Here is a 144,179-nt window from a genome sequence, read left to right as displayed (position 1 = left end):
AACTGAAAGTCTATGCCCGTTAAATACTTCTCCATTCTCCCCTGCCCCCAGCTCCTGGCAACTATCAATCTGCTTTCCATCTCTATTATTTTCACTATTCTAAGTACTTCGTATGAAAGGAATCACATAGTAAATAGAGTTCCTGGACCCAATTCCAATGTGGGGGTTGGTTACCCCATACCAACAAGTTATTCTCAGACGCTAGCAAGGAACAAAGAATTCAACTCAATTCTGACACTATCTACTCAGAGACAGCATCAGATTCCACATGTTAAGGAACACACACACTTCCCCCAACACACACACACACTTCAGATGCGAGGCACAGCCCAGGTTACCGGTGCCTCTGACCAAGTGGCTACAGACCGGAGGTTCCAACGACCCTTACTTGGGTTCGATTAATTTGCTAGAATGACTCAGAACTCAAGAAAAATCTGCTTATTCACTAGAGTACTGGTTTTCTACAAAGAATATTAAAGGAGACAAATAAGGAGCCAGATGGAGAGATACATAGGGGGAGGTCCCAAACAAAGGAGCTTCTGTCCTCATGGAGCGTGGGGCCCGTCACCGTAGCACAGGGAAGCCTTCTGGCTCCCCGACTTGGAAGCTCTCGCAACACCCTTGGGTCTTTGTGGAGGCTTCACTGCGCTAGCACAGCTGATTAAATCATTGGCTGTTGGGGACTGAATTCCATCTCCAGCCCCTGCCCATCCCAGGAGGTCAGGGGTGGGACTGAATGTTCCCACCCTATAATCACTGGGCTGGCTCCACTGGCCACCACTCCTCAGCCTGTGGTGCTTTCCAAAAGCCACCTCATTCACAAAACAAAAGACACCTTTGTTACTCTCAAGCCTTGGGAAATCCCAAGGATTTCCTGAGTTGTGAGCCAAGAATTGTGGTGAAGACCAATCTAAATGAAAAATGCATGTTTCTTATAAGTCACTGAGTCAAACACAGTATTTGTCTTTTTTGTGGTTAGCTTATGTCACTTAGCATAATGTCCTCAAGGTTCATGCATGCTATAGTATCTATCAGAATATCCTTTTTTAAGGCTGAATAATATTTAATTATACACATACACACACACATGCTATATTTTGTATATCCATTCATCTGTCAACCAACACTTGGTTTGCTTCCACTTCCTGGGTATTGTGAATAGTGCTGCTATGAACATGGGTGTATGAACACATATCTCTTCAAGGCCCTGATTTCAGTTTTTGCAAGTATGTGTAACCAAATGCAGGTCTGGCTGCTTGCCACTGTGAAAGCCAATCCCTGAGAGGCAGGTGCTGATGTTTATTTTCAGGTGCCAGCCACCTCGAAGATGGGGGACTCATGTCACAAAGCCCATCTCCTGGGGAGACCGGGGACTCACTTCTCAAAGCCCATCTCCACATCTCAGTGCAGACAGAGGTTTTTAAAAGGAGAGAGAGGGAAACAGAAGAACAAAGAGATCGAAGGAGGGGGTTGAAAAGTGCTCTACATGCAGATGAGCCCAGTCCATTCCGATGAGGAGAGTGATGGTCCGGTGTGCCTCATCCCAGTTTATCCATCCCGGCTCCATGTCATCCTGGCTCCGTGGCCGAAGGTCAGCACATCTCTCAGAGCTGAGATGCTTGAAGTCCACAGTCTGTATCTTCTGAAGTTAGTTCCTAGGATTCTTATACAAACACGCTGTTCATCTACAAGCTACATATTAGTCAGAGTCAGCATTTACAGCAGCAATGTCAACAGAGTGGTGGGGTGGGTTGCAATTCCCTGTTATAATATTCCACTGTTACATACATACCCAGAAGTGGAATTGCTGGAATATGATAATTCTATTTTTAATTTTTGGAGTAACCACCACACTGTTTTCCTCAGCACCTATACCATTTACATTCCTACCAAGAATGCACAAAAGTTCCATTTTCTCCACATCCTCACCAACACTTATTTTATTTTTTTAAAAATAGTAGCCATCTAATAGGTGTAAGGTGTTAACTTATTTATTTTTATTCTCCTTTTAGAGATGACAGAACTGAACCACCAAAAAGTTAAACAAGAGCTCACAATCATTAAATGTCAGAGGTGGGATTTGAACTCAAGTAAACTGACTATGAACCAATATATTAAAATTCTTGTGAGGCAGAAGTTCCGAAATCTCTCGGGAAGAAGATAGAGGGGGTCAAGGGCTAACTTCTACCCAGTAAAGGACAAAATGATTAGCAGCAATTTATCTTTCTTTTGACAATGTTCTCCCAACCCTGGGAAGCTGAACTTGTCAGGAAATGGCAAATGATCTGGGGGGGTAGAACTCTTTTTTCCCCCTTTCTCCTTAAATAAACGTTGTTCAGAATGGCCAGTAGGGCCTTAGTTTGGAGCTTTCTCAATGCTCTAGTTTCTGTATTGTCTAGTCGGGCAATTTAAAACCAAACGTTCTCCAAGGTTCTATCAGTTAAATACCTATCGGTCATTTTCCTAGTCACTCCGGTAATCAAAACACCTTCAATGAAAAGGGACCCAGGATAACTATCAAAACACTCATGAGTTACACTTTATATCTAGATTAGTCAGCAAGAGCTGGTCTCAGAGGAATTCCTTCCTTCTAAGCAGAGGTGACAGGCGAGATTTTAGAACCTGGGCTTTAGTATATGGCAGACCTCCAGTCCTCCAGCTACCTGACATAGAGTAGTAGGTAACTCAACGTGTCTTAGCCTCATACAAATCAGGGACGACAAGCCAGGAGGTGACACACAGGAAACACCTAGCATGCAGAAAGCATTCAGTAAATGCTGGTAGTGTTATTGCTTTAGTCAGGGAACCACGAGCCACAACACAGTACATCCTAAACATCTACTGTTGAGAAAATATCCATTATTAGGGACATATTCTAGAAAAGATGCGTAACCGTTGAACGAGCACAGAAGATGCGACATACATCAACTTAAGGTTAGCTTTTAATAGAAATGCACAGATCTAGTTGCCGGAAGCAGGTATCAGGACAGAAACCACTGGGAGCGACTTAGGGTTCTCAGATGTAGCGCACCCGTTTCTTAAATACAGGCTATTAAATAGTACTAAAAACGACTTCCAGTTTAGCGCTTTTCTTATGTGTGTAATTATGCAAACTATAGAAATGAAAAATATTCCTGGGATTTGTGTGTGTGGACCTGCAACCCGAGGGAGGTGTTATAGTTTGAAAGCGACCGCACCCTGTGAAGTCGCGCCCTCCGAGTTCAGGGAGCAGCTGCGACTCAGTCCCAGTCTGGGTATTCACGCAGTCGCTGAATCAATCAGCAGCCTGGTGGTGGCTCCTCTCCAGCCAGGGTGACCTCGAGGAATGGACAACTAGAAGGTGCTAGGGACCCAGTCAGTCTCCGCCCCGCCCCTACCTCGTTGAGCCAGCCGGATAGGTCTTTGGCCCCGCCCACTCGGGCACCGCCTTCAAATTGCAGCCTGCATCTCCCATGAGCCTCTTCGGCTGTCACTCTTCGGTAGGAAACTGGCCTCTGCAGGGAGGCTGCAGTAAAATACGAATCGTCAAGAGCTGCAGCTATTTGATTCGGATGGGAGGCGGGACTTCCGCTCCTCCGGGTTACGTCATAGAAGGCGGAAGTGCCGCGGGGGCGGGAAGGTTGTAGAGCCGCACGTTGGGCTAGGTTTGCCGGTCTTGAAGTGGTCGCGCCCCCTCGGAGAGCGCGATCCGACAGTGAGGCACTCCGGGGCGCGCACGCGTACACACGGTAAGTAGGGCCGCTTGGCGGCGCCGGGGCACGGAGGTGGGTGGCTCCAGTGCTGACCTGCTGTCGTTGTCTCTGGTGCCACTGGGCATTGGCCTCTCCGCTTTCCTCGCTTCCCAAAGTTTCTCACTGCTCCCTCCTCTCGGCCGCAGCCCCAGCCCCGCCTGCCATCCACGCCCGCCTGCGGGGACCCTTCTGGGGTGCAGCTCCAGCCCTTTCACGACCCTGACGTTGACCTTCACCCGATGCGCCCTCTTAACCCGGCTTCGCTAGCCCCGTGCTTCATCTGCAGGAGATACCTAACCATAGTTTGTTCAAAACCGACGTCCGTTTGCTAGTCCCAGTGCTTTCCCCGGCTCCCCTGAAGGCCTCCCTCATCACGCCAGGAGAACCTGCTCCTCTCTGCTTCCAGAGCTGTGTTTACGCCTTTTAAAGAGCGCGTTTGTAAAACTTTTTTAGTGTGGTTGCTTGAATGAGACTGTGTTTTCCCACCTATTATATGGTCCCATAGGGCAGGACTAGGGTGTTACTTATTTGGGATCTCCCTTCGTTTCCTTTTTAGCTTTCAGTGCACACTTTTTGCTGGGTACGTTTCTTTTCCCATTTTTAAAAAACTTTTATTATTTTATTACAGTTGTCCCAGTTTTTCTACCTTTGCCCTCCTCTGCCCAGTTTACCCCCCCCACACACTCCCACAGTCAACCCCGACACCGTTGTCCATGCCTGTGGGTCATTCATACATGTTCTTTGTCTAGTCCTTTTCCCTCCATTATCCCCTTCCCTCCTCGCCCCGCCGGTCGCTGTCAGTGTGCTCCGTGTTTTCACACCTGTGGTTCCATTTTGCATGTTAGTTTATTTTGTTCATTAGATTCCTCCTGTAGGTGAGATCATATGGTCTTTGTCTTTCAACAACTGCCTCATTTCATTTAGCATAATGCTCTCCAGATCCATCCATGCTGTCGGGAACGTAGAGTTCTTTCTTTCTGTTGCATAGTGTTCTATTGTGCAAACGTACCACAGTTTTTTTAAATCTGCTCATTTATGATGGGACTTAGGCTGCTTTCAGCACTTGACTATTGTAAATTGTGCTGCTATGAACATTGGGGTGCATGGGTTCTTTTGGATTGGTGTTTCAGGGTTCTTAGGGTATAATCCCAGCAGTGGAATTGCTGGGTCAAAAGGAAGTTCCATTTTTAGTTTTCTGAGGAAATTCCATACTGTTTTCTTTTTAGTGGCTACATCAGTCTGCATCCCACCAACAGTGCACTAGGGTTCCCTTTTCTCCACAATCTCTCCAACATTGGTTTGTTGCTTTGTTTATGATGGCCATTCTGACCAGTGTGAAGTGGTACCTCATTGTGGTTTTCACATGTATCTCTCCGATGGCTAGTGATGCTGAGCATCCTTTCATATGTCTCTGGGCCCTCTGTATGTCCTCCTTGGAGAAGGGTCTGTTCAGACCCTTGGCCCATTTTTAATTGGATTGTTTGTCTTCCTGGTGTTGAGTCGGATGAAGTCTTTATATACTGGGTACATTTTTTAAGTGAATCAAAAGGCACCATAGGTGAATCATTTTTCTTCCTAACACTGTGTCCGTATTGATGTTATCGACTGATACATGTGGTGGTATTTGGTAAACAGCCTAATGATATATTAAAGACAGTAATGCCAAAAGTTGCATCAACATCTGCAAGAATAAACACTTACCCTTCTTGCTCTAATTAAATACTTGAGGAGCTTGCAGAGTTTGTTTGTGATTTAAGTCTGTGTTCTTTTCAGAAGTGTGTTTCTGAAGAGATGAACAAAGTGCAAATGTTTCTAGTAGGAAGGCTAGCTGTTCCTGACAAGTTCTAATTTATTATTAAAGTATGGTGCATTTTTTCATGGATGTACATTTTTTCATGGATGTACATTTTTACAGGTGATTGTAAAGTACTGAGCAGTTGCCACTGAACAGTTAACACAGAAATAGGAAGATGGCAGCAAACTCTTCGGGACAAGGTAATGGCATGCTGGGACTGATTGTATTAGTGGGAACGTTTTCCTCATGTAGTAAATGTATTTTAATAGAAAATTGGGCATTAGGCAGTTACTGTAGCCAGAATACAAAGCGAACAGCAAAGTAAGACCCCGTATTTGAAGAAGTCCGACATTGTATCAGACATATAACATCTTTAATAGCTGTTAATCCTATATTTTAATATGTTAAGATTATTCACATCATAAACCTTAGGTCCTCCTCTAAAATCCGTTTTCTCTTGCTCTTTTACTTGAAATCAGAACACTTCTTAAAGCAGTTATAATGTCACTAAGCTCTATCCATACCTGTACTTCATTTGCTCCGAACCCTTTCACACACATCTCACCGGTGTTGCACCAGCTCTCTAAAACAAATCAACGTAGACACATCCTAAAGACATTTTTACTTAAAAGTAAGGTTTAAAAGGTAAAATTTAATTTCTGTAAAGTATTAAGTTCTACTTTGTAAGTAGTTTCCTACCCCAAAACTTGAAGGAAACTCCTGTTTAACTCACCATATTTTTTTATTACTCATCTCTGTTCTGATCTTTTCTGATTTAAAAAAAAATCTTAGTTTCATCTTATCTTAAACTCCATGCACGTGGAACCATAAAGTGGGCACTCGTTTGTGTTCGGCCTCTTGCACTCCCTCTGCTGTCCGGGACATTGACCCACGTCGTGCCACGTGCACCCGTCGTTCCTTTCTTTCTAGCAGGGAGTTCTGCTCTATGAATGTCCCCCAGTTCATTTATTCATCCTCCTGTGGGGAGGCTTTGGCCAGTGTGAATACAGCTGCTCTGAATGTTTGCTGTAAGCCCTTTTGTAGCCATTTGGATAAATTTCTAGGGATAGGGCAGCCCAGTGTATAGTAAACCTTATGAAAAACCGGCACACCTTTTCCCAAAGTGGTTGTACCGTTTCCGTTCCCTCCAGCAAACTGGGGGGATTCTGGCTGCTCCACACGCAGCACTGGCTGTCTCTGTTTTTGGAGCCGTTTTTGGGGGGTGTGAGGTGACATCTCATTGTAGTATTAACTTGCATTTCCCTGATGACAGATGTTGAGCGACTTTTTAACATACTCATTGGCCATTGGAAATCTCTTGTGCTGTGAAGTGTTTGTTCACATTTTTTGCCTGCTTTTTAAAAACTGGGCTTTTTATTTTAAAGGTTTTTAGAGTCTGGATACAGGTTGTTGTCACTGCTAATTGCATCATCTGGTTCATCTCGGAGCTGGTTTCTGTTGACTGCACTTTTTTTTTTTTTTAAGTATGGGTCACTTTTGCCTTTTTCTTACCATACTCAGTGATTCATTATTGGATACTGGATATTCTAATACATGGTAGTGACTCTGAATGTTGTTGTTTTCCCCTGAAATGTGATTTCTCTTCTAGCAGTCAGCTTGGCTCTACTCAGCTCAGACTCATGCCTCCCTTGTGCTGGGCAGCAGCTGAATGGACAAGCCCATGCTTGTCTGCTTCCAGCTGCTGTTTATTGCTGGGCTCCCTGTTCTGTTCTCTCAACTCACGGGTCAACATTCCCCTATGGTCTTTGATCTCTTTTTTTCCAAGTTATAAGGACTCAGATTAAAAATAATTTAAACAGAAAGGAAAACTAAGAGAAGTCTATTTTGAAAAGAAAATATGCCGCTAAAAAATCACAGTGCAGTCCAAATGAAAATAAAATTTTAGATGATCTCTTCATTGTAACACAAATGAAGTTTACCATTTGCCGGTTACTCTGTTTTTTAGCAGTTGCAATAAAATGCAGTCATTTTCAGTGTTGCCTTTGATCCCTAGTCAGATCCACTGTGAAGCACAGTCAAAGCCGCTTTGGCTTTTGTTGTTCCTCTTTTGTCAGTTTGTTGGTGTCATGGAGCTGCTGCAATTGGCCACCAGCAGAGGGAGTCAGTAGCACGTTCTAGAGACTCCCATACTCTTCAATGAGAACTGTAAATTATTATTTGTACGTATGGCACTTTAATCTCTGTATCAAGTTATCTCTGTACTGGTAATGTATACAGGGACTACTTATTTTGGAGATTGAATGTCAGGTGCCATAATTATCTTACAGTGGTAACTGCAAGAACAATGACTAAGAAAACAATCTTGATCCATGCGTTATATTAATGTCTGTGGTGTAGAGGACAGGATCCCATTGTGTTCATTAAGCCCTCTTTCCGGGCATCTTCTGTTACACTGCAGTAGTAATCGGGACTGCTGAGTTTCGTAAGTTCTTGGCAGACAGTTACTGAAGTCTCATATTCTTAGTATCCGCTGTAGTATAGAAACTTACTATGTGATTGAAGTAACATTTTGAGAATTTCAGTATGTAAAGGTAGATTATCAAACTGGAATTTGTCCCAAGTACCATTCCTGTGTTAAGAGTCTCTCATTCTTGGTGACATTAAAGTTCTGGGGTCTCGTGGTGGCAGCTGGGTTGGTCTAACCCGATTTCAGATACACAGAGAAACCTGGTGAAATTCTGAGTAAAGCAGGTGAATTCTTCTCTGGTTATTTTATAATTACCTCAAAATGCTTGTGGAAAAACTATAAACCCTGCAGATGAAGTGGTGGGAACGTAGATCTGGGGCCACTCTGTCTGCTCTTAGTTGTGATTTCGGGGTGCTGTGTAGGAAGCGGGAGGTAGAGCTCCTGGGAGAGCTTGCCACCTCCAACCCAAACAGAAGTCTTACCTTACCTTACCTTTACCTTACCTTAACCAGAAGGAAAGCAGATTCACCCCCTCAGGCTTGTTCCAAGGTGTGCTGCCTCTGAATTAACACTTTGTACCAGTGATGCATAACTTGCTTTTCTGGAACTTTTTAGCTTAGCTACAGTTCCCCATATCCACCCATTCCTCCTGCACCTAAACAAAAGGTCACAGCTATACTTTATAAGTGGACATGTGCTTATAGGGGAAACAAAACACCCAAATGTTTACTTAATTATTAACATAGTAACTTATAGTCAACCTTTTTTAAAACTGTCTTTTTATGTACTTTAACTTTCCTTTTTGTATCTTATGAATTTATAGCGTATCATAGATTTGATTTGTTCCATTTAACGGTAATTATTATTCTCTTTAATGTTCCATTTGTGACAGCCTGGCTAATCTCAAATTGTCTTCTTTGATCTTTGAGTGCTATCCTGACCCTTTGAAAAAAATCTTGCTTTCTGATAAGATATTCCAGGCCCATCTTAATTATTTTCTTGCTCTAAGACACAGAACTACTACTCTCTGAGAACCCCAGCTCCTTTTAATGGAGGATGGTATAAAACATTTTCTTTTATCCTCACCTGAGGACGTGCCTATTGATTTTAGATGGGGGGTGGGGGGCACATAGATGCGAGAGAGAAACGCTGATCGGTTGCTTCTTGCATGTGCTCCAGCTGGGGACCAAATAGTCATCCGAGGTATGTGCCCTGACCTGGAATTGAACCTGTGATCCTTTGGTTTACAGATGATACTCCAACCGACTAACCACACCAGTCAGGACTAAAGTATTTTCTTGTGAACAAATTAATCTTGAGGAATTTATATTTCTGTAAACAGCACTTCAGTCCTTTCCAACATGGTGACTTTTTTTGCTCATCATATAATTTACACATTCTCAGATTTTTTAATTTGCTTCTTAGGAATTTTCTATTTTATATTTATAGTCTCTCTAAATATCTAAAAAGATGTAGTTACATACTTCTCTTCTGAAAATGTATAAGCCTCTTCTGAAAAAAGGAAAAAAGTCTTGTCCTATAGTTGAAAATGTAGCTAGTGGTGTGATTTGCCTTAAATATTTGCAACACCATGTATACAAAGGGAAGAGAACCAACTTCCCTGGTGAAACATTTTCCACTTTACAAAGAATTCACTTTTGGATTCCTTTACATAATACATTCTGGTATATACCTATCCTTCTGTAATAATCTTTCCTTAATTTGTGTTACATCTCTTTTAGGGAACTTTCTATGGTATAAAAATCAGTAATACCCATATTCTAAATTTCCCACCTAATATATTATCAGGTTGTTTATAGTAATTTATTTGTTTACTGGGATAACAGGCCAACCCCTAGGTGGCAAGTGGAGTGACAATAACACAGCCTTCCTTCATGGACTAAGAGCATTGGCAGTCAGCAACTGTATTGATTTAGAAATCATGTATTCATTTAGAGCCTATAGTTCCTACTTTTCACACTTCATTTTCACGGCAGCAGGGAGTGACTGTAGCTGTCTTGTGCTCTGACTGTCAAACAGGCATGGATTTTAAGGAGGCTGTTCCTTCTTAACCAAGCCCAGAAGAAGGACATGTGATTTAAATTTTTAAAAAGTTGGTGAATTATATGCAGTTGTTATTTTTGTAGGCAGAAAAATGGTCAGATATAGGCAATTTAATAAATTTAATTTAATACATAAAATAAAAGTTCTCTGACACTGGTTGTTATGTTTACATAAAAATCCTAATTGTGTAAAGATGAGTTGATATTTATGGCTTGTGATGGTCCCCATTATTAGAGGTCTCGATAATTAAGAAATTATTTCATCATTGAAACTATTTTTAAAAAATATTTTTTAAAGATTTTATTTATTTATCTTTAGAGGGGAAGGGAAGGAGAGAGGGAGAGAAATATCAATGTATGGTTGCCTCTTGTGTGTCCCCTGCTGGGAACTGGCCTGCAACCCAGGCATGTGCCCTGACTGGGAGTAGAACCGCGATATTCTGGTTCACAGGCCTGAGTATCCACTGAGCTACACCAGCCAGGGCAAGAAACTATTTTTTATTGCCTTTATTTATATAGCAACTGATTTTCAAACCCCTTTGACAGATTGCCTTGATGGAATGAAGGGAATTGTTCATCAGTTGCTTTGGTGTTAGTTGAAGTAAAGGCCTAAAGCTGAGGTTTGTAAAATACAGTAGTCTCCCCTTATTTGTGGGGGACATGTTCCAAGACCCCCTGGGTGCCTGAAAAATCCCAGATAGTACTGAGCCCTATGTATGTGACATGTTTTCCTATATATAATACCTATGATAAAGTTCACCTTATAAATTAGCCACAGTAAGAAATTAACATGATAACTTAGAACAGCTATAACAATACAGTACAATAAAAGCTGTATGAGTGTGTTCTCTTCCTCTCAAAACATCTTATTACATGTACAGCATGAGTGCCCTGGACAAAGGAACAATTCGCGTCCTGGGCGGGATGGAGTGGGGTGGTATGAGACTTACCTGAAAATGCTGCAAACTTCAGTGTATATGTTTTGTATGTACTCTCTCAGCATTTACATGTTGGCATTTAATTCAGATTTTTAAAACATTTTGAATACTGCTTCTAGGCCAAGACTCCTTCTCTAGATCTCAGTAAGTTTGGAGCTCAGAACCAAGCCCAGTGTTAAGTTTTGGTAAAGCACACATCCTTGTGTGCCCTGTCAGTTACGCTCCATTTCTTTCTCAGAATTGCTTTTCATTCAGTTGCAGTTCTGTGACTTGTTCCTTGAAAGATTGTGTCATTTTGAATGAAAGCAGTTGAGAAAAAGAAATTATCATTTTGATCTAAGTATGTCTAATGCTTTTTCCCCCCTTGAAAGAGGCCTGCACAAAGGGGCCTACGTCTGAGAACTAAGAAAATCTTCACTGCCCGAGATTGACTGAACAGGGCAGGGTTGGTCCCTGCAGCATTTGGGGCCTCAGAGATTTTGTTAAAAAGCAATGCTGTTACTTATCCCTTAGTGGTTAAAATCATTTGGAACCAAGTCTTTGACTCCTCCCTCATTGTTATACTTCGCATATATCCATGTGTTGTACTGTTAAAGTTGCCGGGAAACAGGCAGTAGGGTACAGTAACCATCTGAAGAAACCCCTTACCAGTGAGTTCATTGTCATGTTAAGAGAAGAGGATGGTGCTCTCTGGGTGTCTAGGTGGCCTGGGTTTATACAATAGCTCTGAAATGTTTCTTATTTCTCTCTCTCCTCTCCTAACCCTCCTTTCTTTTTTAGGTTTTCAAAACAAAAATAGAGTTGCAATCTTGGCTGAACTAGACAAAGAGAAAAGAAAACTACTAATGCAGAACCAATCCTCAACAAATCATCCTGGAGCTAGGTATTAAAGAATACTGTGGTTTTATGTTCAGTAATATAAAAACCTATCTTGGACAGAATAATTGAAGTTGGGTGGCAATGGTTTATGTCTTTATCATTGGAATTTACATTGTTTTGTTTCCTAGTTAGAGTTGAAAAAAATTCAACAATTTATTTGATTCAATTTTAACCATTTTAATTCTGATTAGAATATTTTACTTTTCCTACAGCCTACTCTAAAAAAAGAGGTCTTGTATGATTTTTATTTATTACCGAAATTACTCTACTGTCCCACTTTTAAGCATTCTGCAAAGTAGGTAAATTTAGGTAGCTTAATGATCTTTATTGTACACTATTGTTTCTGTCATCTCAACTCTCTTCCTTCAGATTCATTATCCCATCCACTCACCACCTTATACTCATTTCTGCTTTCTCACTCACTTACTCCTCAGGCCATGACAGTCTGACAGCCAGGTGTCCCCCCCCCCCCTCCGCCCCACCTAGAATAGGCTTGAGCCTAGTTCATTTGCACCCTCCTTGTGGCTAAACCGACCAAAGTCATTTTCTTGTTAGAGAACTTACTATCATTTGTCAGCACTGATCACGCTCTCCTTAGAGAACTCTTTCCTTGGCTTCCATTCACTGTTATTCCACTACCTTGCTTTCTTTAGCAAACATTTCTCCACTGCCCGTCTCTTGAATGTTGATGTTCCTCCAAGTTCTGTTACAAACCCAGTTTCCCAGTCTGCCTCTTTTCCCTGGAGAGTTGCATCCACTTTCACAAGCTGTTAGTAATGTGCAGATAACGTGGACACATTCGCCCCTTTAACCTACTCCTCTCTCCCCAGCACCAGGATGCCTCTTGGACATACCATCTTCGATGGGCTACAGGCCTCTCAAACCCTATATTCCCCAAACTGAACTCATCTTCCCTTCCCTTTTTTTAACTAGTTGCTTAATATTCTTTGGTTTCTTGTCTCAGCAAATGGTACAGATCTACTAGTTATCAAAGTCAGAAATGTGAATTTCTGAATTGTTTATCATTTGAATTGTTTATCATTCCCTTTCACTTTCATCTCCAAGCACTTAACCCTTCTCTTATGTTTACACTTTGAAACGTGTCTCAGATCCGTCCGTTCCTCTTCATTGCCCTGGCCTGGCACTGTCATTTCTGTCCTCAGTCACCACACCTGCTCCCTCACTGAACTTCCCTGTAGTCTCTCCGACAACCAGCAGGGTTGCCTTAAGGTTAGGGCACGTGTTAAGCAGGAAGGTGAAGACAGGGTGGTGCAGAGCAGCGCGCTGCAGTGGCACAGCCGTGTCAGCAGTGACCAGCGTCCTCCCGTCTTTCCTTTCTGCCTTCCGCATATGTCAGCCGCTCCCTAGTGGCCAGGACAGGACTGCATGCCCTAGGCCTCCCCTCCACACTGAGCCACCTACAGAGGCAAAAGCCGGGAGGTTCCTATCCTATGTTCCTTTTTTAAAAGTGAGGAAACTATGCTCAGAAGCCTTGCAACAGACTACCCATCAAACCTAATTGCTTAGAATCAGGTACCCTTTTCTTGCATAAACCAGAAACCAGCAAGGATTATGGCATTTCTTACACCAAAGTTCACTCCTGAGGGAGGAGCTGGGCTGGCCCCGAAGCGTGGCACCGCTGATGACTGAACTGAGTGTGGGTTTGCCATCAGCATGGAAGAGGGAGACGCAGTTGTTGAGGAGACCAGCACTGTCTGCCATCGCTGTGGTCTTTCTGAACCGCACGTGGTGCTTCTGGTCTGCCACACCTCTGCTTGTACCGGTCCTCAGAGCCTGCTTTCTTAACTCACTTCGTATCCTGGCGCCCGCCTTCCTCCCCAGCCTCATTTTTGCCAACCCACTTCGCGCCTCCCCAGCCCTAACCTCCAGTCCTACTGAACTCTTAAGTTCTTCAGACATATCAAGTTCCTCTGTCCTGCATTCTGTATCTTCTGCTTGAAATGTTCAGCTCTTCAGTTTTCATCATAGATGTAGCTTTACAATAGACTGGAGTACCTCAAGTCTGTCTGCAAGTGGGGGACTGTAAATCATCAATAAAAAGGAGATCATTTGAAGCCCCAGTATACAACACAGGCTTTCTTCATATACGTTAATGTAGACGGTGGGAAAAGGCGAAATGTATTCTGGAAGGCCTCTTTTTACTACTGTATATTATATAATGAAAAAGGTGATTCAAAATTAAGGAAGCGCATACCTTCCACAGCCAAGTAACTAAGATTCCCATTTTAGCATCGCACTTTCGAGACCCGCCCTTAACAAGGACTTCCGGGATCATGCCGAGCAGCAGCACATTGCAGCCCAGCAGAAGGCAGCTTTGCAGGTGAGCCACGTGTGACTGACAGTCTTGTCTCATCGGAGCTTCCTGTCTCACTGGAAGCCAGCACAATTCCCATTTTGTATTTATTTCAGTGGAGCAATATCAATAAAAATGTTCCACACATAATTGCAGTGGTTTGCTGATGTTCAGTTGTGCCCAGAGGACTGGAAGGACCAATAGAGCAGTAGTGAAAATAACTTTTATGGTGTTGACTCGGCTGTGATTGATTCTGTGCCGTACCTGGCAAGGGATTGCTTGTGCTTAGGAGTTTAGCACATTTGGATGGACAGACGGATCTTAAAAGCCGAACTTTTAAGTTCAGGTTTAACAGTGAACTTTAAGGCTGGTTTAACAGTGTGTCTGTTTAGTTCAGTATTTTCAGATTTGTCACGCCATTATACCCTTTAATAGCCTTGCTGGTTTACTGTCGTGGGGATTCTTTAATGGTCTGCCTGGCTGTTATGCAGGAAATGTTTCAGGACTAACTTTTTCCACAGGAATGCGATAATCTAGCCATTTAAAAAACGTATTTTCTTCATGATAATAAACAGTTTTAGTATTCCACTGATCATGGATAATTTAAGTTTCCCAGAGACATGGTTATCTATGCGTTTAAACCTTGGGATCTCAGAATTAGAAGAGATACTAAAGATCATCTCACTGCAGACAACCTCAGCACAGTCCCCCTTTCTGTGGTGACAGGGGAAGTCACCGGTGGCTTTCTGTTGTTTCAGTTCCAGCGTTCAGCTGCCTTGTTGTTGTTCTTCTGACTGCTGCCCTTTTTTCTCAAGCTCCTGATTTGCTGATCAAAAGCAGAGTACATTGGGACCGTTCTTGCTAGTGTCCCCCACTTCAAGGACCCAAGGACATAATTTGTGTTTCTGACTGGAAAGAATCACTGGGGAGAACGTGTACCGGGAGTACCTGGTGCAACTTGTTGATACGGATTCTTTGTTATTGTCCATCTCCTGTGTATTTAAACAAAATTAGGACAAGAACTGATTTGAAAGTAAATTTGGTCTCAAGTACTTACTCAGAAAGGATAAGTAATTTTAATGCCTTCGTTGAAGACTTATAAGTCTTAATAGCGTAACTGCTGTTTTTTTTAACTCTTTCCCAGCATGCACATGCACATTCATCGGGATACTTCATAACTCAAGACTCCGCTTTTGGGAATCTTATTCTTCCTGTTTTACCTCGCCTGGACCCAGAATGAAGAAATTTGGAATGAAACTGACTTTGTAACATCAAACGCCAAAGCTACTATTGTCCAGTGCTATACAAGCTGTGACTTTCAGAATTTTGGTGAACGTATATATTTTGCTCCTTTAAAAGAAAGGTATGTGCAAATGAAAGGAAAAAGGGGGTAACCAGGATGATGAGAGCTTTGGAAGCTGTATCTGAAGACTGATTATGCTACCCGTGACTGTAACTTATTTGTAATGAAGGTTGACTTTAGGGCTAAATCGAACTCTGAATTAGATGGTCACATAAACTCACTCCTCCAGCTCCCAGCTAGTCGGACCGAGTACATCATGTCCACAATGGATTTTTAAGAACCATTAATAGTACTTAGCTTCAAAGAAATGAGGGTGCTTTTAAAAATGTGAACCAAAAGGCTTAAATAAGTTACATTCATATTTGCTGTTTATAGAATTGATATAAATGTACCTTTTGAGTTTATAGTCAACATATCATCCTAAAATAATACCTTTTAACTCATAACTAATTTCCTTGTTCTCACCTTTAAAAGAAAACCCAAGACCAAGATACTAATCAGTCTGACACATCGTTTAAAACCAATATGCCACTATAAATTAGGTGACTAAATGCTATTAAAAACAATGATATGAAATGTGGTGGTTTTAAGTTTTATGCATGCTCTTATTTTATGTTACTACATGAATGATGTACCTGCGTGGTTTTCCTGTTCATTTTTATTCTAATTAAAAAACATATGGCAGTTGAGCCCCTTTTTAATTACTAGAAGGGGAAGGAGTTAGGTTAAGCAGTTCCTCAACATGGTACATCTTAAGCAGGATCTGGAGTGCTTTAAATATCCCCACTGCCTTCCTTCCCTCGTCCTACAGAACCAGAATCTCTCGATTCAGAATAAAGTCTGAAAACCATGGGTTAGAGAATTCAGTTTTCATGGCATATAGGGTCTGGCGCAGATAACGCCCCCCTTTTTTACTACAAACTTATTATAAAATCATAAGCATATCATTCTGTAACATAACAATATCACAGTCAAGCACACCATATGACATGTTAGGTGAAATGTTCAAATTAAAACTATATATTATTACACCTATATTATTACCCTGCCAACCATGCTCTGGTGTTCCTTCTGCTGGGTCCTGTATGTTTATAAATTCATAGTATGCAGGTCCCTGAAACTTAGAGGTCATTTAGCTAAAATCTCCTTTATTTTACTTTTAACAGGATTCAAATTATATTTTATACTATATCACAGATACAGAATTTTATAGAATAGCTTATAGCTGACCTCACCTTGGCCTTGTGCCCCCATCCTCTGTAGTGGAGGATCAGACTTAACACTTACAATTCCAGTCAGGGTTAATATTTACTCCAAGTTCATCCCCCTTTTCAGTAAGTTTCTTCTCCTGCCTCCCCTAGACATTCGCACCAACCACATAGCCCCATCTCACCCAAACTACGACAGGAGCAGACAGTTCTAGACTTGCCTGTGCCATGTTGAGAATCTGAACTGATTTTCTTCATCTGGTGAGTTGGCAGCTGTCCCCACTGTCGTGGTCACCATTACAGCAAAGGTGCCCTTACTCCTGCCGCGGAGGAGCTCCCCAGGGGCTCCGGCTCCCGTCCTGCCTCAGGTCTCTCCAGCTCCCTTATGGTGGGCCTCATTTTCTTCAATTAATTGGACTAAGTTTCTGTTCTTTGTAATACATGACCTAAATCCGTGGTTCTAAATCTATCTACTTGATGCTAGGCAGATAGAAAATTTGGATTGTGGTTTTTATACTCTCAAAGCGTCTAATGTGTGACTTTTATAACCTAGGTTAAAGAGATCTGTTTTCCAGTGTTTACCTTTTCTAGTGTCGTAGCCTTTTCAGTGGATGTTGCCTAAATCTGCAGTAGTCCTGGCTCCCTCCCACCCACATCTCTTTCAGACTCACTTTGGCTCCATGTGTGTTGGTGAACAGCTGCTCTTGTAAAACACTGTGCTCTGGGGGGAAGTGGTGAGTGTCGCCTGCTCCCTAAGGAGGCCACAGTGGAGAGGGGCCTACTGTGGCGCAGCGGTGATGGCCAAGGAAGCCAGAACGCAGTGCGGAGCGTGGGAGAGGCATCCTGGAGCACGCGGCAGCCCAGACAGGCCTAGAAGTATCAGTGGGGCTTCACCTGGCAAGAGAGGGAAGAGCTGCTCCAGGCAGAGCTCAGGATCTCCGAATCAAAGAGAAGTAGGAGCTAAGACCCGGAGCGGACCACAGAGGATGCCGGAAAGGGCAGCAGTGGGCTCAGTCAGAAGCCCCGAGTTGAAGTTTCATTATTGCTTCCCTCTGATTGTGGGTGAATCTGCCGCACTCGCTTGGTTAACCTCTCTTTACCTGTCACTCCATCCCTCCTGTACCATAAGAACAGAATAGGCCTTCATTGGAGAGACGCAGCATGTGGGAATGGGAGTTTCATTCCGTGAATCTGTTTCTGTGTGTTTGTATGTGTGTTTTACTTGTTCATTGTGTCTTCCACCAGTGCGATCTCTGAAGGCAGGGATTTTTGTTTCCCTCCTTCTCTTCCTCCCCTCCTCCCTCTTTGGTTGTTCCTGTTTTAGTAGATGGTCAGCACCTACTTACTGAAGGAAGGAAGGAATGAGTCTACATAACCTGGATGGTGATATAAAGGGTTTTTTTTCCCTGTGCCTCATGCTAATAAAGTATTGAAAGCCACTGCTAAATAATACTGGTGATAGTGCTTTGTATGAGTCTGGAATAAAAACTGAAATGACACAATTTCAAAAGCAGATATTTTTTTCCTGAACAATCTGTAAGCTGTCTCATTAAGTGAATCTCAATTCTTTGCTTTGCTTTGGCAATTGGAACTCAGCCTTCATATGAGTTTATGGCTCACTGAGTTAGGGTTTTGGAAATACAGTTTCACAGAACAGAACAACAGAGAATATCAGTTCATTAGTACAGGTCACCCCCACTGCCAGATCCCATCAGCTAACACAAGTCCCGTTTCGACAGCATTAAGCTCAGCCAATATTTACTGACTGCTTTTCTTACCCACTTCTGTGTGCACTCGTGCACAGTAGATGCTGGGGATTTTTTTAACGAGCAAATAAAAGAATGGATGGAGGAGGAGGAGGCCTTCACTGTCCTCAAGAGTCTGACAGTCTAGACAAGCACACAACTAATGCTGGGCGCAACTTAGTGAGGAGAGGTGAGTACTGGAGCCTCGAGGACCAGTGAAGGAGAACAAGCATTTGAACTTGGTCTCCAAGATGAGAAGATGTCGGCCAGGAAAGAGCAACATTCAAAGCAAAGGAAACGCCTGCACAACAGGCAGGGAGGAGAGGTGTAGGGGCCGGTGTGCAGCGACCAAAAGTCCCATTTGGCTGGATGTGCAGGGGTAGATTTGGATAGATTTATGCAGGACTGCCATTAGAAATGAAGCCAAAGGTAAGCTGGACTTATGTTCTGAAGAGTCCTGAATTCTCGGATGAGGCAGGTGTCTTTATCCAGGCACTCCGCTGGGAGCTATTATACATTTTTTAGTGTAGGTAGGTATAGAGATGACCCAGTTAGGTCCTCATCAGCTCTTAGGGAAGGGGAGTTTAGGCACCAGGATAAGACTTTTTTAGGGGGTGGGGGTTGTTTTTTTTCTTTTTTAAAAAGGTTTTATGTATTTAGTTTTACAGAGAGGGGAAGGGAAGGAGAAAGAGATGGAGAGAAACATTAATATGTGGTTGCCTCTCTCATGCCCGCCATTGGGGACCTGGCCCACAATCCAGGTGTGTGCCCTGAACAAGAATCGAATACGAACTAGTGACCCTTTGGTTCGCAGGCCCACACTCAGTCCTCTGAGCCGTACCAGCGCCAGGGCAGAGTAAGATCACTCTTAATTCCTGTTGAGAATTCAGGCAGGCATGTTCTGTTTACATGCATACGTCAACTCCAGCCCCACCCTCCTCTGCTGTTTCTTTAACGCTGGTACTCTTCCTCCAAATTTCTCTTCACATCCCTCCCTTATCAGCCATTCTCTCCCCAGCTTTCTTCTCTATCTCTACCTCCAAGAAGCTTTCAAAAAAAGAAAAGGCAATGCCCCCTTGCAGTTTCCCTCTGATCTCCACAACAGCTCGGTAAGAAGTGGATATTCTTAGTAACCTACTCAGCATTAATTCCTCCTTCCCGCCTTCCCTAGTACCGCCGATGTGCTCAGGGGTGGGACTGCCCAGCCCAGGAGAGCCTTATATGCTCTGGACCCATCAGGGGATTCATTCCCATTTGCTGCAGCCAGTCAGCCTGTGGTATTCCACACAGCACAGGGATTGGTTCCGCACTGCACTTTGTGCCTAAATTCAACCCAAACGAATCTCCGTGAGAGGACTGCGGATTTCTGGAAAAGGGATGTTCTCACACATCTGAGAACACTACCCAAAGGGTGTCTTTCTCTCCAGTTGTGTAAAAGGAAGTGTATGTATATAGAGATGCTCCTTTACCTACAGTAGGGTTACGTCTTAAAACATCCATCGTTAAACTGAAAACTCTTCAGGGAAAACGCATTTAATACAGCGAAGCTACCAGGTGTCATACCCTAGCCTCGCTCACCTCAGACATGCTCGGACCACGTATCCAAAGCTCTTTGGGCAGCACAGCGCACTGCAGACTTGGTTCTTGCCCCCTCTGATGGTGTGCCTGGCTGGGAGCTGACCCCCGTGACCTGACTCCCCATGACCCCCTGCTGTGTGGAATCCCACGCTAACCACACGGGGTGGCCATATGTGGGACACTGGTGGCAGACATGTGAATGAAGCTACCTGGACCTTCCTTCTTGGCCCAGCCATCAGCTGAGTGCGGCCAGGTGAGACCCAGTGGGAAGCCACCTAGAGCTGACCTGCTGCACTGAGCAGGATTCCCACAGAATTGTAAGAAATAATACATCATTGCTGTTTCAAGCCTCAGTTTATTATGCAGCAAAAGGTAACAGGAATACTCTTGATCTCCAAACTTCCGTATCCATTGTCAACATGACATTTCCACCTTGAAATCTAATAGGCATCCAAATATACCATATTTTGCCATGTATAATGCACACTTTTTTTTTTGCCCAAGTTTTTGAGGGAAAAATAAGGATGTGCATCATACTTGGGTAGTACTAATTTGTTACTGGTACACAAAATGTCTTGTACCTTGTATCTGTTCTTATGTTTCGTAATTTGTTACATAAAATTTTTGTACCATAATATGTTCAAACATAAATGCTAGAATTCCTTTATAATACAAAAACAAGTATCTGAATATAAATAACTGAATTAAAATGAAAGGTTTTTTTTTCTGGAAAGTTTGGGCCAAAAACATGGGTCCACATTATACACAACAAAATACGGTAACATGGCCCAAATCGGACTCGCGGTGTCTCAGCTTCCTGGCACGCTCTCCCCGAGGCACGCCCCATCTCAGTAGAAGGCTGTTTGCTTAGCTGTAAACCCAGCAGTCGTTGTAGGCTCCTTTCTCACACTCCCCCTTCAGTCCAGCAGCTCCGGCCTCCATGTACCCAGAATGCCACGAATTCTGACCAGTTCCACTGCCATCGTTTTGTTCCAAGCCACCATCATCGTTTACCTAGAGGACTGCAATAGCCCAACCGGTCTTCCTTTTCCTACATTTCGTCCTCTGCCCTTCACAGTTGCGAGTGCTCAATCCTGTGGCCAGAGTGATACTTTAAAAGCACGAGGCACAGGAAACGATGTTCAGCATCACTCATCCTGAGGGAGACGCAAATCAAACACCACAAGGAGACCGCTGTGCACCTGTGAGGATGGCTATTACCAGAAAAATGGAAAACGGGGGCTGGCGAGGATGTGGAGAAACCGGAACCCTTCCTTGTGCTCTACTGGTGGGACTGTGAAATGGCCCAGCTACTGTGAAAAACAGCACGGCAGGTCCTCAAAAAATGAAAACCAGTGATCGTTTGGACCACTAACTCCACTTCTGGGCAGACACCCAAAAGAACTGAAAGCAGGGACTTGAGCAGATACTTGTACACCCCCATTTATAGCAGCATCATTCACAACCACCAAAAGGTGGAAACAACGCAAATGATCATCGGTGGGCGAATGGACAGACAAAGTGTGTTATGTACACACAATGGAATATTTTTCGGCCTTACAAAGAAATGAAATTCGGACACATGCTATAGCATAGATGAACCTTGTAGACATTATGCTAAGTGAAATAAGCTGGACACAGAAGGACAAGTGTTGTAGCATTGTACTCACATGAGGTACCCAGAGTAGTCAGGTTCAGAGCGGAAAGGGTGGTGGTTGCCAGGGGCCTGGGGGTGGAGACATGAGCAATTGTACAGTTAACGCTTAATGGGCACAGAGTTACAGTATGGGATGACGGAAGGTTCTAGAAATAGTCCCGATGGTCACAACAATACGAATAGACTTCATGCCCTTGAACCAGATCATTTAAAAATGGTTAAAATGGTAAATTTTATGTCATATATTTTACCACAAATACGTTTTTAAATACAAATAAGGTGGTGCCAATTCTCTAACGAGTTTCCAGGGCCAAACTCTTTGCAATGGTTTGCAAATATAGAAAATATTCTCAAATGAGTCTATTTGTTAGAACAAAAAGAATTTAGCTGAAAACAGGCAAAGTGAAGTTTTCCCCTCCTGATGTAATATACTTTCTCTTTTCCCCTTAGAGTTATTAAGATCTGTTGAGAGGCTGTGATCCACCAAAAATGGTCAGTGACCAAAATGGTAATTGAAATGTTTCCATCCCGTTGTGCTTATTGGCAGGTTTGAGTGATCATGACTCTCACAGTGCCCTGTCCAGAGCGATGTCCTTGTTGTGTGTGACTTTGGTCAGGCAAACCAGCCCGGCCAGACCAGACTGGTCCATCAGAGAGAAAATGGTTTAACCTGAGATGTTCAGCCCTTCCACTCTTCCAGAAGGGGATGGTGTTTCTCAGCCCGTGCTGTCCGCTATAGTGTCAGGCCAAAGCAACTTTGAAGAGCTAGTTCTCTCTTTTTTATTTTATTTTATTTTATTTTTTATTTTTTTTTACCCCTTGTCACACCACTGATTGAAGCGAAACAGCACGACATGCAGCCACTTCACCCAAAAGCAGTGTTTTTACTTTGCCCGTTCTTGACGGCTCAGTGGGTCATTAGCGAAAGGCCCAACAAGTGCTTTTCAAAGGGGCGAAGAGCTAGTTCTCTTATACTAGCTCTTCAAAGGATCCCTCTGGGACCTCAGGGCCTTTGCATGTGCTGTTCTCTGACCAGCACACACTCCTTCCTGTTACCCGTGTAGCTTGCTTCCTCGACATCCTCCAGTCTCAAATGTCGTCTTTTCAATAATGCCTTTTTTGAACACCGTATTCAAAATTTCAACTCCGTTCCCCTGTAACTCTAATTTTTCTCTGTGGCACTTAGCAACTTCTAAGTTGCTTTTGTTGCTAAGTTATTTTTGTTTATTGCCTGCCTTTTCCCACTAGGATATTAAGTGCCATAAGTGTAAATATGTTTTTATGTATTTTTTCCCCACTGACATATACCCCCAGTGCTTAGGACAGTGCCCAGCACATCATAGCAAGTGTTCAGTATTTTAATGACTAAATGAAGTAAGTCTGACATCAAAAGGAAAACTGGCATGTTGATCCTCAGTAGTGGACCCTGTCCCCAGGTGAAATGTACACATACACAAAAGCATATACATAAACTCGGCGGTTCCTAGACACCCTGAAGCCCAGCCATGGGTACCGTGTTAAAACCCTTTGATCACAGGGAATTGAGCTGCGCCCCTTTCAGCTGCTTCTCCGGTGCAGCCTCTTGGAACCCAGCACCACAGATGTTACTGCCATCAGGAGCCTCCAGGAGATGCCAAGCCTTGCGATGCTGTGTAGCAAATACAGTGAGGCTGGCAGCCCTCATTCTGCGAGGAAAACAGGAGTGTGTGTGCCAGCGCCTCATCCTTCATTACTGAGCTATTAATTCAAGTTCTCTTAGGAAAGCATCCAAAAATGAACATACAGGCTCTGAGCAGCCACAGGCAGGAGCACAGACCCCCACCCGGGGAGGCGAAGGCCTTCTTTAGAGAACGGATTCTCCCAGTTCAGCCACTCCGTGAGTCGATGCTCACAAGTGCGAAGCCGCTCCCTCTGAATGCACTTGGCTCCTTGGGAATGGAGATGGTCTGCAGGGTGACCGTGATCAGCTCGGAGGCCGTTCAACGGTGCTAACTCCTGAGGCTGCAGAATCCAAGAGGGCTGGGCGCCCCTTAGGAGAGAAGCCCACATGTACACGTGCCAGAAGAGAACGGAAGAATGAGCAAGACTTTTACCAAAGGAAGGGGTGGTGGCAGAGGAGGGGAGGGGAGGGAGAAGGCAGAAGGGGAGGGGAGAAGCAGGCACAATGGCAGAGAGGGAGGGAATGGTGTAACAGCACTGGCTGGCAATCCAGGTGCAGGGTTGGGAGCTGCATCAGAAAGACTTTAGAGAGCCATCAGAGGGGAACGATAGAGTAAGACTTGTATTCCGTGAGACTTTCCCAGGCAGCAGGGGGAGGGTGGACTGGGGCGGGCAAAGAGACCACTCAGGTTGTGTTTAAGTCCCTGTAGGGCACAAGGGTGCGAGTTGACCAAGATGGTGGCCGTGAGGAGAATGGGAAGCAGAGAGAGAGAGATTCAAGGATTTTAAGGGAGGCAGAATTATCAGAAAATGGAAACTGATTATGGAGGACAGAAGAGGACCAGGGAAAGGGAGGAAGGAGGCCCTAGAACTGCTGCCTTAGGCAACAAGGTAGATATAGATGCCGTTTCCGTAGGAAGAAGTACAGGGTGGGGACATGGGGTTGAGACTTTCTCAACGGGGCTCCCACTAGAGACATGAGCCCTAATGCCACGAGGCCTCTGTTGTCTGAAAAAACACCTCCCCCGTGCTCCTAGAGGAGCACTGGTAGTCACGTCCCAAGGACAGCTGAGGAAAACAGGCACTTGAGTCACTATGCATTGTATGGCTCAGTGAGGAACCCCAGAGGAGAAAGGTGGAGATAACACACATCTACTTATGCTCAGGCCATGGGAGTGGATGAAATTGCCTTGAGAAAGTGTTCATATAATTGAATCTCTAAATGCGGGAGTCGGGATGAGGAGCCAGGGGAAGAGAATCTAGAGATGTGATGGGGAAACCAGGAGACAGGGACACCCTCCACTCCCATGGAAGCCAGCATGAAGATCATTGTGAAAAGGAGAGAGGGTCGGCCCTGGTTGGCGTAGCTCAGTGGATTGAGCGCGGGCCTGTGAACCAGAGGATCGCAGTTCGGTTCCCAGTCAGGGCACATGCCTGGGTTGCAGGCCAGTTCCCAGTGGAGGACACATGAGAGGCAACCATACATTGATATCTCTCTCCTTCTCTCCTTCCCTTCCCCTCTAAAAATAAATAAATAAAATCTTTAAAAAAAAAGGAGAGAGGGTCACAGCTGATTCCCAAAGTGTGGCTACTGTGCCACTGGTGACACTAGAGATGACTCCTGGGGTTTGCACAGGCAACCCTTTTCAATTTGAATAGTTGTATGTATTTATTTATTGCAAGTAATACAGCATCGATATCATAACATAACCACAGCTATTTGTTGAGAGTTATTATTTACCAGCCATTGTTCTAAGTGCTTCATATGTTTTAACATCCTTACTTAATCCTCACCACAACCCTACGAGGTAGATGCTGTTACCCCCACTTAAAGTTGGAGAAATGGAGGCCCAGAGAGGTCAAGCGACTTACCCAAGGTCACAGAACTACTAAGAGGCAGAACTGGAATCTGAACCCAAGTGGTTTGCTTTGAGGAACCCTGCTTTTAAAAAATACTTTTTTTTTTGCTTTAAAATAAATTTTTAAAAATTTATCAATTTGGAGAATAAAAGTGGACTTGGCGATCATAAAATTGTGGAGGCAGCCTGTGAGTGACTGACCCTTGGGAAAGAGTGTCCTGGCTGGAGAGTTCCATCGAGAAATAACAAGAGCAGAGAAATCTGCGATAGTGGGGTGGCCACCCGCTGCACACATTCTGATATAGGACAAAGGGAAACATCTGGATCATACTATTCCCTGCCTAGGGAGGAGGTCAAATTATGTCCTTCCAAATCTGGGCCACTCTCCTAGGGACAGACAACACACCACAAATACTGTGTTAACTATTAACTATCAAAATGCATTTGCTGGTGTGGGGCTTAGATTCTTTAACAATGTCCTCGAAGATTCACTGGGTCCTTTACATTTGGCCTAATTCTTCAACATTATTACCATAGTTAAGCGTATTAGAAATGTGCTAAATTACTTCCTTGATTGCATTTTGAACATTTCAACAGCTGAGTACCTTGTAAATACTCCGGCAGGAATTTTTATTTCTCATCCTTATTTCTTTGGGATCCCATGAGAAATGCGAGAGTCTTGTTTATTGCTGAAATATATCTTGTTTAATGTCTTTCATGTCCGTCCCTGGTGTGTTACCAGTAAAAAAATGATCATGAAAATGCTCCCAAGCAAAGGAAGAAATAAAACAGGGAAACTGAAAGGAAGAAAAGGAAAACATATTGGGAAGAAAGATGGGTGTGCCTTCTGGGGCTCCAGGTCTTCATCTGGGAGAGGGCAAGACAAAGGAGATGGAACGGACTGAAACCAGCCAGAATGTACTGACAGCCCCCCAAGTACTGGGAAATGACGTCTTGACAGCTCAATGAGAGGGGGCACACACCCGGCCACTGCTGCACCCACGCTACATGTGTCCCTTGCTGGTGCTCGCCTGGAGGTCCCCTCCTGCTTTCAAGGTTTTGGGAGCACACCATTTCCGTAGCAGCTCCTGGAGGAGTATGTGACCTCGTGGCCTACAAGGCCACGTGCTAGCCCAGGCTCTCGGACATCCTGACTCAGATTGCCAGTCTTCACAGTACTTTCAGCACGAGGGATTGCATGTCAATCTGTTTGTCATGAATCAACCCCTAAGAGCCATGACAGTGTGGCACAGTTGGTTGGGCAGTGTCCTGCAAAGCAAAAGGTCGCTGGTTGGATTCTCAGGGCACATGCCTAAGTTGTGGGTTCGATCCCTGGTTGCAACACGTGCGAGAGGCAACCAACTGATGTTTCTCTTTCATAACGATGTTTCTCTTCCTCTTTCTCCCTCCCTTCCCCTCTCTCTATAAATAAATAAATCAAATTTTAAAAATCCAACCCCTAAGATTTCTTAATTAAAGGGAGAGAACAAAATGTATCTCCATCTGGTGTGTACAAATGAAGTCATGTGAACAGTAACAGTTCAAATTTCACTGGTTACTGCCATTACTGCTACAATCCAGCCATCTCACCGGAAAATCTCCTTTGGGTTTTATCTGGCGGGTCTTATCCGTGTTTGGCAGGGTCAACACTGTCACCTCTCCTTGGGCCCCTCCTTTCAGCTTGTGATCCGAGACCAGTGAGGAGAGCTGTGGAAGCTTTAGTACAGGAGCTTTTAGGGGGTGCGTTTATTTTTAAACCCTGCCTTACAGAAAATTTCAAATATATACAAAAGGCCAGAGAGCAGTATTAACAAACTCTCATGTATCTATGGATTTGCTTTAACGGTTATCTACTCAATACCGATTTGTATATCAATTACATCTCCACCTACTCTTCCCCTCTGGATTATTCTGAAGCAAATCCCTAAATATTTTCTTTAGTATATCTCTTGAAAAAAGACAACTCCTAAAAATCTAGTGCAAGAGTTCTGAAACCTGGGTTTGTGTATGTAGGGTGTTTCATGCATATATGCATTTTCCTGAGAAAATGGTTAATGGCATTTGTGGAATCTTTAAACTGGTTCAGGAATCTACAATCGCAGAAGTCATCACGCTAAGAAGCACAGTGAGGACAGAGAAATCAATCCGTCTCAGGGTCGGTAATTGTCAGTGAAGCATCTTCACCGTCGCCACCATTCTGCTCAAAGTATTTTTCAGAACTTTCTTAGGAATGATTTTAATGGTTTTATTCCATTTCTTAGGAATGGTTTTAGCTCTATGTTTCCTGCTCTAAATATAGAGCAGTAAACTTCTACTTTAAAAGTTTTTAGTATTAAATGTACTCTGCAAAAGCTGAAATAAATTTGAAGAGCAGAAAAACATTAATTAGAAGCATGTACAGGATGGTCAAAGGACAATCAACGAGAGGTTTCCAGATGGGCTCTGCGCTTGCCCAGGGGAGAGATCCGAGCCAGAACTGGACAGGGAGGGAACGATTTCACCCAGGGCATTGGCTCGGGAGCTCAGACCAGGGGTGCGGACGGTGCAAGATGTGCTGACGTTTTGCAAAATACAAAGGAAAACATTACTTCTAGGAATGTGATACTAAAATAAACTTTCAGAAACCATACATACTGCTGGTTAAGTTAAAATAACTGTTATTTTAATAAAACAGACAAAATATACATTAACATTTTTTTATTTAAAAAAATTTGGGTTAAACAGTCAAGCTGCATTTACATAAATCAAACCAAACCAAACAATAACTATTTGGGAAAAAAACCCCACACCTTGCAAACTGTTAACAGACTCTACTATAGAGTATCTACTGGGCGGCTGGACCAGATGAACAAAGAAGCCCTTCCAACTCTGACTCCAACAGAACACAGATGCTGCGCATGCGTGTGTACACACACACACACACACACACACGCAGGCATCACTGGGGGAAGAGAGAGAAAGCTGAAAATGGTACAACAAAATCACTCAAGTTACTGACCATTTCCTTTATCATTCAAAATGACATTTCCAGTGTTAAGAAATTATGGATACCTTCTTCTACATTAAAAAACACCAACCAAAAAACAAACCCAGAACAGTGCAAACAGTAGGACAGTTTTGCTGCTATCGTTTGGAACACACAGCCACATAGAACGTATCAAAATGTTAAATACAAGCATTTGTGTTTCTTATCTAAGTAGGTAACGTGAACGGACTTTTGTCCGTCACGGCCAAGCAAGGGGAGACCCTGGGAAAGTCACACTTGGAACCTGCCCGGGAGAGCTTCTCTCCACCTGGGAGAGGCGCTTCGGAGTGACAAACCCAGCAAAACCCATTTATGTTTCTACTGCTAATTTAAAGCAACCACGCTGGTGTTGAAAATTTAACTTAGAGTTTCAACTGGCAAGCCAACCTGGGGCACAGACAACACCTTTATTCTAACAGGAAGGAACTGGGCATTAAGGCCAATGACAGTGGACATTCATCCCCAGGTCTTCAAGGCCTTCTAGGGCAAGGCCGTGAAGAGCAACACCGGACCAGCCAGCTCCAGCTCAAGCGCTGTCACTGTGGACTCCGGGAGGAATGAACTTGGTGCGTTGTTGTTTTTACCGCTTTTCTTCCCTTATTAACTGTAAACACGGCTCCACCAACCTTCAAGTGCAACAGACTTATTAAGGGGAATCACTTTGTAAATTATATACATGTCTAACCACTATGCTGTATACGAGAAACTAATATAAAACAGTACTGAATGTCAATTGTAATGGGAAAGAATTAAATTAAAAACAAGAAGACCCTTCAAGTACAGCCACGAAAGCACCTCACTGCCCCAGGCCAGCTTTCTGCCGCTGAAACTAAATTCCTTGGATTCGTATTTGAAACGAGTCTGGGTTGCCTGATCTCAGACTTCCTGAGCCACGGGTATATATATAGTCTGCAATTTTCTAATTTTGCACTTGTTGTCGGCTCTGAGTTTCAGGAGAGTGGAGAAGCGCATGGCTGGCCTCCACAGACTCCAGCCCAGGCTCCCAGATGAACGTGGGGGCCTTTTGGCCCCTCCACACTCAGAAACAAGGGTTGTCCCAGGGCAGTGTTTTGAGTGACAGTGGGAAAAACTGAGAGCGATTTAACTTTTATTTGTAAAAGATAATCTCTGAATTCTCCATTCATACCGCAGCGAACATTCATGACTTCAGTAACAAAAGCGAGGAAACCTGACGCTGTGGTAGGGTGAGTTTTAGGTCCTGTTCCTTGTGTTAGTTCAGCCCATTCATGTGAGGGTTTGGGCACTTGGAGACATGTGGCTTCCTGGCCATATTATCTATTTTAAAGCATACATATCCTTTTTTGGTGGGTAATGATCCTGATATTTAATGCCCCAGAGCCCCATGAAATTATTATGCAAAAACTGTTTTCTTAAACTCAGCTTTGTAGGTTGCAGTGCAAATTATTTTTATAAGAACAGTATATAGATGGTTTATGCCCTGAACGATTGTCATAACTAAAAAACATTTTTTGTGTCTTAACATATAAAATGCATATCAGATTCCAAAGTTACAACTTTTCCCTTCAAAATTCCCTATTGTTTCCTGGCATTTGGAGCTGGAGAAGTCTGAAGCCAGAATGTGCTTTTGTTTTCTCCTAGGCAAGTTGTTACTTTCTGACGGATGGTAACACGTTTTCCTCCTCTACCCCTGGTAGTTGGCAATTATTGCCGTCAGGTGGTTAGGTGCAGGCCTCATTTTGGGGAGGAAGAGCTGGGTTGCACCGAGGCCTTTCAATCTACATCCGCAGATCTTCATTCTGTTCAGGCCAGCTTTTATTTTTTGGTTGATACTTCTTCTCAATATAGTCTGTCCAGCAGGAAAACCAAGTATCAGTAATGTCAGCTAATGTTCCATCTTCACAATCCATTATCTTTCCCCAGAATTTTCATCTCTTGTTTCTTTTGAAAGAACATTAGGAAGATCTTGTTTGTCCTTCATGGTATTGAAGAGATTTTTAAAAAGCACCAGGTATTATTTCCTGCTTCCAATGTGGATTTTAATCTGATGTTGTCTTTAGCTTCCTTGAAGTTAATCTTTTTCATTTTATTCTGTTGCCTTTTTTCTCTGAACCCACTCCCGTTCTGACGGTTGCTACATACAGGCAATGCTTCTGTTCTTCCAATTATGACCAAAGAACTCCAAAACTACTACCGCCACTTTCAAATGTTCGGGAAGCTGCTAGTTTTCCTTAAGTCACATTTTTAAAATATGCATTTTGCTTTTTCCTCTCTATTCATCTTTAAATGTGGTCCTGTCTTCTCAGACCCAGAATTTGCCCTTGGTTATGCTATCTGTCCACTTGAGTATTAGTCAAATCCCATTTTCCAACACAGAGGTTGATGGCAAGGTCACATGCAAGTTTCCAAGTCCAGTTTCTAGTTTAGCACTGTTCTATTAAAGTGGCATCCTTTTCCTCACCAGGTTTCTGCCTCTTTGAATCAACATCATACATGAAAGACCACAGTATCTACCTAGTGGTTGTTTACATCTTCTACCTAGTGGTGGTTTCTGCTCTCACCTAAAGGGTGTTTATCTCAGAATGCGCTATGCCTCTGCCTTCTGCTCATGTGTCAGCCCCAGGAGCTGGAGTCTTGGGCTGGATGCAGAGGAGGCGTGGTAGGGAGGATAGAGAAACTTCCGATTCCTTGTAGATTTGAGAATTGAGGTTTGGCTTTTTTTCTGAGTCTTTTGTTTCTTTAGGAGCAAGGGAGAGAGAAGAAGGGGAAGAGAAACATGGATTTGTTGTTCTACTTATTTACGCATTCAGTGGTTGCTCCCTGTATGTGCCCTGACTGGAGATCAAATCTGCAAGCTTAAGGTCCTGGGATGATACTCTAACCAGGGGCCCTACTGGGTCTTTACGAGTGATTTTCTGCAAATGTAGGAGCTCACTGGGGGCTCTGACAGCCAGGTGTCATTCTGACAGATGCAGTTCCATTAACTTTTAACAATCCAAGTCTTCCCAACTATGGTATAAAGGAGAGAGAGTTCTGAGACACTTTTCTGATCTTCCCACTTATTGTCCTGCTAACCTTGGATGGGACCTTTAATACTTCTTGGCTTTAATTTCCTTATTGGTAAAATGAGGAAATGTGACTACACAATCTGAGTTACCTATAGCCTATTGTTTTTTAAATCTCAAAACAAAAAGTAAACATGTCCCGATAAAGGAAAGGATAAAAAAAAACCAAGTAACTAATTATATTTTGCTCTGAGGGTGCCTTACGCCTAAAGATCATAAAAATCCTCTCACACCAAAATTAAAAAATGAAAATACCTGAGCATATACAGTTGTGACATAGGTTAGAAGTCCTTTACATTTTAAGCAGTAATGCCAATGTCAAAACAGGTGCAGTTTATAAAGTACTTGACTTTTATTAGAATTAACTGGCATGACCATGCTGCCCTTTAAGGCAGACAATGGGCAAAACAAGTTCTTTAGTGGGCAAAGACCAGGTTCTCAGTAAGCAGAAAATGTTATACTCATTCATAGAAAACCATCAGGCTTTCCCGGAGCTACCGAATTGGGCCATGTGACCAACTGCTCAGTAAGACAGTGTCTACAAGGTGTGAGACAGTACAGCTTCAGAAATGAAAAGCTTCTCAAATACCACTATGTTTAATTGTTTTTAAATCTCTGTGATAAATGGACTTTTGTGGGCATGAAGAAGGCAGTTTTGTCTAATGGTCTGAGCACTGGATTTGGGTCAGAAGACTGGGGTTCAAATCTAAGTTCTCCAGCTTATTAACACTATAAGACTTTGGGAAATTTGGCCTATCAATAAGGAATTAGACCTACCTTGCATAGCTGATGTGAGAATTAAGTGAGAATGAAGCAGCTGAAAGAAAGCAACTTACTACAGTGTTAGTCGAATCTGAACCTTCTAGAAACTTATTTGAACAAACAGTAACAATAACTACAGTCAAATACAAAGTAATCAAATCAGTTATATTGATCATAAAATATTTAAGAGCCCATTCTCGTCTCAGTTGGGGAAAGGGGTTTATCTAGTTGCTATTAACAGTAATGGAAGCAACATACACCTACATAGAATCGTGATCCTTTTTTGGCTTCAATAAATATTTCCTGAAATAAATTTCTACATGAGCTGCATTTGGTAAATAATAAAGAACTTTAATTTGCATAAAAACTGATCTGATTAACAGCTAAACATGAGGAACTTCTCTGGGTTTCTTGGACGGTAAGAACTAGAAGTACTCCAAATCATCGTCATCGTCATCATGATCGACAAACTTTGTCAGAAGGATGGGCAGCCTCCCTGAAAGGCGTTCTGGGAAATCCTGCGATGTCAGAACCCGTGGATACAGAGTATGTAGTTTCCAGAGATGGGTTGGTTTATCATCCCACACGACCTCCTCCTCTCAGAAAGGGGGCCTGGCCTTCGGTCACCGCCGGGCTTCCCTTCCACTCGTGTTTTGGTTAAGGTGCTTAATTTATATGGAAAACACAACAACGATTTTCACCTAATACCACTGCCTAAATGGCTGAACACTTCTCTTTTAATATTGGGCATGAAAAATTAACCTCGAAGCAAAAATGTTCAAAGATATGCATGAACCCGAAACTTTTAATGTATTCTTCTCTTTAGGGCTGTATGTTAACAGCTTCTAAACATGTACGGGCCTTAACTTGGATCAAATGGCAGCTCACGTGGAGACAATGAGGTAACTGTTCTTGGAGGTCTTTGTTTTTGCATTTACTGATGCCTAAGAGTAAACTGGTTACTAGGTCAAAACTGCTTAGCAATCCAGAGTCCAATAAAAGCAACAAAAAGTGGTGCCTGCCAGACAAGCACAGCAAATCTTCTGTTTAGTTTATTTAAGCAGTAACATGTGGTCAGTGTTAGCCTGAACAGAAAAATAACCAACATTCTGCTGCCTAAAAATAGCAATTTTAGGAGTTGGGCAACTTGAAAATTCAAGAAAACTGTTATTCCTGGAGAAAGCGTTCCAGTCCAGTGAAACCCACTAATTTAAAAGATTCTCTCTGTGACCTTGAGGGATTAGGAATCTGGCTTCCTAGTTTTGCCCCGCCCCACCTATACACTCATTGTGAAGAACTGCAGAAGGGCATCACTGTTCGCCTTGGAGACAATCCCCTTGCCTCGCCCAGTCCCACCGTACCCTCGGCTGTAAAGTGGGAACCGAATTTGCCAAGTGGGCAATGAAGGCGTCTCAGGCTAGTAATCCCTCCACTACAACAAGAGGCTTCAGCTTCTCCGTGAACATTATTTTGTCCAGATGCTCCCCATGACTGTCTATCCACATGTTGAGAGAGTGGTATAGGGCGTTATGCTTTTAATAAGGCTGAATTAAAATAAAAACCAAGGTAACAGAATCCTGCATTTCTTCAAACACCAGTTATCAGTCAGGGCAGATGGGCGCAGCCTATGTATATATATAATCCATGGAAATTGCCACCATTTCTTCCACAACTTTGGTTAGGTTCTTCCATAATATTCCCCTCTGCAAACACACTAAACAATGGAAGAGCTTTCTTATAAAGTTACTTGACATTTCTCCATTCCTCACTTATCTTTGCTTATATCTGAGGTATTGAGTCCTGGCTGGATTGGAGGTAGAACTGATGGGCATCAATGTAACCAGATTATGTTTAAGAGGTTTGGTTGCCTCTTCACATTCAACAGTTGAAAGAAGAGAATCTCCATATGGAAAAAATAAGTGGTACAATGCAGATCCACTGAGTAACATTAGTCATCACCATTGCCGAACTGTAACTAAACCAGCTAACATTTACTGCATGTTCCTATGTGCCCGGTGCTGCACTAGACCCTTTATGTTTAATCAAATCACACCCTTCAAGCTGATGCCCTGTTCTCTCTGGCAGAAGCAACGTCCCAGGGGAGACTGATGGATTCAGGGAGGAGGCACCGAGGAAGCAGGGCTCGCTTCAGAGCAGGGGCAGAAGGTACGAAGGGCACCCCATGACTCCACAGGCCCTCCCGAAACACCCTCCAGATGCAGAGGCAGGGGCAGCTGTGCCTCAGGGAATTAGTGAATTCCTGATATTCACACCCCACTTCAAGTAAAAACTAACAAACAAGATCAAAAAACAACTGAAGGAAAGTGGAGAAAATGCTCAACGTCCCCCACTTTTTTTCTTGGGATTCTTCTTCCTGGCTCAGGAGAAGAGGAGAAGATGGAGGCGCCCCCCGTGGGTGTGGTTTAGGGCAGTCAGCAAAGGCAGCTGCCCTGCCCCTTGGAATCCTGAGGACGGCACAGCCACGGGGATGGATACGGGCCCCACAAACACATCGCGAAGTACCCAGAACAGCATTCGATAGATGCGTTTTCTTTCTCACTCCCATTCCCCGGGGAGGCGTGTAATAAATGGCATTTAGAATGCTAGGAGACGATTCCTTCATTTCACTGGACATCGCCAAAGACTCCACCTCCTGATTTGTTATTATAATCACTCGCCTCAGAACTCTGGGGATTTACACTGCATCAAAAGGTAATAAGTACCAAATATGAGAGATGGTTGGTTATTCGGCGGATGAAAAGCCACTGTCAACACAAAGATTACACCCTCCAGAAATCTGAAAAGATCCCGGTGATTCCTGGCGGCAATTTCTTCTTGCGTCTTTTGAAATAAAAACGGAGATTTTATTTAATCAGGCTGCAGTTTCTGCCCAATGGATCACACAGGTTCTATTTCTGTTCAAGTGCAGAACTGACCAGAAAAAAACGACCATCCGTTTTCCACAAACAACATATCCTTTGGATGTTTAGCGAACTAAGAGAAACTGTACCTAACGTTTTGGGTCTGCTTTTAATCCAAACCCTAAAGTCACCACAGGAAACCATAATACAACACTATGCACTATGAAGTCATAACACTGAGTTTTAAATGTTCCCTGTTATTTACACACAGATGGAGACGTACCAAAGTTAATCTATATTCAGTTAAGATCAACCAGTAAACAACGTTATAAATGTGTGGGAACTACAAAGGGGAACAACATTAACCCTTAAGGCAGCGTTGGTTGAATCTCCTCTGTTAAAGGAAGTATTCAGTGACCAGTGAATGATTTCTGAAAACAGTCAATTGAAATAAATGCTAAAATAATATTCTGAAAAAGAAATAGGACTGACCTTAGGACTCCTACAATTCCAACTCATATTGGAATTTTAACTTTGAATTAGAAAGCATACACAAGAGACAAATGGTATCACGCTGGAGCAGTCTTTCTGCAAATACAAAAGGATGATCCCTAGAAATTATTATTATTAGCACTCTCTGGGGGCCTTTCACTTCTCACTCAGGGTAGTTTTCGGAAAATTCTGCTGATGTCTCAGTCACCAGTGGTCAGGTTGGATTTTACCTGAGTGCAACGGTTTCAAACTGCGTGAATACCCCATCATCACGCGTGGATTCTTACAGCTATGTCCTTAACGCTGGGCTTGCTTACCTGGCCGGCTGCCTACAGCATCGTGTCCCCAAACTTGGTGCCAACCTAAAATGATGCAATCCACGGTGACTGAAAGAGTCATACTTTGACAAAAAATGTTCCCATGTGCCATAATAAACCCATTTTCCGATTTGTTTCCTTTTGCAGCCTGTTTTGTTGGGTTTTCCTGGTTCCGCCTGAAAATGACCTGTAGTTGTGTTAGAGACCCAGCGCTATGTGCTGACAGAACACACCGTAGGACACAAAGAACAGGTTTTTAAAAGACTCTAAAAAATGTTCGAATGAGAAGAGCTTTCCCATGGGGCTGAGAAATACAACATAGGCACTTTTGCTTCAGGAGGTGGTCACGTTTGCGCACAGACCGCTTTTCCAAGCCACTGTCTTTTGCTACTAGAAATCCCCCCACCGCACAACACCACCCCCCCTTTACTGGAAGCCTTGCGCTCACACACAGCTTTCGGCACATTCATCTTTCTTCGTGAAATCGCCTCTAACGATGAAGAGATAAGTTTCTCCCCGTGATGAGAGCATGACCGAGTGAGTCTCCAGCACCTTCCACCAAGCAAGGCTGCTTGCTCTGCAGAATCGAGTTATCCANCATAGGCACTTTTGCTTCAGGAGGTGGTCACGTTTGCGCACAGACCGCTTTTCCAAGCCACTGTCTTTTGCTACTAGAAATCCCCTCACCGCACAACACCACCCCCCCTTTACTGGAAGCCTTGCGCTCACACACAGCTTTCGGCACATTCATCTTTCTTAGTGAAATCGCCTCTAACGATGAAGAGATAAGTTTCTCCCCGTGATGAGAGCACGACCGAGTGAGTCTCCAGCACCTTCCACCAAGCAAGGCTGCTTGCTCTGCAGAATCGAGTTATCCATCATCAACACAAGATAAAGGGGGGTGTCCAGTGCGATTTTCCTTCTGGAAACAGTGAATGTGTCTGCCTCTCTCTGGGTCTCATTGTGAGTGTAATTTAATAAAGGTGTATATAGTCTTCTAAACATTCTAAAGCTACTAGGCTACTGGGATTTTTAAAAAATCACTAAAGTTTCCTTTTTTTTTGAGAAAATCTGTGCTAAAAAGGCACTAGATAAAATAAACTTCTTTGCTTCTGTGTATGTAGCAATTATACATTGTATTAGATTCTATAATTTAACAAAGGTGACACACATTTGGATAAAACATCCTAATTATTTAGACTCATCTACTTTCAGTTTAAAAAAACCCCCCAAATCAAAGAAATAGCAGGTCACACTGACAGAGACCAGCCTGGCCATGAAGTTGCGGTCACCGCCGGCCGTGTCCAAGCAGGGGCCCGGGCCCAGGGAAGGCTCACTGGCAGCAGCTGTGAGAGCTGAGCCTCCTGGAGACCTGAGTGAATGAGACAAAGGTGAAGTTCTCACAGTTTTCCAGCTTGACCTTCTTGGCTAAGTTTGGAACAACGCCCCGAAGAGACCGAAGCCCCATCCTCTGCTCCTCATACCACACGCTGCCCATGTCTGTGGCCTCCTTCCGAGCGGTAAGGTAGAACGGGGACTTGGCCTCCATCTGGGTGGGTGGCCGGTGGATGTACATGTACTTGTAGAGGAGGCAGTAAGGGCACTGTTTGTGTCCCCTGGAATGCTCATGGTAGATTTCCCCATGACACAGTCTAGTGGAGCCACTCCGACTCTCCCGCTTGACACTGTCTGTCCGGGCAAAATAGGGCTGGTTTTGTGGGTCTTTAAGCAGCTCGATGTCGCCATACATCAGATCTGCATGCTCCTGCAGTGTCCGCATATTCAGGTACTGGCTGTTGTACTTGACCACGGTGGACAGGAGAGTGATAGGGCTGTCATCCCCGAGACACCCTGCCTGCCACATCTCCTCCTCGTCGGAAAGGGAGAAGTAGATGATGTTGCGAGAACGGGCACCCGACATCCCTGCCTTACTCAGTACCCACAGCTTCTCCTTGAGTTTCTTGGTGGAAGAACTGAAGGTGCTGCTGGTGATGGAAAAGCCCACACCTGCATTCTTCAGGATGCGGTCCAGGCCTCGGCGAATGGCATGGAGCGAGGTGGCCAGGAAGTCTGAGCCATCGCTCTTCTTAACGGTGACATAAAAGTTCTCCAGCAGTTCGTTCAGCTTCACTGCAGGGATCTCAAATGAGACAAACACCGAGGTTACACATTTGAGGACACCCACACAGCCAGACCCCCTCCTTCCTTCTCCTAATCCTCACCAGGGGCTGTACTGTAGGCAAGGCATTTAGTACGATACAGTGGAAAAATTGGTGAACTTCAAGCTAGAAGATCTAGTTTCCACACTTGGCTCCACCTAATATCTTTAAACCTCAGTGTTCCAAGCTACAAAATGGGACATAATAATCAACACCTTCTCAAAGGATTACTATAACACTGAAGTGTGGATGTGAAAGGTTTGTAAATGTTAATGAACACACACATGTAAATAGATATACATACACATTTATCATTATTATTATTATTATTATTACTGGCCTTTATAACTTTCACTATTTCTCTCTGGAAAGCACTTTCTTCTCTTTTCTAGCAAATCCTTTCCTTCCCTCCCCTTCAATAAAATTCAACCATTCCCTCTGAAGAATTCCTCAAACTCTGAATCATTCCAACATGAATTTCCTTGATATCGACATACAATATTTGATACTGCTGGCCCTAAACATGGTGCTGTAGCAGGTTAACAATCCTTGAATTCACTTAAATTTACCAGAATAGGTCTGGAAATGTCTCTGGCTGAATGATCCACAGGATTTAGATGTCACTATTTGTTCAACATTTAAGAAAAACTTAATGGCTATACTGACAATTTGAGAGAGCTCCTTGTTTGGGTAGGAGGAGAAGGAAGCTTTGTTTTCTGGGAGCTATGAAGAGAAAACCAGACGTTACTCGGTGTCAATTCATGCTCAACACACGTTCTAGGACACAAGGAAGCCTCAATAGAAAATGCTTTAAAAGTAGAAACTGTACCAGTAACATTTATTCTTCTAACAGCTATTGGGTCAAAGAGAAAATAACAACTGAATTACAGATTTAAAATAAACCAAACTCAAAACACTGCATATCATGATGTATGAGATGCTGCATTAACATTCCAATAACATCCCAGTCTTGAATGTGTTACAAAACTTTACTGAAAATAAGTAAACATTAATCAACTCAAAAAGCTAAAGAAAGACAAATTAAACAACAGTAGAGTGAATCAGTAAAAATGAAATGAATTAATAAATGAAAATATATGAATTGAAATAGATAAAAATCAAAACTTGTCATTTTTGAAAAGACCTATGAAGTTGACAAACGGGTAGGAGATCAGAAAGAGAAAGAAGAGGAAATACCGATAAACAATGTTAGGATGAGAAAGACTATACATAAAATGAGACAAGAACATGGAAGAATATCATCATATCCTTTACAGATGTTGATTTGAAAATCTAGAACAATTTTCTAGGAAAATATGAGTTACCTAAGTTGATTCAATAAGAGGTGAAGAATTCTGAAGAGCCCCAAACAAGAGCAGATGGAGAAGTGACTGTCAGAGACGTACACCGCTCCTCAAGAGATGGCTTTGTGGAGTCGACCTGGCTTTTCTTCTGCATTTAAACGTTTTGAAGCATAGGAAAAGAAACGTCCTCCATTTTTTTCTAACCCAAATCTGACAGATACTATACCAAAAAACAAAGTATATGAATATAAATATAAACTTCCCTAGGTAAAATAGAAGTGCTTTTTGTTTTGCACAATAGCATATTAAATAAAATGTGTGCATGTGAGAACCCTGTGTATAACAGGGACATGGCTTGGACACACGCGTGTGGCAGTTAACCTGGTACCGCACACAATGACGACCGCCTCTCTCATGCGGTCGCACTAAGGATGCAGAAAGTCACACTGAGTCAAGACAAGGAGGGACCACTACACAGTGCAAGGATGACTTAATCTCAATGAATATTTTAATATAATTGACTTACTCACATATTAAGGAGAAATAGTATAAATTGGATAAAGACTAAAAAAGTATTTTAAAGAATGTGAGCTCCATTTCAAATTTTTAAAAATTCAAGTTCAACTTAAATTGGAAAGGATAATCCTCTTACTATGATGAAGAGTATTTCACAGACAAGAACTACAGAAATTATACCCAAGATGACAACATTAGAATCTTTTTTATAATGTCAGAATTTGGGTGAGCATGCAGAATACCACTGCTATTATGTAACAATGTACTGGAGGTTCCAGCCAACCAGGTAAAGCAAGAAAAAGAAATTACATGCACACGTATGTATACAGGAAAGAAAAAAGGCAAAATATAACTCTTTTCTGATAATCTGACTATTGGTCTATGAAACTCCAAGCTGAAAATCCATCAAGAAGACCAGGATAGTTATATAAAAAATATAAAAAGCAATGGCCTTCTTATCTACTATTAAAAATAAGTTAACCATGACATCCTAAGTCAGCTGGTTTTAGATTTTTTTTTAAAAAAAGATTATTTCTTTATTTATTTATCTTCAGAGGGGAAGGAGAGAGGGTGAGAAGCATCAATGTACGGTTGCCTTTCGTGCGTTCCCTGCTGGGAGTTGGCCTGCAGGGAACTGGCCTGCAACCCAGGCATGTGCCCTGACTGGGAATTGAAGTGCGATCCTCTGGTTCGCAGGCCTGTGCTCAATCCACTGAGCTACGCCAGCCAGGGCAGCTGGTTTTAGATTTTTTTGTAGTCACCTCTACTCCCTACTTACAGGTATTAACCACTCTTTGTATTAGTTGGGACTTACCCAGTTGCAAGAAACAGATCAGACTTGAATAAGCTCAGGCAAAAGGGACACCAAAATTAGTGGGCTCCAACGCCACCAGGACTCTGTCCCTCATCACTGCATCTCTATGCAGAGTGGTTCTCTTTATATAGCTCAAAACATAGCCACCTAGCACTACCCAAGGTTTACATATGATGGCTTCGGGTACTGCCAAGAGACCACCTCTCCTCAGAGGCAGAAAAGAAATCAGGCTGAAGAATTCTGATTGGCCCTCTCTTGACCCAAACAACTGACCAAGGGATGGGCCGCTGTACAAACACAATGGCTTTTACAATACCCATGGGGACTGCAGGAGAGAAATGGTTCCTAGATAAGGAGTTCTGAGTAGAAAATATTGTTTATTATCTTAGTGCTTAAAAACCAAACAACAGCAACAACAAAAAACTAACTTCTGATAGCTTCCTCTTGCCCTTAGGATAAATTCCAAACTATTTACCTTGTATGCAAGTCTTTGTAATCTGGCTCCACTCTGTGGTAGATTATTTCCAAATATAGCCACAACAATTCCCCCCATCCATACCCCCAAATCCCTGGCCCCCGTTCCCATGCCCCTTTACAACCTGACTTTGCTGCTCCTCCCATCAAGAGGTGGAATCTATTTTCCCAACCTTGGAATCTGGGCTGGCTGTGATTTACTCTGACTCACAGAAAGTAGCATGTGACAATGTGTGAGTTCCAAGCCTAGCCCTCAAGAAATTCTACTTTCATCTACTTTTGTCTTATAATTCCTTACAGGTTCTGCTTTCATCATCTTAGTGTGACGTTGCCCCTGAGGAAGCCCCATTAGACCATGGGAACATGTAAAGCAGAGGGAAGCTGTCTTTCATCTAATATCCAGATGACTGCACCCACATGCACATGCCAACCCAATGCAGCAGAAGAACCACCCAGCAGAGCACAACCCATAGAATCATGAGCAAATAAAAAGAATGTTGCATTAAGCCACTAAGTTTTGCGGTGGTTTGTTATGCAATGATAAATAACTGGTAGAGATGGTATTTTCTCTGGCCTCGTCTGTTCTCTTTGTGTTTTATTTCCAGCCTCATTCTGTGAATGCACTTTGTGTCATTCACAGAAACCAAATGCTCTCTCATGCTTCTGTATCTTCTAACTTTCTCTATGTGGAAAATCTCAATTCATTATTTCAGATCTAGCTCAAATTCTGCTGTCTTATTAAAGGTTTCTGCAGCTTCCCTAAGCAAAGTTACTCTCTAACCTGGGATCCCATGGCACTTAAGCTTTGCTATGGCTTCTCCACAGTGCACAGTCTTTTATCTATTTATATGTCTGTCTCTCTAAGTGGACTGAAAGTTCCTTGAAGGCAAGAACTACATCTTATACATGACTAGGTCATCACATGCCAGAAGCCCTTAACTATAACATGACCCAATTAACTGATTGATAAACATGGGTTAAATGACTAAATTAACCTTGGTATCAGAAGAACCAAACTGACTTGTGAAGCAGAATAGTTTTCTGGTTTACAAAGAATACAAGTTTCAAAGTAAACAAGTTGTAACAAGGCAGTAAGCTGATTGGCCAGGGTGGGCAAGGCAGTGGCTGGCAAACCAGGACAGATGAGGCAGCAGCTGGCACACCAGGATATCCCACATTGGCTAGTAGATAAGCCGGGAGGAACAACTGGAGAGTGAGACAGACTGCACAACCCAGGGTTCTAGCTCAGGAAACTAAAGCCTCAAAACCTCTGGCTGTAAAACCCTATGGGGGTTGTGGAGGTGGGAGAAACTCCCAGTCTCACAGGCGTGACTGCTGGAGAGGCCCACAGGGTCCTAGAATGTACACAAGCCTACCCTCACAGGAATCAGCATCCGAAAGGGCACGATCCACTTGTGGGAAGCAAGCGAAGTGACTAAAAACAGGGTGAGAGCTGACCAAGTGGCACTGTTCCCTCTCTGACTCCTCTCCCACATACAGCACTAAATGCAGGCAGGTGGGCTGTTCTGCCCTGGCGAATACCTAAGGCTCCGCCCATTACAATATAACAGGTGCACCAAGACAAAGAAATATGGCTCGAATGAAAGAATAGATCAGCCCTGGCTGGTATAGCGCAGTGGACTGAGCGCGGGCCTGCGAACCACACGATTGAGGTTCGACTCCCAGTCAGGGCACATGCCTGGGTTGCAGGCCAGTTCTCAGCAGGGGACTCACGAGAGGCAACCATACATTGATATTTCTCTCCTTCTCTCCTTCCTTCCCCTCTAAAGATAAATAAATAAAATCTTAAAAAAAAGAAGAAAGAATAGATCAAAATTCCAGAAAAAGAACTAAGCAACGAAGAGAGCCAACCTATCAGATGCACAGTTCAAAACACTGGTAATCAGGATGCTCATAGAAATGGTTGAGTATGGTTGCAAAATACAAGAAAAAGTGAAAGCTATGCAAAATGAAATGAAAAAAAATATACAGGGACAGGAAAGAAACTGGGACTCAGATCAAAGATTTGGAACAGAAGGAAGAAAGAAACAACCAGAAGAGAATGAAGAAATAAGAATTCAAAAAAAAAAAAAAAAGAAGAAAGGCTTGGAAATGCCCAGGGCAACTTTAACATCCAAATCATAGGGGTGCCAGAATAAGAAATGGAAGAACAAGAAATTCCAAAACTTATTTGAAAATATAATGAAGGACAGCTTCTCCAATCTGGCAAAGAAAATAGACATGCAAGTCCAGGAAACTCAAAGAGTCCCAAAGAAGTTAGATCCAGGGAGAAACACAATAAGACACGTCATAATTACCTTATACCCAAGAGTGAAGATAAAAAAGAGAATCTTAAATGCAGCATGAGAAAAGGAGACAGTTACTTACAAAGGAATTTCCATAAGACTGTCAGCTGATTTCTCAAAAGAAACCTTACAGGCAAGAAGGAGCTGGAAAGAAATATTCAAAAGTCATGAAAGGCGAGGACCTACATCCAAGATTGCTCTATCCAGCAAAGCTCTCATTTAGAATGAAAGGACAGATAAGGTGCTTCCCAGATAAGGTCAAGTTAAGGGAGCACATCATCACTAAGTCCTTATTATATGAAATGTTAAAGGGACTTAACTAAGAAAAAGAAGATGATCAAAAACTATGAATAGGAAAATGACAACAAACTCACAACTATTACCAACTGGACATAAAAAAAAACAAGAAAAAACTAAGCAAACAACTAGAACAGGAACAGAATCATAGAAATGGAGATCACAAGGAGGGTTATCAGCAGGAAGGCTGAGGAGGAAGGATGGGGCAAAAAGGCACAGGGAATAAGAAGCATAATCGGTAGGCACAAAATAGGGGGAGGTTAAGAATAGTACAGGAAATGGAGAAGCCAAAGAACTTGTATGTATGACCCATGGACATGAACTAACGGGGGGAATGCTGGTGAGAGGGGGGGGTGCAGGGCAGAGGGGGTAAAACGGAGGAAAAATGTGACAACTATTAACAGCATAATCAATAAAATATACTTAAAAATTTGCCACGGAATATAAATTTGGCTTCCCTGATGTAAAAGTTAACGAGAAGTAAGACTGTAGTCAAGGGGCTGATGACTCCAGATGCGAAAAAATAAAAATAAAAAACCTAACTTGTCAGGCAAATTCCAAAATTCTGGAATTACACAGCAACCCTTGACACTTAAAGAGTTAGAAGACAAGTAAAATCAAGAGTTACTGTTGGGGGAATGCCTCAAAATTCCCTTAGAACAATGAGGGGTGAAGGAGGTAGAGAAAACGCTTATGAACTATAAGAACTTAATAGGAAAAGAAAGTGAATCTCAAAGTAACCATTGCTAACAAGGAAATGATTTCACCCAATTTTACTTTATTCAGAAAGACAGATACTGAACTTCAGGATGCTCTATTTTCTGGGTGGATTAGAGAAATATACAAGTCAATGAGATAGCAACCTTGAAGGAGATGGGTCAGTGAGGGATGGGTCCCACTTGTGTGGAGAACTACTAAATACACACAGAGTGAGGACGACAGTGTATATTGTACCTATTTAGATTATATTTTGAAGTCTTATTTGACTCCTTGCTTTCTTCCTTAAGTAAACAAGAGCTGTTACCTACCTTGTCTGCTGTCAGCTCTATCTATCCTTAAAGATACACCTAGACTAAACATATCTTCCACTGAAACCAAGAAAGTGAGGTTAAAGAATATGGGCCTTAATGCCTCAGGTCCTTCTGTTATGTATTTAGCTAATTGTTTTAAGTGGGTTTCTTTTTTAGATTTTATTTTATTATTAGAGAGAGGGGAAGGGAGGGAAACAGAGAGGGAGAGAACCATCGATGTGCGGTTGCCTCTCACATGACCCGCACTGGGCCTGCAACCCAGGCACATGCCCGGACTGGGAATCAAACCAGTGACCCTTCACTTCGCAGTCTGGCTCTCAGTCCACTGAGCTACACCAGCCAGGGCTCAAGTCCTTCTTTTAACTAAATATTGGCTAATTCTCCAAGATACTGGCCTCATTATTAAAAACGTGTGAGTGACCCATGTGAGTAGATTACAGAAGACTGAAATATAGCTTCTTCCTCACCCGTTATTTCTCTAGATATCCCAGGGAAACTAAGAAATACTAACTATTTCTACGATGTTAAGAGCACAGTAGTGTTGATAAGGTGCACACTACTGATCCTGTCCATGTCCTGGGATGTAGCTTTCTTAGCCATGGAGGATTTGAAGAAATGAAGCTCTTTTCATGGATTCCTGCATGGAAATGTAAAGGTTCCCAGTAACAGACAGTATCTCTTTCACAGTGACTTCCCACAGCAACTTCACTGACCTCTGGTCTAGAAAAGGTTAAGGTTCATGGGGATGAAGAACTGGTGATGGGGGTCTGGGAGAATAGCTGAATTTTAAAATTATCGATAAAGGTGAAAGTTATATTTTATTGATTTTTTTGCTGTCATAAACTATGTACATGTAAAAACATACGATTTACCATCTTAACCATTTGTAAGTATACAATTCAGTGGCATTACGTACATTCACAATGTTGTATAACCATCCACACTAATCATTTCAAATAGAAACTGTGCTCATTAAAGAAAAACCCCACATTTCCTCCTCCCTCCAGCTCCTGGTAACCCTCTAATCTACTTTCTGTCTCCATGAACTTGCCCTTTCTGAGTGCCTTACATCAATGGACTCACACACATTCAGCATTTTGTGTCTAACTTATTTCACTTAGCATAACATTTTCAAGGTACACCCACGTGTACATTTTCAAGGTACATGTTGTAGCATGTAGTACTTCACTTCTTTTTATTGCCCAAGAATGTTCCCATGCATGGATATGCCACATCTGTTTATTCATTCATCTGACCTTTGGGTTGATTCTACAGTTTGGCTATTGCAAATGCTACAATGCATAATTGCGTATACTTTTTTTACAGATGTGTATTTTCCATATTTTGGGTATATGCCTAGGAATTGCTGGGTGACAGAGTAACCCTACCCTTAACATTTGGGGAACTGCCAAATCGCTCCAAAAAAGCTACATCATTTTACTTTCCCATCAGAATCGTACGAGGATTCCAATTTCTCTACATCCTCAGCAACACTTGTTACTATCTGTCCTTTTTGTATTCTAGTCCATCCTTCCTTCCTACTGGATATGAAGTAAAATCTCTTGTAGTTTTGATTTGCATTTCCCTGATGTCTGATAAAATTGAGCATCTTTTCATGTGCTTTCTGGCCATGTGTTTATCTTCTTTCTTATAGCTGTTCAATGTTTTTGTCTGCTAATTCTAAACTCCATGTCAGTGTTGGGTTGATTTTAACTGGATCATTCTCTAAGAAATGTATTTTCTTGCTTCTTTGCTGTCTGATGATGTTTAGTTGCCAGACATTGTGAATTTTATTTCTTGGGTTCCATATATTTTTACATTAGTATAAAATATTCTTAAGTCTTGTCCTGGGACACAGTTACTTGAAAACTGGTTGTTCCATTTGGGTCTTTTTCTACTTTAAAAAACTCACATGTAATTTTGAGGCGACATGTGCTGTATTAGTTTTAGCTGCACAAGGTAACGATATGGTATTTGTATACACTGCAAAATAAACATCACAATAAGTCTAGCTAACATCCACAGCACTCGTAGTTACAAATATTTAACTTCTGATGAGAGCTTTTAATATTTACTATCTTAGCAACTTAGAAATGTATAGTGCAGTATTATTAACTATAGTCACCAAGCCACACATTACATCCTTAGGTCTTTTGACCATCTTCATACATTTTACCTGCTCCCTCACCTCTAGCAACTACCAATCTGTCATCTGTACTATGGGTTTTTTTTTTTAAAGATTCACTTATCAGTGAGATCAGATGAAATTTGGTTTTCTCAGATTTATTTCACTTAGCATAATGCCTTCAAAGTCCATCTATGTTGTTGTAAATGGCAAGATTTCATTCCCTTTTATGGCCAAATAATATTCTATTATATACATACATTCAATTATATATATAATTGTAAGATATATATCCACACATACACATATATAACGAGGTCTGTCAGAAGAAAGTCCAGCCCTTGTTAATATGAGAAGGGTTGCATGAGCAACATGGATATAACCTGGCAGCCAAGGAGACTATAGACTGAAATGTACATGTGTGAACAACGGTGACTTCACTGTATTAGTCAGTGCAGGTGGTAAACACCCTTGAGTGAGCATGTGTACTGTGTGGCCGTCACATGCAAAATGACTGAGCAAGTACAGCAATGAATCTGCCTCAAATTTTGCATTAAGCTCGAACATTCCTCCATGGAAACTATCTGGATGATTCAGAAGGCTGCAGCTCTGGGCAAACAGTGATGGGCAGCTTCATCACGACAGCATCCCCGCTCATGCATCACATCTCATGCAGTTTTTTGGCAAAACGTCAAATCACCCAGGTGACTCAGCCTGACTAAAGCCCAGATTTGGTGCCCTGTGACTTCTGGCTTTTCCCAAAACTAAAATCATCTTTGAAAGGGAAGAGATTTCAGACCACTGATGAGATTCAGGAAAACATGACAGGGTAGCTGATGGTGATTGGGAGAACTGTGTAAGGTCCCAAGGTGCCTACTTTGAAGGGGACTGAGTATCATTGTCCCATGCACAATGTTTCTTTTATCTTGTATATTTTTTCAATAAATGTCTCTATTTTTCATATTACATGGCTGGATACCTTCTGGACAGACCTCATATATTATTAAATATATTAAATATATACATAACAATTTCTTTATCCACTCATCCATCTATGGACTCGTAAGTTGCTTCCATGTCTTGGCTATTGTAAATAACACAGCAATGAACCTGGGGGCAGGTATACATATATCTTTTTAACTTAGCATTTTTGTTTCCTTTGGATAAATGCCTAGAAGTCAAGTTGCTGGACTGTATGGGGTTCTATTTTTAATTTTTTGAGTAACCTTCATACTGCGGAGGTTCACATCCTCACCAACACTTGTTATTTCTTATCTTTTTGATACTAGCCATTTTAACAGATGTGAGGTGGTATCTCACTGTGGTTTTAAATTGCATTGCCCCGATGATTATTGATGCTTAGCATGTTTTCACACACCTGGGTCTTGCCTGTTAAGATTTGTTGCCTGGGATTAGAGCAGAGCTCAGCCCAGGGCTAATCATTCTGCACATCTGATGTGGACCTTTCTGAATACCCCACCCCATGGATCTGGAGGTGTTTCTAGCCTGGCTGATGGAAACCGGTATTACGCCCAGTTCCGGGCGAGCTCCAGGTACTGCTACTGCTGAACCTTTCAGGTGATTTTTGCCAGCCTGAGGCAGTTTCCCCACATGCACCTGTCAGTCAGTACTCATCTTAATGCTTAAGAGGGGAACTATCTTCAGTTCTCTTTGTAGCTCTCCACTGTAGAATACTCTGCCTTGACCATTCTAACCACCCTGGTTTTCCTGGACTCTCCGCTCCATTGCTCAGCCCAGCAACCCGGCTGGGCTTGCTGGCCTTGCCCCTCCCTGCACCAGAGCCCCGGGGACTCTTCTGAAGGCAGCAGGCTGGCTGCTCATACTGCTCACCTTGTTTCCTGTCTCTCAGAGAGAACTGTCCTTCCTTGAGTGTTAGTACCTTGAAGACACTGTTTATATTATTCATCTGTATTTTGACTGTTTCAGGAAGGAGGATCTTGACTGTTTCAAGATCCTTTGGAGAGGATCTTGCTCTCCAAATTGGCCAGAAGTGAAGGACAACTGATTTTCTGCTGAGTATGGGTCACGCGTTCCCACTTCTTCTGGCGAGTAGTATTTGATTGCATACTAGAAACTGTGCATACTGAACTTTACAATGTTCAGTACCAGATGTGTCATATTTTTTCAATGAACGTTGGACTTTTTTCCAGTGTCCTCTTGTCCTTATCCTCCTTGAACCCTGGTCTCGGTCTTCTCTCAACTCAGCAAGATTCCCAGGCTCTGTTTGGGTCCCTCTGGCTTCCTGTAGCTCAGAGACTGCCTCCAGGCAGATGGCTACCTCCCCTGCTACCTCTGTCTTAGGGGTCAAGTCCTGTGCTGGCTGTCCTGTCTCAAAGAGTTGTCCAGTTTTCTAGCTGTTACAGCAGAAGGATAATTTCTGACCACGAGTGGAAATATCAATTTATTTTCAAATCTGCTGGACCATTTTGATTAGTATGCTAGTGCTTGTACATTTTTATAAGTATTTTCGATCCACAGTTGGGAACCCACGTAAGTGGAGGGCTGACATAAGTTATATGCAGATTTTCCATTGTGCCGGGGTCGGCACCCCTAACCCCCACATTGTTCAAGGGTCTACTGTAATTTTTTTCATTTCATACATCCCTAATCTATATAACCTACTATGTGAAGTCCTGGGTGTCTGAATCTGTTGTTTGTTTCCAGTCATTCTCTCTCACGGTCACATATTTCCTTGAGTGGCTGATAATTTTTAAAAAAATGAGCACACATTTAGTTGCTTTTAATTTGCAAAAACCTGAGCACCTACGTTTAAAAGAATGTTTCCCTTCAAAGATTATCACAACATAACAGTGAGGAGCCAGGGTAGGCTGCTCACCTAGAACTTATCAGGGTCCTCTCCTCAATCAAGGGTTCTTCAGTTCACCCACCCGTCTCTTCTCTTCTGTGACAATGTTGGCAACATACACCCTCAGGTAGAGAGCCCTGACTTTCAGGTGTGCATAATACTCACCAGTTCAGTTGCAGCTGCCTTTTGTTTTGGCCCTGGGGTGGCTCCTTATTTTTCTTCAAGTACAGCAGAGAGGCCCCTTGCTGTGTCTACTGCACGATGCTGTCAGCTGAGCCTAGGTTTCCTATTTCATCTCTTGTTGGTGCCCTAGACACATCACCCAAATTTGGAGACATCACCTCCAATTACCACCTCTATTTGCCTGACCTTTAACTCTATGCTTTTAGATTTAACACTCTCCCCATGTGTGAAACCCACATTCCCAACTGCTTACTCGACATGTCTGATTTAGACTCAGTGTATCCAAATCAAATACAACATCTTTGTCTTCTGTCTCTACATGTCCAAGAACTGTTCCCAGTCACAAACCCCAAACATTTCAAGTTGGAAGATATTCTCAGAGCTCATTTTGCAACTGGGGAAAATGAGGACCAAGGATATTAACTGATTGCTTGCTCATCGGTTCCACATAATTTCTCTACGGTATCACTTTCACTATGTTTCTTCCCAAACTCCTTCAGTGGTTTCCCTTTTGCCGGAGCCTTAGGACCCTTGCAGACTGCACGGTCAGAGCGTCCTCCCCATTATTACAACAGTCCCTTCCACACTGCCCACAAACAAAAGCAAAACCAAACTTCAATGACTTCCTACCAGTCACAGGGTGTGGCTTGGCATGGAAGGGTTATCCACATCTAGTTTTACAGCTCCTTATTCCCACACATGAAGCCTCTACTACAGGCAAGGCTCACCCTCCAAATCTTACTCTTGTCCATGTCACTCAGCCTAGGAGTCCTTCCCCAATTCTACTGAGATTCTCCCTCTCTACCAAAAATACAGCCCAAACATCCGTGCCTTTGCTAGTGCCACCAAACTGAAATTAATTTATCCAACTGAAATTTTTTGGCATTTCTGATCTGTAAAGTCATAGGGCATTTGTTACATTCTGCTTTGAACTATGACATTTTTTTTCTTTCTATTTTATGTTCTTTCAAAGTTTCTCTTGGCAGATAGCAACTGTTCTGTGTGCTCCACCATACTCAGCACAGTGCTTGGCACTTGCACGCTCAGTGAAATCGGCTGAAAGAAGTAAACTCGAGAGTTCCTTACCTTGGTGATGTCCGTGTGATCTTTGAGCCCATTGGTCATGCACCAGTATCGCCACACATTCAGGGCATAGCGCGTGGCTTTGGTAGTATTTGGGCTTACTGCACTGGTACACAGATCATTCAAGTCATCATTAATATTAAATACAGGAAATTTGTTGAGCTTAGTAGAATAGGCTAGAAACAGAAAAAATAAAGGGCATTAACATAACTTGCCATTCCTTTCTTTAGAGAATTACATCTTCAGCTCATGCTAAGTAACAGAAAGCTCCTAAGAGATAGCACTTATAAAAACTGAAATTTCTATCAAGTATACATATATTCGAATAAATAGAAGCAATCTTTCTAGCATAAAATCAGTGCAGTCACCTTGCATTGAATCCTAACAATTTGCCATATACGCTAACTGATGTGCTCATGCAGGGAAACAAAGAATGTTCTATCTAAAATTTCCACTGGAAAAAACAGCATTTCTAGTAACAACAACAATGAGATAGAAGGAAAGACAAGTTACACATCCTTTCCCCTCACCCTTAGCACATGAAGAGCTGTCATTTCTCTGTAATATACAGCTTCAGGTGCCTTAATGTACCGTCCTGGGCAGCCCTGAACTAAACAGTGTTAGCGTATTTCTTTAATTCTTTTCAAAAATTAACAAAGAGAAAGACATTTGAACCTGACTGCACAACTCATCAGCTGGCTCAGAATTGGAACGCTGGGGCGAGGGAGAGACACATTAGGGGAAGAACGGGGATGGACGCTCCAGACACGTCTCAGAAAAAGGCAACAGGTTTTAAATGGCAACTGCCACATGACTTCGGATTAAAACTGGTTTTCCTCAATGTGTCCACTTTCTTGGTTACCAAAGACATAATCAAGGCCATAACCTTCCTCATACTATGACCTACTAAAAATAGGCATAAATTATTCATATTGTGATCTCTGGCTAAAAAAAACAAAACAAAACAAAACAAGGTAGACCACCTAAAGTAAAAATGATGCCAATTCGTATTTTATATCTACTGGTTCTGACCTTCTCTAGAATGTTTCTAAGTTCAAAACAAAGAACTAAGAGGCTGAGAAATAGCAAAATTACCAGGGTGACCTGCAAATTACCAGGGTGACCTGCAAATCTGCTTCACTTTACCTAACTCGCCTCACCTTTCACTGCTCCCACCGAGGAACTCAAACCACCAGCCTCCTGCTGTCCCCAGCACCTGGCTACACCCAGGACGCCCACACTGCACCTTCCCCACACCGAGCCTGAGAAATCCCCCCATGGTCTTTGTATCAATCAGAAGTGTCTTTTTTTTTTCAATTCCAATTCAAAGCTCACTTGTACATAATTTTCCCCCATTCTGCTCAACTCCCTCATTCTTTCAGTATGTCTCACATTTCCTTTATTCTGTAGAATTGTGACCTGTTAGAAAGATCTCAATTGGTTTGTACACTCCTGAGGACTCTGCCTTCACCCTTTAAGCCTGCTGTTAATTGTTGAACACAATTTGCTTTAATAAATGCTTACAGCAAGACAGGAATAAATGTTACTAGCAAAGCTATCCGAAGCGAATGAGTCATGTAGACATATCTCACCACCCTCAAAAACTGAGGTAACTTGTGTCACTTCTGGGACTTGCTTGATATTAACGAAAGGATTCTAGCATAAAATGTATTATTATTACATCTAGCACTAACAACTACGGGCATTTGCTTACTATATACCAGAGGTGTCAAACTCATTTTCACCGGGGGCCACGTCAGCCTCATGGTTCCCTTCAAAGGGCTGAATGTAATTTTAGGACTGTGTAAATGTAACTATTCCTTAACAGTTAAGTGAGAGCTTGGCACTGCCACCAGGTAGAAACAAGGTGCTGGGCTGGATAAAACAAGGTGGAGGGCTGGATTTGGCCCATGGGCCTTGTGTTTGGCACCTGGGCTATATACCAAGAGTTACATAAACTATCTGTAAGCTCTAAGCAACCCTACCGTTGTAACAATTTTACAAATAAGGAAACAGAACCTCAAACAGTCTGTAACTTCATACATCATTCACCCAATACTGACTGAGGTACACTCTCTGTGCCAGGCACTGAGCTGTCCCAAGTCACGGAGTTAGTGAGTACAAGAGTCAGCCGGGTCCAAGTGTTGGGATTTGGACTTGGGTCCTGCTGACTCTATGCTCTGGACACTACGGAGATCAAGTTCTCAGTAAAGAATGCAATTTAAATACTGGCCACTTCTAAAGAGCATATGCTAGCTCCCAAAATGTACTCAGATTAACCTGCAGTGAGGAAAACTAAGTCTGATTTATTTAGACAAATACTATCGTTTCAATATACTTTTTAATACAACAAAAACAGGATTTATTTGCAACGTAGCTCATTCCCCATCACTCGATTACAGCATAAGCACAGAAAAGAGTCACACTGCAAGACAGGATGATTAGGTTTAATTATTATGTTAAATGATGTGACCTTAATCACGGGGCAGAAGGACAGAGACTGTACAATGAAAATGGAAAGTGTATGCCCATGACAGTTCTGCCAGGTGCCCCAATAACATACTGCACTGGGAAGGGATCCAGTTCAGCTTCATGTTTGTGTTACGTCCTGCCCCTCGGTCTTTCACGGACTTTCCTCACCCGCTTGCGCTCTCACACCTGGCTGTGACGTGCCTCTCTCACAGACACAGCTGCCCTCCTTACCCACTCACAGTGTGGCACCCTGCACCGGGCCACCCTCCAAATGTGGACACCTTTCTCATGCTACTCAAGCTCTGACATCCCGTGCCAGAAGCCCTGCTACATGGAAGCCTTCTTCACCCTTCTTGGGATGACCACTCACACCAGGCCACCCCGCTGCGTGGGAGCCCTAGTCACTTCATGAGGCTCTGACTTCTCACACAGGGCTTCTCCCCATTTTCCCCATTGCAGTGTGGCTGCCCCACTCACCCTGCTCGGGCGATCCCACCACACACCTGGCTAACCCTGCACTGGATGCTTTTCTCTCCCAATTCACGCTGTTACCACGTTGCCAGATTGCCCTCTTCCGGAAATGTATCTCCTGCCCCAGTCACCTGCCTACACCCCTCGCTGGGCAGTTCTCCTGTGTACATGCCCTCTTGACACTTTGCAGGCTTCGTGCCTGACCCTCCCAGCTCCTTCAATGCACACACGCTCCAGTGCCAACACCTGCTTTGCTCTCCCCACCGAGAGCTTTCAAACTGAAGATTCAGGAAAAAAAGGGAAAAGGAAGAAGAGAAAGAAGGAAGAGAATTCTAGATTTCCATTTTGTTAACAGACAATTCAGAAATCATATACTTCTAAATAAACTCATGGTGAAAGGGAAAAAAAATCAATGGGACTTAGCAAATATTTCAAACTGAATGACAGCATGACTTGTCAAAGTTATGGGGTAAGATTATAGTAGTGTCTTTAGGAAAAATGACTACGAAATTCAGAGATTAGAAAAGAAAGGTTGAGTATCAACTGTATCAGGACATCAAAAAAGAGAAAAGCAAATATACCCAAAAAAGTAAAATGAAGGAAACAATACACATAAGAACAGAAATCAATGAAAGTTTGCGATAAAAGAAATAGTAAAGCCAATAGATGGAGTTGAAAGACTATTAAAATTAATAAATACATAAGAAAAGCAGCACAATTTCTACAGCAGGAATGAAAAGGGAGGGATCACTGCAGAACCTACAGATATATTAGAAAGATGGTAAAAATATTATGACCTTGATGTCCATAAATTTGAAATTTTGGATAAAATGGACAAATATCTAGAAAAGCCACAACTTACCAAAACTGAAGAAACATAAAATTTAAATAGTCCCATACCATTAAAGAAATTCAATCTATATTTTAAAATCTCTCTCTTTCTCTCGCTCTCACACACACACACACACACACACACAAGAACCCTTCAGGTTAAGGTAAATTTTGCAAGTAAATTTTTACAATTTAAGAAACAAATAATGCCAAACCTAAAAACTCTGGTAGTGAATAGCGGGGGAGAAAGGGAACACTATTTAATGTCTTTTATAGGGCAGCATAAGTTTTCTATAGAAATATGACAAGAAAAATGCAATGAAAGAAAATTACAAGCCAACACAGCTCCTAAACACAGATAAAAAAATCCTTAACACAATATGAGCAAACTGAATGCCTCCCTCACACTATGAACAACAAAACCCCAAATGAATCATGACCTAGATGTGAATTGTAGTAACAATGAAGTTCCTAGAAGAAAACACAAGAAACCACTCTTGGGACCACGGGGTAACGACGTATTTTCAAACAGGGCATCAATATTATTAGCCCAAAAGCACAAGACCAATAAATTGGATTTCATTAAACTTAAAAAGACATTAATCAAAATGTGCCCAAGGGGGTGAAAAGGCAAGCAAAATAGTAGGAGAAGAAATTTGACAAATATATAACTGACAAATCAGTCACAAGGAAGATAGTCCAATTAAAAATGGACATACTTGAATGGGCACTGCGCACACTAAGAAATTATCATTAACATTTCAGGAAATAGAAATTAAAATACACTCACCAGTATGTCTAAAAATAAAAACAAAGTCTATAAACATCAAGTGTTGGTGAAGATGTGAAATAACGGAACTCTCTTACTCATCTGGTAGGAGTGACAATTTGTACAACCACTTTGGAAGCTAACTGGCAGTACCTACTAAAGCTGGACATACACATACTACTCTATGATCCAATGATCCTCTACTTGATATAGAACATTGTTATGTTATACATATTAGCTATTTTAGTCACTTGAAATCTTAGAAAAGATTATAAATAAATTTAAAATAAATGAAACTTTAAAAAAGACATTCTGTGATCTGCAGGCTATATATTACTCAACTTGAATTCTAATATTCTTCCTCTATCAGGGAAATAAAATCTGTCACATATTAATTATGTAACTTGTTTCTTAAAGTACTATAAAAACATTAAAACTACTATTTATAAAGTAATTTTAATACCATTTACAATACTGTCTTACAAAGTATAGCTATTGCTATTTGCAATATTCAGCTTTTTGAGTAGAGAATTTGGTGGATTATTGATACACCTAAAAGAATTACATTTGCATTTTTGTGAAAGACAACATTATGTTTTCTGGTGTTTTAATATGCTTTTCTTTACTAAATAATTGTAGTGATACAACAAAGATGTCTGAAGTTAATTATTACAATCATTTTGAATAACCATCCCTATTCTGCTCACAGAACATTGTCAAATGTGATAAATGCAACGAAGAGCGTATGAAGAGTTCTATCTGACCAAAAAGCCTTTTCCTAAGAACGAGGAAGTCTGGAAGCAGACATCTACTTAGCTTGGCATATAACTTTGCACCGTGGGCCGACAGAGCTCCACAGACAGAAAGACGGAGAGTGAATTTGAGTAGAGACTTTTGCCCCCAGACAGGATTTGGGGAACTGGGGCTCCAAGAAGCACGTGGTTAGCTCAGCTGTAGGTGCCTCCTGAAGTGTCTTCCCTACCCCATGGGCTGTTTCCACATACTCAGATAAAGAAATGCTTCTCTCCCCACAATTTCCCACTCCTCGATAGAAACACGTGACACGGAATGCTCTGCTTAATATGTATTAACTATGTGGGGCTGATGTCCAGTGAAGAGGACGATTTTCTTTCTCATGACATGGTTTAAGTTGTTTTTAAACTGTTGCAGCTACAAAAGTCAGCCAGCATTGCAGAAAACCATTTATTAAATGAAGGCTAATCATACCCAAATACAGACAAAATACTGTGATTAAAACATGCTCTCATTATAGAGACATTAGCTGATTTTATTGGATTGTATTTCTTATTTTCATAAGGTTAGGCTGTACCAACAAATACTGAACACGGTAGAAAATCACACCATTACACTGCAGGCAAACACTGCACACACAAGGAACAAGCCACCGGGACACAAAACTAGAAGTTTATTTAGCGCACAAGTACACAGACAAATATGAAGCAAAAACAGTGAGCTGATAAAGATGAAAACATTTCAGAGGAAAAGATCAGTGAGCCAAAAAGTAAAAATGAAACCGAGAATATACACTTATTAACAAAAAGGTTGTATTATATTACAAATATCAACTGGCAGAATATTAATTAACCAAGAGTATCACAGTCACACATTTTAACATATTAACAGAAATTTCTCTCCATTTTTAATTCACCTTCCTCCTCTCTTTCACAAATTATAAATGTAGCAGCTTAAGAAGAAAAAATTTAAATATGAGAGTGAATAGGCACACATGTGCTTTTTTCATGTAATATCACTTAAAAGCCTAGTGGCCAGAAAATACATAAAAAATGATCTATATCAAATAGGGGACAAAGTGAATGCATCTTCAAAGAACAGTTCAATGTTCACAAAAGTTTACTAGGTATTGTGTGGTTATATTTCCAAACAGATGCCTGGTATTATGTTATACTAAGTTGGTATGATTTGTATTCTCAATGAACTTCCAAGTGGTAGACTAAAAGGAATTTTTAAATCATTCTTAAAATTTGTAAGAAAGATGGAAGACCTTATTGAATATAGCATTCATTCTACTAAACCACCAAATAAACGAGTTATACAATGATTCTGTTGAATCCAAAACACTTCCAGTCATTCTCTCACCAGGTTTCAGCCCATAGAATTAGTTACATTCTCAGATTACAGTGAAAAAGGTACAAGTTATTGCTCACCATGGGGCAAATCTATGTCTAATGTTAGCAGAGAGAAAAAGCTTCAAGTCACGGTGGAAACATAACCCTATAAATTGGAAAACTAACAAATATGTATTACTTGATTCAAAAGTAGCCCATTTATAGGCATAAAGGTCTCAAGACAGACATATAAAATGTACAGAAGACACAAAGGGGGTAAATAAAACTAAAAGGATTCAAATACATGTGCCCACCGCTAACTAACAGGAACTGTGAATGTTAACCATCAGGATACACTGCCATAATCTTTGGTGTCCAAAATATAAGAGGAATTCTAAGAACAAAGGCCTTGCCTGAAAACCCCCAACGCAGGAATCAAGAAGTACTTCAGTGTTACTCTGCAGGCCACCGACCAAGGGCAGAACATCTTCAGAATATGCATAACTGAACTTCCTTTCATTCCTTTGCTACCTCCCTGGACAGGCAAAGGTGTAAAGCATATTCTGGAGAGAAGGCTCCCAGCTGAAATCTGCCTTTCTTTTCCTTTACGCAAAGAAGTAGCAGGGGCCTTAAAGAACTATGTTTTGTATTCTCAGAGTCAAACCAGCAACTTCAGCAGCAGTGTCTCCAAACACGAACAGTGTTCGTGTTCATGGCCATGTGCCTAACAGTCACACAAAGAGCCTCCGTACAGTCCGGGAGATGAGCCCTTTATTAAAGGGGTCTCACAGTTACAAACCCACTAACCAGACAGAAGGAGACACTGTGCTGACGGAGGAATTCCGGCATGTTGGTGTAAAAAAGGGTACTAAGGAAGTAGACTTCCTAACATTTTTATAGTACTTTCTCTTCCATTTTAAGACTATGAATGTAAAAAAAAAAAGACTATAAATGTATAAAAAAGTATAATGGTATTTCCCCCATGTTGACTTTCAACAAGTAGTATAATAGAATTAATCCACTGAAATTGTTTCTCTTTCTTTTCAGAGCTTGTATGAAATTGCTGAGGCAACGTGAAGACAAATGGGCATAAAAAATTCTGATGGGAGGCAACAGAATATATTAAATAAGTCCATACAAACGGTGAATACAGAAGTTAATATTTGGGAACACTGAGACTTCCACGGTCACTTATAGATGAAATTTAAAAACCAAATATTCTCACTCAATGCAATTGAAACAGTAAGTTATGGTAACCAACAAAACTAATGTACGCACCTTGTAGTCCTGTGTTATTATATTGTTCAACCCCAAAATACCCAGATCAAGGGAAACTCTGCTGCTGTACTGTCGTTCTATTGCATTTCTCTGTAAGGTGCTCCAGCATCAGGGAAAGAACCAGATTTAACCTGGGGTAGGGAGGTGCTAAAAAAGGTCAGAATTCTTGCTTTCTCTGTTTGCAAACATTCCCTCTCAAAGAGCCGGGGATAAGGAAGAGCTAACCTGGAATTCTACACGCAAAGCAAGATGGTGAGGTTGGCACCACGTGACAACCACGACATTTCCTCCTGTCGAGGCCACTAAGTGCTGGCTCAAAATGTCAAACTACTACGTACACACTTTCACAGGTCACACATAAAATGTCGACGGGCACAGCCCCATAAGCACAGGTTTTCAGTTTAACTACAATAAGTGGTAGCAGCAATGATGAACAATTCCACATAAACACCACTACACACATAGGAAAGAGCACCCTATTAGGACATGCAAAATCTCAACAAAGACGTCACTGAATATTACACAATGCATAGAAATTGTGATGGTTTTTGGCAAGGTTTTTTTTGTGTAACAAATATTTTATAAAACAAAAGTTATTTTGTTATAAATGCTATTTAAAAAGTTGCAATATAATGGACTGTAGATATAAAAGTTCAGTTTGATAAAGTTGATCTGAGTGGATTCATACTAAAATGGACCTGCTATCCAGTATAAATAATCATTATAAATTAATTTCTAGTGGAAATATACTAAGATATTTGATTTATAAAATAGAAGGAGTACAGAACATACACAGGCATAAAAATCACTTAATACAGACAGGATGCACATTACTGTTAGGATTACATATTGCTGATGTCTTTCTAATTCTACCAACCACAAATAAATATATTATGCCAAACATTTTCAAAGGCCCTTGAAATGAATGTAAAATGGTAAATGCTGTCTAATTAATTCCAGTGTAATATAAAGAACATTAGAAGTCTGAGCAAAATTCAACATTGCATTCAAAAGGCAAAATTCCACTGTACTTTTTTAACAACCTAGAATTTCTCCTTTTCCCTTCAACTATGATTTAGTAAATATAAATTGTAAAATAAAAATCTGTAGGATGTTTTTTGTATTTATGCTTGAATTCCCTGTTAGGGGAGTGAGCAGGTTAGTAGGAGCATTTCAAATATTTTGTATTTCTACATCTTCCTGCTCTGCGTGGGTCTCTTTCATGGCTCCCATTTTCTTTCCCTTTCCTATCTCTGGAATAAATTCACTTCAGAAACATTCTAATTATGTTGATAGAAATTTGATCATTTTGACTGAAGAATCTGCCCCAAACCTTTAAGATGATCTTTAAAACTTTTCATGGACGAAAAGAGGGCACCACAGACTGCATTCTGAACCAACGATACAGATGCTACATAGCTGGATATGCAAATGAATACTGCAATTTTTAAGAAGTTACTCTTTAGTTTATAATCATTATAGATTATGCTAATTATTGAATTTCTATTACTGAAAACTGTAGTTTGTTTCCCCTCCATAAATAAGAACTAAATATAAATGGGGTAGGATAAGAGATGTTTGTTAAAATTAAAAGGTAAATGATTACATTTAGAGATTATTACCCCATTAATTTTCCTAAGAAGTTGCTAAAATCAAGACACAATAATACAAAATGAAAAGTGAAAATACATATAAAAAAGCATATTTGAAAACTGGCAGCTTGAATGTACTTCTAACAGAAACTTGATTAAGATGAAAATTCTTCGTAATTTTGAAAACAAGGATATCCCTTCCAGCTCAGTGAAAACACATGATTGTTTTTCTCCCCTAAACTCCAGTTACTGGAACTCAGGATGCCCGGGTTCCCCTGGGTTCTACTCTTGGCTCCGATTCTCACCAGGTGTGTGCACCTGGGCATTCACTCCTCTAATGTCTCCGGGCCTGTTTCCCTCTTCCGTAAAAGAGGAGGGCTGGGTTAGTTTAGATGTTTCTAATACTCTGGCCTAATTTTCTGATTAACTTATTAGCACGCTGATCTGATCAGTACTCTGAGTCTAATGAAACTAGGTCATGGTTTACATAAAACCTCAATTTAAATGCATTAAAATGCTATCTTTTAAAAAATAATGCAATCTTCAATATCACACCAGGTCTTTCCCTCGGCTTTGGCAGACCCAGTTGGTGAATTTACAGATAGGACGGATGGCAAGATATTTTGATTACCTTTCTCTGTTCAGAAAAGCGAAATCAGAATTGTTGGCAGTTTACCAGTATCATCCCTCTTTTCTGTTTTTATATCGTTAGAAATACTCCAAACGCCAACAGGATGACACATGCAGTGCATCTCTTTATCCCAGTATGTTCTACGGCAGGCAAGGGTCTCTTAACGATCATCCTGGTTTCATCACTTTGCCTTGGAAAAAACTACCCAGTCATATCATCTCAGCCGGATCTTACAGGGGAGAAGCAATGTTTGAATACCATGTATCAAGAAAAAAACCAAAAAAGACAAATGAGGACGCCCTTGCCAATGAGGTTTCTTAATAAGTATTGCAACTATTTGCACCACGCCATACGCTGAATAAGCAGGTATATCGTGCCTGTTTAAAAAATATATTAAAACGATTGAGAACTTGTTAAATTCCTTAGTATTTATAACAACTTTTTCATGAACACGTTAAAATTATTCTACTGCAATAAATGATCAAACATGCCCCATGATTCTCCTCCTAAGCCTGGAAATTTATTTCCTTCATTATATGGTAGGGAGTTCTTATTTATAGACGCTAAGTATTACAGCTTTATTGTGGCTCAATAAATAAAAACTAAAATACATCCTTGCTGTAGACAAAGAAAACCAGTCCGAAAAAGGCTGGTTAAAATCAGAAGTGTTGGTGTCTCATACACAAAGCAGTGGAGATAGCCAAACTCCAAAACATAACAACGGTTTCACGGTTGATCTCTAACTCTGAGAATCATGCCAAAAAATGTCGTTATATAATCCTAATTGATTAAAAAACAAAACAAGAACAAAACATGTTACTAAACAGTGCTAATCTGCTAGCACCAAATTTATTGGTAAGACCAGATTCCCTGGTAGCCTGTCCCCCCGTCCTCAGCATCTGGTGAAGGGCAATGTCACTTCTGGGCTTCAGAGAAACTCCTTCTGTCCACAAGCTCCCTATTCCTCATCTGAATTATAAGGAACTTTCTTGAAACTGGGTTTTTGGTTTATTTGGGCTAAAAACAAATAATCACTTTTAAAGATAAAATTACTGGTGCATGTACACACCCCTTTTCACGATAAAAGGTTCTTTCAAGACTGACACAAGTTTTTGCTCTCTCCCAATGACCAGGGCAAACACGCTCTCCTGAGCGTCCCGTCTCACAAAGCTACGGTAACGGAGCCCGAACCATGTCAAGCACACAGTGCTAGCAATGGCACTGCTTGCGTTCGGCGCTGAACGAATACTGAGGGTTTTATCACACCGGGAATTCATTGATAACTTACTACCCCGGAGGGTCTCCAAAAGCACAGCAAGTCACTCTGTGAACAAGAAGCTACAGCCGAAAAGGAGAGAAAAGGATCTAGTTTCTGATCCTGATACTCTTAAGTATTAACAACAGTGTGGGCAACACATTCGACTTCTCTGGACTTCCACATTTCAGAGACGAGAAATAATGACACCTACTCTCATAGGACTATTGTGAGAATTAAGAGAAACAACTTATAGAAGGAGTTATCACTATGGTACATTGTATGAACCCAATAAATGACAGTCAGTGAAGACCATCTGTGCTTCCCTGTGCGTGTGTGCACCTATGCGAACAAATGGATGGTGTGGAAAACAGCTTTGCCTTATCCATTGTCTTAAAACAGACCGTGGAAGATTCTCCACAAAATACTCAAATCAACATTATGTATTCTATGGGAAATCAACATATCCAATGGCTAAATAGCACGAGTACAGAGTTTGGGAAACTATGCAAAACCGTACTGGCACAGAGTTTTTTTTGTTTTGCTGGGCTCTCAAAAATGAAACGGAACTTCTATCACAGCATCTTCTTTAAGTTCTTTTGAGAGCAAGGACTGTTTATATAGCTTTGCACCCTCACTGAGTCTAGACAGTAGATGCTCCTCCAGCTGTTGCCCTGACGGCCGTACACTTCCTCTCAGCCAAGTCACGTGATTTCATTGAGCCACTGGAAGCTACGTCGCAGGACACAGCCAAATGAGCGCCATGAAGATTTCAGCCCACAACAACCTAACTAAAAAACCAAAGAGACTCGATCTATGCTGGAAACTTCTCATATTACTCCTTTGTAGATCAGTAGGTGATTTAACCATAGGGAAGAGTGAATTAGCACAGGGAAAATTTGACATAGGGAAAAACAATGATCAAGTAACATACATTTAAAATAGCTGATATATATTTATGAATCATATTCAAACCGGTCCTACTAACCAAAACAAATGGAATCTTATGTATAAGGTCTGTTGGATTAATATCCTGAATATCGCTAATCTCTTCATTGCTTTTTTAAAAAAACTACTAGAGTCTATGGTTTTCAATAGCCAGTCACTTCCATGAATATAGAAGATTGAATTATGCAGCTATGTCATCCAAACAAACGGATGGGTTTGACATTTTGTTATAGATGGTGCAAAACTTCCAGAGTCACGTGAGGGGCACTGGAAACTGTCTTACATGACAATGCACTGACCTGAAAGTGTCAATGTGGCAAATACAGTTTTGGTGTTTCTGCGCAAACCATGGGATCGTCTGGAAAGACAGCACACTGCTAAACAGCTGCATTGCTGCTGAAGCACACACATCATTTGGGTGTCTCCCATGTCACAGTCTGCACGTAATTTTTCTTAAGTTGCAATAACAATAAAAATGGCATCTGGCAGTGGTATAGCCTCAGTATTGTTTACATAAGATCACAAAATTTAGAGGTAGTTGCAGATAATTTTTTGTAATTTAACTCAAACAGATACTAATCTGGCTATACGTCTACCAAGCCATTCCTCCAAAAACAGCTTTCTAAATCTGTCGTGATGTTCCTATTTGGTTTCAGTTACCAAAGCAAAAATAAATAATTAATGATTCACATTCTCCATTTGTGTTCTTCTAAATGAAGATGCAATAGGGATAAAAAGAGATTTTAAGTTTAGTACCTCAATAAACACAGATGGAAATTAGAAATTTCCTAGTTGTTTTTCACTAGGAAATAACAGAGCTTACTGACTGCTCTTCTTCCTTGTAACAAACCTACTTTGCTATCTAAAGCATATCAAGAATTTTTTAAAAATATGTCAATGCAAAAATAAGACCCACAATCACATTTTAAGTGTTCTTTATAGGAGCCTTTTCTTAAACATGTGAGGTACCCTATGTAAAAATATCCTTATTTTTAAAAAGTTATTTTACAGTCTGCTGTCCTATGCACTCAGAAGACCAGTTACCGAATATGGGGAGCAGGACGTTTTGTAAAGAACTAGGAGAAAGAGACCCATGGTTCAAAATGAATGAGAGGACCAGGGGGGACAGATGTGCCACCATGACAGGTAACTCAGCACCCCTAGAGGTCTGGGAAGACACTGTGCCCCCACATCTGGCTCCAATCACTGGAAGCTACGAGTTGGAACTAAGAAAGGTAAACAGAAGAATTCTGGAGACAGTACCATTTCCTTGGCTATAATCTCAACATACAACGAAGATAATTTACCTTCCTTTCAAAGTTATTGAAAGGATTAAAGATAATGCACATAGCAATAAATAGGTACATTATTGAAATGTCTGAAGAAAGATACCAAAGTGTCAACAGCAGTTATTTTTGGCTAGCTAATGTGTATATGTTTTGTCTTGTTTATGCTTATCTGTACTTCCTAATTTTCATACAATTAGTAACTATTTCTTACATAACTGAAGCATGTAAGTCACTTAGCACAGTGCTGGAACACATACTGGATCAACAATGGTGCCTACCATCATTATTAATACAAAAAAATAAAAGATATCTTTCGCCCTTTTCTCTTGTTTGTGGATGCCTCTCTATGAAAGAAAAGTCATGAAACGAAGTTGACTCCACCACACAAAGGCCACGACAGATTCCCCACTCCCAAGCCAAAGGAAAGGTCACAGCTCAGAGGAAGGGGTCTTCATGTGCTTATTAGTTAGTGTTGGAAAGAGCTGCCCAGCTGCCTAGCCATTGGGAAGTTCAACTAATACGATGCTTTAACAAAGCAAAACAATTTGTCCTGGTAGTATAATAAATTAATACATAACACAACACCTACCTTCCTAGCTAACTGAATTATGAGGTTGCCTTGAAGAATAAATACTCCCCAACAGAATACCCAGAATGCCCAGCAATTAAGATTTGGATATTTTATGCATTAATGATTATACAGGATGGGAACCTAGCTCCGCTTTATTGTGGCCCTAATATCTAAATTCGTTTTATTTTTGAGGTATGTTAACTAATAATTCAGGCTTCAAGACCTGAAAATAAAGACCCTGGAAAAACTACCATAAGGAGCTGTTTAACCAAAATTATTATTATTATTGCAGGATGGTGCAGATAAATGCATTTACATTTACTATAGAAGGAACTTTGCACATTTTCAAGAATGCTTTGAATCCAGCTAAGTCTGGTAACAAATGCTATTACCTAAAATGAGTGTCAATTTCTCTTTGATCTCAACTACAGAGTCAAGTAATACCCTAGAGAAAAGATACTGAGGTTTAATGCTTACAAATAAATAACTGAAGAGGGATCTGAGCTTTGAAGAGAGTTTTTCTGTTGTCTTAACTAGTTCTTCTAGATGTTTAGTAAGACTTTCCCATTCCCTACCTTCTCTTCATGCTTGATATACAATCTAATGCTTGGGAACATTTTCAAAGCTTTGGTAGTTTTAAATTTCTTTTAAATCTGATAAGCAAATTTCATTTACACTGATTTCTTGGGGAACAAAAAAATTCTATCCAAGTTCAAGCACAATAGTAAAAAGGAGTGATGTAACAGTCTGTTTTGCCATAAAAATGGTCTTCGCATACTATGTTCCAAAATAAATGGTACCTTATATCTTCCCTCTAGTCCCCCCACCCGAAAAAAAATGTTAGCTAAGCCTCTAAATTTTTATATATTGCAAAAATTGAGGTGCAGGAGCTAAAATTCTAATTAAGTAAAAAAAACAAGAGAGAGAGAGAGAGAGTATATAAATAATTGGAAGTCGAGCTTACAGCCAACACTTTCATATTTTGGATCTGACTGAATGTAATTTTGTGTAAGCAGTAAAGTTAGTGTCCTCTCCTCCGGATTAATAGAGAATTTTAAAAATTAAAAAAATAAAGCCATTTATTAAGTAGACTAGGAATGAGCATTGCGGTGGGAAGAAAAATCGGGAGTTGAGGACACAGCATCTAGCACGACTGTTTCCTTTTAGACAGTTTTTTAAAAACCAAGATTCCTTCTCTACTTTGTGTTGCCTGAGAATCACTACGGTCTTGAAAAAGTCTGTAACAGTAATCACACTGACTCACCCACAAGTACGTTTGCTTGAAGCCTATAAATACTATGTTAGTAATACTAAACTATCTCCGTTGGCTTATTTGTAAAAAGAAAAATATATTATCGATTTATATTTTTATAAAGTTAACACTGAGGGCAGAGGAGAGGGCACGAGAAGCAGTGTACGATCACAGTTTCTCTGGACACAGTAACCCAACGGGGGTCAGGCTCGAGCCACCTGGTCACGCAGTATCTGAGGAAGAGTCGTAGGAGGCAGAGACGATGAAGTTGCCGCTGCTGGAGTGCCCCGCCACTGACTGGGCGGCCTGCTGGCTCAGATTGTTACAGATAAGCACCAGCTGGTTGCTCTGGGCCTCGGACAAGGTGCTGCAGCTCTGATACACGCTGAAGTTGGTTTTCCTGCCGGGGATGTTGCCCTTCTCACACATGGTCTTCACCATCTTGGCCAGCTTGTTCTTGCCCAGAGCCTGGCAGTTGTACCAGTGCAGAGCCGCCAAGTTCACAACTGGCTTGATGGACAAGTAGAAAGGGGCATCCTCGTAGCGCATGGCAGGAGGCCGCCGCTGGGCATACTCCTTATAGTCCTGTACGGGGCACGTCTGTGGGGCGTGCTGGGTGGCATACACACGGGAATCTGTCCCCCCTCTCTTGGTTTTGGCATTCAGGTCACCGGTGTCTTGACCCATCCACTCTAAGTACTCCAACCCCGTTTCTGTTACCCGGAGACGGATATCACCCCACTTCAAGGTAGATCCATGGAAGCCTGTGCAGTGCCCAAAGGCTTTGGTGTTGTTGAGCCAGACGAGGTTGAGCAGACCCTCAGGGTTATAGCGGCTTAGCAACCCCCTTTTCCGCAGAATGAGCTCATCGGCAAAGGTGAGCTTCATGGACTTGTGGGGTTTATTTCCTTTTCCTTTGCAGCGGAGTTCAATCTGCTTCTGTTTCAGGGCCTCTTGAGAACGCTTGAATTCCTTATCCCTGGTGATACTGTAGCCGTACCTGTGTTCTTTGAGGTACCGTTCCAGGCCACACTGGTAATTGGCCAAGCTATTGGGTTCGTATTCGGACCCATCCTTCTGCCTGGCATCCACAAAGAAAGAGGCAAGGTAGGCATCCAACTCTTTACAAGGGATGACATAAATCTCTCTGGTTTCCGAAGGATACTTGGAGATGAGGAACTCCCGGAAATTGCGGAGCGCAGTCTGCGTGCTCCGGATGGTTTTCTCATTCTGCTCCCTGCTGAGCTCAGCTGCTCTTTCATCCTGGTCTGCAACAAATCGGGGAGGGGAGGGATAGAGAGGGTGTTGATGAGTTCAGACAATGCACTTTCTACTCTGAAATAAAGTTTCCTCTTATAATGAAAAGGGAAAGGAGGAATCAGTCTTACAGAGATCACTGATAAATGTTATTTACATACCTGCTGCATTGTAATAGGCAACTACTGTATTCACAAATGATGTACTAGGCAAGAGTAAGGCCCACTGCAGTCAGAATGAGCATCTCATGTCATTGGCATGTAGTTTAGTGCATGAAGGTTTGTGGAAAGAGATTAAAGGTCACCTTCATTTTAGGAAAAATGGGAGACAGAAATGTGCTAGGTATCCCACGGCAGTGTGCAAGGACCCCATTACTACAACAGACACGTTCGTTGTGAATCACTTCATTTGTGAAACCAGAGGTTGTACCGGTTCCATTTTATTGAATTAAACTAAAATATGTGAACTTATTTAGCACATCCCTAGAGATCTCGACTTAAAAATTACTAAACAGATCACTTATAGCAGTTAATTCGCTAATTCTACAGTGATTTGGGTAAACAGCGTTTACAAATATTCTGTATATAATTGCAGGGTAGTTTGTAATAAGTGATAAAAATAGTTTGCATTTTGTAAAGTAATGAGGATAAATAAAACTTCACAGCTAGAAAGACAGGACAATGGCATTTAAATCAAGCTATTATAATCAAGCTGTAAGAAAGAGGCGGGGTCTGTCTGTCGGATAAATTGTCTATTACGAACATATACTTTGCATTACGGATCGCCCATGACCAAGCAATGCTGCTGTGGCGCAGAGGCTCTCACACGCAGGTGCTTCAGAGGCGCGCGGGCTGCTCAGTCAAAATCAGAGTCCTGGGCGGCAGGCCAAGGAAACGGCACTTTAGCACCTGCAAAGCCAGGCTGAGGCTCAGAAGGACACGTCGAAACAAAGTCCTAGGGCTTATGTCTAACGAAGAAAACCCCACCGTATTTTACTCAGTTTTTTAAACAATGATGGAGCTTCGCGATCATTTAAATGGTTTTCTTTCAGTAATATACAATTTAAATTTGGGAATTTTACATTAATAATGAAAACATTTTGTCAAAATCACCACTAGTATACCAGACATGGTATGTATGGAACTCAAAAGAGAAATCCTAAAAATGAAGTCACACAATAGAAAACCAGGCTATCCATTTGATTGTTGAGAGGCAAACACTGAGGTTGTTTTTACAACATAAACATGCGATTTCTGATTCTACAGTATAACATAAAATATCCCGTTTATTGTAACTATCTATTTAGAAAAACTTTAATTTATAAAGATGCTCAGTAGAAGTCTTTGCAATAATGGCACATAACAGTAAAAATAAATTTTCTAATAAACTGGATTTTATTTACAAAACACAGTACTTTTTGTATTACTGTACACATTTATAAATGATGCTATTTTAAAATGACAGTCCTAAGGTATAATTGCCAAAATCCTCATAACTTTATAAAATGAAATGAATTAAAATTCACTAAACTAGCAAATTATTTTATAAGCACATTTTTGAGTTCATAATTCCAAAATTCCAATTTAGAAAAGTACATTTTATGCTTCATTAGACTTAACTTTCAGTCACACTAGTTTCTTCCATTTGAGATAGTTTATAGTACAATAGTTTATATTACAATAGAGATCTGTATAAAAATGTCTCTCGTTCCATCAAAAAGATGACGCCAGAGGTTACGAGAAACCTTTACCAAGCTGGCTTCCTTTACGGTTTACATGTAAAGCCAAAGGGACCAGCACATCTGTTTATCTTGGCTACTTGGTCAAATGCCTATCACAGCAGTCTCCAAACTTCAAACAAAGACTTTCTAAGAAATAAACATTCACAGACAACTTGAGGGGAAGAATTCCCAGTTCCTCAACTTTCCCATGGAACCTTTTCTAAAACTTATTTGTCTGAAGTGAAGATTGACTTTGTACATGTTTGCATCTCAAATCTACCATGGCACATACTCTAGGGTTTAAAAGACTTTAAGAAGCCAGCAAAATTTATGAATTGGTTATAATCAAAATCCATCATGGTTCTTTATCCTCTGTCTTATATGTGTTCTAATGTAGGTGAAATTTGCCATGAGAAACAAGGTAACTGGGCCTGAATCGCAGTGTTCTGAATTCAGGACTTTCAAAGGGTTATAGGTTAGGGAGGTCGATTCTTTTAACTGAAAGTGGAATACTTTTAGGACTTCCAAAATGTTAAAATTTTATTCAATTCTTTCAGAGGTAGTATGCTTCTGTTTATAAGATGCTTAACCCCCATTATTTTCAATGTCTCTGGTTATATTTTGCTTGCTTGTTTTGTTGATTAGGTTCCACTCCATGGGGGGAAAGGGTTTTCAGGAACTATAAAGGACACACGGACAAAACCGGGGAGGGGGGTGGAATCAGGGGAGGGAGGTGGGGTGGGGGGGGTGGAATCAGGGGAGGGAGGTGGAGATGGCTGGGGTGGGGCAGGTGGGGGAGGTAAATGCAGACAACTGTACTTGAACAACAACAAAATATTTTTTAAAAGATGCTTAACTATTAACAAATCATAAAATGGTAATTCTAGTATGGTGAATTCCTCATCTTTATATAATATTCAATATTTTCTACCTTTTAACAAAAATACACAGACTGAAACTAACACTGAAAAATGTTAGGATGTCAATTTAAAAATGAGTTTTTCAAAGTTTTTTTAAAGAATATGTGAGTAAAAGAGTTTGAGCCTGTAATTAAACATTAGTTAGTATACTGTAAAGAAGAGGTTATGAGTGACCTCAGTTCTTTGAACGAATGGTCACTTATTTCTTGCTGTCCATCCACAAGAGCCCTAGTATTTATTACTTAAATTTACTCTAAGCTTTTCAAAAGAAGCAGCCATCCCATGAAACCCAGTATAGGTATCCCACCCCACTTTTCAAAAGTCACATTATGCCACTTCACTTTTGGAAAAGACCTACATTAATGTTATCTGTTTCTGCTAACAGGAAGAAATCCAAAAAGGATTTTCACTGTTGTAAAAATAGCATTCAGTGTTGCTTTTGCAGTGAGCGCTTACAGAATGAGAGCCAACTCGGAGCAGCCTGAGTAGTCCAGCCAACCTCCTTTCCTGGGAACCAGGATCGCAGCATCAAGCTGCCACAGCTCTGAACTGGCTCTGTGAGCACCTGTGCTGTACCTTGATTTATTCTGCAAATCCTTTAGCTGGATCTTAAGGTATCAGAAAAGCCAAGAGAGCTTGTACAGGTGAAATGGTGAGCGTAAAACTATATGTAAATTAAGCGTTTCAATCATGAAACAGGGACATTGTAAGTCAATGATAATTGCTTCTTCGCTGTATGTCATTTCAGCTTATGGAAAGTTTCATAGGAATGCGCTACTTTCTGACAGCAGGGGAAACATGTACAGTGAAATGGGTCTGCAACAAATGGAGCCAAAAAAATTAGAAAGGTTAGGTTACTGATTTCCAAGAGATCTGCGACCTGAGGGGACGCTGCCCAAGGAGCCTGGACTCTGGCTCAGGAACTCTTACTCAGACCCTACGTGAAGTTCCTACAGACCGCTTTTCTCTGCTTATTTACACAGTGTTCATGGCCCATTAACCCAATTATTACCTCCCTCGTTAGGAGTTAGAATGGAGAAACACAAAATTAGAGCAGTATCTTGTGTTCCCACTGATTGAGATTTTATGTTAGATTTAAACTCAGATGTATTTGCTTCTATTGTTATAGCCCTCAATGTAACAACAACAACAAAAAAACAACTCAGCTATGACATCCCTTTTATAATTTTACTGAAGTAATACATTTCTTGATGTTTAACTTCTTTATTAGTTATGTGCATTTAAGAAGAGTATTTTGTCCTTTAAGTGATAGCGAAAACCAATGATGTTCAAATTCTTGTAAATCAGTATAAATCCATGGGCTTATTATTAAATAAACATGTTTTTAAATTTGGAAACGTGAAAGTATAAAGAAAACTGGTGAGCAGATTTATATTCATGAGGCTACGGCTGGAATTAATATTTAATCCACGTCCGTGAGTACCTACTGTGCCCCCTAGCACTTCAAGACGACCGATGGAGTGCGGTCAGAGGGAAGTCCCTGATGGTTATATAGATTCTATCGTAGCTAGAAGAGATGGCTATTACACATAAAACTAATTAAAAAGACCAAACACAGCTGTGTAATTAGGAATTGAGTTTGGGGCTCTAGGTCCTAAAGGAATTCAGGGAAAAAAAAGAGAGAAGCCAAACAGAACTTGAATAGCGCTGGAGATCTGTCCCCTGGGGACACAGAGACCTGGGTGAGGAATGAAAGGGTGGGTACCACTTGGTCAATCAGAACAGGAGGGCAGGGCACTCCAGGAAGAAACTGGTGAGTGAGGCAAAGAGATGGAAAGGAACAGGCTTGTGTTCAGGACTACCACACACTGGCCCTGGTTTGGAGGTGTGAGAAGGGTTGGAGTGGGGGATAGAGCTAGACCAGGAGGATGCCCACACATGGAGGGTTGTATATAATAATTATAGAAATGTAATTTTTATAATTACATTATAATTAGAATATTCCAAAGAGAAGAGACTGAATATTCTAAAAGCAAAGAGACTCCAAATGCCGAACATTTGAAGGCATTGCTTTTGAAAAACTAAATAACTACCCCAATTTTCTATCTCTGTGTTACTTTGTTCCATATCAGCATCTGACATGCTACATATTTACTTCATAACTTGCTTAGCATATGTCTCTCCCCAGTGGGCCACGAGCACTGCACAGGCCAGGACCTCACTGCTTTATTCCCAGGGTCTGGAAAAGCACCGGAGAATGGAGCATTCATTACAAGTGTGGAGGCTGAATTAACACAAAAGGGGGAAAGGAGTTACTGAGACAACTCTGTGAGGGAGGTCGCATAATTCACTTTAGCCCATTTAGAAAAGACGAAAACAAAAGTAAGTGCCATAAAATTAAATTTGGGGACTCACAATCAGAATCTCAGCCGCCCTATCCTTCGTTAAGGCTTTTTGGGCAGTCAGCTGTGGAAGGAAGTAACTCACGAGGCCACTGGAGTCTTTTCCCAGGGCTAATTCCTTATTAAGTAAGGACATGCCAGCCATCATAAAAAGTGCTACTAGACTGTATCTTTATCTTACTCTTACTTCATCCATACATGTATCCATTTGAAAGAAGCTTTCTTATAACTCTTTCTAGGTTCAAGGAAAATAATCTTGCCATTAAAAAAAATATTCCCGCCCTGGGTGGTGTAGCTCAGTGGATTGAGTGTGGGCCTGCGAACCAAAGGATCGCGGTTCGATTCCCAGTCAGGGCACATGCCTGGGTTGCAGGCCTGTTCCCAGCAGGGGACTCACGAGAGGCAACCATACATTGATATTTCTCTCCTCTCCTTCCCTTCCTCTCTAAAGATAAATAAATAAAATCTTTAAAAAAATATTCCCTAGTTGGTCATCTTAGGAAACAGGCCAACTTCAATTTGTTTGTCTGGGTTTAAACATTCATATTTGCCCACATTGGTGTTTCATTTTTGAATACAGCAATAGTTCCAGGCCCCTGCAACTGACTCAGTATCTTTTTGCTCCTTTGAGCACCCAAGTCCTTGCATCCCTGATGCGTTCTCCTAGAACTTTAAAACAGGTTATTTTCCAGGATTGTTAACATTATCGATTGAAGCCAGACTTGTGTGCTATTACTGCTATCAGACCAGCAAATTATTTTTAGGCTCGGTTAATCTTTTCCAATACTGGGCAAAGGACGCGTATCTTACATAAACGTTCAGGAGCATAAAATTCAGAATAGTACCAGTTAGTCCAGTGTGATTCTTGATAGTGTTTTTCACTGAAGCAGAAATCACTTAAACATTGTCATCTGCTCATTTCTCCTTGTCGTATGTTATGCGAGACTATAATACCTAGAAAAATTTCTCCTTAATAAAACTTTTGAAATAAAATACAGCACAAAAAAACACCAGTATGACAAACCAAAGCACAGGCAAAAAGTCACATTTTTCTTCATGCATATTTACTGTTTATCTATGAGTTTGAATCAGGTCTAGGAGCTGTGTGTGTTGGATGGTGAGGTAAGATATTACATGTGTGAAGAGACAAGGCACTGACCTCACAGATCCTCACAACAAGGAATTATTAATTTATGGCCAGTCGGGTGCAGGAGTCTGCATTTTTAACAAGTTCGCAGATGATTCCAATATAGGTGTGGTCCAACAGGCCATGACGTAAGAAACAGTGTTTCATCTCTCCCTTCCTCCGGAACACCTAGAAAATGACTCCTTCAAACAAGCCTCGGCGCAAGCTCAGCCTCAGTTACAGCACTTGCCATCCTGAAGGGACAGCAGATTTTCTGATCTGAAAAATTCTTTCTCCTAGCAGAACAGTTGCTTCATATAGAGATAAATAATAAGTGTTTAAGTGAGTTCTGCTTCAGTGAAAAATACTATAAAAATTCATACTGGACTAACTGGTATCATTCGACAAAATAATCAATGAGTTAAAGAGTTATTACCCTCTGAGACGTACTGGATTCATACTTTTTGTTTTGTAACTTTTCTAGAACTACTCAATTCAACACTGTATCCCTAACTGCCGAAAACAATTTTTCAAATCTCATCTCACTTGGTCCCTTTCAGGGTCTTTGACATAAGTAGTGTAGCAAATGGTTAATGGCTCCATCTTTGCCAGTAAGAATGCAGTTCAAATCCCAACCTTCAAATCACTTAAGCAACAATGTGTTTCTGTATGAGTATTTTTTTCAAACTTAAGCCTGTTTCTTCAATTGCAAAATGGGTGTGCAAAATAGTAATTGTACTTATCTCACACAAGTTGTACGAGTATTAAATAAAATAGGAAAGCAAAACACTTAGCCTTGGGCACACAAATCATCTAGTTCTACTCTTTAAATGTATCACTGCTTAGAAATGTGTCTGAACCCACAAACGCAAAGTCTACTTCGACTGCGTTCCTCCTCCACTGATGCTTTCATTTGTAGCAACTATCTGCTGTTTTTCCACGCTAGCTCTATAAAGGTCACCAATGTTAGGCATATCTTGTCACAGATGTGTAAACAACTGGAGGTAATAGCTGTATCTAAAACAGCTGTTAGGAGCCCTTCCATTCCCCTGACCTAGAATCCTGTGATTGGACAAGCTTATTGTGTCACTAAGAGAGACATTACATGACTGTGCAAACTCAGTACAGTACTAATGGGTAAAATCATGCAATTCTCTTCTAAGAACGCTGCTTTCTTGAAGTTAAACTAAGGAAATGAGGGTTTCTCCTCAATGGTTCCCTTCCCCCCTCAAAAAAAGAGCCGTAGCATCCCAGGTGGGGCTTAACAAGCCTTCCAGTTGGTTCTGCCACCCGGGGACAGCTTGGAGCTGCCCGCATTTGCTTAGAAGGACAGTATTCAAACAGGCTTCCCACATAAAGGAGATGCAACATTCAATGACAACTAATAAGACCCAAAAAGGAGACCAGATGACAGGAATGAATAAAAACGAGATGAAGCTTTTCAAATCTCAAACTTAATTTCAAGTCAGAAAAGAAATTAAGCATTCCAAAGGCGAAAGAATAGAACATGAGAGTAAATACTGTCCTCCATTAATCACAATAAGCAGCACTTTTATCTTGGCCAAACTGTATTTTAAATCAACTTTAGAATGTGGCTGCATTTTCAGGCTTAGCCGCATGAAACCCACATGCCTGTAATTAATGCAATAAATCATGCTGTGGAATTTCCCACAAAATCTGACACTTCTCATTGATATACTGCTTATTAGAGACTATAGAAATTTCTTTCCCACTTTTTTATTGTACAGCCAGAGACACTGAATCAAGAGTACCTTCTGATATTTGTGATATGTCTGAAGTATCTCCTGCTGGTGCAATACATAAAATGCACAGTGAGCTGCTGCCATCAGACTCTGAAATACAAAACATCACATACGATTTCCAAAAAGAACCCTGTTTTTAAATTCTTGCCTTTCTGCTTAAAACAGCTGTTTAAGATCCGTGGATTCATTATAGATGGGATATTTACATTTTCCAGTTTCAGTCATGAAGCCAAAGCTTTCCACACACATGGTTCTCTTTTCCAGTTAACTCCGTGATGATGCCGTTACTGCAGGGTCCAGCACAAGGCAGGCCTGCCTGAGGGTGGTTGGCAGGGCAATAATCTGGGTGTAATAATTTATGGTTTTAATTTGAACATTTCACCTAACATGCCATATGGTGTGCTTGAGTGTGGTATTGTTATGTTACAGAATTACATGCTTATGATTTTGTAATAAAACAGGGGCGTTACTTGTGCCGGATTCAGTTTCACGGGCCTTATTTCACCGTCCTACAAGGGTTCTCTCCTTGTTTTCAACATCTGCCTCTTCAGTGAGATTTTATTGAATAGTAAATCACTGTCCAAAGTAAAAACTAGTCCTTGCACAGATCAGGAATCCAGCAATGACTACATTTTACCTCGGTGAGTTTGCATACCCTTAAAAATGCTTTGCATAAATATCTCCTAATTTAGAAATGACTGAAGTTTTAAAAAAACAGATGGCTGTAGGGTAACTAGTCACAAGAGGAAAAGATTATTTCATGTAGATTTCCTCTAATAAAAATAATTTTGTTTTATCATAAAAATACATATTTAATATAAAATTTTCCCCCAATAAAGGTATAAAGCAGAAAGCAAAACTGCCTAAAAAGCTATCACCCGTAGACAGCCATTTTGGTGGAGAGCTGACTTTAATTTTAGTTTAAAATATTACTCTTTAATTACCAAGAATCTAGTCTATTCCATCTTAACTATACACTTCAGTTCTCTTTTGTGATTTATTTTATCTTTCTTTGCAAATGTGCTTTCTCTGATGTTCAAGAGCAAAAGTACTATTAATACACAGTGCCTGGATAAGATGATCTTTTGATCATCTACTATTACAGATTTTAAGACTTGAATAAGAATTTGCTATCGGATTCATGATGTATTGGGGATGCAGAAATTCTTCCCTTAGCTACTGAGAATTCCCTATGTCTACTTCTGCCCCCATTCAAACTGTTCTTCACACAGCAAGTAGCCTGAGTTTTCCCAGAAGAAAACAGAGGAAATGAAAAGTTATTTTTTCTTTCTACAAAGTTTCCTATTTGCACAGTTGCTTCAACATTCAACAGGAATATATTCGGTACTTCCACATGACAGGCATTGTTTTAGGCACATCCGTAAATGTCTCCTCGATAGCTGAACACTTCTGTCCCCTCCTGAGAGAGAAAACTAGACAATAAAAGCAGGAAAGGAAGAGTAAAAACTGTAAGTTTTGGCGATGAGGATTCCTGAGAAATAAAGAAAACTGAAAGTTGGTCCAGGTCCAGAAGAGGACCTTTAAGTGCTAGGAAGGAGGATGCTGAATCACGTTAAGAGCGTCACCATGGCAAGTGAGCCTAGTGGTTAAGGGCACGGACTCGGGAGTCACACTCCCTCGATCAGAACCCCGGCTCGCCCACACTCTTCCTGTGTGATCTCTGACAGGTTCGACCACTTCACCTTCAGTTTCTTCGTCTGTAAAATGGAGTTAATTGTAGTCCTAACTTCACAGAGTAGTGGGAACTGAGTTCCATAGGTAATTAAGGAAGATAACAAGCACTCTACAAGCATTGACTATTTTTACTGCTATTTGGCATACCGTCATCAAAGAAAGCTAACAGCATATGACCCTGCCTACTGAAGAGGAGTTTGGAAGTAAAATAATCGTCACCACCTGTCAATAGTTCATCAGTGCGTCAGTCAAAACTGAGCGTCTGAGAAGCACTGTTCATGAGTGTGCCAAAACTCTAAGGCTTCAGCGACTGAGAAGCAACGCAAACACAATACGCGAGGTAGCACCTGATGAACGTAAGAGATGAAGTGCTATACGGCAACAGAAGTTACATTCATTGACAAACTTCTGATTAGAAACCATTTCCTCTTTAAATTTACATCTGATTTACACAAGTGCATATCTTAATTAGTGAGGATGACCAACATGTGAAGCATCTTTTCTGAAACTGTATAATATAGTCAAAAACAAAATGGAATTATTAACTTGAAACAGAAGATGTATGGCACATAAAGCAAAGGAAAACAGGTAACATAAATATGCACAAAATGCACAAAACTTTAGAAATTACCTCCTTTTCTGAGTTAGGCTGTTAATACTGATTAAATTCCATCCACTAAGTAAGTAACCTAATGAATAGGAGGATATTAACTTTTGTGGATAATAACAAACCATATTTTTGAAAAGTTCCTGATAAAATAAAAATTATTTTTCTTCATATATTAGCTTTCTGTTATTCATTTATAAGTATAGGCACACAGGAAAACAAAGTCTTCTCCTTAGTAAGATGGCTGCTTTCCATGACACAGAATAATAATTTAGCAGCAATTAATTACCACTGTATAAAGATGCAGAAGAAAACAATGCTGGATCCCTGTCCTGTATCCTTAAATGTGAGCAAATAGTTAGTCTACGCATCAAGAGAAAACCGGCAACTTTAAAGAGAAGGACAAAGAAAAAAGCAGGAAAAGCAAAGGGAAAGATAATTCAAGGATATAACTTTTTAGAAAACTTCTAATTAAAGTTTTCAGACATTTGAGAGATTATGAATACATACAATCCTTAAAAAGGAACAAATACTACAGGAAAACTCAAAAAAATAATATTAGAGAATATAAGAATTTTCAGCAATTTAAAGATTCAAAGTTCTCCACATACCCATTCTTGGGAAATTATTTGATGGACTCCAGCAAAAATTAGGAAAAAAAGAAGAATATATAAAATCTAGGGAACAACTGATATAATCCAGAGGAAGCCTCAGAATTGGGGGGGGGATTACCCCAGGCTTACTTGCAATCAATTAGTCCAAATTAAAGCAGAAAGACTTAAGACCCAAAATGCTAGTGGGGGTGGGGAGGCACATACACATAAGGGCACACTGCTATTCTGTCAAGAAATGCTACCAAAAATTTTAGGAAAACACGCAAAACACTAAAAACGAAACAGTACCATGTTCCGTTGATGGTACAGTACACTTCTTCACATTTTAACCGCCCTGAAAGTTGTCTCAAAATTCCTGGGTATTTTTCTTTCTTTGTGAAACATGAAACAATGGTACATCTTACCATCAGTGGCATTTAGGATGCAGTGAAATACAGTAGTAACAATGATGATGCTGGGACAGACACACTTTGAGGACTTACTCTCTGTACCCGAAATCGCTCTAGTGCATGGACCATGCCATTTACCCCACCACTGTTAGGAACATTCTGTTTTCAGTGCCCCAGAGGACATGAAATTCATCAGGGTGAAAAGAAAAGCTATCAATAATATTTACACTGTCAAAAAATAATACAAATGGGCCCTAAATGGTGTAGTTCAGTGGATTGAGCACGGACCTGTGAAGCAAAGGGTCACTGGTTCGATTCCCAGCCAGGGCGCATGCCTGGGTTGCGGGCCAGGTTCCCAGTGGGGGACCCATGAGAGGCAACCACACATTGATGTTTCTCTCCTATTCTTTCTCCTTCCTGTCCCCTCTCTCTAAAAATAAATAAATAAAATATTTTTTAAAAATAATAATACAAATGGTGTTTTTGATTGTGAACATTCAGAGTCAATCTAAGGATAAAGCAGAAAAGACAGTTATGGCCACAAAAGAGCATGAAAATACGGGCAACCTTGTGAAGAAGATGGTAAGGAGGGGAGGCCAGTGGAAGGCAAGATAGGAGCACCAATATCTAAAACCTGAGGTTAAAAAAAGCGTATTTATTTCCGCTTCCATCATTTTTAATTTTTCTATTTGTTACTTGGGTATTTAATAGCGTAACAATCAAATATTAGAAGGGTACTAAAAATGAGTTAAATCTTCATCATGTACAAGGACTCTATAGCTATTTCTGAAATTGATAAATTGAGAAAACAAATCCAGGAACAGAAGTATAAACAATTTGGTTGGAACTGTGGAAGAAGTGAACAGAAAGGCTCAAAAGAAGTTTCCTTGGAAGAGTTGGGATTATGTGGTGATGAGATTGGGGTGAGACCATTACTGTTAAGCAATATTATTTTATTGCCACATACACGTATTACCATGGAAAAATAAAAAAAAAAACAATGAAAAAGGCAATAAATATCATTGTTTTTGTTTCAGAAAGCAATTCTGTAGTTTTAAGGCATCACTGTTCTCACCTAAAATAAAGCTTAATCCTGTAGTCATAGAAGCATAGTTTAGCATTTTTGCCCTGTTACATAAATACTGCTTCTGGGTCTAATTACCCTCTTGGGACTACAAGCCACAAGTTACATAAGTGAGATCAAGACTGAAAGAGAAGTTATCGCTGGGCCCAAAACACAGTGGGTCACCTGCACTCTGCCATGCCTCCTGCGGGGACCCGAGACAGCGGGACAGCTCGTCAGTGAGGAGAGAAGACACACAGGGATGACGAAACACTGAGGCTGAAACTAATGCTTTGACACCAACTTGTCTACTCTGACTGCATACTACTTCATCTTTTCATACCACAAGGAGTGAATCCCCAGGCTAGAAAATCAATGTCAATGCCTCTTCAGTTCTGACCTGTTTCCTGGCTTCCTAGTAGTCTCAGTCAATCTATATTTATTGAAAGAAAATTACCTTCTGCGGTTTATAGCTAATAGTTAGCCTGCTGTGTTTAGGTACATTTTTTATATTTGGAAGTCTCAATTGTAGTTAGGTGAATTTCTATATATATAAATAATATATATTTAATATATAAATAATAGTTTTTACTTCATTGGTATAAAAGAAAAATGCCTTTATTTTAAAGAAATAAACAGTTAATTGGGAAGACTTTCTTGTGAAATATAAAACAAATGATATTAAGATAGGATGTGCAAGCACTGGAGGAAAAGCCATTCAGAAAATGAACAATTATATTTTTAATTCTTTTTAAATTTAATTGTTGTTCAAGTACAATTTTCTGTCTTTTACCCCCATCCCAGCCCACCCCCCCCCACCCAGTGCTCCCCACCTCTCTTCCATTTCCACCCCCCTTAGTTGTTGTCCATGTGTCCTTTATACTAGTTCCTGTAAATCCTTCCCTTTATCCCCCTGAAATTCCCTCCCCTCTCCCCTCTGGTCCCTGCCAGCCTGTTCTCTATTTCAGTGTCTTTGGTTACATTTTCTTTGCTTGTTTGTTCTGTTGTTTAGGTTCCTGTTAAAGCTGATACAATATGGTATTTGTCTTTTACCACCTGGCTTATTTCACTTGGCATAATGCTTTCCAGTTCCAACCATGCTGTTGCAAAGGGTAGGAGCTCCTTCCTTCTTTCTAGTATATTTTTAATTCTTAAAGATAGGTCATTAGTTGTTTGCAAAAACAAGCAATATTATAACTGTAATATAACTAGGCTTGTGTTATTTTTAGCTGAGTAGAAAGTTGTTTCAAATAAATTATGATGTGGAATGGGTTGCCTGCAGCCTCTGCACATTTAATCCCCAGCGAAGACAGACCTGACTTTCATTTATCATACTGGCTTAATGATTCATTTAACCACTTTTAGTCATACATCATCTTGGAACTGTATTATCTAAAGGCAATCAATTTAGTCTTACAAAGTCACTCACAGCTGAACAGCATCTTGGTTCCGTTTTTTTTTTTTTCCTTTAATTGGAGATGCTTTGAGAGAAGAAGTGTTAGGCTGTCCATCTGGTTCGATTGTGGGCGGTATGAGGACAGGAACCACGCTTCTGCCCTGCCTGCTGCTGTACTCAGAGAGCCAACTTGTAGTCTTCCAACAGATGTTTGTCGAACGAGTGGATGGCTGAATGAATGGTCACAGCGTGTGTCAGCACTCTTAACACTGTTTCATCCTACACAGAGTTGTGACTTCCTTGTAGATCTCTGTGTTCTGAAGACCTTTGGGTGTTGCCTGAAACTGTGCTGTGCCTTTTGACAGAAAATATCAGGAGACAAGAGAGGTCCCAAGAGGCCAAACACTCAGAGGTCATCAAGGCACCTTCTAACTCCTGAAAACCTCAACCTGTCTCCTCCTCTCCGGGACCTTTATGGTCGCCCCATTGAGTACTTATACTGCCACCTCCCACCTGGGTGACTGTAATACCCTGTACAACGGCTCTTGTGTCTCACTCTCTACTTTCCCACTGCAACCGGTGTGATCGTCTAAGATAATGAACTGTGTCCCTCTGCTCCCCTCGCAGGGCACCTGTCACCTCCCTTGCGCATCCTTTCCCAAAAGGCTCCAGCCCGCCTTGCCAGCAGCCCCTCTCCTGACTCCTTTGAAATCCTTGCCTCCCTAAGTCGTCTGCCTGTGTCCATGCCCTAAGGCTTTTGCTCATCTTGTTCCGCCCACCTCAAATGCCATTCCCTGTGTCCCATAAGGCTGAGTCAACTGCTCCTCACCTGTGTGTCACTGTATTTTATATACCCGTTTCTATATATATACTTGCAAGTGGAGTTGTTGGTTTGCCAGCCTCCTTCTCTAAAGAATGATATTCCAGGAGTGGGAAATTCGACATTCACCTTTGTGTTTTCACTAGCCCTGTCAAGTGGTCAATCCTGAAAAAAATGTTTAATAAGTTGAAGGGCAAGTGATGTGTCCAGATGCCCAGCAGAAAAAGAGACCGAGACATGTCTCCCCACTCCCGGTACAATGAATCCTTGTATTCAACTCTGGGTCCTTTTAAAAACCATTCTTAGAAAAAAACAAATGATCTCTCTGGGAGATACTTTAGCAGCCTAAGCTTTGGAAAAGTGATGGGCATGACCTGAAAATGAAAGGGAAAGGGAAGCAACCGGCAGTTGAGGCTATTCCTACTCCAAGACAAGCAGAGGTAGGGATCGCGGTGCAGAGCAGCGCCTCACCCCATCCCGCTCGGTTAACAAGGGGGAGCCCAAGTTTCTGCCCATTGTAACTCCAAGCAACTCAACTAGTTATTTTGTGCCTCATTTCCTTCCAGTAAAATAAAGGAAGCAACCTCTTTCTTCATGGAATTCAGGCAGTATTGATCCTGGAAATTAAAGTGCTTGACAGATTATTAGAGGACATTTTGTTTTTGTGGTTTTTTAAAATTTATTCCAGCAAAAGAACTTAATAAAATTCCCCAAGACAGCATCTCATCATAGCCACAAGGAAGGAAGCTACAGCATTGGAATTTATGACTAATTCTCAAATTCTTTGTCATTAACAAGTATACTAGAAAACGTTAGTGAAGTTTTACTTTCTTACAAAAAATACCTCTATATCCAGAAATAATATAACAATGCCATAATGCCCCCATCATTCTGCAATTTTCTTTATGCTTCACAACCTACATTTTGAAAGTATTCGCATTTAAAAATATACAAAAAGCATACAGAATATTAAAGGATGCTTACCATAGATCAGAGGGCTCTTTATAAATTAATTCAATTCCGTGTCAACCTATAAAATAGATGCACTGTTTTCTCCATTTTACGGGCGAGAAGGCTAAACCACAGGGAGGTTAAGGAACCGCCAAAGTCTCCCGGAAAACACGCAGCAGAGCTGGGATCTGAATCCGGGCCACGGTGTGTCTGGATTTTCAAAATGAAGCCCTGTGCTTACATCTGCCTCTTGTACAACCCGAACTCATGTTCCTTCAGATTTAAATCTGTCACTCAGATTTAACACTAATATTAATATTTTGTTATATTTTTGTTTTTTATTATAAACAAAATAGTTTTACTAGTTACTTGCAGAGTCTCTGTCACATCCAAACTATCAAGGACTATGTATGCCAGGATAAGTAATCCAGTTGCATATTTCTTACATATTTCACAATATTAGTCAATATACATTTAACCCATCAGTTATTCTATCTATTCCAGTTTAATTCTCTTTAAAATGTAATACTCAGATTTCTTCTCACATAAGATAGCCTTCTAATTTTAATATTTTTACATGTTTTTAAAAGAAAATGTTAGATAGAGTTCAAGTTTCCCATGTACCCGCCCCCACACCCCCCCCCTCAAAGGTAACCACTATCACGTGTCTGCGGTGTCTTCACTTCGTGTTTCCGTAATTAATTCTCTGTGTTGTGTGTGTGTGTGAGACATATACCAATACACAGTAATGTTTGCATTTCTTAAAAAGGTATGGTGTCCTAAATTTCAATTCTTTTTATATTCATATCTAAATTATCCTGTAACTTTGTTTTCAAGATTCATCTACGTTAATAAATGCAGACCTGGCTGATGCACGTATTCCACTGAAAACTGTATCACATTAGCTACTGAAAGACACTGGGGTGGGTAATTGTTTTTTTCCTTATTATCACAAAGTTGCAATGTACACCCTAATACATTTGTCCTTTTGAGGAACATACAGATTGATAAATATATTCACATATATTTATGAAATTTTTTTCTAGGGCAGATCCTAGTGATATGATATGCACATCTTTAACTTTATCCGATACTGGAAACTGCTCTCCAAAGCGGCCATGCTAATTTATACTCCCACCAGCATGTCCTTACTTTCCCACACTTTCAACACCACGTATGGCAGTTAAAATTAATGACTGTTGCCTTTCTGCTGATACCTCATTGTTGTTTTAATTTGCATTCTCCTGATTACAAGTGGGGGTGGGCATTTATCACATATTAATTACATAGGTTTCTTCTTGTTAGAAGTGCTTCATGACCTTTGCTTATTTCACTAGTGCATTATTTGGCCTTTTTCCTGCTGATTTGTGGCAGTTCTTTATATAGTCTGTAAATGAATATTCTGGTTATGCACACTGACATAACCTGTGACAGCCCCTGTCCCAGCTAAGATTTTTATTTTGAGGCCATCAGCATTTTCGGCTTTTTCCTTTATGGTTCATGCTTTTGTGTGTCGTGTTTAAAAAACTCATCCTGACCCTAAAGCCATTTTGTAAGATTTCCATCGGTTTTAAGTTTTATTTTTCTACTGTCAGATCTTTCAATGAGATTTATCTCCTGTCTGATGTGAAGGAAAGATCTAACTGTATTTGGCTCCACCGGCGACCAATGCCCAATGCCATTCACTGGCTGGTCTGTTCTCCTCGCGCCGATGTGTCACGACAGCTCTTTCACACACAGCTCCTGTACATGTGTGGGTGTCTGCACTGTTCCACTGTTCAATCTTTGTTTGTGTCAGCCTATTCCACTTTAATCACTATAGCTTTATAATAAAGTGTATCTGTTGTATACTGTATGTTCTATAAGTTATAATGGGCTTGCACTATTGGTAAACTATCTTTATAAAAACATACATACCTTGAAAATATTAATACATGACAATATAGTCAATTCTTTTTCAAAAGAATGACCGTACCTAACTACATATCCCCTTCCCATACCTCTCCCCCAGTGTAGAAAACAAGGCTAAAAACTATGAATTTTAAAGTATTTTCTAAGAACTGCATTGCAGGTAGGAAGGAAGGGAGTGCTCAGCAGCCAGGCGCTGGAGATGACCATGTCCGGCTCCTTCAACGCATCATGATTACAGGCTTTCCCCTGCACACAGCAAAACCTAACACAAACCCCACCATCACTTGGGAGAACTGCACTTTGCTCCGTAGGTGGGGAAGGGCACTGCGACATTTGGGGGGGGGGGATCTTGTGACACTCATAGAGGACAGTCAAGAGCTGGAGACCTTCAGGGCGAGAAATAACAAGACCTTGTGATCCTCGGCAGAGGGGGGAAGGTAGCCTCCAAAGGGCTATGGCTAGGGTGCTGATAGTACGGCTCCGAAAGGGTTCACAGAGTTCAGTAATGCATCAGAGATCCCTGACTTCACCAGGGTTTTCACGTGCTCTCCCTCCCCATGGACATGCAGTACCTTATCTTATTGGGTAGAAGGACTGACTTCTTCACTGTCCATTAGGTGAGTGGAGGAATGAAACCAGGTTCTTGCTTTTAGATGAGGTTGCTAACATCAAGCAGTTAAGTCCTGGAGACTCCTGGGACCAAGTATATAATTTTTCCCTAGGATGTGTTCTTGCTGTCAGTTATTTACCAACACGATGGCCACATGCGTACCATGCGCAAGACACTGGGACTGGAGACAAGGGTGCCGCGTAGTTCCACTAAAGCCCCCCTCAGCATTAACACAAGTGCAAATAAATCAATTAAGCATCTAGTCCAATAACTTTCATCTAAGAGGCCCAATGAAATAAAGCTCATTCCCCTTCACCGGACCCTACCAAACTTTCCACATTACTACCACTACTGAGGTCAACTGAAGGAAATTAGGCAAGGAGAAAGAGAAATAATGGAAGGCAGAGAAAAAGAAGGAAGAAAAGAAATGACACACGAGGCAATACAAAATGTCAATGTCCCGGTTCCTAATGTCTTCCTCACTTGTGAGCTACCTCCTGGTGATTTTGCTGTTTAATTCCTCTTAGCAGTAAAATGTCCTTCCCCAAGGGACCCATCTAGGAAATGGTAAAGAAATAAAAGAGACCATTTCAGGAAACAGTAGTATCATGTGAATTGACATAAAAAAGGGTACACCTAAGGGAAAACTCATCATTCAAAATTAACTTTCACTATACATGCAACATGGTGGTGAGAAGTTCCAACTGGGATTCCTCTTATTTCCCAGAATGCCCTTACAGCCCTGGGAGGGAAGCAAGGGCACTAAGTACCTCTTTCTCCCATTCTAGGCTCAGAGAAGGTGTCCTAAGGAAATGCCCCACAAAGGACACATTTCAGTAGAAACTCCCACTGGGAAAGGGGGGGGAGGTTTAGTGTGAGAAGCAGCTGTCTCCACCATCCCATGGGATGCTTGCACAGTTTGTACAGCAAAAAAGCACACAATAAGAAGCATCAACATACCAGTGGTTACTCACCAAGGAGATGCCATTTATTGTAGCTGAAAATACGCACCTAGTGGCAACAAGAAAATTATTTTACTTTCCTGCAACACTTAGGAGAGGTTAATACCTTTCCTAGAATGGGATGCTATGTTCCTCCAGATTGTTCTTAAAAAAAATGAAAGCCCAGTCTAAGCTAGCTCAGGCAGAAAAAGAATTGAATAAAGGCCATAAAACTTCTCGGAACATCACTAAATCAGGCTTGGAGGTGTCTACAAATAATCCCCTGACCCCACCACAGGTTAGCTGTGGTGGGGACACCCCAGAAACCAACACTCTAGAGTGGGCCTCTGCCATTGGAACTACTGCTGGGAGGCTGCTCCTGCTGCCGAAAAACTGGCTGCATTTGCCGAAACAGATTCCTCCAAGTCCTTGTGAACAGTCCGACGTGAGTGCATGTGACTCACGGGACTGCCCTCACTGAAGTACCAACCTGGAAGGCCGGTTTCTGGCCCTTCCAATGGGGCGTGCAGATGCACAAAGAAGGGAGTTCTCTCGCACAGGAAGCATCCGAGTTAGTAGGTACCCAGATGAAACAACAACGTGCCCGGAATGTGGATGCTGCATTCCCCGGACAACTGCTTCTCAACTTCCGATGCAATAGAGATTTAAATTTACGACAAATGTCCAAATTAAAAACTTCAAAAATTAATAGAATCTAAGCTACTGGGAAATAGTCAATATTCTTCTAATAATGTGTGTCTTTACTCATCAAAATTTGCTAAGATTTGGGTTGAGCAGTATGATAGAACTGATGTGAAAATTAACACGTTTACCCACAGCTTGATTAAAATCTTGTAACTTTGTGAGTTTAGTTCTGAACAGAAATAAGGATGTCTTTTTCCATTAGGGGAATAGAATTTACATGGCATCTTTAAAACGAAACAAAATGGAACAATTTCTCTTTGTTTTGGCTGACTCAATACTCATCTGTCAAATTATTTAAAAATATTATTCAAACAACAAAGCCCAAAGTGAATAGAAGAAAATAATAAAGATCAGAGCAGAAATAAACAAAATAGAGTCTAAAAAAAATGCAAAAGATCAATGAATCCAAGAGCTGGTTCTCCGAAAAGATAAACAGGATTGACAAACCTTTAACCAGACTCATCAAGACAAAAAAAAAGGAGAACTCAAATAAAATCAGAAATGAAGGAGGAGAAGTAACAACTAACACCAAAGAAATATAAAAGACTGCAAGGAAATATTATGAACAACTATATGCCAACAAATTCGACAACCTGGATAAAATGGATAAGTTCCTAGAAACACGTGAGGTCTGTCCAGAAGGTATCCAGCCATGTAATATGAAAAATGGAGACATTTATTAAAGCTGCAAGATGCAAGAAACACTGTACACAGGACAGTGATGCCTCAGTCCCCTTTGGGGTGGTACCTCAGAAACTTGGACATTTCTCTCAAAATGGATTAAAGACCTAAATGTTAGACCCCAAACCATAAAAATCCTAGAAGAAAATACATGCAGTAAAATCTCAGAAATTATCCGTAGCAATATTTTTTCTGATACATACCTCAGGCAAGGAAAACAAAAAATAAAATAAACAAATGGGACTACATCCAACTAAAAAGTTTTGCAGAGCAAAGGAAACAATCAACAAAATAAAAAGACAACCTATGGAATGGGAGAGTATGTTCGCCAATACACCTCATAAGGAGTTAATGTCCAAAATGTATAAAGATCTTATACAACTCAACACCAAAAAAAAAAAAAAATCTAATTAAAAAATAGGCAGCCCTGGCTGGTGTAGCTCAGTGGATTGAGCGCAGGCCTGTGAACCACATGATCGCGGTTCGATTCCCAGTCAGGGCACATGCCTGGGTTGCAGGCCAGTTCCCAGCAGGGGACTCACGGGGGGCAACCATACATTGATATTTCTCTCCTTCTCTCCTTCCCCTCCCCTCTAAAGATAAATAAATAAAAATTTAAATAAATAAATAGACAAAGGACTTGAGTAAATACTTCAAGGAGGACATACCGATGGCAAATAGACATATGAAAAGATGCTCAATGTAACTAATCATCAGAAAAATGCAAATGAAAACCACAATGAGATATCATCGCACACCACTCAGAATGGCCATCATCACTAAATCACCAAACAACAAGTGCTGGTGAAGAGGTGGAGAAAGGGGAGGAATCCCTTTGCAGTGTTGGTGGGAATGCAGACTGGTGCGGCCACTGCGGGAAGCAGTACGGAGAGACCTCAAAAAATTAAAAATGGAACTGCCTTATAACTTACTGTCCCCACTTCTGGGAATTTATCTGAAGGAACCCCAAAACACTAATTTGAAAGAAAATACACACCCCTATATCCATTGCAGCATTATTCACAATTACCAAGATATGGCAGCAGTCCAAGTGTCCATCAGTAAATGAGTGGATAAAATAACTATGGGACATTTAGACAATGGAATACCACTCAGTCATAAAAAATAAGAATATTTTATCCTTTGCAACAGCATGGATGGACCCGGGGAACATTATGATAAGTGAAATAAGCCAGTCCGAGAAATCCATATGATTTCATTCATGTGGAATCTAGTGAACAATGTGAACTAACAAGCAAAATAGAGACAGACTCACTGGTAGAGAGCAGGCTGACAGCTCTGGGCAGTGAGGCAATTGGACGGCGGAGGGATCAAGCAAAAACAAAGAAAGGACTCATGGACGCGGACAGAGTCTGGTGACTGCAGGGCACAGGAAGGTACAAGGGAAATAAATGGTAATGAAAAAATATAATAAAAATAAACTAATTGAAAATAAAACATTGTCACTTGGCGTGGTGAACACACAATACAATATACAGAGGATATATTATAGAATGGTATACCTGAAGCGTATATAATTATACTAACCAATGTCACCCCCAAGATTCAATAAAAAAGGAAAAAAATAATAAAATATTGCCCAGCAAAGCAATAAATAAATGTACTATTCAAACATATGCAGTATTTCTAAAATAATCTGTTAAAACCTCCAACCTATACAACACCCACTTTACACGATTCTAGTCCTGCTCAGCCCTAGTTCTTTCCGAATCTCTCTTCTTTGCTTAGTCCCAAGTAATGCTTCACATAATAATTGTGTAAGGTCCATCTGTACATAGTCATTCACATATATTTGGATGTGCTGGGTTCTACATTTTAAAAAATCTATGTTTAGAATAAAGACTATAAATAAATAAAACTTTTCTAGCACAACTATTTACTATAAATAAATACGCAAAACAAATCAATAAAACTTTTATTGCACAAAGCCTAGTTTGGGCTCTATGGAACAAGGTAAATTGTAAGTTAACTTTCTATGTTTCCCACTAGAAAAGCGTCAGAGTTTTATCTGTTCCACTGATGTTCTCAATCCAAATAGCGTTTCCCTAAAGTTAATAGTATCTGAGCAACATAATATTCTCCCACAGAACAATGGATCAAAATATCCAAATCATTCCTTAGGAAATTCCCACCATCAGTTCTTCATATTGTTTTTTCTTGAAGGTTCAATTCCAAGCTAAACTAATCCTTCCCATAATAGTAAAGCCAAGTCACAGTTTAACAAGTGTATATGTTATGTGCTATCCTTGGCCATGTTTGCTTTTTATAGGTGCCTTAAAAGTGCAATTTCATTGAGAAAAGGAAAAAAAACTAAGAAAATGTCATCTATGCAACACTAAGTAGATTAAAATATTTTTCCCATAGGCTGAATTTCTTTTCCAAAATAATTACACAGTAAGATACCTGTATTTGGTTTAACAAAGAACCTGAATGTCTCACTTACTGTCCTCTGGGCAGATGCAAGTCAACTGTGCACCTTCCTTTGCAAGGGGAGTTAGTGGAAAAGGTGCAACCCAAGTAACAGTCTTGCTACACTGTTTTATTACGCTGACTCACTTTGCAAAATGTAACTGTACCCTCAAATATAAATTAAGTGAGAATGCAGGAAACTCTGTCAAGTTGTCTCCTATCTATTTTTTTGAAGGAAGTGGTTGGGGGAGAGAAACAAATAAACCAGATTCACAGCAATTTGGGTGAAAAGGTATTACTCACATCCTGTATGTATCAATAGTCGGATTTCCTAGTACTAAAACTTTCTCAACCTAATAAAGATAATATTGTGTCTAATGATGTGCAGATTAGCCAAAGATCATACTGTTATTAAATGACTGAAGTAAAACTTTACAAAAAAGAAAGGGGGTAGAGAAAGAGGGAAGGAGAAAGTAGGGAGGAAGGGACAACTCATGAATGGGAGAAAATATTTACAAATCCTGTATCTGGTAAGGGACTTACATTTTGAATGACAATCTGATTAAAAATGGGCAAAGAATTTGAATTTCTCAAAAGAAGACATGCAAACAGTCAATAACCACAAGAAACAAAGTTCCACATCATTCGTCATCAGGGCAATGCAGAACAAAATCACAGTGAGATACTGCTTAACGCGACAAACACAGTGAGTGGTGTTTTAAAAACAGAAAACAACGAGTGCTGGTGAGCATGTGGAGAAACAGACCTTTTGCACAGCTGTTGGGACCAACAAATGGTGGAGCCACGTAGGAAACAGTTCAAAGGCCGCTCCTCAGAGAGTGAAACACGGAGCTACCACGGAGCCCGGCATTTCTGCTTCTAGGTAGTTGCCCAGGAGAAACAGAGACACATGCCCACACAGACAAACACTCGTACACAAAGTCATTAACAGCATTACTCACCACACCCCAAAGCTGGAACAACGTAAACGTCTATCCACTGATGAAAGAAAAAACCCATGGTATCATCCATACATGGCCAAAATGAAATACTATTTTGGCAATAAAAAGGAAAGAAGTGCTGATCGGTGCTACAACATAGCTCAATCGCTAAAAAAACTACGGAAGTGCAAGAAGGCCATCACAAGAGGCCACAATACGGCTCCATTTGTAGGTAATGTGCAGAAGAGGCAAATCCGTAGAGAAAGTAGGTTAGTGCTTAACAGGGGCCGGGAGGAAGGAAAACCCGTCTGCTACCAGGTATGGGGTTTCTTTCTGGGGTAATGAAATTTTTTTGAAACTAGATAGGGGTGATGGTTGCACATGCCTATGAATATACCCAAAACCACTGAACGGTATACTTGGTAAGAGTGAATTTTATGGTTATGTGAATGATACCTAAAGAAAGCTAGTATTTTAAAATGAAAGAAAAAACTGAAAAGCACACTTTCAAATCAAGATACATTTTCAATTGTATGTTTTATTATAACACCACGACTGTGTCAGGAAAAGCAGAAGTCAAAGGTCTCCTTGGGTGATCTCAGCTGTCTGACAGTCGCACTGGAAAGCATTTTGTAAAGCAACTTAACTGCAGGACGTTCCAGGGAACAGGCACACCTGCCTCAGGCCTCTAGGAAGCTGCTCCCCAAACCCTGACTTTCTTGACCCAGATGGAAATGAAACCAAAATGCGCCACAAATGTCTGCTTTCTCTACCCTCTGCAGGTCTGTTTATCTTTGTCCATGTCTCTAACTCTGGTTCATTAGATTCAAATCATGAACCTAAAAGCATGACATCTAAACCCTCCTCATATAATAACCCAGATTACGTTAAGCACTGTTAAAATTACAGAACAGTGGACATTAGAATCACAGAAAACTATTTCCCTGTCCTCCCAATCCATTCCAGTTGGACTCATGTAGTCCAGACATACAAGCTATCTGATTCCTTTAAAGTTTGAGAACAGAGATAAAATACTTTTCTTAAAAAAAAACTTGTCTTAAGCTGCCACGCCAAATAAAATAAATAGAAGTGCCAAGCTGGTTCAGACAAATTAATAATAATGGAAAAACATTAGGCCCATTGTCATTATATGCGTAACTCAACATCATTTTGGCTTCAAACAGCAACCAAATACCTTGATACTAATAGGACAGCATTAAAATTTTTTTTTAAAGTAAGTTCACTTACAAAAATTTGGCTTAAGATCAGATACAAACCTTAAACCTAGCCATGCATTATCAACAGCACGATCCCACAGCTGTCCGCCCAGCCTTGAGACGTATCAATTGGATGGACAGCCTCAACTCCAATTTCCTCTATAGCATCATCTGGATGTAACCCATCCTACTATTTCTACCTTCCTGAGAATAATAAAGGTCTGACATCTAGCAAACTGAGCCTATGGTTTTAGAAGTGCTGGCGGCGCAGAATTCTCTGATGTGCGTGGGTGAGGGACTCACTGTCACCTCCCGTGCCATACCTGGTATGCACTGCGCCATGGCCTCGGTGGTTATGGTTGGGGCCACCTGGGGCTGCTGCTGACTGGAGCTCACTTCTGGCTCTGTGTTAACTGAGGGAGAAAGGGCCACCTCACAGGAGGAGACCTGGCTGGGCAGGTGGGGCAGGAAATCTTCGGAAGCAACTTGCTCATCCTGTCCAGGCAACTGCAGGGCAGACAAAGGGATGCTGATCTGTTTGTTAGGATGGGATGTGCTCACAGGCATCTGCATAGCCACCTGCTGGTTGGTGCCATGTGCACCCGACGGCCCTCTGTTTGGTGAAGCCAGAGGTGCCCTGGCGTTCTTCTGAACCACTGGTCTGGACATCACAGAGGGGGACGCAGAAACACCATGTGGGTCTAGGTCTGTGCTAAGGGCGGATGTTACATGGGAAATTAGCTTAGCAGACCCAACACAGGAGGGACCCGCATGAGTCTGAGGCTTGGGTTTGGCCATCTGTGTCAATGACAGGGCCGGTCCGTCTACTCCTCCAGTCAGCTCTGCATTTGCCACAATGTAATAATCTTCAGGAATCTCTTGTTTGATTTTCTTGATGATGACATCACTGCTGCATTCATCAACCATCTGAGCCTGGGAGCTTGAATGGAGAGAAGACGGGACTATTCCAGGCCTTTTTCGAGCAATGCTTTGAGGCCTTTGGGTTGGGGGTTCAAAGTCACTATCCTCATCTGTAACAGAGGACTCACAAACCATGTCGAACAGAGTGTTTTCATCTTCATACTCTTCAACAGCTTCGTCCAGCTCAGAGGGCTCACTGCAATAAGAGAAGTCACAAGAGTCTCTGGTCCGATTACAGTCTAGCTTCGCTTTCACTGGTCTCCCAGGGTACCTTTCAACTGGGCTAGTCTGTGTCTCAGAGGGCACTCCGATTATACTGGGACTATCAGAGTTAAAACTTCTGTTATCCTGGAAACAGACCCTTTCTTGGGACCCAGCTCTGCAAGTAGCTGTCAGTGGCCAGTGATAAGCATGCCCGGCACTACAGCCCCACATTGCAGTCAGGTTCCCATGGGAACCTTCCGAAAGCAAGTGTTTCAGGTTAGGAATGAGGCTGCAAATAGTCCCGTGGCTGTGGGCCCAGCTGACCAATTTGGACAGATTCTCAGATGAGGTATGAAGGCAGTCCTCCATGTTACAGGATCAGCAGTGTCTTTCCTAAAGGGAAACAATCCAAATAAAAAGCTGTTATTACCCAAGATATTCCCGTATGTAAATTATTTCCATTTCCTTGAACTATGATTATCATGTAGCATAAAAAAAAATGCACTTGAAAACTGGATCCAGCTAGTATCACTGCACATGGACAGGCACTGGAAAATACAGCAAAAAGTATGGTTGTGAGAGCTGAGAAAATTCTTATTACTTTCCTTTATTAATGAGTGTCTGCATAACAAGAGAGAGAGAGAGAGCGAGAGCAAGTTAGTTAACCAGTAAAAAAGTGAGCCTTTTCACGGTACATTGTACTTCCAAAGTCACAGAGAGAGCAGTTCAGTCGACCCCTTAATGATAAAATACGTACACTTCCCATTAACCAAGGTGGCGGGCGCACTAAGAACTTCCCGCTCTGCCGTCACACAGGTCCTTACCAGAGGCAGGAGAGTCACCAAGGCTCACATCCGTTCTAGGATGGGTGTGAGAGAAGGGAAGTCAATCAGCCAGTCCTCTGCTGGGCACCAGAAAGAAAGCAATGCAACCAGGAGTCCGAGAAGGGGAGTGGGGGCTAAATTTGGGGAGCAGGGAAGACGTTTTTAAAGAGAAGGAAGAGCAGACTGGGAGAGCCACGAGTGGGCAGGACCCTGCTGGGGTGGGGGCACAGGCTGGCTATAGACCAAAGGTCTGAAATTCTATGTCGAAATATGTCTTTATTTGATCATAATAAAAATGCAGTTAATATAAGCGTATTAGGAATCATCTACACAATCTCCTTATATCCTAGTACTGCTGGGTAACTTCAGTACCCCGCTACCTTTGTATCTCTGCTCACAGTAGTGTCCACAGCCACCGAACGTGCCATCGCTCTACTTCCAATGTCCTGGGAAACTTGTTCGTGCTGTACCCAATTACCCAGACATCCCTGGGAATCACGCAAATAGGCCCTTACACCAGCTACACGGTCTACTAAGCCGTCGCCTTAAAACTTCAGTTCCAGAGTCTCCTTTAACAGAAATCCATCTTACGGCCACGCTTTCCAGTGGCATCGCTTCATTCAAATACAGAATGACACCAAGTCACGAGGCACAGGGAAAACTGCCGTGAGCAAGACAGTCATGTCTGTGCTTACATGGAATTCACCATGGCAGGATCACGGGGCAAACAATAATTACATACAAAATAACTCTGTTGCAATTCTGACACGAATTTTGCAAAACCACTGAGCTAAGGGAGCATAAAACCAGGGAGAATTGTTCTCTTTTGGGGCGTCGGAAAAAGTTTCTCTGAGAAGGTGATATTTAAGCTAAGAGCCGAAGGATTAGCAGAAATTCATAGATGAAAAGGAGAAGGGATGGGGCTGAAGGAGAGAAGAGACTTCTGGGCACAAGGACAAGCACGAGCAAAGAAAGAATCCGAGAAAGGTTCTGCCCCCCCCCCCCCATCACACACCTACCCTCAGCCAGACTCTGCAGTGTTCCAGCACCCACTCAGCGGGTCGGGGTCACAGACGCAACAACCCGAAGCGCTTCTCACCCCAGCACCCCACCACACTCACCTGCCCCTTCCCAACAAATGCAGCTCACCATCTCTTTGGTGGCCGCACTCCATTCATTCAAATTGGTCTATAGGTGTTTACTAGCAGTCTTACTTGGCCAGATTTTAAAGTGGTTTCCCCGCCAATGAGCATGATTTCACAGGATGATTCATGCCTTACAGCCCACTCAAAGAAGGGCAGTAAATAGAAAAAGAGAAAATCCTACCTCAGAGTAAGTGGTGTTAACATTTTTAGCTGCCTTTACATTTACATAGCCTCGTTCTCCTGATGGATTTTCTAAGACTCCAGAGAGCAGCAGAGTCTGATAATGCAGAATCTGCCCTAGATGCTGGAAATATCGTCCCACGTTGGTAAGTGAACTAAGGGCAGGCTGGTTCCCAACCGCAGAGAATCGTGTGGAAACATGCACGCCACTCTGCTCCCCACGGGAACTGCTTGGGCCAAGGTCACTAACAGCCTCCACGTCATGGGTGTCAATGGACACCCCTTGGTTCCCTTCCTTCCGCTTCTTAGCAGCTGAAAGGGCTTCCTGCCCTACATGGAAGCCTCCCTTTTCCTGGCTTCCACCCCACCCCCCTCCCTGCTCTGCTTTTCCCAGTTTTCCAGGCTGGGGCTCCTCACCCTCTTTTTGATCTTTAAAACTGAATTTCATCAGTGGTCTGGCACTCTGCTCATGTTCTGTCTCACCAGACTGCTGTCTCTCAACCACCCCTGCGGATCTGGTTATGAGGAATATAACCCTGACAATTAGTATCCAAATTAGTATCTCAATACATGCATTACCGTCTCCTCAGCTGCTGAAATCCGAATCCTGCCAGTCACCTCTGACTCCAATATGTCCTCCACATTTCTACGCACAGGCATGTGCAGGGCTGGTTCAATTCTAAGAACTCATCTCTGGCCTCTAGCTTCCAAAGATGACTAGGTTTTACGAAGATTCTGATTACTGCTACACTTCTAAAGCTTGTAGAAAAGAGGAAACATTCAGACAGACTCGTATTTTCTTTACTCATTATCATTTTAAATGTGCTAATGAGTATGGATACAATTATATAACATATATGGATACAGTTACATAATACACAAATTAAATCTTACATCTTTACTAGTTCTCAGAAAAGGAAGACAGGTCTTTCTTATCACTGTGAAGTATTTGCTCGTGGGAATGAGATTTTGAAGCTACTGTACAGATCACATTAATAGCCCCTCCATTGTGAATGAGGGTGGTGGGTAACGAAAGTGGTGTGAGCGCTCCCGACGTGATGACGAGTCTGTGACATGGGCTGGGAATGTAACCTAGTTTTGTGCGTGAAGTGAAATACTTTAGAGATAAAAGGGACACTGGTGACAGAACTAAGCCCTCCAACTCAGGGTCACAGCATTCATCTTAGAAAATTTCACAGAAGGAAAGAAACCATTTTCCTGAGCAACACAAAGGAATTAAAAATTGATATGGTTTTGGTTGAATATTATGTATGGTCCCTTTGTAAAAGCACATTCTGAATCCTTGATCTATTTACCTATTTTACAATGAATAAAGCATCACTTAAAATTCCTATAGCTGAATATGGTTTTAGATTTAGGAAGGCAAATCCCTCCTCGTCATCTCTATTTTTCAAAAATTGTACTCTAATTCCTAACTTCTATGGCAAAGATTTCAATGTTTCACTAAGTATGACACTAGATATTTCTCCCAATAAAATTAACATTGTTAAAACTTTTGTTGTTTCTTCATTATAAGGAATGTTAAACTTTTATCACGTGTGTTAGTCAACCACAAATTTGATCTTTTTTCTTTTTCACATTGTAAGTTGTACCTGCCGATTTCTGAGTGCTGACCTGCTTTGCATCCCCACTGCTACTTAATCAATTTCCATTGCTGGCTCTTTCTGACCTTTAAAGCTAAGTTGGCCAGTGGCCCTGGAAGTCCTCTCGTGGAACTGTCTTGCTAGATGATGCTTTCGCCCACCTCTGTGAATCTCATTAGCAGATACATATTCCCTAATGTTTCCCTAATTAATATCTTAGTAAATGGCACCACCATTTTCCCTATTGCTGAGGCCCAAATCCCAGAATTAGATTTCTAAATGGTTCTTGTTATTTTTTTTCCTTAAGGTTTGGGGGTCTTTACAAAAACACACTGCTCAGATGCTAAGCGGTTGTGTGCAAGGCATCGTCTTGCTCTGCAACCCGTCTGTCAGCACTAAATATGGAATCTGGCAGGGCAGACACCTTGCCAGGACTGTGGCCCCAGCACCTCGAAGGCTGCTGCACAGAAGGCCTTCCATTAATACTGACCAAATATCGAATGGTTACACGCCAAGTGAACACACTCAATTGAGTTCTCCTGAATTCTTTGATCTGAAATATGCTACCCACCTGTTCTGTCCACCTGTCAGCTCAACTGTGTGTGTCTCCCAGGCCTGACGACCTCCTGCCCAACCTGACTAGAACAGACGCCAAGAGAAGGGACAGGGGTTAAAATCCACATGAAATAGTCACTGGCTAAAAATCCTTCAACAAGTATGTGTCATCTTTAATTGCAATTATACATTACTAAAAAATGACCCAGAAAGCCTGCTCCAATTTTTTGCCGAGCTCATTCAAGAAGTCTAAGTGAAGAGGGATGTATTATATCCAATCAACAACAAAATTAGAGAGTAAAGCTATAGGACTATGGATTAGACATGTGGATTTGTGCATGTGTGTATAGTAGGTGGTAAACTTCTCAAACTATGTCCAGTGCCACTCTAAGGATCTCAGCTGGGAGCTACCTGGCTCTGAAGGCAGCAGATGTTGCCCTGGGTGCAGAGGGTTTTTAGGAGAGACCAACAGCTGGGCCTCCCATGAAAGTACAGTGGCTTCAACTTTCAGGCTGCTAGGGTCTACTCAAAGAAGATGAGACACCACTGAGTATGCTGAACTCGGCCTGGCTCCCAAGAGGGAGCAAGTGAAGTCAGAGGGTGAACACCATAACCGCCCACTCTGTGTGGTACAACACTTCAGTCTTGGTTGTTCCTCAACCTCTCACTTGCCTGGCCTGTACTCTTGGGATCTCAGAAACATCTATGGTGACTAAAACTATAAATAAGATCATCAACTCTTTTCTTAAAGTAAGTATAGTTGCTATACAATATTATACTGATTATATTAGGTTCATGTGTACAATAGCGATTTGACATTTTTATACCTTACAGTGTGATCACCCCCTCATCCTAGTAATCACCTTTCATCATGTAAACTTATCACAATTTGCTTTTTTTAAATTTTTTAAAAAGATTTTATTTATTTATCTTTAGAGAGGCAGGGAAGGAGAGAAGGAGAGAAATATCAATGTATGGTTGCCTCTCGTGAGTCCCTTGCTGGGAACTGACCCGCAACCCAGGCATGTGCCCTGACTGGGAATCGAACCACGATCGTGTGGTTCGCAGGCCCGCGTTTAATCCACTGAGCTACACCAGCCAGGGCCACAATATTCTTGACTATACTCCCTTTCACCTTTTTCACTCCCTTCCCCACCCCACCCCACCTTTTTGGTCTCTGTTTCTGAGTCTGGTTTTGTAGTGTTTGCTCACTTGCTCAGATTGCTTTACAGCGCAGGCTGGGTGCCCAGGGCAAAAGACAGGTCGGGCTGACCTTGGTCTGAACCACTTGGGAAACCCCAGGACCTACGCACACAATGCACAGCTATAAACCACATTGCAGTACCACCACTCTGCGCCTGCGCAGCTAATCGTCCATGGAGGGCAGAGATTGGTGGTCAGTGGTCACAACCAATCCTTGCAGCTGACTGGCCAGGGTAAATCCCTCCCAATGATCTGCCAACAGCAACTAAGGCTCAACTATAAGAGGAGGATGTACTCAGCCCATGTGAAGGGTGCACCTCAAGTACCCAGCTTGGGTGATAGGAGAGGCTGTGCCACAGGACCCTACAGGACACCAACTACAATAGGCCATACTACCAAGACATGGAGTCGGGCAGCTCTACTGAATACACAGACACAAACATAGGGAGGCTGCCAAAATGAGGAGACAAAGAAACATGACCCAAATTAAAGAACAGATGAAAACTCCAGAAAAAGAAATGAAATGAAATGGAGATAAGCAATTTATCACAAGCAGAGTCCAAAACACTGGTTATAATGATGTTCAAGGAACTTAGTGAGGACCTCCACAGCATAAAAAAGACCCAGTCAGAAAAGAAGGATACACCAACTGAAATAAAGAACAACTTACTGGGAAACAACAGTAGAATGGACCAAGTCGAGAATCAAATCAATGATGTGGAACATACAAGAGCACAAAATAACCACACAGAACAAAAGAAGAAGAAAGAATAAAAAAAAATGAGGATAGTATAAACAGCCTCTGGGATAACTGTAAGAGGTCCAACACTTGCCTCATAGCGGTGCCAGAAGGAGAAAAGCAAGAGAAAGAAATTGGAAATCTACCTGAAAACACAGTGAAAGAAAACTTCCTTAATTTGGTGAAGGAAATAGACATGCAAGTACAGGAAGCACAGAGAGTACCAATTATGATGAATGCAAAGAGGCCCACTCCAAGACACATCATTATTAAAAGGCCAAAGGTTAAAGATAAGAGAGACTCTTAAAAGCAAGACAAAAGGAATTAGTCACTGTAAGGTTCCCAGACGGGAGGAGTGAAGAGAGAATGGGTGAAGAGGTGAGGGGATTAAGAAGTCCAAATAGGTAGTTACGGAATAGCCATGGGGATGTACAGTACAGTAAAGGATATGGGGTGGTCAAAGAACTTACATGCATGACCCATGGACATGAACAATGGTGGGGGACATGTCTGAGGGAGTGCGGGGCAATGGGTGGTGGGGGGCAAAGCAGGAAAAATCAGGACAACTGTAACAGCATAATCAATAAAATATTATTGAAAATAAAAGAGAGATGAGTAGGACCTTTGGCTCAGCTGGCTGAGACTTGGAGCACAGCCCGAGAGCCGCAGCAGCTGAGGCTCCCAAACCAGGCTGGGCACAGAAGTCGTCCAGGGTCCTCGTTAGGAAACAGGGACTCTCTGGTCAAACCCAGAGTTTCTGATTAGCTTTTCCAAAATGTTAAACTTGGGAATCTGTTTTTATCTCATGTTTGGAGACTATCTTGCAGCCAATATAAGAATCTTCATTTGAGAACCATAGTTCTAAAAATTTTTACTGTTGAATATATTGTATTTAACCAAGCCTTTACTTAGAGATGTTTTGCTCACTTTGATTCCAATTATTCCCTAATACACGTGCTACAATGGACATATTTTTCTATTAACCTTTTAATATACCTGGATGTGGTTTTGATAGATGCTTAGACACAGAATCAAAAGTAGAGACTTCTTTAATTCTCTTGGTCAAACTGCCTTCAAGGGAGGGCCTACCACTGACAGCATCCCAGAGTATCCATTTCCTCGCCTCTCTGCCTAGGTATGATAGTATTTTTTTAAATCTTTGCTAATATTAGAGATGAAATAACATCTTGTTGCTGAATTATTTTATAACTGTAAAAATATTTAGTCATTTGATAAATATTTCTTAAACATTTATCAGGCCCGTGAACACTGCAGTACAAAAACAAACACAGTTCTTACTCTCCTTTAAAGTGTCATTAACTCAATAATCAAATAAGTAAATCTAGTAAATGGCACTTATTATCATTACTGTGATAGGTGGTGCCATTAGATCTTGTAAAGCAGAGACCTGACCTATTTAGAAATGTCAGAGGAAGCTCCTCCGAGAATTAAAGTTAACAATGAAGATAATAATACACACTGACATAGCACTTGCCATATGCCAGGCTCTACTCTAAACACATCAGATATATTAATGTACTGACTGACCTTTATGAGGAGGTTCTGTTGTTATCTCTATTTCACCGGTGAGAAAAACGAGTCAGACAGTTTAAGAAACCTGTCCAATGTCCCAACCCTAGTAAATTAAGAGTCGGGATTCAAACCAGCGTAGTCCGCCCACGTCAGTGCTACCCACCACTACTTCATACTACTGCTCAGGTGACGCCCCTGAGCCCACGCCCCACGGGCAAAGGCTGATGTGCGGCACTGCTCCAAAGACACGGCCCCCAAGCTCCTCCCTCTCGCTTTCAGAGCTGCAGCCCTCGCTCCACACCCCCGGAGTACCTCACCAAGGAAGGAGGGGATTTTCCTTGTTTCTAAATTAGCGTCACTAAATCACCCATGTTGGTCATTTCTTGGTAATCATCTCTGTATGATAAGACATTTGAACATTAGCCATCACTGTTTTATGAGGACACGGGGGGGGGGGGGGAATCCATCAATTTCTGATATTTAAAACTCTCATACTGAAAGTGATTGCCTCCTGTAATTTGCCTGACCGCAGCCTGGGTCCTATAGGCTGGCGTCTGTCTTTACATTTGCATATACACTACGTCCGTAAACACTAAGGGTAGACTGAGTTACTTCAAATATGGTGAAAACTCAGGCATTAGAAACAAGAGAACTATAAAGGCTTAAAACCAAAGATCTTTAATCCTTTGGCAATCTGCCAAACTATCTGAAAATGTAAAGTATGACAACTTAAAGAAGCACATCCCAGGGATACCGTGAGGGACATTCACTCCGTCCAGCCCCTAAACGAGTGAGTGAACTAAATCCTCTAACAGATTATTGAGCAAATGAACACTTCTCCCACAAATAAAGTGCAGAAGTCTTTATTAGGCAGATGATCATTAAGCATGACCCTATAATCATGAGGTGATGGAGGGAAGAAAACGCTGTCATACTGAAAAACATTCCCCAACAAGCTGACCGGTCTCTACTCAAACTCACCCTCACCCAACACCAGGTCTAGTTCTGGGAACCTGTTTCTGTCTCTCATTCTGACTTGGGGATGCTGCAAACACCTGAGCCCATAAAAGCAGGATGAATGTAAACTGAAACTAAAAGCATTCCCCAAAATGCAGGATTTAAAGAAGTTGCTGAAAAATGCTGGAGAACTACTCTAATCATGTGTAAAGCCATTTTAACAAGTAAACGTTTGGCAGAGTTAGACTAGTTAACAAATGTGGAGAATTCACAAAGATGATACAATAGATACTTCAAAAAAGAATAAATCAAATTTCCAAGAACTAAGAGAGGCCCTTCGGAAGACTGAAGATGCCAAGGAGTATTTCTGCAATAACACCCTCTCCTTACCCTGGCTTTGTGAAATAAAACTGACGGATATACAGCATTATGCTCTTAAATAATTTTGTCGGGAAAACTATATCCCCCAAACGACCACCTACTCCACTTCTTATTTATTCTAAGAATTAGCATGACTTTCAATTATGTAACTTTTGCTAAATATAAGATTTTTAAAAGAGTACTAACAATTTCGGGTTTCTTTTTTGAGTTGAAACCTGTGCAGCATCAGGGTTGGAAAGAAATGAAATTGTGAACATGCCACAACATGGGTGAACCTTGAAGACATCATGTTAAGTAAGCCAGGCACAAAGGGACAAATGCTGTGTGATTTCACTTACCACCAGTTTCACGGAAAAGTCAAATTCAAAGAGGCAAAACATTGAGTAGTGGTAACCTGGGCCTTGGAGAGAATGAAATGGGGAGTTACTGTTTAATGGGTACATTGTATTTTCAATTTGGGATGATGAAAAAATTCCAGAGATGAACTGTGGTGATGGTTGCACACCCACGTGCAATGTAAATGTACTTAATGCCATTGCACCATACACTAAAAATGACTAAATGGCAAGTTTTATGTTACGTCTACTTACCACCATCACAACAAAAAGCCTTCACAGTAAAGCAGAAATAACATATAATTTCCTTAAAACCTTAAGAAAAAAGACTTCCGGCCAAGATGGAGGCATAAGTAGACACACTGTGCCTCCTCACACAACCAAAATAAGGACAACAAAAATTTAGAAACAAAAAAACAACCAGAATTGACAGAAAACTGAACTGTACTACGTAAGTTCGACAACCAAGAAGTTAAAAATAGACACATTAATCCAGACTGGTAGGAAGGGCGGAGTCAGGAGGCCAGGAGGAGAAGGGTCATGTCAAAAAAAAAAAAAAAAGCGGTGGCTTACTGGCCCTCGGCGCACAAGGCAGCAGCTGGCAAAACTCAGGCGAGCATGGCAGTGGGCAGACCCAGTGAGGCGTGCAAGGCGACTGGCTGACACGGTGGTCACGCATTTGCACGCAGATAAACCAGGCGAAACTGGGGAGTGAGACAGACCATACAACCCAGGAATCAAGCTTGGGGGGATAAAAAGCCTCAAAACACCAATTAAAAACACCTATGGGGGTTGAGGAAGCAGGAGAGACTCCCAGTCTCACAGGAAAGTTCATTGGAGAGAACCACAGGGTCCTAGAACGTTCACCCACCCGGGAACCAGCACCAGAAGGGCCCAGTTTGCTTGGGGGAAGCGGCCTGAAATACAAGAGCAGAGCAAGCGCCATTGTTCCCTCTCTGACCCCGCCCCCACATGCAGAGCCACGATCTAGGGACCCGCCTTGGTGAATGCCTAAGGCTCCACCCCTCACTATGTACCACGCACAACCAGACCCTGCCCCCCCAAAAAAGGCTCAAACAGAAGAACAGATCAAAGCCCCAGAAAAAATACAGCTAAGTGACAAAGAGATAGCCAACCCATCAGAGGCACAGTTCAAAGCACTGGTGATCAGGATGCTCACAGAATTGGTTTAATTTGGCCACAAATTAGATGCAAAAATGAAGGCTACACTAAGTAAAATAAAGGAAAATGTACAGGGAACCAATAGTGATGGAAAGAAAACTGGGACTCAAATCAATGGAGTGGACCAGAAGGAAGAAAGAAATAATCAAACAGAAAAGAATGAAGAAACAAGAATTCAGAAAAATAAGGAGAGGCTTAGGAACCTCCAGGACATCTTTAAATGTCCCAACATCTGAATTATAGGGGTACCAGAAGGGGAAGAGGAAGAACAACAAGTGGAAAAGTTATTTGAACAAATAATAAAGGAGCACTTCCCCAATCTGGCAAAGGAAATAGACTTCCAGGAAACCCAGGAAGGCCAGAGAGTCCCAAAGAAGTTGGACCCAAAAAGGAATACACCAAGGCACATCATAATTATATTACCCAGTATTAAAATGAAGGAGCAAATCCTAGAAGCAACAAGAAATAAGGAGACAGTCACCTACAAAGGAGTTCCCATGAGACTGTCAGCTCATTTCTCAAAAGAGACCTTGCAGGCAAGAAGGGGCTGGAAAGAAGTATTCCAAGTCATGAAAGGCAAGGACCTACATCCAAGATTACTCTATCGAGCAAAGCTATCATTTAGAATGGAAGGGCAGATAAAGTGCTTCTCAGATAAGGATAAGTTAAATGAGTTCATCATCACCAAGCCCTTATTGTATGAAATGTTAAAGGGAGTTATCTAAGAAAAAGATAAAAAATGTAAACAGTAAAATGACAGCAAACTCAGTTATTAACAAGCACACCTAAAATAAAAGCAAAAGCAAACAAAGCAAACAACTAGAACAGGGACAGAACCACAGAAATGGAGATCACAGGGAGGGTAGCAACAGGGGACTGGGAGGAGAGAGGGGGGAAAGGTACAGAGAATAAATAGCATAGATGGCAGGTAGAAAATAGACAGGGGGAGGGCAAGAGTAATGTGGGAAATGTAGAAGCTAAAGAATTTATGACCCATGGACAGGAACTAAACGAGGGAAATGTGGGTGGGAGGGGGTGTGGAGGGTGGAGGGGAATGAAGGGGGGGTATGGGACAACTGTAATAGCATAATCAATAAAGTATATATTTTTAAAAACCTTAAGAAAAAAAAAAAAGACCTGTGCAGTAAAGGAGTTAATTCAGGAGGCTAGGGTTGCTCAAACCCTGCACATTTAAAAAAAGGAGCACTAGCCCTTGACCAAGTTTCTGGGAGATAACCTCTAAACTCATGCAGTATCTTGGCCGTAAGAATGCGTTTCTATGCCTGAGCTCACTAAGGCCACAGGCTATCAGTCTGACCGCTAGGTGGTTGCAGGCTGAGGACCTTGGACTCGAGCTTTCCTGGCTGGCGATACTGTCATACACTGCTGCTGGGACCTAACGACTCCACTGCGAGGGCACGCCAGGAATCCTATGCCTGCTTTCTCTTGGACTTCGCCCATCTGTCCCATCTGTCTTTTTCCTTTGCTGATTTTAATCTGCATTCTTTCACTGTAATGAACTGTAACCACGAGTACAACAGCTTTCTGAGTTCTGTGAGTCATTGTAGCGAATTATGAAGCATGGGAGCGGTCTTGGGACACCCCAACCCCAAGCCCCCACCGCATCTCCTCACTAGCTCCTATAAAATTGCCCCTACGTTTTTAGTGGCTTCCCTTTAAATGTCCTTTCAGTGTCATTTATTCTCAGCTAACAAGGACCCCCCCCTTACACAGCCTTACCGATGATCCTCAGTAGGTGGGTAACCCAGAGCTCAGACTTGCTAGTGTTTGTTCTCAGCCACACCACTCTCCCGTGGGTGTCTACAGATGAAACTCAGATTGTTACTAGTTACAAAGCACCAGAGTTTACCAACTGTTTACTTATCAGCGGATTTACATTAGAGTGGATTTTAGAGTGGATTTTAGTGATACAGAGTAGTATCATTCTCCATCAAGGATGCTAATAGACCAAGAAAAGACATTCCAACTTCTCCACATGACTTTTAACTCCTGCATCTGGACTCTGCCGTCAAGACGTACCTCTCAAACCTAACTCCCTCCCATTCAGAAGCTAAACTCTTTCTAGTTCCCCAAACTGTAGCATTTTAACTCCAGATCTTTACAAATACTGCCTTTTTCCCCCCTGACTAAACACCTTCCTACTCAATCTTTCCAAGTTAATTTAGGGCTAGGCTTCTCAACCCTAAACACTAGTTACCTACTGGGCTGGATAACTCTTTGTGCTGAGGGGCTGTCCTGTGTGTAGGATGTTCTACAGCATCCCTGGCCTCTACCCACTAGAAGCCAGTACCACACTCTCCTCTCTCAAGTTGTAACAACAAAAAATGTATCCCCATATTGTCAAATGCTTTCCTCTATTCCACCTTGGTTTGAGGACCACGGATAGACATCTCTTCAACTTCCCCTCCCCTCCCCACCCCCCGACACTGGGGCTTGGTCAGGTGCCTCTCCAATTGCTCCCCTGGGACCCCGTGGTACCCTCCTACAACGCCTCTCTCTCCTAAAGTGTTAACTCCTTGAACATAAGGCTTATGGTTTTATTGATCATTGTGCTCTCAGCTCCTAGCCCAGGACCTAGCACATAAGGAGGCTTTGAATACTTGTGGATGGACTGAATGAATGGAATCACGGCACACAGAAACAATGTGGGCATTGACAGAGAGACAACAGTGTTAAGAAAAGGCAAGAAGGTGGGAAAATCCGGGTTTACAGGGAACAGCAAAAACTTTCATTTGCTTGAAAACAGAGTAGGTTAGGGAAAGGAGCCAGACATGAGTTACGAAAAACAGGCTGGAATGGCGTGGAGAGTTACAGAGGCTGAGCTAAAGAGCCTGAACTTCACTGGGAAGGAGAAATCAGGGGACTGAAGCCGGTATCTGTTACAGTTACATCCACCCATGCCATTCATGAGTTTATATTATCAGCAGGAATTTACACATTATCCTGGCAAAAATGAGGCTGCACATCCTCTGGTGTTTCTTTGGTCAACTGCTATCCTGTATATCTGCCCCTGTCTGTTGAAAGTCAGTGTGTATGTGTGTGTGTTGGGGGGGGGGGGAAGGAAGCTAGTGTGTGGAAATGTATCCATTGTAGAGTTTGGCATGCACTAAGGAAATGAACCATTTCCATAAACCTTGACTCTCTGGAGTGGTGCAGTATGTGTCCGCCCTTAAATATGCTAAACTGGGATTCAGCAGATGTACGCTGCAAGTCCCTTCATCCATCTTGATTGATTTTTTTTATTCCATACCAATATGTGAACATCTACAGTAAGTCCTCAACGTTGTTAATAGGTTCTGGGAGTTGAAGCAAAATGACGTATAACGAAACCAAGTTCACTTTAGGCTAACTGATATAAACAAGAGTTAAGTTCCTACAACATCTCATCATTATAATGAAACATTATAGAGCCTGCTGTATTCTCTTCCAATCACTGCACTCAATGCCAGAGACGTAGCATTAAGTAAGACAGATGTGATCCCTATTCCTACTGACTTTTAAGTCTATTTAGAAATGACTACAGTTGGACTTCCGCCAAGATGGAGGCATAGGTGGAAACACTGTGCCTTCTCCCACAACCAAGTTTGGGTACAACAAAAGTTTTGGAGAACTAAGACACACCCAGAGACCAGAAAACCGAATTATACGGAAGTCCGACAGCTACGAACCATTCAACGGGGATGGTAAGAGAGGCAGAGCCAGCAGCGGAGCAGGGTCGGGAAGGACAGACCTAGGAGCGCAGGCAGCCTGGACCTAGTCGGGGTGTGGGGCAGACTGACCAAGGTCGCACATTCGCGCGCAATGAGACGGACCACACAGGCCCCAGGGGGCGAACCCAGTGGTAGAGGGCTGATGGCGGTGGCACACTCGCGTGCAGTGGAGCGGGGCGCGTGGCCCTGGTGACGGTGGTGGCTGCGGTGCTGGTGGGGGTCTCGGAGGCGGGAGCCGGAGGGAAGCCATTGTACCTCTTTGACCCCGCCCCCACATACAACGTCACAACCCAGCGACTGAGTTGCCCTGTTCTAGTGAACACTTTAGGGCTCTGATCCTGCTATGGAACAGGCACGAACAACCCGAAAGATGGCGCAAGAAGAACTCAAAGTCCCAGAGCCAATAACTCTAAGCGACCGAGAAATTGCCAGCCTCTCAGAAGCACAATTCAGGACACTATTTATCAGGATGCTTACAGAACTGGTAGATTATAGTCACAAATTAGAGGAACAAAGTCACACATTAGAGGAACATATGAAGGCTAAACTAATTGAAATGAAGGGAGATGCACAGCAAACCAATAGTGATGGAAAGGAAACAGGGACACAAATCAATGGAATGGACCAGAAGGAAGAACAAAACATCCCACCAGAAAGGAATGAAGAAATGAGAATTCAAAAAAATGAGGAGAGGCTTAGGAACCTCCAGGACATCTTTAAATGTTCCAACATCTGAATTATAGGGGTACCAGAAGGGGGAAAGAAACAGCCACGAGTGGAAAAGTTATTTGAACAAATAATAAAGGAGAACTTCCCCAGTCTGGCAAAGGAAATAGACTTCCAGGAAATCCAGGAAGCTCAGAGAGTGCCAAAGAAGTTGGACCCAAGAAGGAACACACCAAGGCACATCATAATTACATTAGCCAAGACTAAAATGAAGGAGAGAATCCTAGAAGCAGCAAGGGATAAGGGGACAGTCACCTACAAAGGAGTACCCATCAGACTGTCAGCGGATTTCTCAAAAGAGACCTTACAGGCAAGAAGGGGCTGGAAAGAAGTATTCCAAGTCATGAAATCCAAAGACCTACAGCCAAGATTGCTTTATCCAGCAAAACTTTCATTTAGAATGGAAGGACAGATAAAGTGCTTCTCAGACAAGGTCAAGTTCAAGGAGTTCATCAGCACCAAGCCCTTATTATATGAAATGCTAAAGGGACTTATATAAGAAAGAGATGATGAAAAATATCAACAGTGAAAGGACAGCAAACACAGTTATTAACAACCACACCTAAAACAAGAGCAAACCAAGAGGACAGCTAGATCAGGAGTGGAACCATAGAAATGAAGAACACATGGAGGGTTAGAAACAGGGGGGTGGGAGGAGGAGAAGGGGGGAGAAGGCACAGAAAATAGCATAGACAGTAGGTAGAAAATAGATAGGGGGAGGGCGAGAATAGCGGGGGAAATATAGAATCTAAAGAAGTTGAGACACGTGGTTATAAACTAAGGGGGGAGAAGGGTGGGGGAGGGAGTGTGCGGGTGGAGGGGAATGAAGGGGGGAATAGAACAACTGTAATGGTATAATCAATAAACTATATTTTAAAAAAAAGAAAAGAAATGACTACTGTTAAACAAGCTGTTATAAAACTGTGGCATGAGTTATTCTGAGGAAGTAACTAGAACTTCAGGTTCTTGATCAATACAATAAAGGGACTGAATGGTGGCCTCTGAGGATTCGCTCAGATCCAACCAACATTTACCTCAAGCCTAGAAATATAGAAAAATTTTAAAACTTTTCAAATTGCTAAACACTTCCTCCACTTTATAGTAGAGAAGGCAGAAGATTAAAAGAAGGGCTATGAAATGAATCTAACATATTGTACTATGAAAATGTGGGAAGGGGGATTTTAATGCACAAAAACCGGGTACACAGAGAGAAAGAAAACATCTTTATTAAGACAAGAGACACAGACAAGGGTTCACATCTACCACCTTTAACAAGTTAATGGACAAAATAGCAACACAATCATCACTGGGGAAATGTAAATACTGTAGGAAAATCTATATTCCAAGACATGGTATTTCAGGTGAAACCTCTTACAAGTATCACGACAACCAACTATAACAAGGTATTTTGATGATAGATATTCCACATATTTATGCACTAAAAAGGATTAGGCATCTTCAATGTGCAATAAATTGTACACAGATGATTGTAGCATAAGTAACTGTAAATCAGAAATGGGTACTAAATTTAAGAAATTCACAGTTTAGTGGTGGATTTAAATGTAACAAAGGAATGAAGCGTTTTACAGAATTCTTTGCACAAACATCAGGAAAATCAGTATCACATGCAAAACATTAATACAACCAAGAGGTTCACAAGATCTGGGGTACTCAGCACACACATTTAACTGTTAATTATTTACGCATATTTGTAAGTTAAGTATTAATAGATGGTTATCTCTTTTTAAAAACTTTTGTAAAATCTATTGTGGTGACATTGGTTAATAAAATTATGTAGGCTTCAGGTGTACAATTCTATGATACACCATCTGTATGTTGTACTGTGTGGTTGCCACCCAAAGTCAAGTCTCCTACCACCACCACTTATTCCCCTGTTCCTATTCCTCCTCCTCACACCCCCCTTTTTTGCTCTGGTAATTACCATACTGTTGTCAGCGTCTATGAGTTGTTACTGTTTTTTGTTTCTTAGCTCCTTCACTTTTTTCACCTAGACCCAACCCCTATCCCCAATGACAGCTGTCCCTCTGTTCTATTTATCTATGAGTCTGTATCTGTTTTGTTAGCTTCTTTGTTCATTAGATTCCACATATAAGTGAAATGGTATTTGTCTTTCTCTGACTCCCTTTCACTCAGCACTCTGAGGTCCATCCATGGACTCTCCAGGTCCATCCATGCTGTCACAAAGGGTAAGAGTTCCTTCCTTTTTTTTTTAAAGTGGAGTAGTACTGCACTGTGTAATCTACTGATGGGCACTTGGGCTGCTTTCAAATCTTGGTTATTGCAAGTAATGCTCTTATGAACATGAAAGGTAATAGTTATTTCTGAGTACTCCCAGAATGCTAAGAAATTTTAATAATGTTTTTTCCAAAAGATGCACCTATGATTTCTTAAAATTTTATTTTTATAAATGAGTTGAGAAATTTGGGTTGTTGCTGGCAGGAAGCCTCTGGGTGAGCAGGGTTCAAGCTGTACCGAACTCCAATCTCCTCAAGGTGAACTCACACATTACATGCTTAATTTACAAGATCTTAGGGTAGCAAACTGTCCGAAGCCTGAACATTCCTTTCTGAGCTACCAAAACATAAGCATTCCTCTCTGAACTATCAAAACACGAAGATGAGGTGTAATACACTCACAAAACAAGCCATGGGATTCCCAGATTCCCTTCATTTTAAGTTAAGCTCTATCATTTTGCAGATGGTAGCTGGGCTAACCCCTCAGCCCCCAAATGCTACCATTCAAAAAAGAAAATAGTAATCTTCAGAGAATCATCAGCTCCTCGTTGGAAAATACCTTGTTCTATAACAAAAGGATGGGTGCCTCGCAGGTACACCTCCAAAGTGTTTACAATGTAAAATGGGTGGCACCTGCTTGCTCATGTTGTGAATGCCAGGTGAGAGGCACGGAAAACACCTGACGGGGCATCAAGCCCCGCCCCTAAGGAGACGGATCCAGACCCCGTTTCGGCCTGCACAGCCTATTCTGAACCGACCCCACTCCAACTTCTTCCACTGTATCTAAACTAAAATCTATTAACAAGTATTAAATAACAGTCTTCTTAGTTACACTCTAATATTTAGTTATTTCGCATTTTATTGTTGAAACTTCCTTTTTAATCAGTGTATTTGTATCAAAGCGGAGCAGATGTGCTACTTATTACCTAGTAGGTATGCAATACACTATAATTGATCATCTTTTTGTCAAAAAATACTGAGAAATGAGTATATGTGCCCACGAAAATATAAATAGTACTCTTATTCCTAGTAGTGCTAAAGTGGAACCAAACTAAATCAAGAGAATGGATTAAAAATTTATTGTATAGTCACACAATGGACACCAGTAAAAAATTCGGATATACACAATTATAGTGAATAAACTTCAGAAATATTATGCTCAGTGAATACAGCCAGACACGGCACAATACTCACTGTATATTTCACATATATGAATTTCAAGAAGAGACAAAGCAATCTCTAGAGGGTAAGTACTGACAAGGAAGGGGCATAAGGAAACTTTCTAGAGTCATGAGTATTCTACATTTTAGTTGTTGGCTGTAAGAATTTGTCAATGTACACACTGTAAAGATATGTGCATTTTACTGTATGTAAATTATACCTAATTTATTAAAGAAGACTCAAGGTACAGAGGCAGTAAATGGAGTCTAATTTCCAAATTTCAGTGGTCCAATCTCAGAAACCACTTTTCACTAGACTATACAGCAGGGGTGTCAAACTCATTTTCATTGGGGGCCACATCAGCCTCACGGTTGCCTTCAAAGGGCCGAATGTAATTTTAGGACTGTGTAAATGTAACTAGTCCTTAACCAGGGGGAAGGAGCTCAGCGCTGCCACTGGGTACAAACCAGGTGCCAGGCCAGATAAAACAAGGTGGAGGGCCGGATCCGGCCTGAGGGCCTTGTGTTTGCCACCTGTGCTGCATTCACTGACTTACTAGTCCCACTTACCTGAGTACCCTGCTTTTTGGATGTCATGCAGTGTCATTATGTCTAACAGGAACTACCATTTTCTTAGTGTCATTAACTGATCTTCTCTGAGTATGCAGATGGCCCAGATGTTTTCAATACCCTGTCTTTCTTGTCATGGTTTTTGCTATAATAAATAATGGTTCATCTCATGTTGAGAGAGAGGGCTCTAAATTAATTTGCCCAAAATTATTTACTAGGAGCCAGCTCGTAAATAGATCAATTCACTGAATACACTAAAGTTATACTTTTTTTACTCCTTGAAGATTTCAATAAAATTTTAGCATTTGCTTCATAACAGCATTTTAAGAACTATTTAAAAGCAAAGAGTTGTGGAGTGGTTTAAGTTTTCTTATGAATGTACTCAATAAATATGAATATATTCTTTATGATCATTATATTCATGAATATATCCTCCTTATGAATATATTCATGAATATATTCTTCTTTGCCCTGCAGGGAAAACATTTTAACGCAGTTTTAAATTAATGAATATCAATATATTCATGAACATTTTCATAAGTTTATATTCATATTCATGAGCTATGTTCTTCACATTGGGGCATTTTTGAACCTGGTTTAAAATTTAATGAATATCAATATAGTCATTAAGACTATATTCATATTTTCAACAGCAGATATTCATATTCATGCCCTTTACTCTTAGTCATATTAGGAAATTCTGAGCTCAATTTAAAATGTAATGAATATCAGTAGATTCATTAAGAATATATTCATTAAGAATACACACATATTCATCGTGTATATTCAAGAAGAGTATATGCACAAGGCAACCATCCGATAATTTTAACCTTTGACAAAATGAACATTCCTTAAAACTGTTTTTAAAAGAACATACTTGCTTTTATCGGTGAACTGGCATACTTTCTTCTGAAGGGCTTTCATCTCCAAGCACACAGGAGCCCCAGGACCTACCCACCCAGTGAAACTCAGCGGGGCGGCCACCTGGGGTGTCCTGGGATCTTAGATCTCACAGGCTCTGGACCATCTCTCTATTCTTCTCATTAGACCCTAACACAGTGATTTGGGATATATACAGAAGTAACAGGGCTTTTGGGGGTCTAAATTTAAGAATTCCTAGCAGTACCTTCATTTTTGTTCTACATTTTAGAACTGGTTTTCTTTTAATTCTGTGATTTGACTGCTCTGTTTTACTTAACTATTTTAATGTTAGAAGGAAACATCCCTAACACAATAAACAATATTTATTTTAAAAAATCATAAGAACTTAAAACTAGAGCAAGAGATTGCCACTAAAAATAAAGATGCCTACTAAGCATAAGCATTGAAAACTGGTATAGATTTGGTGGCTTGTGATTCAGGCAAGAGGACAGACAAAAATACTAGAAAAGAATTATAAAACCAGCGTTATTTCCAGATGATCTGCTTGTCTACCCAGAAAACAATTTTTTAAATTTTTTAAAAATTGGAATTAAAAACCAGTAAGACTAGGAAATATTTTCAGAATTTTGGAATGTTTAAGGCATTCTTCTCTTTAAATGTGATTTTAAAATTTTAATATGTAAATATTACAATAAATGACCACAGAAATCATTCTGATGGCATTGTCCTACTTTTTTATTAGTATCAAACATAGATAAAATAGACTAGTAGAATGATGATCCATAAGCTCCACGTAAGCCAACTATTGTTGCTATAATAAAACATTGTATCATAAAATATTTTTAAATTTATTTTTAGAGAGGGGAAGGAAGGGAGAAAGAGACAGAGACACACATCAATGTGTGGTTGCCTCTCGTGTGGCCCTCACTGGGGACCTGGCCCACAACCCAGGCATGTAACCTGACTGGGAATCGAACCTGCAACCCTTTGCTTCGCAGCCTGTGCTCAATCTACTGAGCTGTGCCAGCCAGGGCCATAACTTTTAGGTATTTTGTTTTCTCTAATACTTGATCATTGTAAAAAATCCTCAGATAATACGGCAAAAGCTACAACATGAATGGAAATCTAAGTAAACATCTAAGTAAAATAATCAAGTGATACAGGACCGCACATTCCATTCATATAAAATGAGTAGAATAGGCAAATCTATGGAGACAGAATGCAGATTAGTGGTTGCTAATGACTGGGAGTAGCTTTGGGGGGAAATTGGCGGTAAATGTTAATAAATACCAAGTTTCTTTTTAGGGTGATGAAAATGTTCTCAAGCTGATTGTGGGTGATCAGGCTGCAAAACTGTAAATATACTAAAAGCACTGAATTGTACAGTTTAACGAGTGTACTTTTGGTATGTGAAACACATTGTTAGTTGATATTAAAAAGAAATTAATTATAGTTAAATCAGCTGACTTTAAAGGAGTTTCCCAAGGTAAGTTTGAGTAAAGAAAGCAAGATACAGAAAAATATACATATGATTCCATTTTTTATACAATGACAAGACTGCACATATGAATATGTGTGTGTGCACATAACTAATGAGCATGTAGTAAGTATGGAAGGACTCGTACTAGATCGGCCGCCTGAGTTACCCAGGTAGGGAATGCTCGTGTGGGGAGAGGGTGACTAAGGGGAAAGAAGCAGCAGCAATGCAATAAGGAGCTGTTTAGACAAACTACACTTAAAAAGAAACCCCAGATGCGTCATGTCTGCAACTTGTTCCAGATGGTCCAGTAAGAAGATGTGTACATGCACACATACATAATTTCATATATATACATATTCATAAAGATGGATAGATAAAAGCAAATATGACCAAATGTTAACAGTTTATTTAATTATGTGATACACAGTTATTTCTCAATTTTGAAACAGTTTTGTGAACAGCCAGCCAAGTTTTCTTGCAATGATTTTGAGGGCCATTATTAAGAAAAGAGGCCTGAGAGTTTTCCACAGTTCTTGATTACCATTTCAGTGTCTTGATAAGTCCAGCTGTAAAAAAACTCATGGACATTCTCCTGAAAACTACACTAGCTTATCAAGGCACAGGGCAAGCTTACACCAAGCACAGTGTCACCCAACGGGCCAGAGGAACTAATCCCACTGACACCATAAAATGACACTACAATGATGGAGCCTCAGTTTCTGGTGTTGCTATCCTAATTCCAGAGCTGGACCACCAAATTCTGTGGTGATCCCACCACTTATCAGAATCTTCTATTAAAAAAGACTAACTCTCAGGAGGCAACCAGGGATACGACCACTCTCATCCCTATTCTCTTGCATATATTTCCCAGGGACAGAAAGACCAGAAGGTTGGGTTACTGGCCACCAGGGACAGGGTCATATTAAAGAGAAAGTAATTTTCCTCTGCCTCAAGAACAAAAAAAAAGTCCTTTTGAATGTATCTCTAAATGTTAAGTTAGAAAGAAGAGTATGATCTTTACTTTTTTTTAAAGGGCTTTGCAAAAAGAAAAGTGATTTAAATGTATCTGCCTTTAATTGTGGTACCTTTGCAAATTTTGTGAATCCTGGAACATATAATCCATAAAATCTACCAACTATAATCCCCGACCTATGCCCCACCCTGAGGGTACGCAGAGACATCAGCTGCTAAAGCTATTATGCCAGTTCCAAGCCTCCATTCATACCTACCCCTCACTGCTACCAAAATAATTCAAAGCAGCCAAATAATGCTATGTGTTGTGGGGTTTTTTTTAAGATTTTATTTATTTATTTTTACGGGGGGGGGGAGAGGGAGAAAGAGAGAAACATCAGTGTGTAGTTGCCTCTTGCACACCCCCTACTGGGGCCCTGGCCCGCAAACCAGGCATGTGCTCTGACTGGGATTCCAACCAGTGACCCTTGGTTCATAGGATGGCACTCAATCCACTGAGCCACACGAGCCAGAGTTAGGTATTTTTAATCTGAAGAGGCTCCCTGAGGAATCTATTCAGGCCATCAGTCTCCTATAAGAGGAATCGAGGCTGTCCCTCAAAATATGGTCTGTCAGCAGCCATGGCAAAGGCCGGGGTTTGCACTGCAGCCTTTGGGGCCCTCAGCCTCCAAGCCTGCTCCACCGAGCAGACGTTAATCAAGTCACGGTTTCAATCCATCAATACTGAGTGTCAACCTTTATACCGTTTGTGTGTATAAGTGAAGTAAAAATCCATTTGATAGACTTTTTTAGAATAAAAGAAGATATATTAAAATTTTTGTAAACTGTACAATGTTGTTATAAAAATAAGAACTGGCTCACCAGATTATTGGAAGAGAAAAACTGAGTTATGTAATTTTTTTCAAACTCTTTTTTTTTAAGATTTTATTTATTTATCTTTAGAGGGGAAGGAGAGAAGGAGAGAAATATCAATGTATGGTTGCCTCTTGTGCATCCCCTGCTGGGAACTGGCCTGCAACCCAGGCATGTGCCCTGACTGGGAATCGAACTGTGATCCCTTAGTTCACAGGCCCGCGCTCTATCCACTGAGCTACACCAGCCAGGGCTGGAATATTTTTTAAAAAGGCCTTTTAACTCTCAGCATCTAGAATGGAACAAACAAATAAGCACTCAATCGCAGTCCTTGCAGAATATGCTTTTTCCTAAATTTTAAAAAAATTCCCTCATTTCTGCATTAAAAAAGAAATAATTGCCAATTTTTTAAACTGGAAAATAACAGAAAAGCCCTGTCACACACCTAACTTTTTATTCATACTTATTCATTCTAGCTTTTTATTCATACTTGGGAGTCACTTAGTTTCTTTTTAAAAAAAACAGTAATAATAAATCTAAATATTACTATTTACAGCCTGTTATCTTCAGCATTTCCTATGTTGTACAATCACTTGCTATAAGTTATTCCATCTGCTTTAGCTCAGAATAAGCTGAACATATAATATATAATAGAATTACTGTCAGCTTCATAACAGTCTCTGAAATATTTAAAGATAAACATGAAGAATTCCAGGCTTCTAAAAGCTAAACTTAATTTCTGGCAAATACACTGGTAATTATAACCCAAAGCTAAATATTATGGAGTCCTTTTTTTAGACTAAGCAATCTTAACACTCAGCATACATAATCACTGAAATTCTTCCAGCATAATGATGTCTGTTCAGCTACTGGCAGCCATAAATGTCCCTGAAAACCAGAGAAATGTAAAACTTCTCTAGTATAAACTGCCAAGTAAAATTTGCATCTGAACAAACTGAAGTATAAAAACTGGTCATAAACATAGTATTTATTCTGAGACATTTCATACTCCTATACATTTTCACCCATGGGAAGTAGATACATAAATCACCACAAAAATAAACCAATCAATACTGAAATTGTTTTTTACCTACTCAGTAGCCTGAGTTCATCTACACACATCATATTATTTTCAAATTCCATATGAAATCACTGAGGGGAAATCACCTACACTTTCAAAACAGGGTATCTGGGGACCCACAGAACCAGGGGTGAAGGAAGCACTCACAAACCAACTGACGAGAACATGCCCAGGGAGCTCGGGAGCCCACTCTGAGAGCTCCTAACGGCCACAGGTACAACTGGAGGAACATGCTAAATAAGATAGTACTGGATTATAAACCAAAGTGTAAAATAAATAGCTATGAGTCCATACGATATAAATAAATCACTGACAATACATGAGAGAACAGGCTAATCTACTGCACAGAAAAATGCCAAATAACTTATGTAAATGCTGCCTCTTCAAGAATNACCTACGCTTTCAAAACAGGGTATCTGGGGACCCACAGAACCAGGGGTGAAGGAAGCACTCACAGACCAACTGACGAGAACATGCCCAGGGAGCTCGGGAGCCCACTCTGAGAGCTCCTAACGGCCGCAGGTACAACTGGAGGAACATGCTAAATAAGATAGTACTGGATTATAAACCAAAGTGTAAAATAAATAGCTATGAGTCCATACGATATAAATAAATCACTGACAATACATGAGAGAACAGGCTAATCTACTGCACAGAAAAATGCCAAATAACTTATGTAAATGCTGCCTCTTCAAGAATCTGGAGCATAGCTCCCCACCCCTAAGTGCAGGATGTACAGAGAGACTTCCTCCCAAAAAGCACAGTTTGGTGTGTGGAGGGAGTCCTCTGCAGCGTGAAAACCTGACAACCAGTACCCGGGCCAAGTGATCAGGCATCAGTAGCAGTAATTCACGTTGCTGGCATGTACCACTGATGTCATGTGATGAGAATGGTGCTTCATCTCTGTGGTCTTCCTCCCAGGGAGCCATGTCCCCTCCTAATCATGAGAAGAAGATCAGAGAAACCCAAATCGAGTGACATCCGCCATGCTACAGAATCAGTACTCTGTAGAACTGTCAAGGTCATCAAAAACTAAGTCTGAAAAACCGCCACAGCTCACAGAAGTCTAAGAGGACATGGCGACCAAGTGTATCCCATCCACGGATGGGATCCCGGAGAGAAAAAGGACATTTGGTAAAAACTAAGGAAATGTGACTTGAGTGTGGACTTTATTTAATAATAAAGTATCAGTGTCACTTCATTAACTGTAACAAATGTACCACATTAATGTACAGTGTTAATAGGGGAACCTGGATACGGGGTATATGGGAACTCTCTGTACTATCTTTGGAACGTTTCTGTAAATCTAAAACTATTCTAGATTACATATGCTTGAAATGGATATTTAAGTACTGACAGATCATACACACCTCTAAGTCCCAAGAGAGCAGGGGCTTTGTTCTGTTTACTGTTCTACATTCCACCGTTGGAACACCTCCTGCCACCCAATAAACAGCTCTGGAATGAATAACTGACCATGCTTTGTGACACTGGTTTTATTTCTATAACACCGTCCACAAAAAGGATATGGTAAAGGAAAAGTATCACCTGACACTGAAGAAGAAATCAGCAAACAATCATTTACAGTTCATTCTTGTCTGCTCTGTTAGTTCCGTTAGAATAGTTCTGTTTTGTAAAGTCACTAACACTGAATCAGTGAATGAGAACTCCTTGAGGAAATAAATATACAGGTAAGTGCCTATGAGCCTCTGGCCATGAAATTTTCACCATTTGGTCGACACATTGTTTCATCTGTGTTTTTGTTTAAAGATACCTGTTCAATATACGGGATATTGTTGATCACCGCTGAACTCACAGCCAACAGCACTGTACCTCTAACAAAGTTCATCTAACAAGTATTTTCTCTGTAAGACACATCGCAGCCTTCCTGAACTCAGAACACCAGATGGCACTTTAGCACTACACGCGGGTGGCATTTCAAACAGTAAAATCACCAAAAAACTGCAAAAAAAAGGTGGCTGGACTAGACCATGAAAAGAACACCTGTTTATATGAGAGCTAAAGTTAGAAGGCAGAGCCTTGTTTGACCGTAGCTGGGTCTGTCAACTCAAATTTTCACCACTGTGGCATGTCTGCAAATGCCTGCAAGTACTAATTTTGGAGTTACAAATTTATTTTAGTAAGTAGCAGGCTTCACAAATATGTAATCCACAAACAGCGGTGATCGATTGTATTTGATTACCATTATGTGCTGTGTAAGCTATAAACCCACAAGGGCAGGGCAGAGGCCAGACTGTCTGTCCGTCCTCTCAGCATCTGGCACACAGTGGCATTCGATAAATATCTGAGAATAAATAAATGTACAAATGTCCAATAGGTAGGCAGATACATAAACCTGGAGGTCAACCAGAGGAGAAGCTTTAGATAAAATAAAGACATGCCAAATAACCACAGGTGCAGTAAATGCTGGGAAAAAATTCAAACAAGAAGGTACAACAGAGAATTATGAGGGAGACCTAATAAAGACGATCAACCAGGAAAGGCCTTTTCTGAGAAAGTGATTTTTAGGCTGAGAACTGAGAAACACGAAGGAGTCATGCGAAGCGGAGGGTGGCGGGCGTGAAACTGCACGCAAAGAGAACACCAAGGGCAAAGATGCTGAGGAAGGAAAAGTGTCTTAATGCTTAGACAATGCTGTCAATAGAAAAGCTGAGATGAGAAGGTTGGTACACAAACATGTCAGTGCCTGAATGAGGGGATCACAAACACCCCCAGGCTTACAGAAGCAGTGGCCCCAACCTGTTAGCACCCCAGAGATATACAAAGGGGATTCCTTCCTTCACACGTTGTAGAACAACTTAGTTTCACATGCACACCAAAAGCCCTGACAATCAACGATTAAGGTGGCACTGGGAGAATTCATGGATGGGCATATATCAGAACAAAAACTTAAAGGAGCTTTCCAAGTCCTCCCACTCCCAAGGTCCCAAATAACAGCCACTGAATTCCTTTGTCCTATTTCTTCTCCTCTGTGCTCACCCAGATTCATTAAATTGAGGGTCTGGTTTTTTTTTTAAATTTTGGTTATGTAATATAATTAGACTGTAAAATAACAACAATAATCACGGACATGATGTGGCTTCTCTCACTCAAAAAAGTAAAACTGCAGAATCCTTTGAGGACTAGACAATTATATAAAAAAGAAATTCGTAATAAATTCCCCTTCATATAATAGGTACTAGGCAAAATTACTTTCACATATGAATAATTGCAGCAATAAACACCAATAAAGCAGGAGTAATGGCATCATTAAGAACAGCCAAATAATTCAGGCAATGAACAGACCACTGGTGATCCCCAGAATCAGCCTACCTCCACCATTTCTGGGAACATACCATTATGAATAAATGAAAACCACAGGAAAGGCTCATTTTCTCAAGATTTGTATGCTTACAGGGAGGTCAACTGCTGTGGATTCCAGGAGAGAATGTGTAGCGTTTATTGTCCTGAGAGGATGAGTAATCTGATGGGAACTGAGCAAAGGAGAAAAGGAAATGTGTCAAGTGTCAATTCACAGCCAGCAGAGTAAAATGTTCTGTGACGTTCGGTACACAGACTATCTAGCCAAATACCTTCACTGATGAGACATCTCTGACACACCAGTGAAAGAGTCAATATGTATTGAGCCTTATATATACATATACAATGCACTGTAACCCTCTGTGCAGGGAATTTTGGGGAAACAAAATATAAAACACAGGGCAAGTCTCTTTTAAAAAATCAAGGTCCAAAGATAGTAAATCAACTGGTTTAGAATACAAATGAGGATGTTATCATAAAAACAATTTTATCCACAAAGTAATTAGGCTCTCAGGCCACCCACAAAAATCTCATTTAGCCCGCTCTGCTAACCAGAAGTACAGGACTAATACTGCTACATAACACCACCAACCTGAATTATTATTTCTACGACAAAATGCCAGCCCAGTTTGCCATGGTTGGCCAGGCCCGACTCCCTTCATGGCATCAAAGCCCTACCCACACCGACCCTAAGGTGCCAGGGCAGCATCAGGATCGCTGCAGACTCACTAATCCTTTTCTACTGGGGCTATGTAATCTTAAAATAATTAAAGTGAAATATAATTAAAATGTCAGTTCCTTACTACTATTTTCCAAGTGCTCAAAGGCCACACGTGGCCTAACGGTTATCACACTGAACAGTGCAAAAGAGAACATTTCCAACACCACAGAAAGTTCTGCAGGACAACACTGCTTTACATCTTTAGGAAGGAAGGCTTCTCACTGCTCTGCAGCAACCTAAAGTCAAGCAGCCCTCTGTGAATAATGGGGTCGATGGCAGCATCACAATGTGAACACACTTAATGCCACTGAGCTATATATTTAAAAATGGTTACATTCATTAAGTTTTGTTATATCTACTTATCACACCAAAAAAATCTAATTAAAAGGAGTAAAAAAAAAAANTGCAGGACAACACTGCTTTACATCTTTAGGAAGGAAGGCTTCTCACTGCTCTGCAGCAACCTAAAGTCAAGCAGCCCTCTGTGAATAATGGGGTCGATGGCAGCATCACAATGTGAACACACTTAATGCCACTGAGGTATATATTTAAAAATGGTTACATTCGTTAAGTTTTGTTATATCTACTTATCACACCAAAAAAATCTAATTAAAAGGAGTAAAAAAAAAAAGCTTGCCAGACAAGAGGAGCAGAAGCCCTACGTGTGGGGGGTGGAGTGGAGGTAGGGGAGAGTAAGGCGTAGGTCAGTGGCCCCAAAGTAAGAACAGTTCACAATCTCTGGAATCACCTATAAACCTCAGAGCTTCCCCCAATTATGAAATCTTACTCAAGAATCCTGCCTTAACCCTATTAGAATGGTTGCATATTATGCACACTCCCCACCTAGGGCACATGTGAGATATGAGTGAATTCCTGGAACACAACTCCACATATAAACAACGCCTAAGCGCCCATGAGGGCCAAGAATAAAAACAGTCATCTGAACCAGAGCCCACCTATCACACAGCCCTATCCTTCGGCTTTGTTGGGAACCGCCCTGCCTGGTTTCAGCAGCTGTAATCCCCCGTGGCTAAGTAAAGGCTGAGTAAAGGACCTTTGGACCATAAGCCACTTAGAGAGATAAAGCCTATCTTCTCTGTAGGGGTACCACCTCTGCCCCCTTTTTCTTCATGCTGCTTGGCCCCAGGGCAGATGACTGGTGAGCCAATGAAGGGTAATATTCCTCAAAAGAGGGATGACCTAAGACAGGCATGGTTGCAAAAGGGCTCTCAGAGAAGGACTTGGGGGGGCTATAGTAAAAGGGGGTGAGGGACCCTCGCCCCTCGGCTTTGACATAGCTTGAGTCCTCATTCTGTCTGCAAGAAGTCTCCTAATCTCTTGGCTGCCTTACTTCCCCTGCCTGACTTAAGCCTGAAACAATGCCTTAAACCTGAAACAATGCCTGTGGTAGGTGCAGCCCTGTGCTTGAAAGGGCGGGTTCCCTAGGGTGATCAGGCCTAAGAAAGAATGCATAAAATCCTATGAAACCTATTTTGCTAACACCCTCAATTTAAATGATAAAGGTCCAAGCAGGAAGTGAGTTTGTTCCCCAAAGTTTTATGGCCCTTTAACTATCTGACCCAGACCATGAATGACCCTCAGAGTTCTCTACATGTTATCTATTGTTTAATCATTTCTGCCTGACAATGACTGATGAGCTTTATGTATACACCCTGTATTCCTGTGCAAACTGAACCAATAAAAGCTTGTCAAGGCAAGGGTGGAGGCGCTCTCCTCTTGAGAGAGTGGCTGAAGTGCTCTGAGGAGCCCTCCCCTCGAGAGAGGATCCACTCTGTCCCTTTTCCTCCGTAGGACTCAGTAGTCCTTGTGAATCTGTCTCATCTCATCCATAATGCCACGGAGCCCAGGAGCCGGGATCCATGTCACTTTGTTTAGCATTTTCTTTATATATAGAAGGAGATACTAACAACTTCATCAATGTAGGACATATACATATACACTGAGCTTTCTCTATGCTGCTAAACCAGCCAAGTTTCCTTTCCTAATCCCGCTGGTCAGCAGTCTATGAACATGGAACAACTGGCCTTTGAAAGAAGCCACCACGGCTGAAATGGCATCGTATGTGTGGTGTGGTCACGTGAACCACCTGGCAGCCCACTCAGATTCACTGTTGATGTTGAATGAAACTACCAACTCTCATTTAATCCTCAAATCTTAACAGGGCTATTTGCAAATTTCCATTCAGGGCAAACGTTCCTGTTCAATATGTTAAGACAAAGTGGGACAAACCTGAAGCTTTTTTTTTAAAGGCAAATTCAAATAAAGTTACAGAGACACATTGCCTCACAGATCTTATCCATATACACAGTGGTTCAGTACACCACACACAAGCTCTGGCCTAGACAGACATGGTTCAAATCTCAGATCCAGAAATTACTAGATGTATAACTTTGAACAATTCGCAACTTCTGAGATTCAATGTTCACATTTATAAAAGAGAAGTAATAGTAACAGAACCTTAGTTTTATGGCTGTAGTAAGAAATATGTGTAAAAGACTGACATCACATTCAGCAAAAAGACTGCTTAGGAAACACCTCTCTGGAAAACCGCCACTGTCCAGTTCAGCGAACTGCGTCCCAGTTTTGCTGTATATTCGGCTCTCAACTCAGCCCTTAAGTCTGTCCTCTATACATGAAGCTACTGTTTATTACAGTATATTACACTCCTCACCCGCATGAGCTCTATTTCCTGATCCCCCTCCACTAGTCTGCAGACTCACTGACCTTATTTACTACTTACGGTATCTCAGAGCACAGTCTTCAGCAAGCTGATGCTCCCGTCCCTCTCCAGTCAGCATCCTGGTCCCCTTGTAGCTGATCTAACGGTGCCTGGTAATGTGGAGACCAGTTCCATACAAGACTAGGCTAGAAGTTACACAACAACCTGTGCTAAAATGACACTGGAGTATGTGTTCATACATATACCTTAGAGAAAGATTTGTGCAAAAGTTCACTTTTGTTTTTAGAAAATATTTCACTAAGAAATTCTCAACTACCTTCCCTAGGACTTTCNCAGTCTTCAGCAAGCTGATGCTCCCGTCCCTCTCCAGTCGGCATCCTGGTCCCCTTGTAGCTGATCTAACGGTGCCTGGTAATGCGGAGACCAGTTCCATACAAGACTAGGCTAGAAGTTACACAACAACCTGTGCTAAAATGACACTGGAGTATGTGTTCATACATATACCTTAGAGAAAGATTTGTGCAAAAGTTCACTTTTGTTTTTAGAAAATATTTCACTAAGAAATTCTCAACTACCTTCCCTAGGACTTTCAAAAAGCATACAACAAGGTGAAGAAATTCCAGGCCAGACAGCACCTCTAAAAAATAGCCTAAATTTCATTCAATGCACACAAAGCTTCCAAAACCACGTCTACTCGCTGGTACTTTAAAATCAACGCATTCAATTATACGTGAATCTGAAAAGTCTCAGCATCCTGCCAGGCTCACCCTTTACCCTTAGCATCTGATTCTCATGGTCACTTCTCAAATTAGAAGTCATGAATACAAAAAAATCAATTTCTGAGGGTAGCTGTGATGACGGTGGCTACAGTGGTGGGGGATGTGTTGTGGGTAAAAAACATATTGCCCAGTCGTCATCGCATAACCCTGCACCTTGCTAGTTCCGGCAACCCACACCCGTTAAGTTGGAGGTGCTCCCACCATCCGCTCAACTCTAAAAGCAATTTGGACCATATGGATTCAAATTTCCATTCTACCTATTACGACCAAGAGGCAGATGCTGGATGTCAGATCCACACAATGAGAATAAGCTCTTGCAGTGATGCCTCCGGCAGCTGTTCCACTCTAGGCTGAACCAAGTCCTTCCGAATTAGTAACCTCATCTTGCACACCTTTGGACTCAGGGCTGGGAAAGGGGGATCATTGTTACGGCAATAACCAAGGACTAAGTCACAGAAAAGTAGATATGGTAAGTGGAAATAAGAAAACTGTCCCCAACTCGGGCAGGGTCCAAGGTCAAAACAAGTGATGTGAATGACTGCACACATCAAGCCAATCATATCCATTGTGTGGATCCAAGGAAGAGGGAATCCTGGCTCCTTCAAAGGCACCAGGAGCTAAGATGGGTTATGAAGAACAGAGACTAGACAGACATCAAATGTGATTCAGTTGAAAAGGAAAGTAGGCCTGGAGCTACTTAGAGGCAACAAATATACCAAACATACAGGACGTGGTTAAGACACGGGTGGCTGTTGTTGGGGACAGCATTGAGGGTACAGCACTAAAACAGAATATGACATACTTTGTCTGCAACATAAAATACTAGGAGACAACAAAGATGGTCGATAGTTTCTTAGGGGAAAGCTCTTTAAGACCAGAATTCTACGCCCAACAGTGATCATTCAAGTGTGTGGACAAAAATAAAGACTTTTCATTTAGGGGCATGTAAGGTACAGCATCAGGCATATGCTGTTGCTTTATCAGACATGATAAATAATGCACAACTAATGCAAAATATCAATTTCATTCTGTCTCTAGTTACTTGAGACTATACCACATGCATTATCTCATTGGCAAAGAAAGGTAGTACTTCTACTCACAGCCATTGCTAAAGGCTGAATTAATGAATACAGTATGTTTATCTGCTCTACCTTCTATTTTCTAATATACTGGTCCACTTCCTACAACACTGTATAATTAAGAACAAGAGACAAGGTGATATATTTATATCAACACTTACTGAAATACTAATTAAATGTTTTAATAATCCAACAACTATGTGAACATAATCCAATGAGATCAAATTATTCCCGTGCAGTTATGGTTTTATCAGAAGTTAGTACAAAAATGTCTTTTAACTCCAATAAGTATGTGAGCATTTCTCCCCACTGTCATGATTTGTAGCAATAATACATACCTGCTAGAAATGCCTGAAAGAACAGAAAGATTTGGAATTTATTTTCATGATCACACCACCTTATTTACTCATTCCACAAATAATCGTTGAGTAAACACAGTATTTACTCATTCTACAAATAATCACTGAGCACCTATACACCCAACACTAAGGAAGGCAAATAAGCACTAAGGAAATGTTCAGGAGTCACAAGGATAATTCAAACCAAAAAATTCCTAAAAGCCTAACTGTCGCTTATATTGGTCTTTTACAATGCTTTTGCTATGGTGAAGTTACATTTAAATACAAGACTATGATGTCCTGCTGATAACCAATAATTAAAAGATCATGAAACCTCCAAATAGATCCTGAACAGTTTGGGATGCTATGAGCCCAAGTTCAGACATTATAAACATCTCATTTGTGTTAGTATCATGTTAATAAAGGTAACAGCACAGACTGGTAAAAGGCACGTTTTATGGAGTAACCAACAGAGAAACTACAAACTAAAATTAGCAAAGAATGATATTTCTTCTGCTTTCTTTGGCTGGGGTTTTATGGTTTTAACTGAAATGAAATGTTGTTGTTGATCCATTTTGAGTTAATTTTCCCATAGAAGGTATGAGACAGGAGTCCAACTCCATTTCTTTGTGTATAGAAATACAGTTATCCCATCTGCCGAAGAGACTATTCTTTTGCCAATGAATGAACAGGGTACCTTTGTCAAAAATCTATTAGCCCTAGATACATGAGTGTATTTCTGTACCATCAATTCTTTCCTTATGACAATACCACACTGTTCTGATTATTACGGCTTTGTAATAGTTTCTGAAATCAGAAGTGTGAGTCCTCCAACTTTGTTTTTCCTAACTGTTCTGACTCTGCGGGGCCTCAGGTAATTCCAAATGAACTTAAGGGTGAGCTTTTTCATTTCTGTAAAAAAGGCTCTTGGAATTTTGATAAGGATAGCTCTGGGTAATATTCACATATGTATTAAAATATTAAGTCTTCCTATCCATGAACACGGGATATATTTATTTAGGTTGTCTTTCATTTCCTTCAGCACTGTTTTGTAGTTCTCAGTGTAGCAGCCTTTTTGCTTCCTTGGTTAAGTTTGTTTCTAGTTATTTTGTTCTTTTAGGTGCTACTGTAAGTGGAACTGCTTTCTGAAATTTCCTTTTCAGATATTCATTGCTTGTGTGTAGAAATACAACTGATTTTTGTACCTTACGGGTTTGTTGAATTCATCTACTAGCTCAAGAAACTTTCTTGTGGATTTGTTGGGATTTTCTATATATAGAACCATGTCATCTGTGAACAGAGAGTTTTTCTTCTTCCTAGGACTTCTAGGCACCTTGGATTCCTCAGACTTCCAGTCCCATCTTCTCAACTCAGAGAGTCCGCCAGCCTCTACCTGGGTCCCCCCTTTCCCACAGCCTAGAAACCCTTTGAAGGTGGTAAACTGGCATAATCACAGGGTTCATGTTCTTTGTTTCTCATCTCTCGGAGATCACCGTCCTTTCACTGCCTAATACCCAGTGTCTTAAAAATCACATTTAATATATTCTGTCTTGTTTACTCATTGTTTCAGGTGGTGTGATGGTTAATTTTATGTGTCAGCTTGACTGGACCACAGGGGACCCAGGCATTCATCAACATTTTTCTGTGTGTGTCTGTGAGGGTGTTTCCATATAAGATTAAGATTTGAATCAACAGACTGAGTAAAGCAGACTGACCTCACTAACACTGGTGGCCTCATCCAATCAACTGAAGACCTTAACAGAACAAAAACGCTGAGTAAGAAGGAACACGTCCTGCCTGACGGCTGAACTGAACCATCAGTCTTCCTACCTTCGAAGTCAAACTGCAACACCGGTGCCTCTCGGGTCTTGAGCCTGCCAAAGGCTTTCATGCTAGAATTTACGCCGTTGGCTCTCCCGGTTTTCAGGCCTCTAGACTCAGGAATTATACCACTAGCTCACCCAGCTCTCCAACTTACTGGCTGCAGACCTTGGGAGTTCTCAGTCTCTGTAATTGTGTGGCCCAATTCCTTACAATAAATCTCTTCATAGCTTTGTGTGTGTGTGTAGTGTGTTTGTAGATGTAGATGTACACACACACACACACACATGCACCCCTATTTGTTCTGTTTCTCTGGAGAACCCTAATACAGGTGGAATGATTAATCAGCTCCCAGTTTCTCCACCTTGGCCAGAAACATAAGTCTAATGTATTTTTGACATGAAATGTTATCACAAGGCAAGTAATTACACCAATAGTCATGAATACTTCTTTTGTTACTTTTCTACAAGATTCACACTTTTATCACGGGCGTGAGGCAAAGTTATTTACACTACATGAACAAAATACAGGATAAGGGAGAGGAAGACTGGAAAAGAGCGGAGGGCACGGACTAGGAAATGGGACCCTGTATTTTACAAAAAGATTTTCATACATTTGTCTCTCATTTCAAGTTCTGGACAACTGTGAGGCTAAGCTACCAGGTAATTTTAGTTCCACTGCACTGACATTGGAACTGGTTCAGAGGGTTAAGTGACTTAACTAACCAAGGCAAGACAACAATCAAGGCAGGACTTGAACTCAAAACTTTTGACTCAAAATTATTTGCTCTGATATACAATTGTGATAGAGGCCTTTTGGTACATAATCAGAGACTGACAGATCTGTCCACTACAAAAATAAAACACAGCCCTGACCAGTGTTGCCAGCTGGTTGAGTGTCATCTCACAGAGCAAAGGGTTGCTGGCTTGGATCTCAGTCAGAACACATGTTTGGGTAGCAGGTCTGTCCCCCACTGGAAAACATGGGGGCAAAGGGGGCTGATGTTTCTTTTCTCTCCCTCTCTCTAAAAAAAGTAAAACAAAGCTTTTCCTCTCAAAAGTCTCACCTGCCCTTCCTTTCTCCCTTGCCACACTTATAATTAACCAATTGATCCGACAATATCTCCAACTTCAGGGTTTCATAAAGTCAAGTATCAGATTTCAGGAGCCAATTTTTGCGAAAGGGGCTGGACCACCTCTTTGCTTGCCCATACAGGTTGTCAATCAATTGCTATGCTCAGAGAATCCAGAAGTCACCCTGACTTGTAGGGACCAACTTCTGTTGCCTGACTCCAGTGTTAGGAACCTCCCAGCTGAAGTCTTAAAGCTATTCCAAATAATTTTTCATCACAGTTGCCACTCCAAAGCCTTTCTTCTCATTCTTCTCCGTTGCCCAATTTTACCCTCAGCCCCCTCACTTTCGGCAGCAAGCCTTCATTCACCAAAACTGCAGTAGGCATCCCACAGAAAATGTTTCGGCCTCTCATCTCACCACTTCAGACTTCCTTTTTACCCTCAGAATGTTCCTTTCTTCTATCCCGTCACTATTCCTTCGAATGGTAATACATAGAGGGCTTTAAAACATCTGAATCCCCTTTTCTGGCCTCACCTTACTGCACTGGCTGGGACCTCCCAGCCAATGGTGATAATAGGTACCCTGAACCTGCAGGCCTTCAGATTTTTCCTCATTTGAAATATTCAGAGTTCCTCATTAAGAATGGGCCTGGCTAATTACAACACTGCTCATTTTAAATGTCTCAAGAATGGAACATCCACAAGGAGTCAGTCCCAACCTCATCCAAAACTCCTTCTCCGTGACAAAGTGTATTCATACATTATACACTGTTCTGTTAACACAGACAGAGAAGACATTAGACACAGCTACATTACTTGTTTCTTTACCATACATTATTTTTCTAGGCCTTTTCATCACAAGTTAGCTTTTGTTGAAATGCTTATTTTAGTGTCTTCTTTATCACCAAATAATTTTCTTTCAATAATGACCACAAATGCAGGTTATGTTTGCTCATTTCAGAAAAGTACAATATAGACGAATGGCCTATAAAAGTGAGGGATTTTAAAACTGAACCATACAGTTTAACTAACGGCCAGCAGGGCCAAATAATCTTGTACAAATCTTATTAGGAAAAAAAAACACCAGACAATCAGCTTTATGGTACAAACCAGCCAACGGAAAACCGATTTCAGAAACAATTCTCAAGTGTTTAATAATGTATGTTTTTATGACATGACTTTCAGCTGTTGTCTCACCTTCCGGCTAAACTGAATCAGATTTTAACCACCCTTACGGCACTGCACATATGCAGGAGCAAATGCAATCTACTGAAGCGAGGCAGTGTGTGTAAAGGGGCTCAATTAAACGGTGGAACGTTTCTTGTAAATTAAAGTCCTATTGAATAATCATCTTCCATGCAAATAATCTTTTATGGGGCATTCTAACAACGTGCCATAATCTTATGTGGCCACTTTAATACATGCTTATTTGTAATGCTTGATATAATGAATTCTCCCTCTATTCCTATAGAAATGAGAAAATTTAAACTTTTTAATTTTCCTTGCTAGTCTGCCATTACAAATGCACCAGTAATAAGGTGCTGTTTCTTAATAACCTATAGTGCAGAGAATGATTTAACCAGATGCACACCACTAGTACATTGATCAGAAACAACAGTTTAAATGAATTTCTGATGGAAAAATACCATGTTATCATCTCCTCACCAAACAAGTAAATTTTCCTTGGAAGCGCATAAGCTCACTCACCTCGATCCTTCTCAAATTTATAAGGTTTCTAGTCTTTGAAGAAAATCATGCTACAATGTAATTACACAAAACAGAGATTGTTAGCACAATGCATCGGTGATCCACATATTTCTTAAAATTTATACAAAATTTCAAGTTGTGCCCTGGCTGGTGTAGCTCAGTGGATTGAGCATGGGCTGCGAACCAAAGGGTCACCAGTTCGATTCCCAGTCAGGGCACATGCCTGGGTTGCGGGCCAGATCCCCAGTGGGGTGCATGTGAGAGGCAACTACACATTAACATTTCTCTCTCTTTCTATTTCACTTTCTCTCTCTCTCAAGATAAATAAATAAAATCTTAAAAAAAATTTTTCAAGGTGTATGTACAAATGGGCATTTTCTGAGAATCCAAAATTTTCAACTAATTCTCACAGGGATCAAAAAGCCACAAAATGATTAAGAAATATCAAAGATAAAAAAGGCAAACTTTGATCCTGCAGGTACAGAAAATGTGATAGGTGTCTCAGTCAATATTTCATTTTCTTGGTGCTAATACTGCACATTTATCACACAGAACAAAAATTTCTGCTAAAAAAAAAATCACACTAAAACATTCAATCACATTCATTTCTTAAAACCTAAAGAGAGACTCCACACATCCCTCCTGAGCACTCCAGACTAATCACGTGCACAACTGCCAAGAGTGGTACGGCAGAGTCTGAGTCACACTACTCCTCGGGCCAGAGTCTGGTGTATCGGCAGAGAACTGGGAGACAGAGGCTCATCTGGTGTCACAATTTTATGTCACACAAATGCCTCTGTAAACGTACCGTTTCCTTCCCCCCACCTTCAAATGCTTCTAAAAGTCTTTAGCTTAACTAATAAATAACTAAATCATGAGTATTGAATTGCATTAAAAAAAAACCTTTTCAGAGGTCTTTCCATTCACTTTAATGGGCTAGGAAAAACACAATGGACCTACAGGTTCAACTAAATACCATGATTGCTATAATAGGAGTATACTACTAACCATATAAAAACCTGAGTCCTGTTAGCAACTTACTAGCAAAACTGCCACACTTCTAGTTAACAAGCATGATGCTTGAGTTCTACATAGAATTAATGTGCCTACAGACACCCTAAGTTACAATCCATGATTCTGCAAGGCAGGCAGAAACCTTCTGATAGAGCCCGTGTGGGAGAAACATGGCCGACTATACCGGCATTCATTCACCTATGTTTGTTTTTGTTTTCTTTAAGCAGCAGCTTGAGCAAGTGTAACTTCTGAAGACTTAGTACCGAACAAAACAAAATCATCCCCGTAAAGATTTCAGATTTTTCCCAGTGTAAAGTAATAGAATTTTATGCAATCTCCACATAGTCACCAACCCAAAATACACTCAGGACACACTATGTATATAAAATTATCCTTCACTAAAATAGATACCACAAAGAAAAATATACCTAATATTTTTCACAAAAATTTTCCAGACTGCCATAGTATTCTCTAAGGTAAGTTTCATTTTGTCTATACTTCAGACTTCACCAAAAGCTTTCCCATGTATTTTAGAAATTAAGTCATCTTCTGGAAAAACTAAAAAAATTAGTTGTTAACTATATCCACTACGTGAATTCAGTGATCTTCAGCCTCTCTGAAGAGCGGACACTCAAATACCAGAGTTTTGGTGGCACCGTTCAAAGGACCAGGTTACACCCTCACTCACTATGCTTTCCTTGATCTCCTTTCACCTCTGCATGTATCTGTCTAAACAGAGTTGTTTGGCGCCCTGACCTACATACCCACAAAGCAAAGTTCCCACATGCCCCAGTAAACAAAAGCAACCCTTCCCAGAGCTGGCTAAATGCCGTTTGCCACTCAGCCTGCTCCATGGTGCATCAGATAACCCACAAACGCTGGTCACCAAAGTCACAGTGTTTCTCCTATCGAAATATTCTCCAAAAGCTGATAACCGTCTATAAAAGGTGTATAGCATATGTGCTAAAACAGCACATGATGTGGAACCACGGTGCTTAATAAATTACTGTGCGTTACCTATGAAGTCAAAGCAGACAGACAGAGAGACTTTCAACAGAACAAGTATTTGTCGAACTCAACTTCGTCTGATTTAACCTCCATAATAATTTCTCTGATGTCTCTACCCACACGAATCCATTTCATCTTCAAAACAACCCTATGAAGTATATACAGTCGTCCCTTGGTATCCACAGGGGATTGGTTCCAGGACGCACCGCAGAGGACACACCACAGATACCAAAACCTGTTGATGCTCAAGTCCCTCAGTCCTGTGTAGTGTTCCCTCTGCCTCAAATGCCCTTCACCTGGTTACCTGTATGTCAAGCACTTTCACGGATTTTAAGTCCTTTTCTCGGCGAGGCCTCTTTGTCAATCTAAACTGTCAAGTCCTGACCCTGAAATATTTCATATACGCCTTCCTCCTTCTTTTCAATCTCAGCACTTATCCCTTATATGTTATTTTATATATTTATCTTGTTTATTCGCTTATCTCCTCTACTAAAATTAAAGTTCTATGGGGACAGAAGTTTTTGTCTTTACTGATTTGATGATCTCTATAATCATTTTATTATTTATTTTTTAAAAATCCTCACTGGAGGGTACGTTTATTAATTTTATTTTTTTGCCTTTTATTTTTGAGGTTTTATTTTTTATTTTATTGTATTTTTCCATTGCCATTTATCCTATGCGCCCACCCCCTCTGCCACACTATCCCCCACGCCCACTGTCATCCATGACCATGAGAAAAAGAACTCATGTGTATTGATTTTTAGAGAGGGAGGAAAGAAGGAAAGTGGGAGTAAAGGTGGGAGAGAGAGGAAAAGAGGGAGGGGGAGAAAAAGAGAGAGAGAGAAACATTGATCTGCTGTCTGTGGATTGGACCCACAAGTTACGTATGTGTCCTGACTGGTGATCAAACACCACAACCTTTGGTTCTACTGGACGGCACTCCAGCTGTCCAGGCTATAATCATTTAAATGGTTACATCCTATTCCGTCAAGTGCTTATATCAGATTTATCTAATAATTCCACTACTGTGGATATACTGGTTATAGGCAGTCACAACTTCATATAATACTCCACTGGAGCGTCAACAAACTTCTGGTAAGGGTCTGACAGTAACTATTTTCTGCTTCGCAGGGTTTCTGTAAGAAGGACACCCTGCCACCGCAGCACAAAAGCAGCCCTGACGAACGGCTGTGGCCAGATGTAGCCCGTGAACCTGATCTCCCTTTTGTTGCAGGTTTTTGTGTACATCTCTTTTTCTCTTTCCAATTAGTCAAAGTACTGGGTAAATGGGTATGACTACATTTGTGGCTCTTGATAAATTCTGTCAAATTGCTTGGGTTCATCCAGGTGCCAGAAAAGAAGTCCTTTGGCAAATTTCCAACAGTAACTGAATTGCCACCTTTACTTACAGTAAACTACACAAGGAGAACATTTTCTACCGAAAGATTAAAATCTCAAATTTTCTCAAAATAAACTTTAGAGAAAAAATTAAAAATAAACTTTAGTTATACAAAAATTCATGAATGTAGAGCTGACTTCTCAAAATAACAAAAAATGTATATTATTGAACCAGAATGGTCAGGAGAATGTTAAAAACCCAAGTAATTTAGAAAAGAAGTAAACTCTCTGAAACAAATATACAGGGTGGGGCAAAGGGAGGTTTACAGTTGTTTGTATGGAAAATAATACAATAATTAATAAATAATAGTACAATAATAAGCTCCATTTCATGTACTCACAACTGTAAACCTACTTTTGCCCTACCCTGTATACTGGCTTAACATATTATTTTATAGAGCAGATAATTAAGAAAAGCTGTTAATAATCAAATTACTGCATATCTTACCTTTTTTTAAACCTACACAGATGAATAAGAAAAAAAGTTTTCCAAGATAACATAAAAATTCATACTTAAGAATAAACAAAGGCACCCTGGCCAGTGGCTGAGTTGGATGGACCACCAGCCGGTACACCAAAGGCTGCAGGCTCCCTCCCCAGTCAGGGAACGGACATATCTAGGCTGTGGTTTTGATCCCTGATCAGGGCGCATACAGGAGGCAACCACCTGATTTTTTTCCCCACATCAATGTTTCTCTCTCTCAAATCAATAAACATATCCCTGGGTAACAGATTACAAAAAAAAAAAACCCGAAAGAAATAAGAAAATGATAGAAGATAAGAAAAGAATGCATATGTCAGAAATAGAGAAACTAAAAAAGAGAACAGATAAATTAAGCCTTTACAAGAAATGATAGATGGCAGAACAGACTAGGAAAGAAAAAAATTCAGAAAGGGAGACAAAACTAAAGGGGACACTAGACTTACTAGAAAGAGTATGAGAAGTACATTAAAGAGACTAAAGGATAAAAAGGAAAAATAAAAAAAGAAAGCAAATATAAAAGCTCAAAAGACTTTAAAGGCACGGATATAATCGACAAGCAAAGAAGGTCCAACATAGGAGTAACAGGAGACCACACAGAAAATGGCAACAATGAAACAAGAAATACTAAAACCATGAACTGATGAAAATATTTTTTGAAAAAACACTTGAGCCAACGTAATAAAACACACATTGCGTATCGGGAAAATTATCAGGAAAGAGCCAACACTTAAGACATATCCTAGTAAAATTATGGGCCTTCCAAAATGAAAGTGATTTGGACATCTGGGCAAAAAAATAAAGTCACTTAAAAAAGTGGCAACACTTTTTTACCCAAATATAATAGATTAAGATTCAGCAAACCATGGGTTGTGAACTAAATCCAGCCCACTATCTGGTTCTGGACATAAAATTTTATTAGAACACAGTAATGCTTGTTCATTTGCATATCCTCTATGCAAGGGTTCTAGGTTTCACATCCCTTATGAGAACATGATGCCTGAAGATCTGAGGCGGAGCTGAGGCGGTGATGCTAGTGCTGGGGAGCTGCTGCAAATACAGACTATCTTTAGTAGAGAGGTTTGACGGCACAGAGACCATAATAAATCAATTGCTTATAGACTCATATCAAAACCCCATCAGTGAGTGGCAAGTGACAATTACGCTGCATTTGGTGGCAGACTATAAAGCCACCCCACCCTTACCCTCCTCCCGCCTTGCAGCCTGTGGAAAAACTGTCTTCCACAAAACCAGTTTCTGGTGCCAAAATGGCTGGGGATCACTCTTCTAACCAACTGAGCCACAGAAAAGTGCAGTTTTTGATATGTGGTGGTTATGACTTAAATAATGCAATTAATGATAATTTTTAAAAGATTTTTATTTATTTATTTATCCTTAGAGGGGGAGGGAAGGAGAGAGGGGGAGAAATATCAATGTGTGGTTGCCTCTCACGCATCCCCTGCTGGGAACTGGCCTGCAACCCAGGCATGTGCTCTGACTGGGAATCGAACCGCGATCCTTTGGTTCACAGGACTGCGCTCAACCCACTGATCTACGCCAGCCAGGGCAATAAAATTTTTTTTAAATAGTAAATATTTACCAGGGAAATCTGAAAGGATATATTTGCAATTGAAAAAGTTTAATGTAGTGCTAGTTTTGAGGAAAGCCAAGAGTAGATCAAACCAAAATATATCCTGGTCCTGTAATTAAAATGAACTTTAAAAGGGTAAATAATCCAAAAACAATCCATCCAAGCAAGGGAAAGTAATGGAGGCAAGTTTGGATATTCTCTAGAATTCAAAAGAAAAAATGTAACAAATTTTCCTTGTAAATAATTACTAAAATATTCAGCAAACAAAATCCTTGATGATTAACAAGCAAGAAACATTTCCAGGCATCAAATGAAAAGACATTTACAATGGGTATTAATGAAATTCTGATTCTTTGCAAGCTTTTGTAAACGAATACACAACCGTTACCAGCAACTGCACACTACATCTTGCTCTGGATCTGCAGTGACAGAGGCTGGAGATTTCAAGGGGAGAGGAAGGTGGTGGGGAAGCTATTCTCAGAGCTGCTCCCTGGTGCTAGGCAAAGTTCAGACAGAAGGAAAAGTGCTAGAGTAAAATGTGTGGTTTTATGGTAAGACTTTTAATGTTTTCACAAAGTATATTAAATGCTTTAAGTCTTAACATTTTTTAAAGTTATATGAGTATTTTACATAAAGTTATGCAATTTATCTTCTGAAATATATGAGTTTTTTTCTTCTTTCAGTACAAATGGGCCAATTACTGATGACCTAGACCAAAGCCCTTTGCTTTCTACGTTGTGTGATAAAGTGTTTCTGAAATACATCTTCTCTGGCACCAAAGCCACTGGTATTACCAGTACGAAAAAGTCAAAAAGCTCTTGAACTATTCAAGTGCAAGACTTGCAACAAACTTGAATACTGCTACATAATGTGCCTTTCTCCAGAAAAGTATATTAAACTTTGTTGATATTGAATACAAAATAAAATTCAAAACTGTGTATTTTCAGTACTTTTGGATTCTTGACCTTTATTTGAATTCAAGACTAAGCTTTACCGAACAACAGAATTTACACTGTTAACTAGCCAACCACAGTCCTCATTATGGAATCCATGCAATGCATTTGTTACCTAGGAAACAGACCAGAGCACAGGCAGAGTGCAGTTTCAGGATAGCAAAAGAATTCTCCCATTATGTTGGTAAATAAAGTTCCATAAATCAACTAATCAAAAGCAAAGTCAAAAGGTATCTTGGAAGAATTAAGCTCAGATGGAACTTTTTTAAAGAAAAAAAAAGAAAGAAAGAAACCTGTGGTGCTTCTGCTAGCAACTAAACAGATCTCTTAAGTAATATTATGAACAGGTTTCTTTACAAACACAAACTGTCAGAAAATAAACTGTGCAAAATAAATGGCTTCTCTCCAATCTTCAGCTTTCCAGTTTTTGACAGTATTTAAGAGAAAAAGCCACTTCAGAGCCAGCCTCATACATCTGGTAGCAGAATATTAATCCAAGAGTAAATTCTACATTTTCTGCAAGCAGCAAGGGTTTGCACTATTTTTAAACAATGCAGAACATAAGGCTAGAATAAGAGGTCACTCTCACAGTCAGACCTGCTTTCCTACCAGGCAACAACAACTACACACACAAAAAGGACTTGAAAGTCATAAATCTATTCTAAAAAGTAAAATTGTTACTTTTCAGCTTTCTATTTGGTTATTACTAATGATAATACTAGTCATTTGAGGGTTCCAGTTTATGTTAACTGGAATGTTTCTGAGTTGCCTTTAAAGGTACCACATTGAGAATTAAGAAGCCGGAAAAGAGCAGAAAAGCCCACGGACTTTTAAGTCCATCAAATTTAACTGTGGACAGCTTAATGTTGTTTAAAAAAAGAATCTGATGTCAGTTTATACCGCTCAGCTATATTTAAAATCCAACTTTATACAAATTTAAAATTTCAAAGTAGCAGTACGAAATGTCAACCATGAAAAGTGAAAAATAATTTATATGCCTTCCTAAACAACAACATACCAAAAGATCAGCTGAAAATATGTAAGATTCTCTGGAATGCCTCTGATTATAGCAAAATCATTAATTATACAAAACCCCCCAAATTAATATCTACACATCAGTCAAAAACCCAAACAACAAAAAAACAGCCAGTTGTACTGCCAATCCCAGAAAACTGTTAAGCACAACTATAACTTTGCCAAGCAGTTCTCAACACAGGCCACACACTCTTACTGTTTAGTTTACACAGTGACTCTTTGTAACCCTTATCACTAAGACTCAGCCTTGTAAATAAGTACATAAACAAGCAATTCAATTTGTTCACGTATCTTTTTTAATACTTCTAAGAGCTGATGAAGAGTGTACAAGATCTGAAACTATGGGAGACTCTTACAACTCCAACCCACCATTCAGGAAAAAGCCTGAACACATTTCAACACCCCTCCTCTTCAGGCCATCCATCCTTAATGGAAGAGAGGAACCCTGCTCACGGGCCTACCAGCAGCTGGTACAGAGCTCCATGCCTTTGTGCAGAGTTTCAATTCACTTATCTAATCTAGACTGGAAGAGATAGTCTAGATTACCTCTTATTTCATTAGTTCCTGCTAATATAGTTCCGTTATTAGGAACTAACAACTCGATCAACTCAAAGGGGCTGGCAAGATTGCTGTTAGATGTTGCCTCTCCTATGTTTTAAAAGTGTACAAAAATGTACACTACAGGCATGTTCAAAATTAGGCATGCAATGATATAATCAATTAATGCAGCTAAGGCAAGAATTCAGGATAAGTTTTTCTTCCAGAAAACACTATTTTAGGTATGTCTGTTTTCTTTTTTAAATGACAAAACTCAGTTTGCCTAATTAAAACTGTATTAGATTGTATATTGTTTTCTGATGAATTTCTACATCTTGATGAAAATCTAAACAGATATTTTTCCACCATGTTTTTCCTTCAAGTTTAGATATATTTTTTATTTTTGAACAAAGCCTCCATTTTCTACATATATCTGTACATGTAACTGAGTTCCCCCCAAAACAGTTTTTTATACTATGCTTGGTAACTGTGGTATTTAAGTTTGTCGATATGGATTTTGACACAACAGGGAAAAATAAATAAAAAGTATCCAGAAGTGTGCAGCAGACTGAAATTAATAAAAATATATAAATCCATACCTGCACTAAAAATCTGAATCTGTAAAATTAATTTTCTGGGTGCTCATTCAACTTCAGTTATTATTTGAGTATCTGAAACACACAGCAACTGTTTATTAAGAAACGTCGCCAGAATATGTAAATCAGAAATATCACGATAGTTTTCAAAACATTGTGTCCACTAAATACACAACCTAATCGTTGGGTTATGTACAGAGTACTCATGAATACATATTACAAAACAGGGAAAACACAACCATGGGGAGCGGGATACCACATTGTGAAATACCTATCTCAAATGAGCAAAAAAGAAAGGCTAAATGGTAAGCTAGGCAATTGTTTACTGCAGCCTAAATGAACCTCCACCGTAAAAGCTGTCACTCCCTGACTCACTTAACTGTGTACTTAAATAGGTAGAAAATTCTATCATGCTAAGCATAAGGAGTCTGGGAAATAACAAAACTTTACCCCAAAACTTTAAAATATACATATATAAAAAAACTGTAAAAATCATAGCCATGTTCATCTTTTATTTCTCGCCTTTAAGTCTCTATCTTAAGAAGAAAGAAAGGAAAGGAAAGGAAAGGTAAGGAAAAGAAAAGAAAGTCACCCGAAATCCCACAACCATTCTCTGATTTTGGTTTGACTCTCGCCAGCCCAACCTCCTTCCACCCAGGGAAATACATTTCTGGATGTATTTGATAACAAACACAAATCACTGTGCGCAGCCTCAGATGGGGGGCGGGGGAGAGTCTTTCGGAGAAAGCCCTCCTCCGTTAGAAACAATAAATAAGAGACCGAAGCGCAGCACGTTCCTTCACACACGCCCCAAACGCATCTCCGCGTGCCTCCCTCGAGACACACAAGTCGGGCAAAGCCCAAACCACCGCTCTCCACACCATCTCAAGACTTGGAAACTAAGAGGGCAGATCTTTTCTTTCCTTCCCGCCCTCTTTCCCCCTCAAACAAACCTAAAAGCAGGGGCAGGCGAGATGTACGCACGCACAGCGACAGGAGATGCTGGGCAGCGGGTGGACGGAGCGGCTGCGCCGAGACTCGGGTTGCTCTGAGCGCGGGGTCTCCGCCCGTCACGCCCCCAAGCCCGTCACCACCGACTACGACGTCCGGCTGCCTAGCTCCCAGCCCGGACTCTGGCCTTCCCACCCTCCCCCCCGCCCAGAGGAGACAAAAGAAGGGTTCAGCTGGGTCACAGCACGGCCGCCGAGGGGGATGCAGACGAGACCCCAGCGTGGCCGCCCCCTACACAAAGGGACTCCCAGGCCACGGCTGGCGTGTCGGCGCGCTCGCCCCCCTGTTTCACCACGGGCTCTCACTCACCTGCAGGTGTCTGTGCGTCTGTCCATAGGAACGCGGGCGGCAGGGGGCCTGTAGGAGCCCGGCAAACCGGGCAGGACGGGGCGGGACGGAGGGGAGGGAGGGAGAGCGGCTGGAGGGCCGGGCAGCGACGGCACACGGACCAGGGAAGGCGCCGGGTGGCGGCGCACCACTGCGCGGAGTGGGGTGCGGAGGCGCCAGCCTAGCTCCGCGGGCCAGCGCACAGCGCTCCTGCGCCCCGGGCTCCTGGCACCCGCTCCTCAGAGCGCGGCGGGTGGGCGGGCTGGGGGCGGGGCGAGGGCGGGGCGGGGCCAGCGAGCAGGCGGGGGCTCGGACCCGGGCTCCAGCGGGCACCGGAAACGCTCCGTGGTCCACGAGACCCACAGGAAGTGTGTAAACGACACTCCCACGGCGGGTGCTGCGAGCTCGCCGCTGTCGCTGCCCCGAGGACGCGTGGTTCGACCCTCCTCCTACTACACACACGTGCCCACGAGCTTGGTCTGCTTGGTCTGCGCACCCGGAAAGGTGTGCAACCCACGATCCCTGGCTCGTTCTGAGGTGGACAGCACCCCCTCTTGCCTCACGGCCGGGGTCCCAGCTGCCACTCGGAGCTCCTTACAGCTCCACCTAAAAGCTGGGAGCAGACCTCTTTACGAGACCACGCTCCATGGATGGCAAGTGTGTGTCACCTCTTTTACACAGAGGCTTGTGGAATCCATACAATAAATGCCACCTATGCGGCTCGTCACAACTGAAGTAGGTTGGACATGCTACCTACGTACTACCAGGCACCCTCCACCCATATTTTACCTAGCAAACACTTTGAGAGCATTTGCTGTATGCCCTGGATTCACACTGCATACAGCAAAGTGTTTAGCCAATATTAATTTATTTAATCCTAAAAACACTATGAAGTTGGTGTTAGCATTTCTATTTTATAGACAGGGAAACTGAGGCACAGAGAAACTTCCAAATCTGCCTAAGTTCACATCGCAGCAGGAGGAACTCAGATTCATCCCAGGCAGTCTGGCTGCTGTGTCCAGGCTCACAACTTTCTACTTACGGAACTGAGCATCTCCAAAATAGTGATGATTAATAATGATATTTATGACATTTACAGCATATCTGATTAGCTGTATGTGGGTGGGGTTAACATCTTGACCTCATCCCAAATGTGACAGGGAAACCTCAGTCACTTATACTCTTAAGGTAGCAGAGACAAGAATATGACTGAGGCTGACAAATACTTAACTTCTCCCATCCAAGTACTAACCAGGCCTGACCCTGCTTAGCTTCTGAGATCAGACGAGATCCTGCACGGTCAGGGTGGTATGGCCCTAGACCAAATACTTAACTTCTGAACAAAGAAGAAAGGCTTCTTAACACCTGGCTCTATGAACATTCCTCCTGGTCTAGGCTGAATATAAAATCTGTGCAAACATTTTTGACAAAATGATGTCTGTATAAAAAAACCCAGTTAATTGCTACATATTTCAAATATGTAATCCTGTGGAGAAATTGGAACCAAAAGAATTTAAAGCAAGAGCTTGAGACTTTTATCTACTTACTTTTACTGCATCATTATTTACAATAGCCAGGAAGTAGAAGCAGCTCAAATGGCCATTAATGGCTAAACAAAAGGTAGCACGTACATACAACAGAATATTAGTCAGCCTTAAGAAATGCAACCCGCTAAAATATAAATGAACCTCGAAGATTTCCCACTAAGATCACGATCAAGGATGTCCACTCTCACTACTGCTTTTGAACATCATACTGTAAGTCCTAGCCGACGCCATAACACAAGAAAAAGAAATAAAAGTTAAGATTGGGAAGGAAAAAATAAGACTGTTCATAGATGACATTATTGTCTTTGTAGAAAATCTGAAACAATCGACATACTTAAGTACAAATCTAACATTATATGTACAAGATCTATACAAGAAAACCTACAAAACTCTAATATGATATCAAAGAACTACTTAATAAGTGAAGAGATATTTCATGTTAATGGATATAGAGACAATATTATCAAGACATATATTTGAAACTATAATAGAGATTCAATGTAATGCCCATCAAAATTCTAGCAAGTTGCCCTGGCCAGATGGTTCAGGTGGTTAGAGTGTCATCTTGTACACCAAAGGTTGTGGGTTCAATCCCTGGCCAGGGCACATACCTAGGTTATGGGTTCTATCCCTCATAGGGGCATGTACGGAAGGCAACTGATCAATGTTTCTCACATCTATGTGTCTGTCTGTCTCTCTCTCCCCCTTCTTCTCTCTCTAAAATCAAACATGACCTTGAGTGAGGATAATAAAAAAAAACCCAGCAAGTTATTTTGAGCATCTCAGCAAAATGATTCTAAAGTTTATATGAAGATGCAAAAGACCCAGAGTAACTAATTCAATATTGAAGAAGAACAAAGTTGGAAGACAGACAGTGCCTGACTTCAAGACTTAATATACCACTATAGTAACCAAGTAGTGTTCCTTGGTTAAAGAATAAACAATAAATCAACAGGACAGAAGAGAGAGCCCTGAAAGAGACACAAATATAGTCAATTGACTCTGAAACAGGAGCAAAAATACTCTTTTCCACAAATGGTAAAGGAACAAATAGCCACATGGGAAAAAAAATGAATGTAAGCCAAGACTTTACTCCTTTCACAAAAGTTAATTTACTGCAAATGGATCACTGATTTAAATGTAAAATGAAAAACTATAAAACTCCTAGAAAATAACAGAGGATAAAACCTAGATGACCTTGGGTATGGCAATGACTTCTTACACAAAAAACAAGGCATGATTCATGAAAGAAATGACTGATAAGCTGGACTTCATTGCAATGAAAAATTTCCACTTTATGAAAGACAACGTCAAAAGAACCAGCAC

The 144,179-nt window shown here is 41.1% G+C and overlaps 2 protein-coding genes and 1 non-coding gene across 6 annotated transcripts; 1 reads left to right on the top strand and 2 right to left on the bottom strand.

Moving 5' to 3' along the window:
- Positions 1–3,562: 3,562 nt before the first annotated feature.
- On the top strand, positions 3,563–18,161 carry INIP (INTS3 and NABP interacting protein). Its single transcript, XM_037035849.1, has 5 exons — positions 3,563–3,728; positions 5,647–5,726; positions 11,736–11,838; positions 14,085–14,175; positions 15,293–18,161. The coding sequence occupies exons 2-5, from the start codon at positions 5,702–5,704 to the stop codon at positions 15,386–15,388; spliced, it is 315 nt and encodes a 104-aa protein (XP_036891744.1). The 5' UTR covers positions 3,563–3,728; positions 5,647–5,701; the 3' UTR covers positions 15,389–18,161.
- A 4,295-nt stretch (positions 18,162–22,456) lies between these two features.
- On the bottom strand, positions 22,457–22,592 carry LOC118979924 (small nucleolar RNA SNORA21). Its single transcript, XR_005065017.1, has one exon. It is a non-coding gene; the product is annotated as a small nucleolar RNA SNORA21 (small nucleolar RNA).
- Positions 22,593–36,693: 14,101 nt separating this feature from the next.
- On the bottom strand, positions 36,694–141,910 carry KIAA1958 (KIAA1958 ortholog). Of its 4 annotated transcripts, XM_037036202.1 has the most exons (5): positions 141,289–141,910; positions 92,667–93,861; positions 67,408–67,491; positions 50,781–50,953; positions 36,694–37,798 (listed from the first exon to the last, which is right to left on the bottom strand). In XM_037036202.1, the coding sequence occupies exons 2-5, from the start codon at positions 93,835–93,837 to the stop codon at positions 36,992–36,994; spliced, it is 2,235 nt and encodes a 744-aa protein (XP_036892097.1). In that variant the 5' UTR covers positions 93,838–93,861; positions 141,289–141,910; the 3' UTR covers positions 36,694–36,991. The 4 variants fall into 4 exon arrangements, with proteins under 4 accessions (XP_036892097.1, XP_036892096.1, XP_036892095.1 ...); XM_037036201.1 differs by lacking the exon at positions 67,408–67,491; XM_037036200.1 differs by lacking the exon at positions 36,694–37,798 and having other exon boundaries at positions 50,871–50,953; positions 66,442–67,491; positions 141,289–141,907.
- Between the last annotated feature and the right edge of the window lie 2,269 nt (positions 141,911–144,179).

This window comes from Sturnira hondurensis, unplaced genomic scaffold (assembly GCF_014824575.4).
Source record: "Sturnira hondurensis isolate 20B ecotype Veracruz unplaced genomic scaffold, ASM1482457v3 Scaffold0022566, whole genome shotgun sequence".
In the NCBI taxonomy this organism is placed as follows: Eukaryota; Metazoa; Chordata; class Mammalia; order Chiroptera; family Phyllostomidae; genus Sturnira; species Sturnira hondurensis.
This window is presented reverse-complemented; position numbering and strand designations above follow the sequence as displayed.

What these genes read in the sequence shown, in the direction of transcription:
- INIP (XM_037035849.1), top strand. Translation starts at nt 5,702, where the DNA reads ATGGCAGCAAACTCTTCGGGACAAG. An exon ending in AGCAAACTCTTCGGGACAAG is followed by an intron (nt 5,727 to 11,735) that starts GTAATGGCATGC and finishes TTTCTTTTTTAG; the next exon opens with GTTTTCAAAACAAAAATAGA. An exon ending in ACAAATCATCCTGGAGCTAG is followed by an intron (nt 11,839 to 14,084) that starts GTATTAAAGAAT and finishes TTCCCATTTTAG; the next exon opens with CATCGCACTTTCGAGACCCG.
- KIAA1958 (XM_037036202.1), bottom strand. Translation starts at nt 93,837, where the DNA reads ATGGAGGACTGCCTTCATACCTCATCTGAGAATCTGTCCAAATTGGTC. An exon ending in CATGGCGCAGTGCATACCAG is followed by an intron (nt 67,492 to 92,666) that starts GTATGGCACGGG and finishes GATTTGTTGCAG; the next exon opens with ACCAGGATGAAAGAGCAGCT. An exon ending in GACTGCGCTCCGCAATTTCC is followed by an intron (nt 50,954 to 67,407) that starts GGGAGTTCCTCA and finishes TTCTGTTTCTAG; the next exon opens with CCTATTCTACTAAGCTCAAC.